The sequence below is a fragment of the Quercus lobata genome, chromosome 5 (genome assembly GCF_001633185.2).
Source record: "Quercus lobata isolate SW786 chromosome 5, ValleyOak3.0 Primary Assembly, whole genome shotgun sequence".
NCBI classification, from domain to species: domain Eukaryota; kingdom Viridiplantae; phylum Streptophyta; class Magnoliopsida; order Fagales; family Fagaceae; genus Quercus; species Quercus lobata.
In genome coordinates, this window is record NC_044908.1 from 65,459,132 (window position 1) to 65,603,310 (window position 144,179).

Here is a 144,179-nt window from a genome sequence, read left to right on the forward strand (position 1 = left end):
TAGTTATCAATGAACTTCTACGAAATTGTTTTGCGCGATTCAGCCAATTGTCTTGATCATGAGATATTATTTATAGCTAGCAAACTTAACTTAGCAATCATGAACAAAATTGAATCCAATTGAAACAAAGAAATTGAATTATTATTTGATACAAATGAGCTAAAGAATACCTTCCAGAGGCCCTGCAAAGGGCGAGTCAGCGTGGGCGAGCAATTAACGATCTTGACGAAATGCTCAGCCTCCCATTTCCTCTTCCCTTGTCTCTCCTTCTCTTTCCTCCTCTGCCTCCTCTTATCCCCACTACCTGGACTCGTCCGGTTCGCAAAATGCTGATACATCTCCGACATTAACCGGTCCGGTAAGCTCCCAGGTGAGTGACTCGGCGAGAAGGACCCACTATCTCCTCCAATCGAATCCTCTGTTTCATCGTCACATCTCATATTCGAAGAGCTCGAACTCCTCCGAAAGTTCGAACTCGAAAACGCGAAAAAGTTCATGTTTTCTTCGACAACGAAATGGGTCTTCCCCATAAAGCTCAAATTCACCGGAACCAAATCGTTATCCGAGAAATCCAATTCCCCGACACAATCCAACACCTCGGCCCGACCGTCCGGGTCGAGGAAATTCACGGTCTGACCCTCCTGCGACAGTGTCATCCACAAAAACGGTGACTTCAAAACACTGTAGGTACCGTTTTTCGAAGGGGAAATTCTCGAACCGGTTAGAAACGATGGGCCCCACTCGAAGAAAACCAACGGCGGCGATGAGATTCCGATATTTCCACGACCGCTTCGGCGCCAAAAACCGATGAGATTTTCCCACTCGTTAAGCGTTTTGTAGAGAAGCCTGAAGGCGATCTTGCCGTTTCCCCATTTTCGAATCTGGGTCTTGGAGCCCCACCTTCTATGGCACATGGTGAACCAAAGCTTGGCGTCGTTTCGGCACAGCGAAACGAAGCGTTTCGATGTGCAAGCGAAGGTGGAGACTTCGGAGGGCGAGAGGAACGACAGGATGCAGAGCTGAACGTCCTCTGGGAAATCGGTGAAGGAAATGGAACCGCCCATTTCGTCGGATTTGGGATTCGCCATTTTTGCTTGGGACTCGGAAAATGTTTTCTCAGGAAAGTTTAAGACTTTAGTAGAGAATATAGAGATGGGAATTGATTTTCTCGGGTGTAAAATAAAGAAGGCAGTTTATAAGGATTTTGGTATAATTCTGGGCGGGGGGGAATTATTCGTTGAATCTTTCTTTTACAACCGTAGGAAGTAGAGTGGGGGAATTCGGAGTCGTGGAAACTGTAGTGTAACAAACGTGCAGGGTAGTGTGTGGGGGATAGTTTTGTCATTGCGTTGCCTGGAGTGTGTATAAGTTTTCGTATTTCGATATATTATATTACGGTTTACTTATTCTGTTTTTTTTTTTTTTTTTTTTTTTTTTTTTTTTGGTGCCTTTGACAGGTGTTTTTGAAATAGTTTTAACTTATGTTATTTGCACGTGGTGATAACTCTTTATTATCAAATTAAGACATTAATCAGTTTATAATGAAGGTGGAGATTACTATTTTTGTAATTTTATTTTTTGCCTTTGACAGGTGTTTTTGAAATAGTTTTTATCATCAAATTAAAATATCAATAAGTTTTTGATATAGATAGGGAAAGAAAATAAGAAAATAAAAAAAAGAAATGACAAGACAAAGTCTCATTTATTTACTTTTTTTTTTTATGAGACTTATTTACTTCTTTTTGTTTTCACTTATTACTTAAAAAAAAAAAAAAAAAACTAAGGTATAGTAATAACATGGTCAATTCAATATAATTTGATAAATTTAGGCTATGGATAATGTCACATTTTTATTATGTAACCTGAATTACATGAATTTTTAAATGCAAATCACTACGTATTGTGTTTCATAAAAATTTCTACAACCCAAGTTGCATAAAAATATTTTTGTTTGCTATATTTAATTACTAATGAAATAATATATTTTTTTAGGCAGAAAAATAATATTTACTTTTAGTTTGTTATTATATTATAATTTTTTGAGTTGTAGTTACTATTTTGGTCCTTAACCTCTATCTCATGTTTTAAAATAGTCTATAAAGTCTAACCTTTTAGATGTGCTATTATTCTTTTTAACATTTTATTTTTGTGTCAAAAGAGTTATTACTATTAAATAATAGATGAAAAAGTCCAATGTGACAACCAATATGCCATGAACTTTATTTAATATAAAATCAAAATATGAAGAAGTTCTCTCTTCCTTAGCGTAAATGGCCTCCTTTGACTAAGAAACCACCAATTAAGGGAACTCTCTCTCTCTTGGTAGTAAGGATGCGTTAAGAAACAAAAGTTTAATTCAGATATAGGTCTAAGGTTAAGGCCATCAGAAAAAAATTAAGACAATCTATAATGTTGGCCTGGGATGAGGAAAGAATAACATGACAAAGGCTTCCGATTGACTCAATACCATTCGTGCTAAGGCATCATCATCAATTGATTCTCAGCGGAAAAAAAATCCATAATTTTTATTGGCTTCTCTATATGCATGCTTGATTTCATTGGGGTGGATCCCTTGGAGGAGAAACTTGTAATCACCAATAATGGTTTTGAAGAGAGGATGTGCTTATTTGTTCATAGTAAAGAATTTAATAGTGCTTGCTGCTCTAATGGTTGAATTTTAAATAATAATAATAATAATAATTCAATTAAACACTCACTTAAAGAAATTGTTGTTTGTCTATATTAAAAAAAAAAAAGGAAAAAAAAGAAAAGAAAAGCAATTGCTGTTTGTAGTCAAAGATTAACAACAATTAGAGCACCAACTCTAGCCATTCTTGGATTGTGTTTAGTGTTAATATATTTATAAATTAACCATAAATAGATGACATTATAAAAGATGTCAAACTATTCGGTTATCACTTGATCGTCCTATTTGTATTTATTTTAATAAAGGTTAACTTGGGAGTGGTCCAATAAATCCATTTTGGTTCTTGTTGGCTTTTATTTTTATTTATTTGTATTGAATTCAACAATATCATTATTAGGAGTATCCATGAGTTAGCTCAAGTCGAGTTTGTGCTTAACTGGTACTCGAACTAATTCAATTGAGCGGATAAAAATTCAACCCATTGTTGACTAATAAAGAATGGCTAATAGGGCTTTTCACGGGTGACAGACAAATCAGTTGGCATCGACAATTAGGGATGACAATGGGGTAGGACGAGGTCAAAGGATGGGGTATTTGCCCCACCTCACATGGTTTTGTCTTATACCATCCTTGCCCCTTAGAGCCCCGCGAAGCTCCGCCTCACTCCATAAAACTCTACTTCTTGTTAATTTGCCCACAATTATTACATTTTTTTTTTTAATAAAACTTGTTTCATTAATAAAAATATACTTAAAATTACAAACAAATTTATCCCATCAAATCAAATTAATATTTAGCAAAAAACTTAATATTATTATCCAAGTGTTTAACAAGACCATATCACAACAAAAACAAAAATCTCATAATATAAAATCAATAATTTAATAGTATATAAATTTGTTTCTAATAAAGACAAAAGAAAACATTAAAATTGGTACCTTATTTCCAACCTTGCTAGAGAGAAAAAAGAGGTAGAGAGCCATGTTGAGTAGAATAAAATAAGCTAATGACATGTTTGTTTAAATAGTAGGGTTTTAGAGTATGAAAAATTTACAATTTAACATTTATCAACAAAGGGACGGGGTGGGGTGGGTCTAAAAAATCTAAACTCATCCCTGCCCCACCACCTTTACGGGGCGGGGAAAACCCACATGGAGCGAAATGAGAAGGGGTGGGTTAAGTGGGATAAGGCAAAATTGCCATCCTTACTGACAGTGGACAACTAATTGCAGGGAGAGACGATAAAATGCTCATAATGACGAGGATTTTGTAGAGCTCAAGTGAGATCTCGCTAGATCGATCTTGTTAAATCTAGTAGATCTTCCCAGATTTAGCTTTCTTCATTAGCTAAATCAGGTGGGTTGGATTTCAAATGAGTAAACCCACCACTCAACTTGCCATCACCAAATTTTAAAAATAGAGAGTCATCATCAACAGAAGTAATCACAGGATTTGATCGAGTCCAGTTCAGGTCTAATCGGATCCCTCGAGTGGGTCAAGTTTGGAGAATTTATGGACAACCTTAATTATTATCCTAAAATGACTAAAAACAGCAATTTTGTTTCCTTTTTTTAAAAAAAAAAAGTTTTATATATAACTTTTAATGTCATATTCAATGTAATATCAACAATTACATTAGGCCATTTCCTACTCTTAAATCCACCACAAATATGTCAAATTTGGATAACTTACCTACCACAGGTCCACATTACACATCCCAAAAGTGTCATAAAATAATTTTTTTTTTTAAAACTGTATTATTTTAATTAACAATAATCACACAATTGACCCTATTTATATAATAAGAGGGGGAAAAATAAAGAAACAAATTATTTATAATCCATATCCCCAAAAGAACATTCCCCTTCAGGTGCAGGCATTAACAATGATCAGTCGTTCATTCAATTCCACCCATCTAATTCGTAATTCCTCAAGGAAGGCACAATGACTGGAATACTATATACCAATCAGACGATTTACACATTGCTTGAAATTGATCTGGACCGTCGAAAATCCATGATCTCCCCCTCAACAGACAACGAATTCCCTCCAACCATCCGATCTTTGGAATCACGCCCCTTCAACTTCGCATCGGAACCGTCGAAAATATGACCCAAAAACCCTTGTAATTGATCCGGATTCACATACAATTTACCTCGTAACACAGCCGAAAACGTGTTCAAGAACTCAGTATAAACTGGAACCAAAAGCTTTATCGTCGATTCCTTAATCTGTTCCCTCAAATTCCTGTCAGGAATTCTATAAGACCCTCTGTGCCTCTGTGAAATCTCATCGAAACCCTTCAAAAATGCCTCCATTTTTGCTCTTGCTAAGCTTCCCAAACCCTCCTTGCTCTGCCTCTTCAAGTCTTCTTTATCCAACAGCTTCACAAGTTGTCCCCACGATTGCTTCTGATACATGTACGCTGATTCCTCAGCAACAACCTTGTACTTGTTTTTCATGTACTCGTCTCCCAAAAGCTTTCCTAGCTCAGTGTTTCTCGTCCTCATGTAAATGTACCAGTACGTGTTCATTGCAAATACGTGGGGTAAGATTTTGTCTCTGTAGCTCAACCTTTTGGTCTCGATGTTTCTATGAAGTGCATCCATGACGTTGGTAATGGCATCTTGGAGTAAATTCTCGTCTGTTTCAGGTTTTGATAGAGTTCCCACTTTCCACATTTGCTCTGTCCAAAGAACCATGGCCATACGTGCTTTGTATGCGTCTGTGGTCAAGTATTTGAGGTAGTTAATTGCATATCGAACAAGTTTCGGTACCGAGCCATCTTGTGGTGGAGGGTAAGCATCTGAATTGCCTTCGATTTTGAGGCCAAATTCCCAAAACACTTTACTCGAACCGTGAACGAGTAGCTTTGTAAGTTCTCTAAACCGAGTACGTATATCAGCTCCAGCTTCACCTTCGAAAGTGTCTGAGAATTCGGGCTTAAGTTTCTCCAAGGAATCGAATATGTCCAATAGTTGGAACAGTTTGTGCGGCTCTTTGCTGCTCCTAGCTACGCCTTCACCGAATCGAAAAAAGACTGCCATGATTTTGTCTGCAATCTTCAAGAAGCATAGTGGCCACACCACTCCATCCATGATGTTTCCTAGAACTTGGTTGCAGAGTTTCTTTTCCGATACAAGTACTGTTTTGACTGCGAATTTTAAGTGTTGGATCCAAAGGCTTATTGCTGTCTCTAAGGTCTCCCATTCCATGGCATCGATTTCTTCGGGTTTGTAGGTTCTTAGGTAATCTGGGTTTAGCCGCATCAGTGCTTTGGCTGCCCTTCTGTATCTCACCTGTCACATAGTCAAATAAGCATTAGCATTTACACAAAATTGGCTTTAACGAAAACTAAGTGGTATATTTGATTCATGTCTTCAAGGACAAAAAAATTCTAATTTTAATTTTATATGAGGAATAACTGAATAAGCAATTTGCATTGAATCTTACATTCATTGCCCAATGGCAATGCTCTAGACAATATCTTGTCCAACTGTTGCTGGCTTGCTACATTGTAGGCAGTATCAAATGATGCCGTCTCCTCTTTGAATTTATATTCTAAAGGATAGAATTTTTTTAGTGTTTTTCAAGGGCTGTATTTTATATTCAAAAGGATGAATATAATATAACTGTGTGTTTATTAGCCAGTATAGCACAACCATATGATTTATTGGGGTTTGACTTTTCTTTTGATAATTTATTGGGGTATTGACTTATTGGCTAATGCAGCTTCCTTATGTATAATTACAGCTTTTAAGGTCACAGTTAAATTTAATTGAAAACTGAGCTACAATATTTATTAAGAAATTGTGTACTTTATTTCCTATTCTAGATATAATCGGAGTAGTATTATTAATATTTTTTGAATCAAAGCATATTTCTTAATACTTGTAAACTGAATGTTCATGATGATTACAGTCTAAACATGAACGTATACTACGGATGGATATTGAGAAAATTGTTTCATGAAGAGAATGGTTCATGATCACTACAGTTTCAAATCTGAATAATAATATGAAACAAAAATAGATTGAAGTTAGGTTTTAAAGGCAACTAATAAGGAATAATTAAAATACTTCCTAGATGAACCATTTCACACACCTTGAGATATATGTCAATACATATATCCAGGCAATCATTCGCAGCTAGAGTCTCTGAAATTCGTTGTAGAACTTCAACCTCCAGCTCTGTACCCAAATCAGATGCCACAATCTCGGCTTCTTTATCATCAACTTGCACCTGATCCTTTATATTTTGATGCCTTAAAAGCTGTAATATACTCTCATACTCGTCCTGCAAATTTAATAAAGCCTCATCAAGCAGCCCATCAAATTTCATCGCATCAACCTCATTTTCATAGAGAGCTTTGAGAGTGAACAGAGTTTCTCTGAGCCTATGTGTCCTATCCTGATCCGTGGCCTTGGTCCTGCTCAAAAACTCCACCACTTCTTGAAGCTTTTGAATCACCGGCTCTCCCTCTTGACTGATCGAATTAATCGCAGCATTCAGCTGATTAACACAGTCCACATAGTTGAGCAGTTTCTTGAGCCTTTTTTTGGGTGTTGTCTCTGCTGATAAGATTGATGAGAGTTCGAGGAGCTTGAGCTGGAGAGAATCGGTGACTTTGAAGCTCTCCAGGAGAGCAAGAGCAAGAGTAACAGCTCGGTTGATTCGTGTATCGAGGGCTTTGGTAGCCATGGCTAAAGACTGTAAAGGAGATACTCTTCTTGATGCTGTCGAAAGAGTTTCATCTAAAAGATCAAACTTTTTGTCCATCTTTCCAAGGCTTTCTTCCATTTTGGATGAGGTTTGCAACAGAGTTTTCAGATCTGAACACGCAAACTCCAGCGGGGTAAGCTTTGTATCCTCTTCATTGAGCGCCATTAATTCTGATCTTCACGCAGAGTACTGAGACGGTGTCTACTTTGTACGTAGTATTGGGGTTGGGATGGTTGAGCTTGTATTATATATATGATTATTGACAGACACAATGTTTTTGGAGGAAGAACAGGACATGAAGAACCACCTTAAGAGACTCGATCTCGACACAAACTAAGAACAAATGGCATTTGCTTCACAGAAACGAACAAACAGCAATTGAAAAAACAAGAATATGTAGCATGTACAGCCGGTGTGCTTTAATCCCAAATAACAGGTCCAAAACTAAGCATTCACTCACCAAAAAATTATCCTGGCATCCATAAACCGAAGTAGTCAACTATGGGCCTCAGCGAGCCTGGCCCGTTGTGCATGGAAGTCAGAATTTAATTTAAAATATTTAATGGGAATAAATTCGGTCCAATGGGAATAAATATTTAATGGCCCGATGTGGCGTAAAAAGCCACTTTTATGCCCTCCAATAATAATGTGTCACGTTATATTTTTGCAAGGCACACCAACAAGGCAACGACCATTTGCTTCAGCTCTCTCTCTAATCAGACCAGCCCATAGCCAATCTTCTCAAGCTCCCTCATCTCCAACTGCCAGCCAAGCTCCACGACTCCTGCCACCCGCAACCACTGTTAGCATCTTAGAAACTCGCTTCTCTCTCTCACTAGCTCCCTTTCTCTCTGATTCACATGAGCCAACTTCAACAACCAAATGGCACCATAACACCAAACCATATAAGCTCACTTCAACAACCACTCCCTGAGTTGCCAACCCAAATTAAAACCCAACTCAAAAATCAAAGATTTTTTTAAAATCTTATTGCTGGAGTAGCTTTTTTTAGATTTGGTTTTGTGGGTTTCATTCTTTCCAACTTTTTTTCATGTAATTGGTGGTGAAATTCCACCACGGAAAGATTGATGGCTTCTGTTCTTACCGATTGAGAGATCGATATTGTCTTAGGCAGCGACCACCTTAGGTTTGGAGGGTTGTCAGCGACACGTCTGAAGGCTCCTCTGTGGTCCAATTCCTCCACCGCTAATTGTCCTTCACCTCCGATGTCCGTAATTGGAGATTCTCAGCAACATCTCTATTTAGGGAAGAAGTGTGGATTTGGTTTTCTGTATTGAAGAGGATTTGATTTAGTGTGAAAGTGCTTAGGGATGGCAATTTTTCCCCGTCCCGCTTAACCCGCCCCTCCCCGCTTCGCCCCGCGTGGATTTTCCCCGCTCTGCAAAGGCAGTGGGGCGGGGATGGGGCAAGATTTTAGCCCCGCACCACGGGGCGAGGCGGTGATGGGTTTAGACTTTTTAGACTCGCCCCACCCCGCCCCTCCCCATCCTCGCCCCGCTTCGCATTACTAAGGATTATAATTGTAAATTTTTCATACCCTAAAAGCCTACTATTTAAACAAACATATTAATATTAGCATATTTTATTCTACCCAATGTGATTCTCTGTCTTTATTTTGTTATGTGTTATAATATGAGATTTTTATTTTATTTTTATGATTGTCTTGTTAAACACTTGGATATATTATTCAATTTTTTCTAAAAATTGATTTGATTTGATGGGATAAATTTGTAATTTCAAGTATATTTTTATTAATAAAATAAGTTTTATTAAAAAAATTGTACTAGTTGTAAGGCTAATTAACAAAAAGTGGAGTTTTACGGGGCGGGGCTTCGCGGGACCCGAAGGGGCGGGGATGGGATGAGAAAGTATTTCCAGTCATGCGGGGTGGGGTGAGGATGGGGTAAGACAAAACCATGCGGGGCGGGGACGAAGATCCCATCCTTTGGCCCTGCCCCGCGCCATTGCCATCCCTTAAGTGCTTAGTCTTTTATTTGCAAAAATATGACGTGTCACATCATTATTGGAAGGCGTAATAGTGGCCTTTTACGCCACATCCGAACCGAATTTATTCTAATATTTAATGGACACAGTTTAGTTACAAAATTAGTTGTATTCAGTATCTTTTTATTGAAGGTGAATTTTGACAAATTTACCATTGGATTACATCTTCTTATATCCTTCATGTTTGCGAAATTTCTAAAAAACTAAAGATCAATAGTTATTTCATCAATAAATTGTTTAAATTGCAAGTTTTTGTAGTTTAAAATTATGCATAAAATATAAGTTTATAGACCATATAGTAAATAATATTTGATTGACACAAAATTTGACATGTGTATTAAAAGCCTAAAGAATATGCAATTTAACGGTTAGATTTTCAAAATATCTAGTTATGTTTATTTTATTGAGTAAAGTTGTAGTTTTAGGCTACAACTAGTTTTGTAGCTTAACTTTGTTCATATTTTATTTAAATTTTAAAATTTATTTGAATTACTTGTAATCCATTTGAAACTAATTCTTATCAATCTTTATTGTTAATTTGAATAAATAATTTTATCATTTTCTAAATAATTATTCATTCATTTTCAAAATATTTCATAATAATTCAATTTCATAACTTATTTGAAAAGAGTAAATGTTAAATAAATTAATTTTTTTACGATGACAAATTGTGTTCAACTTTTTTTTTTTGGAGAACAAATTGTGTTCAACTTAAGAATGAACTTGATTGGATTTAAGAATATTTTCCCAAGGGCTCATACCTGCGAAGCCTTGGCAAGTAGCCTCTTATAAAAATTAAAAAATCATTCAAACCCTCACACCCCTATTTTGTTAAAATCTCATTTCCCAAAAATTAATCTATAGGAAAATGGTTGCATCCTCTTATATTGTTTGTATTCTTTTTTTTTTTTTTTGAGAATCAAGATGAAGAAACTTTATTAAATCAACCAAAGTCGGTTACAAGAACATGGTGAAGTTGTGGTGGAACATCCTCCATCCACACTGTAAGAGCATCAATATGTATAGCGTATTGAGCTAAATTATGAGCTAGAGAGTTACCCAACCTATGGGTGTGCGAAAAAGAAATACAAGAAAAAATTCCAAGACTTTGTTTAATAGAGGAAATCAAATGGCCAAAGGAAGTAAAGGACTCCTCCTCACTTCGTAAGGCTGAAATAATCAACTCCGAATCTCCCTCGACAATAACAGAAGGTAGATGGAGTTCAAGAGCGAAAGAGATAGCTCTCACCACTGCCAACGCTTCCACTTCATCTGAGGAAGATGGTAACTTGGTTTTTTTAGACATGGAGGCCATCACCCTTCCCTTGTGGTCACGAACAACAACTCCCAGCCCCGCTTTGTCTGTCTCATGGAATATAGTACCATCGAAGTTGATCTTTAAGCTCGTTGACGGTGGAGGGGTCCATCTGACGTGCTGTTTTGGCAAGGCACTTGACTGCATTCTTGGGACCGGTAGGGCTTGGGCAAATGTCTGAAAGGTCTGTGAGGCTGAAGGGGCTACTTAGGAGAGTGGGAAAGGTTTGGTGCTAGTCCAAAGCATGTTACGACGGGACCAAATAGTCCACACCAGAGTAGCAAAGAGAGCCGGGTTTATCTTCTCCTCCAAAATGTGACTCACCAGCTCAAAGAAATTCGAAAATTTCTTTGTTCTTCGAAATAACCATAGCGAGTCAGCCTCCCACAAAGCCGACAGTTCCTGACAATCCCGTAGTGCATGATGGACATCTTCAATGGCCACGTGACAATGATCGCAAATATCCTCGGAAAGTACCTTACGAGCAACCAGGTTCTTCTTTACTGGGATCGCTTCTCTACTTACTCTCCACAGGAAGTTTTTAATCTTATTCGGCACTGACAAGCTCCATAATTTTTTCCATATACTTCTTCCATCATCCTGAAGAGAGACAGCCAGCGAAGTGGATGATTTCTCTTTAGCTAGGAAGTTATATCCGCATTTTAACCGAATAGACTCCATTTGCCGTATGAGGTCAGACAAGCTTATCCTCAACATAGTTGGAGCTAAGTGGAATCTTGAGAATAAGATCTACTTCCAATGGGGCAAAAAATCCTTTAAGAATATCTATATCGCATGTTCTAGATTGCTGGTCAATAAGTGTGTCCACGGTGGCTTCCTGCATGCCTTTAAGAATGGGTGACAAAATTCTTGGATGGTTTAGTGAAGGAAGCCATGGGGTATCCCAGATTTTAACTGAATCACCCCACCCTACTCTCCAACGTGCACCTTGTTTGAGGACCTCCCTGCCTTGGAGTATACTACGCCATGCATACGATCCACTAGAACACTCCGGGGCATCCATGAATGAACACGTAGGGAAAAACCTACTCTTGAATACTTTGTGAATGAGGGACTGCTTGTTTTGTAAAAGACAAGCACAGAAGAATAGCTTTACTTGTTTATGGGCGCTAACATGCTACAAGCCCCTTGTATGGAATGGAATATGGATTACAACCTCATTTAAATGATGGGGTCAATATTGCAAACTTATCATTAATTAAGAAATTCATTGTAAATTTAATCATTTAAATTATATATATATATATATATTTATATATAATTGGAATAGGACTCTTTGTGCCTACTTTTCAATTTTCATTATTTCCAAAAACAACCATGATTAATTGGAAGAGGACTCTTTCTGTCTACTTTTTATTATTTAATTTCCAAAACAACCATGATTGTTTAGTTCAAATTGATTTTCATAAAAATACAAACTAAGGATAAAATGATTAAATAAGTTTAGATTAAAATAAAAGGATAATAGGTAAAATAGTTTTAATTGAGAAACATCTATTAATTATAACTAAGTTCATGTATGTATGTACGATTTTTTTTTTTTTAATTTTAAAAAAAGGATCCTATATGTGCATACAGTGAGTAATTTTGAACAATTAATAATTTTTTAAATTTAAAAATGTCTTTAAGCAGGCGCATAGCACGTGCATGAGGTTAATAAATAATAATTTTTTTTATAATTTATAAATTGAGTATTTACAATTAAACATTAATCATGCTTTTAATTTTTTTTTTTTTATAGAAGAAATAATAGTAAACTTTGTTTATTCATAAATCTTGAAATTCTTATTTTTATTTTCTGGAATTTAGGTATAATATTTTATTATTCTATTTAGATTTATTTTGACATATAATGAATTGATATGTTCATTTGTAAATTTTGTTGTGAATTATATTGTGTTTCTAAACTTACTCTGATCAATAACTTAATTTGTAAAGTCTTTTATCTTAGAATAAGAGATCTGAACTTCAAACTCCATATGTACAAAAAAACAAAAAAACAAAAAATCATGTCATAAGTTAAAAATCTATATCTATATTTAAAATAAAACTAATAAATAAATAAATAAATATTGTAAGGACCAGATTCGAGACTCAGTCCAAGATGAATGGACTTAGGCCCAAAAAGCCCAAAACAATGAATTTGTAGAGAGTGGGTTAAAGAACTAGGTCCTAATGAATTTGACAACGGCTAGTATGGATGTAGAAGATGAATAAGAAAGAACAAAGAACATAGAGCTGAATGAATTCACCGTTTGAGGAGATAAGTTTTCATATAAATCAATTAAATAGAGTACAAGTGCAATTTAGATTGCTATAATGCATTTTCTCTATTCCCCCCCCCTATCAATGGAGGACCTCTTACATTATATAGGTCCCTTAGGATGATCTCGATCCTACATCTGTTGATTATTTAAGCTACTACTCGAGTGCCTGTCCAATCAGACACCCCCTCTGGCCTTCTGTTAGTTGTAGTAGCCAAGACAACACTGTTCAGGAGTCTTCTCCACATAAATGCAACCAGAAAGTTAGCTAAAGGGCATTAAATGTAGTGGCAGCAGTTTTCCTTTAGATATTTCCTAGCTCCCATCCTACTTGTACGTTCATGAGGTACGTCCCTATCACTTTTTTTTTGGTAAAAATGAGACTTCATTCACAACTAAAAAGAGAGCCCAGGATCAAAACAGAGCCTGCTGCTGTACACGCCTTGGCTATCAGCTTCCGGGCAAGAAAATAAGTCCACAGGAGGACTAGAATACAAGATGAAATCAACATCTAGATTAATGCCTAATTTTGCTAACCTATCAGCACTCCGATTGGCTTCCCTGAAAACATGTCTTACTGTTGTTTGGGAAATCATAGCAATCAAGTGTCTACAATCCTCTAAAATAGAGGACAGCGTAGAGTTCGACTTACCTTGGAGGTTAATGGCATCAACTATAGCTTTTGCATCCAGCTCTATGTTGACCGCCTGCACCTTCAGCTGATTGCACAATATAAGGCCATCACGGAGAGCCCATAATTCAGCGGTAAAACTATTAGTACAGCCTATTCTTCTAGCAAAACCCCCAAGCCAATTACCTTCCTCATCTCTTAACAAACCACCACCTCCAGCCTTGCCTGTGTTCACCAAAGAAGCTCCATCTACATTAAGTTTTCTCCAACCATTAACAGGTTTTTCCAACTTTATTTGCTTCATGATCTTGTGCTTTGACATCAACGGCTTACCAGCACAGTGGATGTACTCTACTGCCCTATAGACAATATCACCATCAATTTTCGGATTCAGCCTTTTGTTTTCAAAAACTAGTTTATTTCTACCTTGCCAAATCAGCCAAACAGCAAACATGAAGACCTGGTTCCAAGGCGCTTGACCTGCCACACGGATACTCTTTGAGGAGCAATTACTCACTAACCACTCCTGAAAGTTGGAAGAGAAAAAGATATTGTCCAAAAGTTGCACACCCAATTGATGCCATATTTTTTTAACCATATGGCAGTCCCGCAAGGCATGCAAAATGGATTCAGAATTGCTGAGACAGTGAGGACAAGTCGTATCTATTAACATCCCCCTAGCTTGCAAACACTCCTTTACCCCTATGCTCTGATGCATACACTTCCATAAAAACATTTGAATCCTAGGTAAGGTGTCTAGCTTCCATATCCACTTACCTTGGAAAGCTGGGTCAGGCAAATGATCAATGGCAAGTAAGTAAGCACTATTTAGCTCGAAGGATCCTCTCGGAGAGTGCTTCCAAGCCAATCTATCTTCATTCCTCCTAACAAACGGAATAGGGGTAGCTTGAATATCTCTTATAACTGGAGTTTCCTCGAAGGTCACCTTGACTTTTTAGGAGACATATTTGAGTTGTGCTTAGTCTATTCGATGAGACATTCCCCCTCGGACTACTCTCCCATTTGTATTTCACTTATTAGATTCTAAGCTTAACTTTGCCACCTCCATTTATTTGTTTTCGGATCACCATGCTCTCGGCCAGAGCCCAAGGCCCAATATGTGAAAGTTAGCTAAGGGGCATTAAATGTAGTGGCAGTAGTTTTCCTTTAGATATTTCCTAACTCCCATCCTACTTGTACGTTCATGAGGTACGTCCCTATCACTGGAGTTTCCTCGAAGGTCACCTTGACTTTTTAGGAGAAATATTTGAGTTGTGCTTAGTCTATCCGAGGAGACATTCCTCCTCGGATTACTCTCCCATTTGTATTTCACTTATTAAATTCTAAACTTAACTCTGCTACCTCCATTTATTTGTTTTTGGATCACCATGCTCTCGGCCAGAGCCCAAGGCCCAATATGTGGGTTGGGCCCTTGACCCTATATATATATTTTATACAAGATAAAAATTTTACTCTAAAGTAATCTAAGTGTATATGTGTAAGTTTTCTTCTTGGAGACTTGAACTCCGTCCTTGTCCCTCACAAACACTTATATTTGTGGAGTGACCATCACGCTAAGAGGGGCGCAATACTAATTCAATATATTTAAGTGGTGAGATGGCAGCACAAGTTGAAAATAGCCAAATGGAGCATGATAAAAGGAGCCACGTACAAATTTTCCGGTAATTTCAAGACGTATCGTGCTGCAACCATTACCGCCAAGTGCGTACCTTCGACCTTTGTTAGGCAAAAAAAAAAAAAAAAATGGCGAGCTCTCAATCTCTGCAACGAGGCCTCAATCTCGGTCGTGCTCATCGATCGGTTTTCTTATCGACTACGAGATATTTCTCTTCGGCTTCGGACGCCTTGGTGGAGGTCAAGCCCGGTGAGGTCGGCACAATTTCTGGAGTACCTGAAGAACACCTTCGAAGAAGGGTACGCTCTTCGCTTTTCCTCTCACCTCTCTGTTTGTCTCACCATTCAGTTTCTTGTTTTTTTAATCATTTCGTTGAGTTTCCGTTTGATTGCTGAGAAAATGTAGGATTAAGAGAGAATTGAATCGGAATTTTTAATTATTCTTATTATTTTTTGGGATTATTATATTAACAATTTAACGCTGAGAATTGTGTTAAGGATGCATTTGTATAAACATTTGAAAAATGGTGTTTTGAGTTTAAAATGAACGCTTGGGAAAAATGTTACAACAGTTGTAATTGCAAAACAGAATTTCGGGTTTTAAAAATGATATTTTAAGCTCCCAAAACGTCTAACCAAATGAATTTATTAGAATTCTCAGCTATTTGGCTGAGGAATTGTAATTTTTTTATTTTCTTGTGGAAATGGATGTTAGGAAAAATTAGCTTAGGTGCTTTATTGGAGCAATCCTTGAAATCATGCTGATTTGGGATGGATTTTTTATTTTTTATTTTGGATTTAGCGGTTATCAGATTGCTCTTGATTTATTGTATAATTTGATGTATAAAAAAAAAATGCTATAGCAAAGGCCAAAGAGTAATGTTGTTGACCTAAAAAATAGTAATACGTAAGAAGCACGGACACTTCATTTACACCCATGTCGTACAGGCCGTTTTATGTTATAATTTTTTAAAAATTGCTTGAGTCACTGTATTGTACCATGTTTGTACTCGTACTCGTGTATGTATATGTGCTTCCTAAGTGTCTATGCTTCCTAAGTATGCTCTTGCCATACATGGACTAAATAGAATTCATATGTAAAAGAAAGAAAAGATTTCATATATTTTATTGAAATTAAACAATAAAATAATACCAATGAGTTCTAGCCCAAATGAAACCTCCTTCCCATAAGAGGTGAAGACTGAAGAGTAAGGTTGTGAATTCAGGAAAAAACTTAGGTGTTTCGGGAGTAATGCTCCCTCCCCTCACATGAGGGGTGGGGCCCATGCATGGGTCCCACCATGAGACCCACCCCTCATGTGAGAGGAGGGAACATTGCTCCCAGAGCATGTAAGAATTACCCGTGGATTCAAAACTAACTAGATGCGTGTGTCAATTTACCAATAAAATTTTTTTACAACAAAATAGTTACTTTTTTTTATATATATGTAAAATTAATTATATGATGGAAGCTTCCATGTAAGACCAGAATTTTTGTGAAGACTAAAAATTAGGTTCTATGATTAAAATAAATAATAAAAATTCTTTAATTTTTCTTTTCGAACTTTAGTAATAGAATCTTAATTGATAAGATAGTGCAGTGAATGACTCTTATATATATATATATATATATAAGTGTTAAATGTGTAAATAAAGGAGCAAAGCTGCAAAAGGACCATCCATGTGGTACAGAGAAGAAAAAAAAGGGGGAAAATATAAAAGGAAAAATCAGAGGGCAGCCACTTGTTGCAACTGTGGTTTGTAGGACAATTTTTATTATATAGTATATGATATTCATTTTTTTAGTTCTGCTGTTCTGGTATTGATTTTTTTGATAAGATCCATTCTTAAATTATGAATGTCTTATCAATTTGTTTGGTGCTCTGTGAGCTGTGGTTTGTTGTTTTATAATTGACCATACAGTCAGTATATGTATAATGGTGTCAAATTCTAGAGGATCATGATATATTCTTGAGGACACCATCCAAGATGCATGGTATTGTTAACAACTTTTTACTGTTTTTCCTAGGGGATTCTTGAATTTTTTAAATTGAAAATTTTCCAGGTTACATTGCTTAATTTATGAATGCCAGGTCATAATTTACTCACCCGGCCGAACTGCTACACAACAAGGCTCTGGGAAAGTTGGGCGTTGGAAAATTAATTTTATGTCTACTCAGAAGTACGTTCTGTCCATTCATGTGGAAAATTAATTCTCTAATGAAATACCTTCCACTAAGCATCAACTAATATCTATGTTTAACATACTGGTTAGGATTTTATCAATCAAATCATTTGCATGGATAATGTGTATCTATAACAATAGCCAGGTCACCTTCATATTATCACCATTTATTCTCTGTAATCCAATGTTTCTATCATGTTTTAGGACACTCACCTCTTTTTTCATCCTGCCAAAATTATCTGAAAGCAGTTCCATACTTCCATATGACAATTGCACCAGTTCATCAAATATATATATATATATATATATATGACAATTGCACCTCCATCTTGTCTTGGTAGAGGGGTAGGGTGTAATGTAAAGGAAGAACCTTCTCAACCTCTTATGGCTCAGACACAAAATTGATCTCCATGAGACCTGTTGGCCTTGGGCATGAATTATAAGGCTAAAAGTTCCATGGTTCAAGTACCAATGAAGAGAGAAAAATGCATACAAAATAAAAATGAATTTAGCTGTAGTAAGTACCTAAAGCTGAAGATAGTTGTGCTTAAACTGCCAGAAAATGTATTTTATGACCTTATGAGCTCTAACCTATATTCATTAATAACATGGCTAATGCCATTTCTTTGCTTAACATTGTGCAGGTGGGAAAATCCATTGATGGGTTGGACATCCACAGGGGACCCGTATGCCAATGTGGGTGAGGGAGGATTAAGTTTTGATAGTGAAGAAGCTGCAAAAGCATTTGCTGAGAAATATGGTTGGGAATACGTGGTATGTGCCTCTTTAGTCAGTAATTCCACTATGCAGATAAATTATATCTGAATCAAATTGTCTTTGAAATGTTGATCTTGTGGTTACTCTATGAAAGTATGTATGACTTTATTGACCTTTATTTCATATGTTTTTTGTCTCATTAATTCTATGTTGCTTCCTCTCCCATTTCTAGTATAATCTTCCAGTAAGAAAAATTCATATGGAGTCTAAGAAGTTTTTCTATTGAAGCTTGCTTATTGATTGGTTGAACTGCATCTTCACTAGACAGTTTTTTTTTTTTTTTTCCTAATCTTCAGGAGCTGACACATCCCTTATGTTTGAGCATGGATGTTAACTTGTCTTTGAAAATGTATGAATTAGATCCCGTTAGACAAGAAAGAAGTAAAACTTAGGCAAAACACATTATTCAGAGAACAACTCAACTAAACTGAAAACACATCATTGAGAGCACAACTCAACTCAACTCAACTAAGACTTAATCCCAATAAAATTGGAATCGGCTATGGATCCTCATCAACTTATCGGTGTTGGCCATATGTTTATTTTTTTCAAATATTCTATTCTATTTAAAATCTTATTCTCTACTGCCTTCCTATTAAACTTATCATTCTTCTTTAGTCATACACGTTATAGGGAGAATAATCGGACAATATTGTTCAAAAACTAAAACAATGGAACCTCAATTGAGAAGTTAAGAGTACATTGACTTTTATCCATTCATATACATGAGTTAATTTATGGACTATTTGGGTTTTACTTTCTCTCTTATTCCTGGTGACATTTGCTTATTTTTGTTGAAAAATATATCCCCCAAGTACTTGATTAGGAAGTATAGTGCATCGAGCCACTAATAGACAGTCTTAATTTTATATTTGAAAGTTATATAGACTTAAAAATGGTAGTGTATGTAAAATGCCTTCTTGTAATTAGTATATAATACTTAAATGACATTGTAATGTCCGGATTTTGTATTGTCACCTTCAGTTTGTTCCATATAAACATCATTGACATACTTTTTTCTTTACTGCAGGTCAAGAAGCGTCATACGCCTATTTTAAAGGTTTGGAAAACTTTCCTGGAAATGAAACAAGTAGCTATTATTTTTAAATAATAACGAGAACTTCACTCCACAATAGTTTTCCAAAATAATTGCTTGAATTTCCCCCCTCCAAATCTTCTGTGTAAATTGTAACTATCCAAGTAAATACCCACGGTTCTAAGAAAATATATTGTTTATGTTTTGGGTGCTTGTGTGCTAAGAAGCACAAGCATGGAGCCAACAATTTTAAAAAAATTAGGACATGATACGGTCAGTAGGGATATGATAATTAATTAATTAATATATATCTTTAGGTTTTTTTTTTTTTTTTTTTTTTTTTTTTTTTTTTTTTATGGAATCATTTTATATTTATTTTAAGTTTTCAAAATTAATAACAACTACCAATTACAAAATCTTTAAAAACATATCTCAAATTAATTTTTTTTTATTATTATTAAAAATGAAAATATAAAGTTTTCTCCCAGGACAATGAGGATACATATGCAGTAGTGCTCCTAGCGGTTACATAGATATACTAGGGTTTGAACTCTACCAACCCCTTAGTAATTTTTAACGTGTATTTATTGTCTAAATGGAAAAAAATCAAGTAGCTTGTGAATAAACTTGAACTTGTTTGACAAGAAAATGAATCAATTTGAATATGTATTCAAACTTAATGATGAGTTTAAGCACGACTCATGTTTGTAATAAATTCAAAATAAATTGAATGTACTAATTCTCAACTTTTATTCCTATTTGATGGTATTTATATTTCTCATTCTCAAGAATCAAGAAGTATGACATGTATATGCTTAAAAACACTTTAGAAATCTTTACAGCTTCTCTTTCCTTTTTCGGTGTTAGGTGTTAGATTTTAATTTGGCTGTTTATCAACAATTCGGGGTTTCGATTTTTTTGGGGGAAAATAAATTATGTTCATTTGTTCAAACGAAGCAACCTCAAATTTAAGTTTAGATTTGACTAATCTTTCCTTTTCCAGTGTTAGATTTTATTTTTGCTGTTTATCAATGGTTTGGGTTTGACTTTGGAAAAAAGAAATTGTTTATATTCATTTGTTCAGTGTTAGATTTTATTTTTGCTGTTTATCAATGGTTTGGGTTTGGCTTTGGAAAAAAATTGTTTATGTTCATTTATTTAAAAAAAGCAAGCTCAAATTTAAGTTTAGATTTGACTATTAGACGGTAAAATTGTTTATGTTCTTTTGTTCAAACAATGAAGCAATATTAAATAGGTGGTTCCGGTTCGACTTTTGGGAAAGAAAAAGCAATTGTTTAGGTTCATTTATTCAAACGAGACAATCTCAAATTAACAAATTTAAGTTTAAGTTTAAACAGTAAAATTGTTTATGGTCATTTGTTCAAATGAACGAAGCAATATTATACTTTTTAAGGTAAAAAGTAATAATATATTTGTAAACACATGAGCCTAAGTTAATCAAATTGCTCCCAATTTAATAAGTTAATCAAATTGCTCCCAATTAACTTAAATATGAATAATTCTGAATATTAACTCAGCTCCAATTACTGACCTTAGATTATATTAGTGACAATAGTCTGTAGAGTGAAGTCATGGATGATGGATCTAGTTTTATTACTTAGTTGAACCACTATAGTGTGTAGAAATTAAAATGAAGTCATGGATCTAGTGTTATAAACAATAAAAAATAAAAAAATTTGTCAAAATATTAATTATTAAATTATTTTTTTTTTCATAAAAACTATCCTACATTTGTTAACATTTCCCTCATCTGTTATATGAACCCATTAACCTATCTTTAATCATGTGCAGCCAAAGTCATACGCTGACAACTATAAATGGAGGGGCCCACCAAAGACCGAAGCTGATTAATATGGAGTTTCCCAAAATTCTGTTTGGGTGCTTGTGAGAATGTAAGCTCATATAACAAAGCTTCTTATGCTTCTTGTTATCTGATTTTTTTTATTTGTTGTTTATTTCACTTCACTGCAAATAATTGTAACTAACAAGTTCTATTAGATAATACCCTCGTAGACTTGCTTCTCTGGAAATAAAATTGTAATGAACAAGTTCTATGAGATAATACTCAGTGTGTTGCTCCAATGCATAGCTCACCTGCTTAAAAAGGCAACCAAAAAAAAGAAAAAAGAAGTTCAATCTGAGTTGATAAAAAAGCTGTTATAAAACTATATTTCTCTTGGATATTTAATTTGCACAGTAGTAGATAAGTTGCATTTAGTGGTAATTATGCTTGTGCAGTACAATATTTACACATTACAACTGGGCTGAGAAGCCTCTCTGCTATGGGTGTGGAACCTCCATGTGAATAGATAATCCTTGGATTCACAGGATAATCTAATCACATCACAGAAAGCATTGATTGAGCTTTTCTTCTCCCCACTTCCCCACTCTATCCTCACCCAACATGAAAAACCATTTGACGAAATTGGCAACCTTGAATCAGAAAGATGAAGCATCACCTCCCCATTGATCCTCTTGCTTGAGCTGCCTCCCAATTTTCCATCACTGGTCACCATAGAATCAAGCCAGGAACATTCTGGTTGGCCCACCATCTCCTTGTAAGCCGAATTTGCCATCCTCACCTTGTTGTTTGAGTCTGATATCACTGCCGGTAAGGCCTCGGACTCGACCTCTTCCTCTACCTCTTCTGGTTTCTTAGGAACTTGAACAGCTGAGATAAAACTTGGGTCTTCACTAATGCTGCCAACGCTTATGCTAGAGCCAACTGGTCGAATTGGCTGAGGTGTAATTACATTGCTGCTGATGGGTCCTTGCAGTTGCTGCAAGAGATCCTTTTCCTCTGGAATTTCAGCTACAGTGTTTAAATCTATAACCTTTTTCTCACCACAAGGTTCCATTAACTCAAGCTCTGGTGCCCCTGTTTGGTTGGGGACAGAATTAGGACATGAAAGAAGAGGAAGTGTCACTAAACTAGGAGTTGTGGTTGGCTGTACTTCCAAGCTGTGGCTAATTGCTGGTAGGTTTGGAATAGGAAACTGAGGGAGCCCATGACCATGAGCAAAACCCTGCAAAGATAGATTCTTGGCAGTGGATGATGTCAAATGACAAGGAGAAGAAAACCCAAAGACATGGGTTCTTGGTCTTTTAAAGGAGAGTGGTGTTATAGCAGACCTACCTCTCTTTCTCGTTCTGGTGGGCCTGGCTTGCAATTGTGGCCAGAGGTTCCTAAGGTAAGGAGATTGCCTGATCTTCTGAGACATGGAGGGACACTCATTGCTTGGATCTGTGGCTGACTCAGGCTTTGGAGCTATAGGCCTGTACCTAGACATAATCTCAGCAGTTTTTGCTGTGGTGGTGTAGGGATTCAGAGTCTTGATCATCCTGAGAGTTTTGTGTAAAGGAATTGCTAAGAGCTACTGTGAGAGGTGGTTTGTTTGTGCTTTGGCTTTGTGGGTACCAGTACTTCTACTAGTATTTTGTATTTGAAAAGAAGATGGGTGTGAGATTTCAATGGTGAGAATTGACCAATGAGAGCTGGGCAACATGAAGCAAAGAGAGAGGAGAGAGTGACACTTGGAGTTGAACTGTGGGTACGTGTTTGAGAGAGTTCCAGAAAAGGACATGTGGGAATTGAGGAAGGTGAGTGGGTCCATGACCATGCATGCTTACACATAAGTAAAAATAGATGTACGATTTGTTTTGACAACTGTGCCTTCAGTTTCTCACGCCAATCAAGCTCCTGGCTACTAACCTTGGTGGCGCCCTATAAAACTTAAATGCCTAATGCTCTCTGTTTAGAACGCGTGTGAATTGACCGACATGCGTGGATACACCTATCAAAATTGTTTTGGTTGTTTTTTGTGTTTTACTTTTCTGAGTGAATTACGATATAAAAAGTCATAATAATAAAAACCTCTTCCTCTCTATGGATCGGTTACATTTGGTGGTTCTCCACGTGTCAGCTACTTGTATTCCTATTGCATGCAACGGATGAGGAAGAATCTGATTGGAGGGTGAGCCCTTGGGGAGTGTTAAACTAAACACATGCACAAAAAAAAATAAAGGGGAATGGGTACACGTAGCCTCTATATGCCTAAGATTATTATTGGTGCTTTGAGGTTTCGAAAACGTATATAGTCTTTTTTTTGGATACAACGAATATAGTCTTTTAATGATTTACACTTCATGAAATGCGTGCCTCTTTTTCCTTATTAGCGCCGTAGCGGTGCTTTGGTTGATTGCCGCCTCATCGTTCAGGTTTGGGTCAGGTCAAGATTAAAGAAGCAACAATGAATGAGTGTGTAGCTCCTTTAATTCGTATCACGCTTTTACGCATATTTTGTCAAACTTATCTTAGATGTCTATGCTGGTATAATATAATAAGAATTATATTTTAGCTAATTTAACTCAAAGTTGTCCAAAATTGTATAAAAATATGTGACTGCTACAGTAATCGGTATATATATAGATTCTTTATAATATAAAAATGATTATTTAAATAAATAAAAAAATCTAATATGGAAGTTTTTGAGGAGTGGTTGTGTAAACTTTATAATAGAAAAGGTAAAATCTTATACTAAAATAAATATAAATTTTTGCACGAATTTATACGAATGTTATAAGTAATAAAAAATAAATGAAAAGTCTAGGACTACAATTTTTCACAACTTCTTGCCATAATTATGATATGACATAGTGTGATTAGTGAAAAAAAAAAAATTATAAATCCAAGAGAAAGTGATGATTAACTATTTACAATCTATTACGTCAAAATTGTGAGAAAAAAATTGTAAAATAATTTGTAATTCTAAAATTCCTCAAAAATAAATATTTGATCCATATGAAAGTGAGAGTCTATCACGTAGTATTCTACAACCATTTGTGTAGCTCGCCTCAGGTGAAAGTTAGGATGACAGGAGTTGGACTTGTAGTTAGTTGCTACCCAATTGGATGTAATTTAGATGTGCTCAATCTATTGGCGGAGCTAAGGCCCATCTTGTAGTCCAATTCGTATGTGGTACTTTATTAATAAAGAACAAAATAGAGGAAACCCACCTACACAGCTCTAACCTCTAATTATATGTGGAGGTGGTTTTCTTTCGTGGGTTAGGCTTACGTCTAATATTTAGTAGAACTGAATTCGTTGAGATGATGACATGTATTTACTTTTAAATATATATCACTATCTAATCGGGTCCAATGAACTGGACCTAAACCAAATCTTTTTTTTGTTTTGTAGATCGTTTGAATATTTAGTACTAAGTAATGACATTTTTTAATGTGTTTGAATTTGGTAAGAAAGTGTAATTAAGTGTGTGTGTTTAAGGGTTAGTTTGTTTCTTAAAAAAAAAAAAAAAAGCAATGGCATTTTTTGTGTAGTTTAGCTTTAAACCTTACCTCTTCATCTTTTATTGTTCCACTATCCACTAAAAAAAAAAGTTATAAGTAATGCAACACAATCTGATTTCTAGATTTTATGGCAAATTGTCACATTCACGCATTGGATGACGTCATGGAATTTCCCATCAGCCTAAGAAAAGAAATAAATCGGGATGGTAATTGTTTAGAGAAATATTATTCCCACGAATTTCAAAGGTGGGTTAATGTTGTTAAAGTAAAGAGTCTTTTTTGAGAATGTTAAAGTAAAGAGTCTACTAGTATATACTTATATGGGTGTGAGATGGATTTGGATAAACATTTCTAAATCTATTAGAATTTGTGAAGGATAAAGGATTTAGATTTCTACCTTAAGAACTCTAATTCATTATGATTATTTATTAAAATTCTCTCTCTCTCTCTCTCTCTCTCTGACTAATTTCCTTACACAAAAATTAGAATTTTCATAATAAAAGCAAAAATATCTTCTTCTTCTTTTTTCTAATAAAATATTGTTTAATTTAGTATAAAATGCTTCCTAATTCTAAAATATTGTTAAGTAATGTTTTAGATGTTCAAATTTCCATTAAATCGACTCACTGATTTGACTAAAGGTAAAAATAAATGGATAATTTGGAAAAAAATCCATCACTTTATCGACATTCAACCTTGGAAAATTTGTTTCTCAAAAAAAAAATCTCGGAAAATTTAGCACTAAAGCTACAAATCAAATTGCATAAAAGAGATTTATGAACTCAAGGGAGACATTGGAACTCCCTCTCTCATTGAGACATTGTGGGTCACTTAGAGCCCTACCAACAACGCAAGCAATATTGTGATACACCTCTTATTTAATCTATGTAACTTTTCTTTGATTCACTTCCTACTTCTCAATTTCCACTGCTTCTTTCAGTCAATCATATTCCTATGTAGTATTGAAATTTAAAACATTATCAAGAGGCATTCACTAAAACATTTTCAAAAATATGTTCCATGCTCAAGAAAAGCTTGGTCCAACATTTTCTTAGGATGAATAGCAACAAAGAAAAAAAAGCAAGATGTTCACATTACTTTAATTTTGGATGCATACGGCATACCACAAATACCACCCTCTATATCTGTTCAGTGTTCATATAAATCGTTCTTCGTTTAGAAGCAAGGCCATATCGGCAAACAGCGACAGCACCAGCAAAGCAAACCGGCCACACTGCAAAGATGAAAATGATGACAAACTTTTAGTCACTAGCTCTTAACGAGAATATCAAAACATAGATCAGAAAGTCAAAATGTAAAGGGCCTAATCAGAAAGCACGTATGTTAATGTTTGATGCTCAAATCATTGTTAACTTTTCCAAGACCAAACATAAATTAAAGGTACAAACAAAGGATTGGTATTAAAATGTCTGCATGTTGGCACACTCTAATAAGTGACCCACAAGTCTCAATGTGAAAGAGACTCGTGCGTTGAGTTCAAGTAATACTTGGTATAACAATGTTACATCAATTAATATTTTTTAATTGAATGTGAATTTTGACAAATAGACTATTGGATTTATCTTTATATATACTTCATATTTGCAAAATTTTAAGGTGATCAAAGATCAATAATAATGCAATCTAACAATTGTATAAATGATTGAGACAAAAGTACATAATAAAAGTGATGATGATTGACCTAACAAAAGCACATAATAAAAAAATTAAGTGATGATGATTGAGACGCATGATGTCATCAGTGCTACTTTCTTTTCATTTTTCAATAATAATTAAGCCCCTTTTTGAGTGAAATGAATCAAATGATTGTTCCATGATATACAATTTTTTTATTATAAGTAAGTTAGTAGTAAATATCTTAAAATTCCGCACCCTAGGGTTTTTTTTTTTTTTTTTTTTTTTTTTTTGCTGAATGAAAAAAGGGGTCATTGGGATGGGCTCATTGACTCCACATCACGTGAGAAAAATGGGTAATACCACGTGTACTACATGGGTCTCGCTCCATAGAGTAGTTGTAACTTGTAAGAGAAACCTTCTCAATAAATCAATAAGTTGTGAGACTAAGATGTTCACCTCATAAAGCAAAGAGTATAAGATATCAAAGTTAGGTCAATTGCATATGTTTTACTTAATTAATCATACAATTTGTGGTACATGGTATAAAATTAAAGTTAGGTTGAAGTTACGTCCTAAAATACTACCCAAAAAAAGAGTCAATGATCCCATTCTCATATTCTTAGATCGAATTTTTTTTTTTTAATAGAGAAAGATAAGCATAGTTTTATTAATGAATCAAATTCAATTGGAATACATTATCCAAATCATTAGGTAGCTCTTCCACCTAAATATCAGTGTTAGCAGATGAAACTGCTCTTCTTGCAAGGGCATAATTTTAATACATAGAGATAGAGGTCAAATTTTATTTTATTAGGGCAAAATTTAGGTACAGTACTTAAGTACTATTCATATGTAACAATACATTTATCCCTATGTATTAAAATTAATAAAACAAGTAGGAGTCAATAAAAGAAAAAAAAAACATTAATTAATCAAAAGTCCAATTGATCACCGCGTTTATATTTACATCGTAAATATGCAATTAAAAATAATCCCACTAGTGGGTTCCAATTAGTTCAACTGGTAAAATCTTTGATAATTGAATAAAAGATTTGGATTTAATCTCTGCTCACACCAAATTCCGATTGGTGTTTTGGTCTGATGATAAAAAACTATCATCAGTAGTAAACGTCATAGGTTGAAACTCTCTAAAAAAAATAATCCCACCAAAATAATATGAATGATATATATATATATATATATATATATATATTGTAAGGACACAATTTTCTGGCGGCCCAATAAGGATGTTGGGCTCGCGCATGAAAGATCCCTCACAATATGATTTGTAGAGAGTGGGCTTGAAAAGCTAGCCGTTGGTCACGGGGCGATCTCCAAAAAAGGAAGACTCCATAGGGGGAAACACCCTAATAACATGTGCAGACCATAAAAGGACCCGCCGTCGGGTAACCTGGGAAGACCTTAATGGTCCTCGGACCAAGTCCGAGGAGCCCAATCACAATGGACGCCACACTTCACGGCTTAAATGGTCAAACCCAACTCTTTTCTTTTACTGGAATCCCTCTAAAATCGAGCCCGGAACATCGTCCCGTGACCAACGGCTAGCTTTTCAAGCCCACTCTCTACAAATCATATTGTGAGGGATCTTTCATGCGCGAGCCCAACATCCTTATTGGGCCACCAGAGAATTGTGTCCTTACATATATATATATACATAGATATATATATATTGCAACATGCGTATTTCATTCAAAAAAGGCAGCTAAATCGCCAAAACTGAGTACAAAGCAGGACAATAACAAAGTAAGGGCATAAAAAATCAAAAGCATTAGCCCAAAACGTATGGGTGAATCCTTGCCATGTCATGGAATTGTTTCATAAAGGTGAAAAGTATTTTTTATAATATATTTAGAGTATGTTTGGATACCATTTATTTTGTTGAAACTGAAAAATTATTGCTAGTGTGCATTTGGGTTAGGATGAAAAATGAAAATTATTTCACTATTCAGCTTATTTTTGCTACTATTCATGGGCCCTACTACACTTTTTGGCACTATTCATGGTCCAACTGTACTATTTTAACTAACTTTTACCTTTATCTATAGTACTTTCAGCAATAATTTTTCAATTTTAGCAAAATAAACAATATCCAAACACACTCTAAGAAATTTGTCCTAACTCGGAACCCAAGTCTTTTTTTTTTTTTTCTTTTTTTTTTGTGAGAAAGACGTAACCCAGGTCTTGTTTTAATAGAAGGGATCTTTTATTAAATTCCCATCATTGCCATCTTTTATTAAAGGACAAGAAATAAAACAATGTCACTTATCGAATTCAATTATATTTTCATCACAACGTAATAACTTTTAGAAAATATTAGAATATGCTGAAAATGTTGATTTGGCTGATTGGCAAAGTAATTAACTGGTCATTGCAGACGGAAGTTTTTGGATTAAGTCATTTTTTTCTTTGGTCTAAAGAGATGGGATCTTTATAGGGTGAAAATCAAATTATTTGTACCATACTATACTTGTACCAGTATGGGATCCAATACAAAGTATCTCATATTTTAAGTATACCAAACAATTTAGCGTATGTTTTGATACACACAAATTCCTCTCTCTCTCAAAAAAAAAAAAAAAAAAATTCCTCTCTCTCTCTCTCTCTCATGTTGTTGCTATCCTCCCACTTGAAATATCTTTCCTTCTCACACCATTATTGCGAATCAACGCCCCATCAGAATCTTCAACATTGCTAATCAATGCTCCATCAAAATCTTTGTCAATAATTAAAAACCAATTCAATCTCGTTGTGCGCAAGCTGGAATCCTAATCCGATTTAGACTTGGACTATGTGTAAATTTCCTTTGATTTCTTGGTCCAATTGGATTTGAATTTAATCGGGTTGGCCTTCTTTGACTTTATCATGGCCCTTGTAAAATTAAAGTCTATTAGCTTTTAACTCAAAATAAGTATGATAATACTTTCTAATAATGATATAAATATGCAATCTTTCCTTCTCACACCAATATTGCGAATCAACGCCCTGTCAAAATCTTCAACATTGCTAATCAATGCTCCATCAAAATCTTTGTCAATAATTAAAAATTCAATCGCGTTGTCATCTCTCTCTCTCTCTCTCTCTCTCTCTCTCCAATCCTTATTTTCAATTTTTTGTTTTTTCAAATCTTCATTTAATTTCCATGTAGGAACAACCCACAATCATTCTTTAAATCCATACCATAGGTGAGAATTTTGAAATTTCAATGCTAATTGATATGAATTCATAATCGTTTTCATGGAATGGTTGTGCTTTTTAGTTTGTGACATTTTTCCCCATATGCTAATTTAGTTTGTGACATTTAACATTTCTCCAAATCCACCGTGCATATTTTCCCCAAATACCTTTTAGTTTAGTTTGTGCCTTTTATTTTGTGTTTAATTTTATTAATTTAAGTCCACTCGTGAACATCATAAGTTTAACGATAATTTTGTTAACTGTTTAATTCCAAATTTCTTGCATTTGGTTAGAATTCTGTATGCTAAATGAGAGCCTGTATGAACTATGAACTTTAGTGCAACTTTTATGCTTTTCCTATATTCATTGATTGGATTATTTGTTGGTGGGTAGAAATTTTGTGTATTATTTGTTGGAGCATTTGGAATGCAAGAAATAAATTTTACTTCGACCATGTGCAGCTTCAGCCAAGGATTATCATGGAACGAGCAACTAGTTTGCTAATAGAATACCAAACATGTATGGTAGCACAACAGGTTGTGAACTGATATAGAGTTTAAGGCTTTGTTTGGGAGGAGAGAATGAAATGGAATAGAAATAAATGAAAAGAATCATTTTAGAATTTTTTTCATTCCCTTATTTGAGAGTTTTAATAAAAGGAATGGAAAGTTCATTCCTTTGTTTGGGAATTTAAGTGAGAGAGAATGGAATGGGTAGGAGGGAACACTCATTCCTCTCTATTCCTTTAAAATCTCACATTTTCATTCCCCCCGAAATTGAGATGAATGGGAATGAATGAAATTAGATTTAATAATTTTTTTGCTAAAACTCCCAAAATATCCCTATATATTCAACTCTTTATTTTAAAATAAGGGTCTAATAGTAATATTGTCATAAAATGATTACATTTCATTCCCTCCATGTTGCTCACAAACAAGATTACTTACATTCTATTCATTTTCATTCCTTTCAATTCCTTTATTTTAAAACATTCAATCAAAGTTACTTAATTCCATTCCATTTCATTCTTTTCCATTAATATCCCTTACTTAAATACATTTCATTCTATTTCATTCATTTCCATTCTGTTATGATCATTCCATTCTCTTATGATTATTCAATTTCATTCTATTCCCTTCCCTTATGAACTCCCATAGGGGATACGACTGTGCTTGTGGTTAGTAACCATTTGCAGCGTTGGCCTTACTTGTATTATTGTGGTTTGATTCAATAAACTTTCTACCCTTCGTTCAAAAAAAAAAAAAAAAAATTGTGAATTTGAATATGATTGATTTGATTGGGTTCTTGAGGAATGGAGTGATCTCTTTAATTGGATTGAATATACGGTTCTGGTGATTGGGTAATTGTTTTGTTTTTTAGTTTTGTGCCCTTCATGTAGCTTATAATAATAATAATAATCTCGAAAGGATATATTAATATTCATCTGTTCCAAAATATTTCATAATAATAATCTCTAAAGGGTATATGATTCTCAAATATATATATATAATAAAATAAAATCTCAAAAGGATATGTTAATATTGATCTGTTTCAAAATATTTCACTCTCCTAATTAAATCGAAGTGGTGTTCAATTTGATTTACACCCCATCCCCTCAGAACGTTACTCCATTGGTTTGGAATTTAAATTTTGCCATGGACTTGGGTCATTGATTAGACCTTAACAAAGCCATTTGACGTCTAATTTTATTAAGCATTGGTGGCCCAATTAATGGGCTTGTATCTTCCAAAAATGCTTTAGGTTTATGGACCTTTTGTTTGTCCATGTGTTTTGTAGCCCATAGGGTTGCGTTCCTGTCTTTTTGGGGGCTGGGTCATGAAACACAGTGCAATATGACCCAAAAATAAGCTTGAACACAAATGTACCCAAATAAATAAAATTTGTTGAAACCTTGTGAAAAGCAGTTAAAACATTTTAGGAGGCCGATTGTTTAAAGGTATGTTGTGGCTAAAGGATTTAGGATCCCACGAGAGAGTGTTTATATGGTACAAAAGAAACTTTAAGTCTTTAACAAGTGTGGGAGAACCTAGGCAACTAAGGGACCGATTTGTGAACCGTGGTCATTATGGTGGATGGTTTAAAATTGTGCAAACGTCATAAATTGGAATTATATCTAACTTATTTATAATAAAAAAATACAATTTTTAAAAAATCTTTCTTTTTAGGTACAGTTTTTTTAAATAGTATATTTTAGAGAAAAATACAATTTTTTTCTTTCTAATTTAGATATTCACATGGAGGATTTCATTTTGGCGAAACTACACTATTAGTCCCTGGAGTTTACCATGTGTGCACAATTAGTCCCTCAAGTTTCAAATGAGTATGATTGGTCTCTCAAGTTTTCAAAAATTGACTTGATTCTGAAATTTTTTACATTTTCATAATGATTTTTTTTTTAGTTCCATAATAAACTTTTAACAAGTTCTTTATTTATTGAGATTTGAATGAAATTGATTGGATTTTTGAAAATTGAAAGAATGATTTGGTTCTTTATTCATTTTTTTTAATTACCTTTTTTTTTTTTTTTTTGTCTTTTAACTTTCTCACTAACGAGAAAGCTTTTTTCCTCCTATTTAATAATAAAAATAAAAAATAAACTTTTTCACTAACGAGAAATAAACTTATGGAACGAATCAATATAATCAGAACTACAAACTAGAATTTATAGCTTTTTCCCTTGAAAGCGAATGTTTTTATACATCAATTCTCAAATGTGACATTGAAATTCATATTATTGTTTTTGCGGTTAAATTGCATATTTGGTTTTAATCTTTGCTTTAAAAGCATCATTATACTTCAAAATGTTCATGTCATTTCATAAGCATCACGCCATTAAAGAAATCTCGGTTTCATGAATTTTATTTACTACGTCAATATTTTCTATCCATTAATAATATGACATTTTTGAAACATTTTATAGTATAGGATGATTTTAAAACGAAAGTCAAGGGTTGAGATTAAATATGCAATGTAATTGCCAAGAGCAATAGCACAATAACATTACCCCTTATACTTGAGAACCAAGATTTTAATCATTCGCCCTGTGCTTATAATTGTCAAATTATCAAATATATACACGCACACATACACAAACACACAAAATTTAATCTTGATTTACTCATTCCTTTAGAGTTTAGAATAGATGTATATTTGTATGTAATGACAGATATAAGATATTGGAGGAAATTAAATAGAATGCCCCAAATGATGACAATCTATTTAATTTCCTCCAATCCTCACATACGACTTTGACAATATCAATATATTTTTTCATTCCTTCAGTTAGGCCTGGGAGATTGATACATATGAATCTAATGTTGGACATGAGATATTGGAGGAAACCAAATGAAATGCAGAGAACAATGCCAATCCATTTGGTTGCCTCCAATCACTTACACTAACAACTGTTTACTCAATCTAAGAGATCGAGGAAACTAGTAGAGAATGTATATCAGCAAGCTAGAAAGAATTGGCTAATTTGCTTTATTGATTGTACAAGCCAGTGCTTTATTTATAGATAGTCCCAGTGTTTGGGCAACATGCAATTCACATTTCACACGAGTATAGCAGTGCATGCAAATTGCAGACTTCCATGTTAACAAACAGTTAGAAGTCTCACCATACAATTCAAATAATGGGGGTTCAAATCCAAGGCAGCTCAACAACTTTTGGCGTTAATATTTTAAGTGGGCTATTTTTATATTTAAATATTAATTAATTTATTTTTGTTTTAAAAAATACCGATTAAATAAATTATTTGAAATATATATATATATAATTGGTACGAATTAGATAAGTCCACCCAAGCAAAAAAATAAATTACTCGCTCCATAACAAAGTACTAACAATTAACAATGATGTAAAAAAATTTGTAATAAATGGATTATCTATCTATGTGATATCTACATACTTATAGACAATGATGTTAACAGAGTTGGCTCCAGCATGTAGGCAACTTAGGCAATCACCTAAGGGTCCCAAAAAAAAAGTTACCTCTTTTAACTAATATAATATAATATATGAGTTGTGTATCAAAAAAATCTCATATGCCAAAACACAAAAGATTTAGAAGGTGAAGAGAAAAAAAATGAGTCAAAATAACCCTAACAATTTTTTTTTTTTTTTTTGAGAATCCCCCCTAACAAAATTAAAATCTAAATTAATAGTAAGCAAATTTTTTATTAATAAATCTCATGTTTATATATTGAAATATGCAAAACCAAAAAAAAAAAAAAACCCTCTCTCTCTCCTAATTCTTGAAGAAATTAAATTCCAATTTTTTTTCTCATTACTCACCTTAGTATTCTTCATCTTGTGGTGAATGGTGTGTGGGTTCACTGGATTGTTTCAATCTTACAAGTTAAGTTAACCTCTCAAAGTCTCACTCTCTCTTCCATCTTTTTTTAGAAATGCAACAGTTTTGTCTACGTTTCAGTACTTTCCAGGCTTTATTTTTATTTTAATTATTTATCTCTTTTAAAAATTTTTTTTTTTTTAAAACGTCCACAGTCTACACACATTTTTTTTTTTTTTTTGGATACAAAACAGAGTCTTTTGGGTAAAAATTGCAAAATTTAAAGTTAATTTGCATTATACCTACTGTTTAAAGTTAATTGGGGAAGTGAGGAGAGAGACTGAATTTCGGCAATGGCGTTGCCGAAATTCAGCCAAAAAAAAGCCGGAGAGAGAATACTGTTACCGAAATTCAACCAGAAGCAGGAGAGAGGAGAGAGAATAACAAAAAAGTAGGAGAGAGGAGAGAGAATAACCATTGCCGAAATTGTGGAGGAAAAATTTTTTTTTTTTTCCCACAATTTCGGCAATGGCATTACCGAAATTGTGGGGAAAAATTTTTTTTTTCCCCACAATTTCGGTAATGCCATTGCCGAAATTGTTGGGGAAAATTTTTTTTTTTTCCCCCACAATTTCGGTAATGCCATTGACGAAAATGTGGGAAAAAAAAATAAAGAATTGGGGAAAAAAATTTTCCCTATTTGGATTACGGCAATAGCATTGCCGAAAATGTGAAAAAAAAGAAAAAAAGGATTATGGCAACGGGATTGCCGAAATAGGAAAAAAAAATTTCCCCTGTTTCCGTAAATGTAAATAAAAAATTAAAAATTAAAAAATTAAAAAAACAAGAAAAAGAGAAAAGGATTACGGCAATCCCATTGCCGTAATAGGAGGAAATATCTATTTCGGCAATAGCGTTGCCGTAAATGTAAATAAATAAATAAATAAAAAGAAATTGGGGAAAAATTTGAAAAAATAATTTCCCCTATTTCGGCAATAACGTTGCCGTAAATGTAAATAAATAAATAAAAAGAGAAAACAGCAATGGGATTGCCGAAATTGAGAAAAAATTAAATAATTTTCCCCTATTTCGGCAATAGCGTTGCCGTAAATGTAAATAAATAAATAAATAAAAAAGAGAAAACAGCAATGGGATTGCCGAAAATGTGGGAAAAAAAAAAATTTCCCACAATTTCGGTAATCCCAGTGCTTTTTTTTTTTTTTTTTATTTTTTTTACATTTACGGCAACGCTATTGCCGAAATAGGGGGAAATTATTTAATTTTTCCTCAATTTCGGCAGTGCCATTGCTGAAATTGTGGGAAAGAAAGGAAAAAAGGATTACGGCAATAGCGTTGCCGTAAATATGAGAAAAAAAAAAGAAAAAAAAAAAAAAAAAAATAAAAAGGAGAGAAAACGGCAATTGGATTGCCGAAAATGTGGGAAAAAATAATTTCCCAATTTCGGTGCCATTGCTGAAATTGTGGGAAAAAAAAAAAGAAGAAAAATTGTGGTAATGGTATTGTCGAAATAGGGGGAAAAAATTTGTGACAAATTAATTGTGGCAATGGTATTGTCGAAATAGGAAAAAAAATTTTGTGACAATCTAATTGCCGAAAATGTGAGAAAAAAAGAATTGTGGCAATGGTATTGCCGAAATAGAGGAGAGAGATATAAAAAAAGTACGCATATTATTCTTTCAATATATTTTTGACTGAACCAGTTTGGTTTGTCACGTTCTTTTAGAAATAGATAAGGATAGATTCAAGTACACTTTTTCTAAAGTGCACGCTGTAAACAAAAACAAAAAAAAAAGTACATAGATTCTTATAGAACGAAAAAATGACTGATGTGCACGCTGTAAACAAAAAAAACAAAGAAAGTACGGATTCTTACCATAGAAAAGAAAAAATGATTGATGTGCACACTATAAACCAAAAAAAGTAAAGAAAGTACCTAGATTCTTACAATATAGAAGAAAAAAATTATTGATGTGTACACAGTAAACCAAAAAAGCAAAGAAAGTACATATATTCTTACACTACGGAAAAAAAAATGATTGATGTGCACGCTTTAAAAAAAAAAACAAAGAAAGTACATAGATTCTTACAGTGGACTTTCCTTCGTTGTAAACAAAAAAAAGTAAAGAAAGTAAACCAAAAAAGACAAAGATTCAATCAACCAATCACCTCAACTCCTCATCTCATTTGATTTTTATTCTCTGCAGAAAATATATTTTGCCACACGTAAATCTTTAACGTGATTCTTTTTTGTCTACTCCTCATCTCATCTCACCTCATCTCCATTCTTTTTTGTCTGCTCCTCGTCTCATCTGACTTATATTCTCTGCAGAAAATAAATTTTATCACATCTAAATCTTTCTTTTTTGTCTTTTTATTGTTCAATTGGTAATAAAAGAGAAGGGAAGTACATAGATCCGTATAGAAGGAAAAAATGACTGATGTGCACGCTGTAAACAAAAAAAACAAAGAAAGTATACAGATTTTTGATGTGCACAATATATATTGATGTGCACACTATAAGGTGTTATTGAAACCCTAAACTATAATGCACATATATATATAGACACACACAGACACAAAATAAATAAACGTACACCCAAATCTAACTTGCAGTGCTAGAAAACATCATAGCATATGGAATTAGTACCATGTTCTTTCAAATAATACAAACTAACAATATGGTCCAACTCCTAAAAACATAATTAAAAAAAAAAAAAAACAACAGTCCAACCAATCCACTGAAGTAGATTGAATACTTATGTTGGGTCATTCAGTTTAGCCACTAGTGGAGCCAGCCACAGTTCGAGTGGGGCATGTTCTTCTATTATGGCCTTCTTGCCTACAAAGACTGCACAATGGCCTTGGTTGATGCTCTGCCCCTTCGTCCATTTCATTTCGAAGCCGAGTTGTTCTTGGTCGACCTTTTTCACGGCGCAGCTTGACATTAGGATACAAGACCGGGAAATTAGGCTCATTCCAATGTACACTGTCCGGAACTATGCGAAATCTAGGTGCATAACAAGCAACTTGTTCTTCCAAATGGTAGCAACGGTCGATATATCGCATTGCAGAGATGCCTTGATATTTACACACAGCAATGACATGTGAGCACGGAATCTTATAAACCTGCCATTTTTGACAACTACAAGTGTTCTGCCTCAAATTTACCTCATGACGATGATTACCCCTATATGCAGAGTTAGGGTTTATTGGTGTTCTGACTTCAAACAGACCATCTTCATGACTGAACACGGTAACTGAATGCTTTGGTGCCTTTTTTTCCCATTTATTGAATTTATTCTTTGCATAGGCCGTAATGCGTTCACCGGCAGTAACCTCTGCACATGCCTTAGTATACCGATCGGCAAAGTAGGCGACACAACGATAGTATGTAAGTTCAACTAATGCAGTTATGGGCAGATTTCTAGCACTCTTTAGAATTCCATTGAAGCTTTCAGACAAGTTTGTGGTCATTGCCCCATAACGATGTCCACCATCGTATGCTAACGTCCACTTTTCCACCGGCATTTCCCTTAAATACTTCTCACCATCTGCACTTAATTGAGTAATTCTATCCCTGGTGATTTGATACTTTCGTAACTGATTCTCCATGCCTGCCCACATTACCATAGCCTTCAAGTTTTTATTCCCAATTTGTTGATTGAAATTGCTAGCCACATGGCGAAGGCAAAAACGATGATACCAACGTGTCGATTGACATATAGTCCGTATCGCTGCCATTATACCAGGATGACGATCAGATATGACACATAACCCTTCTCGATTAGTGACATTAATCTGAATACAACGCAAAAACCAATACCAGCTATCATTAGTTTCCTTCTCCACAATGGCAAAGGCAAGTGGAAAAAGTCTGTTGTCACCATCCCAAGTTGATGCAATCAGTAACGTACCTTTATACTTACCATATAGGAAAGTTCCATCTATACTAATCACTGGCCTACAATGTTGAAAACCTTCAATTGATGGACCAAAAGCCCAGAACACTCTCTCGAATATCGCACAGCCTGGCATAGTAGCAGGTATTGTTCTCCAAATAACCCTGCTGTCCGGGTTTGAATCAGTCAAAGCTTTCAACCATTTTGGCAATAATTGGTAAGATTTGTCCCAATCACCAAACGCTCTACCAATTGCTTTCTCTTTTGCCTCCCACACCTTGAAATAAGAAGGCCTGTATTGGTACTTATTGTAAAGAGTCTGTTGAAGTGAAGCAATCTTTATGGTTGGATCATTTTTGACAACATCCCTCAACTCTTTCTCAATAACATGGGTGTCTAATTGCTCGTGATCTTGTGTGAGCGTAGACTCTGTACATGTGTGTGGACCATTGTACTTCCTAACCTCAAACAACCCATATGTAGCCCGGAAGCATGCTCGAAGACGCCAAGAACAATTTTTGCACCTTACAGACCAACATTCTGGATCTGACTCTCTTACACAAAATGTTTGGTTCCTCTTGATGTGATAGCGTTTAACAGCAGCTTGTAGTTCATCCTTATCGGCAAAAAGCAAGCCCACATAAAACTCTTGGGTAGGGTCCCAAATACTCTGAGTGGGCTTTTCAAATGGTGGGGTTGGATCAATTATATTATCCCACGTGTTCTGTGAAAAGCTTAGTGATGAAGGTTGATGGACTCCCATAGTTGGACTGCTTTCATGATTACCTTCATTTGGAGGCTCCTGTTCATCTCCAATATCATCAAGGACCTCATCGTCATCAAGTTGGTCATCACTATCCATAGTCCGCATCCTTTCTGATAATGTATGGACCGCATTTTCAGTAGTAGCAGCTATGCGATGTGTATCATTAGGATCATTAGCAGCTCTCTGAGAGGCGGTTTGGTCATACTGAGCTTTAAACTCAAAACAAGTAGTCTCTTGTGTGACATGCTCAGTTGGATTATCATAGTCAGCATCACTGTTGGAAATTGGCCGAGAAGGAACATGTTGGTCCTCAGTTGCAACATGGGTATATGGAGAATGATAGTTAGCACCGCCAATGTTGATTGGAGAATGAGCCGCATCTTGAGAATAATGACCAATATGAGTGGCATATGGATCATGGAAGTGCCCGCCATGTGAATAGTTAAACGATGCACTCGGTCCTTCGTTGGCATATCGAATGGGGAAAACATCTCGGTGGCTTCTTATAGGCTCTACACCCACGTATAACTCTGCACCTACAAATCCATATTGACGGTCTAACATATCGAATATTGCATTGACACCATTATCATCTGCTACCAAAACTTGCTGGTAAGTCACAGGATGTGGATGACATTGAAATGGAAATCTATACCAAATAGTCAATTTTGAATCTTCTCTGTTTATATGAAGCGTGGATGCTACTCTATCACATAAATCTTCAAATGTAACACCCCGGCTTAATGGAAGCATAGAAGGAGGTGGCCCTTCGTAATAAACCCCATTTTCTCCATGTTTAATTATTCCACCGGAATGGATGAGAAAAATGAACAACTTTTCTGCCATCTACAGTAAAGCATAATAATAGTATTAATAAATTAACACAACACAACCATTACAATGCAATACAAGAAGGTAATCCATTAAAAATATTCACTGATAATTATAGTATTAAACATACGTGTATATTATAGGCTAACAAACTAAGTATTTCTTTAAGGAAATATACGTCAATTTTGAAATTTAGGCAAGAATTCATGGATAAATAATTTAAAACATATCATACAAATCAGTTCATGTTGCAAAACACATAATACAGAAACAAGATTTGCATGAACAAATAATTTAACAAAAAAAAAATTTTCATGCTTAGCTATGCCCCTAAAACATATCAACATGAATATTATAAAAAGAAAAGTAACTACTTAAGAAATATAACTCACCTTCTAAGAGATAACGAACGGATAGATATTTGCAAGTGTTGTTACTTATAGTTGTTTGTAGAATATATGGCACGCATGATTTGAAAATGGTTGGTAAAATTATGAGGGGAACAAGAGTGGAGAAGAAGGTTGATGGAATTTATAGGGGAAAAAGAGTAGAAAATAAGAACGGTGGAAATTTCAGTGACATTAGTACTGTTTAAATAGGATGCAAGTTTCATATCAGTTAAATTCAGTGACATTATAGGGTACTTTTACCATAAAAGAACATGACAAACAAAACTCCTTCAGTCAAAAAAGTACTGAAAGAATCTCTGCAATGTCACAAATACTGAAAGAATCTCTGCAATGCCACTGCAATGCCATTGTACTTGAATCTATCCTTATAGGGTACTTTTTTTTATATGTGTACTTTTTTATCAATCTCTCTCCACTATTTCGGCAACTGAAAAAAATACTGAAAAGAATCTTTGCAATGTCATTGTACTTGAATCTATCCTTATAGGGTACTTTTTTTCATATGCGTACTTTTTTTTTTTTATATCTCTCTCCTCAATTTCGGCAATGCCATTGCCACAAACCAGATGAGATAAGGAGTTGAAGTGATTGGTTGATTGACTTTTGTTTTTATTTTTTTTACTTTCTTTGCTTTTTTTGTTCACAGCGTGCACGTAAGAATCTATGTACTTTCTTTACTTTTTTTTTTTTTGTTAACAGCGTGCACATCAATCAATTTTTTTCTTCTATATTGTAAAAATCTATGTACTTTGTTTGCTTTTTTGGGTTTACAGTGTACACATCAATTTTTTTTTTCGGTATTGTAAGAATCTATATACTTTATTGTTGTTTACAGTATGCACATCAATCATTTTTTTATTCTATATTGTAAGAATCTATATACTTTCTTTGCTTTTTTTTTGGTTATAGTGTGCATATCAATCATTTTTTCTTTTCTATTGTAAGAATCTGTATACTTTTTTTTTTTTTTTTTTTTTTTTTGTTTTTTTTTTTGTTACAACGTGCACATCAGTCAATTTTTTTCTTCTATAAGAATCTATGTACTTTTTTTTTGTTTTTGTTTACAGCGTGCACTTTAGAATAAGAATCAATGTACGAGAGGCTGTGGAGAATAAGAATCTATGTACTTTTTTTTGTCTTTGACACTTTTACGAGAGTTTGGAAGAGAGGCTGTGGAGAATGAAAATAAAAATGTACACCACAGTAGCCATCATGCAAAGGAAAAAAGATTTACCAAAGGAAAAATGTACACATTTCTTGTTTTCACAAAGGTCTTACGGTTAGTAGTATAATGTGCTATGTATACTATTTAGGCATAATATTTTTTGCTACAATGATGCATAAATAATGATAATACTTTTTATATTTTTAATAAACAGTCATTTTACATTGACTAGTGATTGCGACGATGAGGTACATTTAATTTTTGTTGCGTTCCACAACATGGAGGATGCCTATTTTCTCGTTGTGGGTACCTTCGTGCTTGCACAGGACTTCTCCCCATGCGCCTCGGCTGTGTTCTAATATCAACCTCCGTTTGATAATTACCATAGTCATCATCTTCATTATCTGAAGACACCTCCATCTCTTGGGTATCTTCTGCATCTTCCCCACTATCCTCATTTGAGGCATCTTCCTCAGAGTCTGTTACAGAGGCCTCTTCTTCGGAGTTTGGAGCACATACCCATGTATTTTGTGGTGTACAAAAATCACCAACATGAGGGGGTGGTTGGGAAGGTTGTGGTGTGCAGAAATCATAGTTGTACTGGCTATCTTGGTCATAATTGTATTGCCCAGCATAAGATGGAGGTGGCGATGGGTGATAGGAGGGAGGTGTTGAATTAGGTTGGGGATAATGGTCATAGCTAAACAAACCCTCAAATCCTTGTCCTATGGAAGTGGATGACCCAATTTGTTGATATAAATTCATGCAATACTCGTTGACATTAATTGGATTATACTCACTGAAGGTGGTTGGCTCATTACCAGCAAATGTTGATGGCCCAGCTTGGGTAGAGCTGTACATATTGTGTTGTGCGGAGGTGGATGGTCCGGCATCATCATTTCGGCATTGTCCACGTTGTGCAGAGGTAGATGAGTGGGTTTCAGTATAGGTTTGCGGCTGTCTTCCTTGGCGCCTTTGTCGTCGCCCGAAGTTTGTCACCCTTTCAGTAGGGACGGAGGAAATATTTGCTTCCATTGATAACTTCAGTCGAGTAAGGCCCTCTACTATTGGTGGAAGGACTTGCTGTGCTGTGAGATCATTCCTCTGTTGATTTGCAACAGCTAAATTTAACATTTTATTGACCTCAGTTTGCTGCCGCAGAAAAAGAAAATAACATTTATTAGTGCAGTAATATTGAAAAAGTGAAAATAATAATTTGTTATCAATATTAGTGCAGTATTTGGATGTGTAAATAACTTGTTATCAATATTAGTGCAGTATTATCGAAAAAGCTAAAATAATAACCTGGTATATATGGGCAGCCGCCTCTGGTGTTGTGAATAGGTGACCATTTTGCTGGTACCATGTTGCGTAGTCCACACTTGAATCAAAATGGTCATCTCCAACTAGAAGTTCAGCTCGCATATTCCAACGCTCGTAGTATTGGTCATGCTGCCTTCTCCAATTGACAGTGGACTTTCCTGTCAACTTTACACAATGCACAGATTTATCCAAATTGTCTGTAGGCCACCTTGGACATCTTTGCAACAACCCAAACTGTTGCATGACTCTTTCTGGGTGGTAATACTCTACAATTTGGAAGCACAGCAATGGCGCTGTTGTAGTCCATATATTTCTTTCTGCAAGACACCATGGATGCATATAGTTATCGTATGGTGTCCAAACAACCTGCAATTCCAATTACAATAACTATGTTATAATCAATCAAGACAATAATATAACTAGTAAATTAACCATTGATGCATTGTGATATATTACCTGTTTATTATTATGTGTATCGTGATAAGAACGGTATGAACGCAAAACATGCGTTGGTGTATGAGTGAATGTTCTTTTGGTATCCCACCTATACACAATTAATGATTGTCATACAATATTTAGGGTTTGGAAGTATCAAGGATTACAAAATTGTATAGAAATAAAAAGTAAATATTATACCTACAACCGTATGGGTCGTCGCCATTTAAATTTGTTGGATTTATTGGAATTGGGGTCAGATATGGAAGATGCTCCCACGCCCATAATTGTAATATGAAAACAGGACCTGCAATCTCCATGCTTTTTTTAATAGCAGCAGTACACAGCTCTTTATAAAGGTAAGCTAGTGTAGCACTACCCCAGCTATATTCCCCAGCTACACCAAAGTCGTCTAACAGCTTGAGAAAGCAGCAATGCAATCTACTTTGGCTCTTATTTCCAAATAGTAAATCCAAAACCTGAAACATGTATGCCCTAGCATGCTGTTGGGTTGTTATAGCATTGGCACCCTCTGGTAGGTTTGAGAATGTATCCCTTACCCATGTTATTTTAAGGCCACCAAATTTCAATGCTGTTTCAGGTGGTGTCACCCCAAGTAAATTACGACATTCTGTACTCCAAGTCAAATTTATTGGCTCGCACACTGCATTGCCATCAATAGGCAATCCTGTAAGGATTGCTATATCCTGTAGAGTTATAGTCATTTCACAATTAGGTAGGTGAAATGTATGGGTGCTACATTGCCATCTCTCTACCAAAGAAGTGATAAGACTCTAATCAATATCCATATGTGGTAGGCGGGTAACACGGTATAATCTACATTGATGCAAATATGGGGCGATACGCTCGCCTAACTGCGGGAGGGGTGCAAACGATTGAGGTCGCACTCGTAAGGTGGAAACCTGAATTTTTGTTTAAAAAAAAATATACAATGTTATATTGCTAATGTATAAATTATTTTCATGTAAATTGAATAATTGTATATATTATTAGGACATTAATAAATTTGGATCTTGCAACGTACATTGCCTTCCATTGCATCATTAGAGATGTGGTATTGTTGCTCCATTTCAAATATATCTACAACAAAATTGAAAGAAACTCAAATAAAGGATTTATGAAGCAAAATTTTTAATAATAATAATAATAATAATATTAATAGTTTTAGCAAAAATAATCATACACACAATAATTAGTATTAACTATAATTGAGATGCTTACCACAATTGTGATGCCAACTAAAAGAGTGAGAATTATAGAGTGATACTTGCAAAAAAAAAAAAAAAAACACACAATCAGATAACCATAAAAAATAATTCATTAATCTAAAATTTGAATAACAAGAGCAACAACAACAACAACAACAATTATCATAATCATAGGTATACAAATAATATTAATTACAATTACAACAATACATAATATTTTACAATGTTAATGCTTCTAATATTTACAAAGCACATGTTTATACAATAATAATAAATTTGTTAATTTCTAGAGCTATAAGTTAATAAGCAAAGCAAAAAAACTTACATTAACAAAAAACTTACAATCCTTAGTTGTGGCACACTGAAACAAAGTAAAAGAATAACTTTGCAGCCTGAGGAATTGTGATGAGATGCAATTCTACTTCACACTTATCTTCTCTTTTATTACCAATTGAACAATAAAAAGACAAAAAAGAAAGATTTAGGCGTGGTAAAATTTATTTTCTGCAGAGAATATAAGTCAGATGAGACGAGGAGCAGACAAAAAAGAATGGAGATGAGGTGAGATGAGATGAGGAGTAGACAAAAAAGAATCACGTTAAAGATTTACGTGTGGCAAAATATATTTTCTGCAGAGAATAAAAATCAAATGAGATGAGGAGTTGAGGTGATTGGTTGATTGAATCTTTGTCTTTTTTGGTTTACTTTCTTTACTTTTTTTGTTTACAACGAAGGAAAGTCCACTGTAAGAATCTATGTACTTTCTTTGTTTTTTTTTTTAAAGCGTGCACATCAATCATTTTTTTTTCCGTAGTGTAAGAATATATGTACTTTCTTTGCTTTTTTGGTTTACTGTGTACACATCAATAATTTTTTTCTTCTATATTGTAAGAATCTAGGTACTTTCTTTACTTTTTTTGGTTTATAGTGTGCACATCAATCATTTTTTCTTTTCTATGGTAAGAATCCGTACTTTCTTTGTTTTTTTTGTTTACAGCGTGCACATTAGTCATTTTTTCGTTCTATAAGAATCTATGTACTTTTTTTTTTTGTTTTTGTTTACAGCGTGCACTTTAGAAAAAGATTCAATGTACCAGTGTACTTGAATCTATCCTTATCTATTTCTAAAAGAACGTGACAAACCAAACTGGTTCAGTCAAAAATATATTGAAAGAATAATACGCGTACTTTTTTTATATCTCTCTCCTCTATTTCGGCAATACCATTGCCACAATTCTTTTTTTCTCACATTTTCGGCAATTAGATTGTCACAAAATTTTTTTTCCTATTTCGACAATACCATTGCCATAATTAATTTGTCACAAATTTTTTTCCCCCTATTTCGACAATACCATTACCACAATTTTTCTTCTTTTTTTTTTTTCCCACAATTTCAGCAATGGCACTGCCGAAATTGGGAAATTATTTTTTCCCACATTTTCGGCAATCCAATTGCCGTTTTCTCTCCTTTTTATTTTTATTTTTTATTTTTAATCCTTTTGTACTTTTCTTTTCTTTCTTTTTTTCTCATATTTACGGCAACGCTATTGCCGTAATCCTTTTCTCCTTTCTTTCCCACAATTTCAGCAATGGCACTGTCGAAATTGAGGAAAAATTAAATAATTTCCCCCTATTTCGGCAATAGCGTTGCCGTAAATGTAAATAAATAATAATAAATAAATAAATAAAAAACAGCAATGGGATTACCGAAATTGTGGGGGGAAAAAAAAAAAATTTCCCCAACAATTTCGGCAATGGTTATTCTCTCTCCTCTCTCCTACTTTTTTGTTATTCTCTCTCCTCTCTCCTGCTTTCTGGTTGAATTTCGGTATCCTTATTCTCTCTCCTGCTTTTTTGGCTGAATTTCGGCAACGCCATTGCCGAAATTCAGTCTCTCTCCTCAGTTTCGCAATTAACTTCGAACAATGGCTATAACGCAAATTAACTTTAAATTTTGCAATTTTAACCCAAAAGACTCCAATTATTACTTAGAAATTTATTAAAATAGCGATTTTTTCCAGCAACACAATTTCAAACAGTTATGACAGTTGAGTGCAACTGATACTTATTCTCTTACGAGTTGTCTCACTATTTCAGAAGTTTACCTCCAACTTGAACTCCTTTCCTATAAGAAGTGACAATTTTGAGACCTCTACAGTAAGAAATCCCAAGCTGTCGAAGCTTTCCTTTATAACTGAGTTTCCATTCAAGTTTGTTCCATTTGTAGTTTCTAGTTCATATCTCTTCAATCTCTTACCCTTCTTTAATCCTATGAAAATCACTTTATCTATGATCCACTTTTGGCTTAATGCAAAACCTCCATTCACAACTTGTGATTTAACTGATACTTTATTCCCTATTATTCCACCATAAAATCTCACTAAACTCCATTTCCCATCCACTCCTCCCATCTCCACTTCCTCACCATCATCCAAGAAAACTTCTCCACTGCTATTTCCACTATTGCTGACAACTACCAAGAGTTGGAATGCAGTCTTCCGAGCTGCTTGTGTTGTCATGGCCTCTCCTTGCATAGCCAGAATATTACCTTCCCGAACATGCACGTTTATATGATCAGGTGGTGCATCAAGCTTGATATACTTTCCTGATTTAACACTCAACGAATGGGAGTAGTTAAAGAGGTCAAACCAGTTTCCTGCAGGGAAGTATGCATCAACTGAAACAGCTCCTGACTTCAATACTGGTGAGACCATTACGGCTTTACCAATCAGAAATTGTGTACTGATTTCATAAGTGTTGATATCTTGAGGGAAAGAGAAAAAAAGGGGTCGTGCAATGGGGGTTCCTCTTTGGTGTGCTTCATACATTAATGTGTAAAAGTAGGGGAGAAGCCGATAGCGAAGCCCAAGCACCTTCCTAGCTGTTGCAGCAACTGAATCCCAAAGGTAGAGTTCTTGACGAATAGAATACTTCTCAGAGTGATCTCTTGTGAAGGGATAGAAGGCCCCTAGCTGCATTTGGACCAAATACAGATATTAGGTGCATAAATATATTCAATCAAATAATAAGCAGCACTTGTAAATATATTCAATATATTTCTACAAAATGACATTAAAAAATCAGAAAGATAAACATGCATAGAGGGAGAGAGAGTTAACCACCAATGTTATACAAACATTGGAAGCATCACTTCTTATAAAATAACAAGCAAACAATATAATTAAAACAGCTATAATACATTTTCGTTTCTCATCAAAATTAACAAACAATCAATTTGGTCCCTAACTCCCTATAGTTAATTTATATCATATAATCATTAAAGCTTTGGATTATTGTCAATATAGTCCTTCAGCCTAACTCTATTCACTAAATGCCATTAAGTGTCACATGACTACATAAGAAATCAAAGTCATATCAATTTGGTGAAAATGTTTTAAGCAAAAAAGGGTAAATAAAATTGTAATATTGTGAAAAAAAATCATGTAATTTTTTTGTTTCTCAAGAGAGCAGAGGAATTCTTCTTCTTCATCATCATCCCCATCTGCTTCATAGGGAAGTTCATTGGGATCCCCAGATTCGAGCAACATAATATTCCAGAAAGCACACACCAAGATCAGGTGCTCAACCCACAGCCACCAACCATCAACCTCACTCACATACACCCTTACTATACAAACTGTCCGACAAAGATATATGTTTCACAATTCACTACCCACCAACAGTAACCTTTAGATCAATAAATATTGCACGACCATAATGAAAAGATCCATAGCTAGTATTCAGAGTTTCTTCATCCCAATTGAGTATGAATAGAAGAGGCGCCATAGTAAGTCCAACACCCTCACCACTCATGTCAAGGCCTATTTTGACCACAGCAAAAGAACAGCACCAACCCCTTCCTCCTCCACTAAGTCTGTCCTGCAAGTGCCCTCTAACCCTTCTTCTCTACCTTTGTTAATGACAGGTGAATGTTGAGACTTGTGCACTTGATATGGGTGTATACAGATCATATGACACTTAATGGCACTTAATTAACAGAGCTGAACAGTAGGACTAGATTGACAACAATTTAAATTTGTAGGGATCAAAATTACTCAAATTAGAAATATATGGTTCAAAGAGCAACAAGTCTAAAGTTAGTGAGAACAATATATATATATATATATATATATATTTTGATAGGAAAAACAAAATATATTTTACTCAATAAAGAAAGCAGAAGCTGGGGGGGGGGGGGGGGGGGGAGTGCTTCGCAAAATCAGGTCATACACTCCCTTTATCTACAACAAGTCTACAAAACAGTAAAATATCATATCAAAAGCTAAGTAAAAGCTTGAGGAAAAAAAACAGAAAAAAAGAAAAGAAAAAAGAGTACAACATCAATTAATCATTTTTACATCTATCAATTTTTACCTGAATCCAACGCCCACAAAGTTCTTCAGTAGTATTTCTTGAGAAACCACATATATCTGCTCCAACCATTGGGATGCCAAAAAGTCCAAAATTCAAAATTCCTGGAATTGAATATGCCAAATCATTCCATGTAGCAGCATTGTCTCCAGTCCAGTGTGCCGTGTACTTGCCAGAGGTTACAAAAGTTGACCTGGCAAGTATAAATGGCCTTTTACCAGTCACATTGATTAAGGCTGCATTAGTGGATTTGGACTCTAGGAGTCCATATAGGTTGTGGGCATTATACTCTGTAATGTTACCCCAGTGTAAGGATGTTGCAGGGACAGTACTATTATTAATGGGCCGCGAAACTCCAGCATTGTTAATTTTGTAGGGAGGGTCATCAAGAGTAGAAGTTGGAGTAGGAGGAGAAGTTATAAAGTTAGAAATCTCATTCATGTCAAGCCAAAGACCATCGAAGGGAAGAATATCTTGAAATCTTTTTATCTCACCACCCCAAAATACTTCACTAACTGGATTTAAAAAATCAGGAAAGTAGACTAGGCCAGGCCAAACTTGTCCCAAGTAAGGGACACCATCACGTTTTATGAACACGTCAGCTTGCATCCCCCTAATGTAGGTTCCATATGTCTTATTCACACTGATACCTGTAAAACAACACATTTTTACATCAAATAAGAGAGTGAGAATAGTTAAAGCTGAAGAAACCAATTATATGTCAAGTAAAACATACCAGGATCCAAGATAAGCACATATTTCTGACCATTTTGATGAAGAGTATCAACAAATTTTTGCATTTTGTCCAACGGGAAGTTGATGGGATCAAGGGTAAAATCCTTATAGCCATCCATGTAATCAATATCTGTCCACATAACTTCAAGAGGTATACCAGCTTTTGCATAGCCAGCAACCACGCCTTCAAGGTCAGCCACATTCTTGTAACCATATCGACACTGATGAAATCCTTTACACAAAGTTAACAATAACCACTCAGGTTAGCATTTCTTATAAACTACGTCACGATAAAAACATTGCAGGTCAAATCCTAATTTGGAGTGAGGATTATTGGCATACAGTTGAGCCTGAATATAAGGGAATGTCCTAAAATTAACTTTAGAAAAGAACAACGCATTACAGAAATCAATCTTTTCAATTGGTCCATCAAAAAGTTTTCTTTCAAATTCACATAACATCTTCTAATGTCACACATTTATTTTTCAAATTCACATAACATCTTCTAATGTCATACTCTTTAACCCACTATGTACCCAATAGGATTACATATGGCATCTTTCTATAAAGGTGACTATTACTAGTAGTATTCATTAAACTTGAATTTGGTCAGGAATTGTATTGCCCTATGTGATGGCCCAACATATATTTTATTGCTCTGAAATTCTTCTTCATTCTAAAGAAGTAGTAGATTTAAATTCAGAATGAAGTGTCACACTTGTCAGTTTTGACCATGTCTTTCAAAATCAATTTTACTATAATTGAAAAGAAAAAATCCTAAAAGAAGTCAAAAGGCAATTAAAAAGTAAAGAGTTAAAACAACTTGAAAATGAGATTTGTGAACCCCCTGATGCTAACTTGAAAGTTAACTTTAATTACCTAGATCTAGATGGTGAGGTTATGATAGGTATCATTCATCTACTTTTTACAGTCACCAAACAAGATGTTCAAGTCAACCACTACCTAACTTTGGAATTGACATTGGGAATTATAATAATGCAGTATCTAAGAGAGCGGTGCAGAAATTAAGAATAGAAGTAGATTAACATCTGGATCCTTATCATATGATATGTATCACTAATATAATATTAAATGTTGATAAATTGTGCCTTCACAATTGAAAGAAGCAAGCTTAAAGAAACACTTATGTACAATGTACTGTCTCTTAAGCTTTGTCACTTTTATGTTTTGGGTCACACATGGATATGGGATCATGATGCACACCTTGCCAGGCATGCTACTCCTTTGTTGATTGCAAAAAGAAGTTCATTATCACATATGCTAAACACATCTAATGTTGAAGTGTACTTATCAAAAAAAAAACATCTAATGACATTCTTATTTTAGGGCCTGTTTGGATGGAAGGGGAAAGGAGGGAGAGTAGAGTAGAGTTGGCTAAAATTAAGCTAATTTTGGACTAAATCTACTCTATTCTCCCTCCCTCTCCCTCAATCCAAACGGACCATTAGCTCTTAACTAGATGGAATTGAGTTATTTTGGAGTCAAAAGTGATGGCACTATGGGTTGCATGTATAATTTACCAATATTTAAAAATAAAATAAAATGTTAAAGAAGGTATTACATATGACATGATATATGAAGGTGATGTTGTAAATTCATAATTCCAATCATAAGAATCACGAATTAAGATTCTGTACAGTTTTTATAGTAACTCCACTACTGTAGAGTTCTTAATATGTTTATGCATTCATTCTTAAAACAATTTATTAGATTTGAGTGATTTGACCATACATCAATATTAAAAAGAATGTTGACTATTACAATCCAATCTACTCATTTGAAACTAAATTGATAAGATTTTAAGAACTCTATCACGGAGTCTTCAGCATTTTTCTATTCACAATATATAAAAAGGCAAACAAGACAAGAGCAGAGAGAAGAGAGAAGTTACCAAAGGACCAATAAGGCATAGGCGTAGGGCGGCCGATGAGTTCCGTATACTGCTCCATCACCAACTCCGGCAATGGCCCAGCAAAAAAGTACAAGTCAATAACCCCACCAATCACCTTATACGTAATCCTATCACCACTGTATATCACATCCATCCCATTACTATTCAACAGCAAAACACCATGACTTTGAATGGCCGGTGATGATGATGATGATCTAGCGTCCATGTAAAACGGGTGCGACCCATAAAGATTGACATCAAGATTAGCACTGCCGATATCGGCGTTCCACAAAGTGAGCGTCTGAGTGTCATCGGGAACAAGCTTGAAGGACCGCTTGGTGTGCTCGCCAAGGCCATAGAGTGAGGACTTGGTTTTGGGGAGCGAGGAAGAGAGCTCGATGTACTGGTTTTTGAAGATGAAGGGAGTGGAGGCGGTGTCGAAGATCGTGTCGTTTGTGGATTTGCGGGTGATGGAGAAGGTGAAGGGAGAGGTGGTGTGGAGAGTGAGGGTGAGGTCGGAGTTGGGGTCGGAGAGGAAGTAGGAGGTGGTGGAATGGGGTGGAGATGACGGAGTTTCGGGGAGAGAGTGGTGCAGTGGGGAGTGGGTTTGGCGCGGGATGATGTCTTGTGGGATCTCCCATCTGCGGTGGTCGGAGTCTGTTATTTGAATTCTCAGCCGATCCTTGGTTTCAAAGCTGTGGACAAAACAGCAACCGATCAGCTAAAATTATTGTGTTAATTATGAGTGTCTAGATCAGGCTGTGCCAAAAAAAAAAAAAAAAACCCGGTAGCCCTCCTAGCCCGAACCGATGCGACCCAATTTGTGCCCATCCATTATGAGAGGTGTGCTGGGGTCTGCCCGTCCACTTACATTATAATATATTTATGGAACTATCTTGAGTCTGGTGCTCTTGTGTATTAGAACCATTAAAATTTGAATGCATGTCAAATAATAGATACACTCTCTATGGGCAGTAGATTGAAATAGTGTTTTGCCAACACAATTTTAATTATAATTGTAAAACAATTTCACAATTATAATTGAAATCATGTTTTGATTATCAAAACATGATTTCAATGGAGTTTGTCCATGGGAGCTTTGTCAATGAAGCTAAATCAGCATCTGGGATCCTTGGACGTCGAAGCAAAAGCTTATGAATTGGGCATTACATTTGCTAAAGATATGGGATTTCATGAGATTGTTCTTGAGGGAGATTCTGTTATGGTTTCAAATGCTATTGCTGGCATTTCTCCTCCTCCATCTTCGATTACATCAGTTGTGTATGGAATTAGTTCTCTGTTAAGTGCTTTTCGTAGATTTTCTATTTCACATGGTAGGAAAGGTAATCAGGTAGCCCACTTGTGAGCAAAACATGCTCAGGGTGTTGAGAAATATGTTGTTTGGATTGAGGAGAGCCCTTATTTCTTAGAACGTACTCTCTCAACTAATGTACTTGTTTCTAGTTTATGTTAATGGAATTTCAGTTTTTTATCCAAAAAAAAAAAAAAAAAATAGATTGTGTACAATAATGTATTGCTTAGCATGCAAACAATAATTAGCGAATAATTTAAAAAAAAGCTTACAACTTTAATTACATAAAACTACTGTAATTTACATTTTTTTTTCAGTCCATAAAGGTTCAACCATCGAAAAATAATATACTGTTAAATGACTGGACCAATCGGTTAAACCGAGAACCAGACACTAATATAATCGAAAATGAAGGAAAAAGTAACTTTAACCAAAAACCTCCTATTCGATCGCTAAAACTGAGAAGCGTTCTAGTTTGATAGGTTTTGGTAAGGTCGGGCAAAGTTCTTGTGCACAACACAAAACCAAGCATAAAAGTAGAACACCAATTGCACCATGGCAGAGACAGGTGGCGAACCAAAATTCCAAAACAAGATGCAAGACTTTTTTTTTTTAATGGAACAAAATGGAAAACTTGATCTGTATTACAAAGGATGAAGTAGCCTTTGGAAATGGAAGAGCCAATATATGCACTAGCAACACTTTTTTTATTATAATTTTTTTATACAGGTTAAAAATTCTACTTTATCATAATCTAAGTAAATAAATGTGTGAAGCTCTCTTCTAGGGACTTGAACCGTGACTTTTAACTCTCACACCCCACAAACATTTATACTTATGGAGTACCATCGCGGCAAAGATCTTCTTAACAGAGAACTGATTTGGCTTTTGCAAGTTTAGTAGATAATTGGAAGATACTCTAATAAATGGTGAAAATGTAATCTGATAGTGGCACTAAGAGCAACCGCATCAAATGGTGCATAATTTCAGTATATTTTACAAGAAAAAACACACTTTTCTATTTTACACTCATTTTTACAAAATACCCACATTAGTTTATCTATTATACACTCTATTATATATATATATATATATATATATATATATTATTCTACTTATCCCTAACCCTCAAACTCTCTGCCTCTCTCTTTTCCCTAACCCATAAATTCATTCTTCAAAGTCTCTGCCTCTTTCTAATCCCTCAAAGTCTCTACATCTTTTTTTTCTTTTTTCTTTTTTTGACAATTCGAAAGCTACAAGGGAGAGAAATGATGAAAATCAAGATGAAGACAATTGAAACATAAGGAAATCATCGGCTCCACATGCATTTAGGGAGAAAAGAGGGGTTACGGATTTCAGAGCGATCTCCACCCCTCTTCTCTTCATCTGAGAGCAGAACCTCATTAAAGTCTCTACATCTCAAATCCCTCATCTCTCTCCTTAATTCTCAGATCCCTTAAGTCCGTACCACCATTAGGTTTGTATTTGATTTTGATTTTGAGTTTGGGTTATGGGTTTTCAGTTAATGGTAGGGCTGTCCACGGGTCGGTCCGGGTCGGGTTTGTACCCAACCCGCAACCGACCCGATCAGATCAAGTGGAGAAATTCCAGACCCGCCGCCGACTGCGAAAAGCCACCGGTCGAGTCGGATCGGACTCGGGTGGGCGGCGGTCGGAGTTGATTTCGACCGAAATAAATTGTAACAAACACTGAAGAACCAAAATCAACAGAACAAAAATCAAACTTCAGTGGTTTGATTCCTGAAGAACAAAATCAACAGATCTACAAACCCAAAGAGAAGATCTACAAACCCAAAGAACAGATCCACACATCCAAAGAACAAAAACCCAAATAACAGATCCACAAATCCACAGATAACCGAACCTAAGAGATGAAATAGAAAGATTGAATCTGAGAGATGGAGGCGAAGACGAGCTGGGACGTTGTGGACGAAGAGCACAAATCAACGACGAAGAGGCAGAGATCGACGATGGAGAGGCATATATCGACGACGACGATCGGCGAAGGGTAAACATCGGCGGTTGGATCGGCGAAGGGTAAGAACTGAGAGTGAGAGGATGACTTTGGAAAGCAAGGACTGGAATGAGAAACGTTAACAAGCTTCAGACCTTTAAACCCATTGATATGGCGGTCGGGTCGGGTGGCTCGGGTATTGGAGGAAGAGACCCGCACCCGATCCGCCGGAATCGGTTTTGGAAAGTAAGGACCCGCCGCCGACCGCCGAAGGAGTCGGATCGGACGGAGGACGGTTCGGGTCCGGTCGGTTTGACCGGGTGGGTCGGATCTGCGGGTTGTTTAGACAGCCCTAGTTAATGGTTTAATTTTGAATTGATTTTCTATGGATTTTGGGTTGATTTTGGGTTTTCGTTGTTTTAACGGATCTCCATCGCCAACAAGCTTCAATCTCCGTTGCAGCACCGATCCACAAGCATCAAATGGTCGGTGTGTTTTTGTGCGTCTCTATGTTGGTTTGGCTGTGTACGTGTGTTTGTGTGTATCAGAGGAAGAGGAAGATGATAAGGGAGAGAAGAAGTCTGAGTCTCTTTTGTAGATAGAGAAGAGGGAGAAAAAAGAGAACGAAATGGGAAATTAATAAAATAATAGGATACACACCTATAGTAATCATGTATACATGTACGGTTACTGTAGCAAATATGTAAATATGCATAGTTTTAGAATGACTAATGTGAAAAAATTTTGGGATAAAATATGTAAAATTAGTTGCTTTTTGTATTTTGCAAATGTTTACATCCCCAGATGTGGATGCTCTAAGAGTAGCTTTAATCCTCATCGTTCAATCATTAAATGATCCACCTGTCAATATGCCTCTTTATTTAAAATATTCTTAGACACGATTATCAAAAAAAAAAAAAAAAAAAAAATTCTTAGACACGTGATGCACTGATAATCCCAAAAAAGTATTATCACGTGATGCCCTATTATCATTGTTCTGATTTCACATGCTACAATATTCTGTGATAAGATAATCTAATAGTGCAGGAGAATTATCATTATATGTAAATTACTTTTAATATTTAAATATTATTTATTAGACAAATTGTGCGTAAAATTATCATCATTATTAAAATTATTATAAAAACTTATTAACATGATCAAAGTTAAATATAGACATAACTAATTGGCAACAATTTATCTTTTTATAATTTAAAAATTATTAATTAAAGTTTTAATTAAAGTTTTTAGTATAACTTTAGCATTTTTCATAATTCCAACATTCATTTTTTTTAAGTGGTTGAAGTTCAACAATCGCACTCATTATCACATCAGTTTATAAGTTTTATATAGTAAAATTTGCAGTATTTTTAGCATTTCACAAATATTATAAATTTTATTATATAGAGCTTACAAATTGTTGTGTCATTAATTGAAATAAAAAAATAATAATAATAATTCAATCATTCATTTATTTGGTGGGCTTTTGGTGTTTAAATTGCATTAATCATATTCATTGACACATCAATTTGTAAAGTTTATATACTAAAATTTATGGTAATTTCCAAAATTTTCTTTAAAATATAGGTTTAATTTATCAAAATAATAAATTGTGTATAAAATTGATTTATAAGACCATAAGTGGAGTATATTATATTTTTTAGATAGTATACTTAACATTTTAATCAAAAATGAGATACTATACCTAAATCTTGCATTTCAATTATAAATATTAGATAAAATAATAATACATTTTTGGCGCGACAGTTACTTCACTCTCCAAAAAGGAGATTCACACATATAATCTAAGATTATATATATATATATATATATATTTATGATATATATAACTCATCCTCCACTATTTATTTATGATATATATAACTCATCCTCCACTATTTACTTGAGTGTTTTCACTTTTCATCCACTAGTTATTTGACTATCTATGGCATGTGACTATTGACTGACACTAGAGTCTTTGGTGAGCCGGCTATGAAAATAAGAGTTTGGATTATTCGCGTACGAGAATTATCGTTATTCAGATTTCACATGCTTACGTGGCTCCACAGCATTGATAATCCCAAAAAATTCAACGGTGATAAGATAAAATGAATATGAATATGATGAGCAGATTTTTGGAGATAATGCACAGAGAGCAATAGCATATAAGCGAGCATACCTGGCAATGAAGTTGAGATTCTGAATGTCTGGCCCAAAAATGGAGGAGCTGTTAATGAGGCCAAGATATGCGGTCAATGATTTGCCGGAGGGATCAATAAACACGGATCGAATTCTGTATCCATGCCCAACTGGGACTGCATCTTTTTCTTCTAATCTGCCGTTTGAGCGGGGAAAGTAACAAACCAAGATACAGAAGAAGAAGAAAAGTAGAGTGTGGTTTTGTTGATGATGATGTTGAGGATAAGATAAAGCTATTGCTTTATTTTTTTTCTTCATTGTTCCTGTTTTCTATAATGAGAGATGATTCGCTTGGGTCCTGGAGCCTTTTGCAATTTGTAGTTTTATACTGGATGTACTCTTGTGCCCGACCTTTTAAGCTAAGACAAACAAGTTGTTGCTTTTTTATATTGATTAATTAACACTGAAATACCATGATAATGATATCAATAATTTTATAAAAAATTTAAAGTATAAATAAATATTATAAATTTTAAAAAGGATATTAAAAAAATTAAAATAAATTTATAAAAATTAAAAAAAGTTATCAAAAATAATTATAACATTAGAAAATATAGAATTTTATTTCATGAATGGTTTTGATTAATACAATTGGATTTTACAATTTTTAATATCTTTATTCCAACCAAATAAAACATTTTCTTAAAACAAAACAATAACATAAACTTATGATATATAAGTTAAAAAGTCTTTTTCCACTACCATTTTTTCTCCTTGTCATGTCATTTATTAATTTTTTATGAAAAATTTTGTTACCTTTGGATTTGTTGATTGGTTTTTTTTTGGGGGGGGGGGGTCTTAAAACAAAACAATAACATAAACTTATGATATATAAGTTAAAAAGTCTTTTTCCACTACCATTTTTTCTCCTTGTCATGTCATTTATTAATTTTTTATGAAAAATTTTACCTTTGGATTTGTTGATTGGTTTTTTTTTGGGGGGGAGGGAAAACTGATGGAGCCCAAATATTTTCTTTTTCCGGGCCAACCAAATTACAATCTCTCCAAAATAGAGAGAAAACTTGTGTGCATGTAAAAATACTATTTGGTCCTTGCTTCTTGCTGCTTCTTTGTTTGTTCTTCCTTTTTTTTTTTTTTTTGGTAAATTCCACTAGCATACCCTAAGGTTTGGGCAAATACCAACTAGGTTCAAGACATTTCAAAATTGACCAATTTGGTCCTTAAAGACAATTTAATCCCTAATTACATTACACTCTATTAATTTCTCTCTCTTCTCAAGGTGACTCACTCTTCTTGCATCCCTTCTCTCCTCTCTTTAGTCATCCCAATCTCTCTAATCTCAGATTAGCCATAACCATAACCACAGCCACAGCTAACTAACATCCCAATTTTACCCACCCAAATCCTTACACAAAAATTCAAATCCAAAAAACCCATAGCAAACCCACCACCAACCCCACTGCAAATCCACCCTATATCATAACCCATTACCACTACCATTGCCACCAAAAACCACCACCGGCCACAAAACCCAACCAAACCCAACGCAACAAAACCCAAATCCATAACAAACCCACCACCACCCCCACTGAAAATCCACCCTAGATTGAAACCCACCATCACTGGCCATAAACCCCAGCAAAACCCAAATCCTTTAACAAAACCCAAATTCAAAAAACCCATAACATCAGAACCCACAACCACTTCACTACAAATCTACCCTAGATTGGAACCCACCACCACCACTAGCCACAAAATTTGAATAAAAAAACTCAAAAACCCACAACAAACCCACCACTGTCGTTACTTGAGAGCACACCACTGTTGTTGCCTAAGAGAAGAAAGAGACAATGAAAGGGTGAGTCATAGAGAAGGGTCGTCTTGGAGAGAGAGGGATGAGAGAGAAGAAAGGCCTGAGAGAAACAGAGAGTGTTGGAACAGAGAGAGTAGGGAGAGAGAGAGAGAGAGAGAGAGAGAGAGAGAGAGAGAATGAAAAGAGATGTTTGAGAAAGAAAAGGAAAACTGAGTAATGGAGGGTAACGGGGATAGAGATTAAATTGTCTTTAAGGACCAAATTGGCCAATTTTGAAATGTGTTTGACCTAATTAGTATTTGCCCAAACCTCAGGATATGTTAGTGGAATCTACCATTTTTTTTTCCGCTCCTCCTGCTTTCTTTATGCCTCGTTTGGGAGGAGGGAATGGAATGAAATAGAAATAAATGAAAAGAATAATTTTAGAATATTATTCCCTTCCCTTGTTTGGGAGTTTTAATGGAGGGAATGGAAAGTCCATTTCCTTATTTGAGAGTTCAAGTGAGAGAGAATAGAATGGGTAAGAGAGAACACTCATTCCTCTTTATTCCCTTAAAATCTCAAATTTTCATTCCCCCCAAAATTGGGAGGAATGATAGGAGATGAAATTAGATTTAATAATTTTTTTACTAAAACTCCCAAAACACCCTTATATATTCAATCTTTTATTTTAAAATAGGGGTCTAATAATAATATTGTCATAAAATGATTCCATTTTATTCCCTCCATATTACTCCCAAACAAGATTACTTACATTCTATTCATTTTCAAGGTTACTTAATTCCATTCCATTTCATTCTTTTCCATTCCTTCTCCTTACTTAAATACATTCCATTCCATTCCTTTATAATCATTCCATTCTATTCCCTTATGAACTCCCAAACGAAGCCTTATTCACTTTCGAATTCTTTCCTTTTTCTTTTATTTTTTGTTTTTCGGTCAGCTATTGCTTTCCTTTCTACGAATCTTTCTCTTTCTTTTTTTTTTCCTTCACTTCTAATAACTTCTAACTCCTTTTCATTTTTTTTTTTTTTTTACTTACCTCTACCTTCCGCTTCCTCTCTTCGCTTCTATCTCTTGTTTTTCTTTTTCTTTTTTTTAATATGGATGCCTCTTTTTTTTTAATTGAATTGAAGAATATTTTTAATTTTTTGGGATATGGTTGTAGTTAATTAATATTTGATAGTCATACTTATTTTTTTTTATTCTTCTTCATTGAATTGTTTTTTTTATTGACATTGTAATTTTTTTTATCCAGAAATTTTATAATAAAGTGTGTATTTATTTTATATACTTTAAAAAAATTAATGTTAGCTCAAAAAAATATGTAATAGGGATATAAGTGTAAATATATACAAACTCGATTTTCTATCCTCCCATTTTTCTTCTCAACTAAACAAAAAAAATTTCCATCTTTCTACTTTTATACTCCCAACCAAACACAAATGGGAGAAACTAAAATCTTTTCTATATTTTTTCCCAACCAAAAAGGATAAACCATCTATAATTGTCCCCTCCCTCTCATTTTTTTTTTTTTTCCTATAAGTCTAAAGGCATCCAAATTTTCTCATATAAAACCATGTACACACTATCTTTTCTTTGTGTTTTAGTGGATGTGAGCACCATAATGCATGATCAGTTGTAGTCATGTTCATCTTAAACATAGGCTTGAGAGTATGCTATCAGTGGTAGGGACAAAGCCTGGAGTTTGATTGAGTGGGGGTTGGAGTATTAAAATTTTGAAATTTTGCATAAAAAACCCACTTAACACCAACTTTTTAAAATTTTGCATAAGAATTTTTGGAACGTGGGATATCAACATTTTATGGAATTGAAATATCAACAATTTTTGGAATTGAGACCAAGATTTTTAATTCCATTTCAGATTGACTATTAGAATGAAATATTTTGTTATCTGCGTGTACTAATACGGCTGAAGAAAATAATTGCATGTCAAGTAAAACATACCAGGATCCAAGATGAGCACATATTTCTAACCATTTTGGTGAAGACTGAACAGTATCAACAATTTTCGCATTTGGACCAACGGGAAGTTGATTTTGATCAAGAGTAAAGTCCTTATAGCCATCCATGTAATCTATATCTGTCCACATAACTTCAAAAGGTATTCCAGCTTTTGCATAGACAGCAACCACGCCTTCAAGGTCAGCCGCGTTTTTGTAACCATATCGACACTGATGCAATCATTTATATAAACTTAACAATAACCACTAGGGTTAGCATTTCTTATAAAGTTTTTCAGGATAAAAAATATTGCAGGTCAAATCTTAATTTGGAGTGAAGATTATGTTGGCATACAATGGAAGCCTGAATATATGTTGACAATACAGTTATAAATCTTCTTTAAAAAATCGCATAACATCTCCTACTGTCACCTTTTTTTTTCTTCATAAGTAACCTGTAACCCACTATGGCGTCTTTCTATAAAGGTCACTATTACTGATAGTATTCATTAAACTTCATTTAGGCCAGGATTTGTATTGCCCTAAGTGATGGCCCAACATATTGCTTGCTCTATTAGTAGATCTAATCTTAATAAGAATGAAGTGTCATACTATTGTCATAGTTTTCACCACGGCTTTCAAAATCAATTACTATAATTGAAAAGGAAAATCCTAAAAGAAGTCAAAGGCAATTAAAGAGTAAAGAGTTAGAACAACTTGAAATTGAAATTTGTAAACCCTATCAGAAGGATCATATTAAAGGTGAGCCAAGTACTTGAATTGGAGTTGATCAAAGAACCTAAGCTGGAGCTTCTGCAGAAAACAGAGCACTGGAACAATTGCTTCTGCATAGACGGCAGTAGCTTAGCTTGTATCTTTGTAATACTACTTGTAGTTTAGGTTTTGTAATAGTTAGGTAGTTGTAATTATTGGTACGTGTCTTTTGCTGATTAGGATAGTTCATAACAGATTTTGGAGGGAAGATCAGTATAGTTTGGAGTTAGTTTTAGGGATTTGGTTATTTTCATGTTGTATAAAAATACCTCGATGTACATTCAGTTTCTAATTAATGTAAAATATTTAATCATCAAAATCTTATATGGTGATGATGCCAAAAAATTGTCAGTGAATTGCGTAGCCCTCACGTGCTCTGGACAAAATCTGCGAGACGGAAACAAAGAAAACCCTACAGAGAGTACCAGTGTGGAACCGGCCAAATACCCTCCGAAAGTTAATTTAGAGAGAATTTCTACAACTCTAGAGTGCCAGAGCTGGAAAAAATTACGCATACCTTGGCTTGTGAGGGTTTTGGCGTTTTTATAGTGGTATAGAGTTGACCTTCGTTTCTTGATGGAGAAGGTATTTCCTTGTAGAGAATATCCTCTTTAATGCCCATATATCATGGGATTATTTCCTTGTAGGGATTCTGGGCGTGAGATGCAAGACATTTCCATATTAGGTTTCTTGGAGACCACTTAGGCCACATGGGTGCCACGTGGCTTCACTATCTGTCTCCCTTGCATCCGTTCGTCTCATTGGAATCCATTCTCTACAAAGAATCTGCCCGTCTTACTTAAGTCCGTCTACTTCGAAGGGTCCGTTCGTTTTTCTGCCTTTCTGTCCGACATACGATCCCCTCTATTAGTTCTTTGACTGTTAGGCCATCTAGACCATCTCCTTTGGCAACACTATCACTTATGACTAACTCTATTGATTGGATTCATCAATCTTGGGATTTATCCCTATCAGCTGCCCCCTTACTCTATGGGTTTGTTGCTTAGTATCCCAGATGAACACCTGGAGTGACGATCTCACCTAGTTTCTAAGGAGTCATGTTTTGATTGACGGGCCAGTTAAGAGTCATAAATGCTGGGGGGGCACATGGCACAATTTTAGTGGTTGGTTACTCAGACCAAAGTGTCTCTTTGTCTTCCATGCCGTTTCTTTTATATATATGTTGCTTCTCCCCTTCATTTCTACTTTTCGCAACCATTTTCTAGTGTCAGAGAGCCACTGTCACCTGTTACTCAGTCACCTCAGCGCATCCGTTCACCATGCTGTTTCCGTCCCTTTTTTGCATCGTACACTTGTAAGTGCTCTCCGTCCTATACGTATATTTTTCTTTTCTTTGTTTTCTTTAAGTACTGTATGTCCCTTGCATATGCAAACCTGTAGAGTCTTAGGAGTTTATCCATCACATGTAGGTGTAATAGATGTCTAGTGAAGCGTCAAGTGAACAATCGTGTGTTCGTGAAGGAGTGGGCTACAATGAGGTGTACCCGTCAGGTCAAGACGACCCCGGCGCCTCTTATTTTGAAAGAGTTCCATCTGCCAACTCACCTTCCGAGGAGGAGGATGAGGATTTGGACGTGGACGAGTCAGAGAGTAAGAAAAATGAAGACTCAGACTGCGAGGAGAACGTTGAATCTCCTATTAGATCCATCATTGGCCCTAACGGCCTTAGGAAGTTTGTTCTTCCCCTCATGTGGACGGTCAACGATTTTAACTCGACCATTAAAAGAAAACATTTTTACACCTTACGGGGGAGATATTAGATTCCCATCGACATCCCCATCCGTCTACCCTTTAAGTTTGAAAAGTGCTATTACCATGGTGCTGATGATGTCGTGGTGTATGAGCAAATGTTCAAGGCAGGATTTAGACAGCCTTTAAGTGCTCTCCACCATCACTTATTCCAATACCTAGGACTAGCCGTCACCCAGATTGCTTTGAATGCTTGGAGAATCTTCCTTGGTGCGGAGGTGCTATATGGGGTTCTAACTAAAGGGAGACGTCAACTAACCGTGGAGGAGTTCTTCCATTGTTACCGTCCTTCCAAGATTGTCAAGTCTAGGGGCATTTACAGCTTCCTGCCAAGGAAGCCGTTGCTCAGGCTAGTGTACAAGACTCTTAATTCTAACTAAAATTGGAAGAACTGGTACTTCTTCATCCAGGGAGACAACTGGATGTGCCATCCTGATGAATGGGAGAACATGCTCCTTATTGATAGAACTTGGGGTATAATGCCTCCGTCTGGTAGGCCTCTGCTTGTTTAAATTTGCCCGTTTATTTATTTTGTCTGTTTTACTTTTTAGTCTAACCATCTCTTATTGCAGCTCAGGACCGTCTAGATGTTAACCTTGAAGAGTGGAGGTTTTTGGAGAAGATCTTCACCTTGGACACCCTGCACTGGTACTATGAGGGTCCCAAGCCTATAGCTATTGCCCGTTGCTACGACTCATAAGCACGCCAACGTGAGTCTGTCGCCTATTCCTTTTTAAAAAAAAAAATTTAAAACTTTTTAGTGCTTTCTGTCTAACTCTTTCTTTCCATCTCCTTTGGTACAGAAATGGAAGACGGTAAGAGGAGGGCTTACATATGCCAACAGGTCGCCGCATAGGCGAAGAAAAAGCAAGAGGAGGGCATGCCCCCTAAAGGAACAGGTCCACTGAAGCCATTCATCAAAAGGAAAACAACAGACAAAGTTGATTGCCCTGCCAAGAAGCCAAAGGTGGTGACTGGTCCAACCGTCGAGGAGACGCCTCCGACTGCCAAGCTGCCTCCTCCGCCCCGTCATGGGGTAGGAAAGGGTTTAATGACGATTAAAGGTCCCGTCTCTAAGAAGTGCCCCACCCTCTTCCACGAGGATTCATGGTATGCTATCAGGCAGCTCTCGTCCATCATTAAGGACTATGATTATGAAAACTTGGGCAACCATGCAACTGAGGCCATGGGGGAGACAAGCCTCTTCAGCTTGGCTCAAGTGTGTATTCGTCCTTCTTTCTCTCCCGTCTTACCCTTATTTCTAACCTTGTTTTGATTTTTGCAAGGGGTACTAATGATGAAGGGCTTGATAGACTGCTACATGGCCTGAGAGAAGTTGGTTAACCATTTGAAAGAGAGGGCTGAGATCGTGGAAACGGGGCTACATGAGCTTGAGGCCTGAGGGGAGGTGCAGATCAAGAAGCTTGACTTGACGAAGAAAGCCCTGGAAGAGTCGGAGGGACAAGCTAAGGTGCTGAAAAATGTGCTTAAGGACAAGGAGGGGGAGATCTCCTTGTTAAGGAAGCAAGTCCTTTGGGCTAAGGAAGAAGGGAAAACGGAGTTTCATAACTCCGACGCCTTCCTTTACGAGCTCGGCGGTTGCTTTGCTGACGGCTTCAACGACTGCCTCCGTTAGGTCAAGGCCTCCTTCCCTGATCTAGACTTGTCTCAGATCTCCATTGACGCAGCAGCCCAGACCCCAGCCAGATCCGTCGAGCCTGAAGGTACCAACAAGCTGTTATATTTGATAATTAGTTATTGGAGTTTGAGATCTATATATATATATAATTCAAATATTAAAATAAGTCTAATCTCAGCCTAAACTTATCTTCTCACATCCTTAAATAACTATAAATAACTACATTGAAATAAACCAAATAAATTGAAATAGATCGAAATGGACTAAAAAACTACGCCAAGGTAACTGTCACAATAATAAATGCGTAGTCAATAGCCAACAAAACTGTCACAATAATAAATGCAAAGATTCAATTTTCAGATGTCATATAGATAGATGACTTGCAATGATAAATTGAAACTCAATTAGCTATAAGTTCTGGTAATTGTAGTATTAGTTGGCAATTTGCCTATGATATAGTGAAATATTTTCCTTATGTATGAACATATTTATTTGATTATTTTTTCTTGTGAGTGACATTCATTAATTAATTAGATAATGGCATCACTCTAAAAAAGAAGAAAGAGAGACCCATTATTTTTATTTTATATCCTTTTTGCTTTTGGTAATTTGCTCTCAACTTCAACCAAATGCTCATTTGACGTAAACAATACATGTTAATAGAATTTACCAACACTCGAAAAAATTACTCAATTATTACTTAGAAATTTATTAAAATAGCGATTTTTTCCAGCAACACAATTTCAAACAGTTATGACAGTTGAGTGCAACTGATAATTCTCTTACGAGTTGTCTCACTATTTCAGAAGTTTACCTCCAACTTGAACTCCTTTCCTATAAGAAGTGACAATTTTGAGACCTCTACAGTAATAAATCCCAAGCTGTGGAAGCTTTCATTTATAACTGAGTTTCCATTCAAGTTTGTTCCACTTGTAGTTTCTAGTTCATATCTCTTTAATCTCTTACCCTTCTTTAATCCTATGAAAATCACTTTATCTATGATCCACTTTTGGCTTAATGCAAAACCTCCATTCACAACTTGTGATTTAACTGATACTTTATTCCCTATTATTCCACCATAAAATCTCACTAAACTCCATTCCCCATCCGCTCCTCCCATCTCCACTTCCTCACCATCATCCAAGAAAACTTCTCCACTGCTATTTCCACTATTGCTGACAACCACCAAGAGTTGGAATGCAGTCTTCCGAGCTGCTTGTGTTGTCATGGCCTCTCCTTGCATAGCCAGAATATTACCTTCCCGAACGTGCACGTTTATATGATCAGGTGGTGCATCAAGCTTGATATACTTTCCTGATTTAACACTCAACGAATGGGAGTAGTTAAAGAGGTCAAACCAGTTTCCTGCAGGGAAGTATGCATCAACTGAAACAGCTCCTGACTTCAATACTGGTGAGACCATTACAGCTTTACCAATCAGAAATTGGGTACTGATTTCGTAAGTGTTGATATCTTGAGGGAAAGAGAAAAAAAGGGGTCGTGCAATGGGGGTTCCTCTTTGGTGTGCTTCATACATTAACGTGTAAAAGTAGGGGAGAAGCCGATAGCGAAGCCCAAGCACTTTCCTAGCTATTGCAGCAACTGAATCCCAAAGGTAGAGTTCTTGACGAATAGTATACTTAGCAGAGTGATCTCTTGCAAAGGGATAAAATGCCCCTAGCTGTATTTGGACAAAATACAGATATTAGGTGCATAAATATATATTCAATCAAATAATATGCACGACTTTTCTTTATTCCCTATTAATGGCACTCAGACTTCTATGCCTAATCACTTTGTCTCTCATAGCATTTGCAAAGATATTCAATATATTTCTACAAAATGATATTAAAAAACCAGAAAGATAAACATGCAGAGAGAGAGAGAGAGAGTTAACCACCAATGTTATACAAACTTTGGAAGCATCACTTCTTATAAAATAACAAACAAACAATAAAATTAAAACAGATATAATACATTTTGGCTTCTCATCAAAATTAAACAAACAATCAATTTGGTGCCTAAATCCCCATAGTTAATTTATATCATATTATCATTAAAGCTTTGGATTATTGTCAATATAGTCCTTCAGCCTAACACTATTCACTAAATGCCATTAAGTGTCACATGACTACATAAGAAATCAAAATCATATCAATTTGGTGAAAATGTTATGAGCAAAAAAGGGTAAATAAAATTGTAATATTGTGAGGAAAAATCATGTAAATTTTTTGTTTTTCAAGAGAGCTGAGGAATTCCTCTTCTTCATCATCATCCTCATCTGCTTCATAGGGAAGTGCATTGGGATCCCCAGATTCGAGCAACATGATATTCCAAAAAGGACACACCAAGATCAGGTGCTCAACCCTCAACCACCAACCATCAACCTCACTCACATGCACCCTTACTATCCAAACTGTCCTGCAAAGATATATGTTTCACAATTCACTACCCACCAACAGTAACCTTTAGATCAATAAATATTACATGACCATAATGAAAAGATCCATAGCTAGTATTCAGAGTTGCTTCATCCCAATTGAGTATGAATAGAAGAGGCACCATAGTAAGTCCAACACCCTCACCACTCATGTCAAGGCCTACTTTGACCACAGCAAAAGAACAACACCAACCCCTTCCTCCTCTACAATGTCTGTCGTGCAAGTGCCCTCTATCCCTTCTCCACTACCTTTGTTAGCAACAGGTGAATGTTGAGACTTGTGCACTCGATATGGGTGTATACAGATCATATGACATTTAACGGCACTAATTAACAGAACTGAACAGTAGGACTAGATTGACAACAATTTAAATTTGTAGGGATCAAAATTACTCAAATTAGAACTATATGGTTCAAAGAGCAACAAGTCTAAAGTTAACAAAATATATTTTACTTAATAAAGAAAGCAGAAGGGGGGGGGGGGGGGGGGGGAGATGTTTCACAAAATCAGGTCATACTCTCCCTTTATCTACTACAAGTCTACAAAACAGTAAAATATCATATCAAAAGCCAAGCCAAGTAAAAGCTTAAGAGAAAAAAAAAAAGTACAATATCAACTAATCGTTTTATATATATATATCAATTTTTACCTGAATCCAACGCCCACAAAGTTCTTCTGTTGTATTCCTTGAAAACCCACATATATCTGCTCCAACCATTGGGATGCCAAAAAGTCCAAAATTCAAAATTCCTGGAATTGAATATGCCAAATCATTCCATGTAGCAGCATTGTCTCCAGTCCAGTGTGCTGTGTACTTGCCAGAGGCTACAAAAGTTGACCTGGCAAGTATAAATGGCCTTTTACCAGTCACATTTATTAAGGCTGCATTAGTGGATTTGGACTCTAGGAGTCCATATAGGTTGTGGGCATTATACTCCGTAATGTTACCCCAGTGTAAGGATGTTGCAGGGACAGTACTATTATTAATGGGCCGCGAAACTCCAGCATTGTTAATTTTGTAGGGAGGGTCATCAAGAGTAGAATTTGGAGTAGGAGGAGAAGTTATAAAGTTAGAAATCTCATTCATGTCAAGCCAAAGACCATCGAAGGGAAGAATATCTTGAAATCTTTTTATCTCACCACCCCAAAATACTTCACTAACTGGATTTAAAAAATCAGGGAAGTAGACTAGGCCCGGCCAAACTTGACCCAAGTAAGGGACACCATCATGTTTTATGAAGACATCAGCTTGCATCCCCCTAATGTAGGTTCCATATGTCTTATTCACACTGATACCTGTAAAATAACACATTTTTACATCAAAAATGAGAGTGAGAATAGTTACAGCTGAAGAAAACAATTGCATGTCAAGTAAAGCATACCAGGATCCAAGATGAGCACATATTTCTGACCATTTTGATGAAGAGTATCAACAAAGTTTTGCATTTTGTCCAATGGGAAGTTGATGGGATCAAGGGTAAAATCCTTATAGCCATCCATGTAATCAATATCTGTCCACATAACTTCAAGAGGTATACCAGCTTTTGCATAGCCAGCAACCACGCCTTCAAGGTCAGCCACATTCTTGTAACCATATCGACACTGATGAAATCCTATACACAAAGTTAACAATAACCACTCAGGTTAGCATTTCTTATAAACTACGTCACAATAAAAACATTGCAGGTCAAATCCTAATTTGGAGTGAGGATTATATTGGCATACAGTTGAGCCTGAATATAAGGGAATGTCCTAAAATTAACTTTAGAAAAGAACAACGCATTACAGAAATCAATCTTTTCAATTGGTCCATCAAAAAGTCTTCTTTTTCTTTTTCTTTATAAGTACTCTGTAACCCACTATGTTCCCAAATAGAATTACATATGGTGTCTTTCTATAAAGGTGACTATTATTGGTAGTATTCATTAAACTTCAATTTGGTCAGGATTTGTATTGCCCTAGTGATGGACCAACATATATTTTCTTGTTCTAGAAATTCTTCTTCATTCTAAGGTAGTAATAGATCTAATTTCAGAATGAAGTGTCACACTTGTCAGTTTTGACCATGTCTTTCAAAATCAATTTTATTATAATTGAAAAGAAAAAATCCTAAAAGAAGTCAAAAGGCAATTAAAAAGTAAAGAGTTAGAACAACTTGAAAATGAGATTTGTGAATCCCTTGATGCTAACTTGAAAGTTAACTTTAATTACCTAGATCTAGATGGTGAGGTTAAGATAGGTGTCATTCATTTACTTCTTACAGTCTCTAAACAAGATGTTCAAGTGAACCACTACCTAACTTCGGAATTGACATTGAGAATTATATTAATGCAATATCTAAGAAAGCGGTGTAGAAATTGAGAATAGAAGTAGAGTCACATCTGGATCCTTATCATATGATATGGATCACTAATACAATATTAAATGTTGATAAATTGTGCCATCACATTTGAAAGAAGCAAGCTTAAAGAAACACTTATGTGCGATGTACTGTCTCTTAAGCTTTGTCACTTTTATGTTTTGGGTCACACATGAATATGGGATCATGATGCACACCTTGCCAGGCATGCTACTCCTTTGTTGATTGCAAAAAGAAGTTCATTATCACATATGCTAAACACATCTAATGTTGAAGTGTACTAATAAAAAAAATTAAAAAAAATCTAATGTTGAAGTGTGTCAAATGACATTCTTAGTCTAGCCCTTAACTCGATGGAATTGAGTTCTTTTGGAGTCAGAAGTGATGGCACTATAGGTTGCATGTATAATTTACCAATATTTAGAAATAAAATATAATGTTAAAGAATGTATTACATTTGACATGATACATGAAGGTGATGTTGTAAATTCATAATTCAAATCATAAGAATCACAAATTAAGATTCTCTAGAGTTTTCAAAGTAACTTCACTGTAGAGTTCTTAATATGTTTATGCATTCATTCTCAAAACAATTTATTAGATTTGAGTTATTTGACCATACATCAATATTAAAAAGAATGTTGACTATTACAATCCAATCTACTCATTTGAAACTAAATTGATAAGATTTTAAGAACTCTATCACGGAGTCTTCAGCATTTTTCTATTCACAATATATGAAAAGGCAAACAAGACAAGAGCAGAGAGAAGAGAGAAGTTACCAAAGGACCAATAAGGCATAGGCGTAGGGCGGCCGATGAGTTCCGTATACTGCTCCATCACCAACTCCGGCAACGGCCCAGCAAAAAAGTACAAGTCAATAACCCCACCAATCACCTTATACGTAATCCTATCACCACTGTATATCACATCCATTCCATTACTATTCAACAGCAAAACACCATGACTTTGAATGGCCGGTGATGATGATGATGATCTAGCGTCCATGTAAAACGGGTGCGACCCATAAAGATTGACATCAAGATTAGCACTGCCGATATCGGCGTTCCACAAAGTGAGCGTCTGAGTGTCATCGGGAACAATCTTGAAGGACCGCTTGGTGTGCTCGCCAAGGCCATAGAGTGAGGACTTGGTTTTTGGGAGCGAAGAAGAGAGCTCGATGTACTGGTTTTTGAAGATGAAGGGAGTGGAGGCGGTGTCGAAGATTGTGTCGTTTGTGGATTTGCGGGTGATGGAGAAGGTGAAGGGAGCGGTGGTGTGGAGAGTGAGGATGAGGTCCGAGTTGGGGTCGCAGAGGAAGTAGGAGGTGGTGGAATGGGAATGGGAATGGGGTGGAGATGACGGAGTTTCGAGGAGAGAGCGGTGTAGCGGGGAGTGGGCATGGCGCGGGATGATGTCTTGTGGGATCTCCCATCTGCGGTGGTCGGAGTCTGTAATTTGAATTCTCAGCCGATCCTTGGTTTCAAAGCTGTGGACAGTCAGCAACCGATCAGCAAAAATTATTGTGATATTAGAGCATCCACAGCTAATTTTAGTTATTTAGCATCAATAAAAGTTACTTTATCTATTTTACATACACATATTGGAGCCATGGATCTATTTTAGCTTTCAACACAATAAAATATTATAACCACTACAATAAAATAATATATACCAATACCAAAAAAACCCACAGCACCAACCACAACCATCTCTACCATTAGCCACATCCACAACCACAGCCACAGCTACAACCACGACCACCAGTCCACAGCAGCAAAAAAAAAAAAAAAAAACCCAAAGCTTGGATCGACAGAAAAACCCACGAAACCCATGACGAGGAAAGCAGTGGCGGCATTGACGATGAAACCCAAAGAAACCTAGAGCTTGGATTGACGATTGACGATGAAACCCAGCGGCAGCTTGGGGCTTGGGTTGGCTTGGGCCAGTGACATTAAGGCCGGCGGAGGCGTGGGTCGGAGACGTTGAGAGAGAGAGGCATGGACTGGGCGATGGGGCTTGGGGAGATCGGCGATGGGGCTTGGGGTGGGTCGGCAAAACAGATCAGCGATGAGGGAGCTGGTCAGCGAGCTGAGGGATGAGGGAGCTAGCCGACAAGCTAGAGAGAAATTTCTCAGATGGGAGCTTGAGAGTGATGAGAGAGAAGACGGTGAGATGAAGAATAAAAGAATGAAAAAAATAAACAACCCAGTATTATTTTAATCCGGGGGCTAAATAAATTTTTTTTTTTTTTAGATGACTGCTACAGTGCACATTTACACATCTATAAATAAATGTGCACTGTAGTAGTTCAGCTAAAAATTATTGTTATGCCTCCATTGTTGCGTGGCCCTTTTTGGTATTTTGGTGGAGCTAAAATAGCATTATAGCTATTTAGCTCCACTGCTACAAATGCTCTTATGAGTGTCTATAGATCAAGCTGTGAAAAAAAAAATGAAAAAAAAAAAAGATAAAAAAAGAGAAAGCCCTATCCCGCTAGCTCGCCCGACCCAATTTGTGCCAATCCATTAAGTGAGGTGTGTTGGGGTGTGCTAGTTAGAGCATTCTCATCAGTTGTTCTATAAAAAATGTCATTTTGACAAACCAAAAACCTACTTTATTATTTTATCACATCATTTTACAATATCCTCTACATCACATGTTTTATTCTTCAATTCTATACATTAAAATAATATTTATAAGATATTAAAATAATATATTAACTCCTCAACAACAACAACAACAATAACGGCACAACCACTACTGCCGCAACAACGGCTACCAACAACAACCACTACTTTAACAACAACACCGACAGCTACCACCAACACAAACCATTACCAAACTCATACCCACAATAAATCCACAGACACCACCAGCACAAACCCACATCCACCAACGCCATAAACCCACAACCACCACCGACACAGACCTATAGCCACCAACTCACAACTACCACCGTTGAAATCCTCCTACAACCCACACAGAGAACGCTAATCCAAAACCAACACAACCACTACCAAATCCACCATCAAATCACAACAAAAAAAGAAAATAAAAGAAACCAATGCGATAAACATTGGCCTGGCTTGATGCTCCGGCCTGGGTTTTGTCGGAGACCTACCAAAACCCACCCACCTTCAACCCATCCATCGGAACCCACAGCCTAACCCACCCACCACGGATCTGCCCATCCGAACCCACCTACCATCGTCAGAACCGAACCCAGCCGACACCATCTGAACCCACACATCACTATCTAAACCCACCCATTACCTAACCCACACATCAAATCACAGCACCAAAAAAAAAAAAAAGGAAAAGGAAGAGCAGTGATGCGTCGACTTGGTAAGGGTAAAAGGAAGAGTAGTGAGGGTGAGAGAAGAAAGATGAGAGGTTAAAAGAGGAGAGGATCAGGGTTTGAGAAAAAAGAGAGGAAAAGATCTAACTGAGAGATAAGAGATGAGAGAGAATAGGGAATAAAAAATCATTAAAATTTTACAATTCCTGTCTATACGCTTCCAAATTTAAGAGTGTACTGTTCATCAATGCCAAATATTTTGGCATTTAGAACATCTCATGGGAGATGTTTTTTGGTGTTTGGTGTGTCAAATGCCAAATATTTGGCATTTAGCATACCTAATGTTAATGCTCTTTGACAGCTAATTTAGAGCCACAGCTCGAACCATCCACTTACATTATATTATATTTATGGAACTGACTTGAGTTCAGTGCTTGGATTCATTGAAATTTAAACTCATGTCAAATAATAGATACACTCTATAGGACATTAAGTTGAAATCATGTTTTGATTATCAAAACATGATTTCAGTTGGATTGTGTAAGACAATGTATAACTTAGCATGCAAACAATAATTAGTGAATCATTTTTTTTATAAAGCTTACAACTTTAATTACATAAAACTACTGTAACATTTTTATTTTTTGGGTCCATAAAGGTTCACCCATCGAAAAATAATATATTGTCAAATGATTGGACTTGTTGGTTGAATCAGTAACTGGACACTAATATAACCGAAAATGAAGGAAAAAGCAGCTTTAACCAAAAACCTCTTATTCGATCGTTAAAACCGAGAACCGTTCTGGTTTGACAGGTTTTGGAAAGGTCGGGCAAAGTTCTTGTGCACAACACAATACAAAGCATAAAAGTAGAATACCAGTCGCACCATGGCAGAGACAGATGGCGAACCAATATTCCCAAACAAAATGCAGGACTTTTTTTTTTTTTTTTTAATGGAACAAAATGTAAGACTTGATCTTTATTACAGAGGATGAAGTAGCCTCTGGAAATGGAAGAGCCAATATATGCACTAGCAACACTTATTTATTTTTTTATAATTTCTTAATTTTTTTTATACAAGATAAAAACTCTATTCTATCATAATCTAAGTGTATAAGTGTGTGAAGTTCCCTTCTAAAGACTTGAACTCTGACTCTTGCATCCAAGGGCGGAGGGAAGGGGGGTCGGGGGGCAAGTGCCCCCCTGAACTTCCAAAAATTTCTCTAATAATAGTATAATATTACTATATTGTACAAAATGTCTTATTTGCCCACCCCCCCCCCCCCCGCCCTCCTCCTCCTCCTCCTCCTCCTCCTCCTCCAACCCCACCACACACCACAAAAGGACAAATAACTTTTTTTCTTTTCTTTTTTTTCAATTCCCATGGCAGCTTCTCTTAGAGCATCTACATTAGTAGTGTCAAAAATTTCTATTTTACCACCTCACTTTACAAAACACTCAACATTAGTGATTTTATTTTAGCATTCAACACAATAAAATAATATATCTACTACAATAAATAACAACCACTACTACCAACACAATACAATAATATAACTTTTAATAAAATATTGTTTTTTTAATTTTTATTTTACCATTGCAGCATGCTTTTTAGTATTGATGGTTCTAAAAATAGTAATATAACTTTTTAGCACCACCAATGCTAATGCTCTCACATAAATAGACCTACACTCGACTCTTATATTAAAATAATGGTAGAAATGAAAAATGATGTTTTATATCCATTGTTTTACATGTTAGTGACCTCAGCATTGATCTTATAAGTTACAGTAGCTACTGTTGAGAGAAAGTATTCAGCAATGAACATAATTAAAAATTGATTACACAATCGAATGGGAGATCAATGGATAAATGATTGCTTAGTCACATATATTGATAAATATATATTCAAGATTATTGAGTATGAAGAAATCATGCCTCGGTTTTAAAATATGAAAAATCGTCAAGAGCAATTAAGTAAATTAAACTAGGTGTGAAAAAATAAATTAAAGTTTACATTTTATGTTAGATTGTGTATAAGAATTTCATTAGCATATAGTTGGTTATTTACTTTGCTATTAATATTAATTAATATTTTTTAGATTAATTTTTTACTTTCAATTTTGTCTTTTAATCTTACCATCGCAACTCAAATTCCTGGCTCTGCCACTACTTGCCTCTGAAATCTCACAAACACTTAATACTTATAGAGTAATAGAAAGATCTTCTTAACAGAGAACTGATTTGGCTTTTGCAAGTTTAGTAGATAATTGGAAGATGCTCTAATAAATGGCGAAAATGTAGTCCGGCAGTGGCACTAAAGCGTGGCTTTTATATTCATGAATATCAAACCCTAGCAACATCAGATGATTAATCCTCATCGTTCAATCATTAAATGTTCCACCTGTCAATATGCCTCTTTATTTAAAATATTCTTAGACACGTGATTCACTAATAATCCCAAAAATGTATTATCACGTGATGCACTACTATCATTATTCTGATTTTACATGCTACAATATTCTGTGATAAGATAATTTAATAGTGCTGGAGAATTATCATTATATGTAAATTACTTTTAATATTTAAATAATATTTATTAGACAAGTTGTGCGTAAAATTATCATCATTATTAAAATTATAAAAACTTGTTAACATTATTGTGGGGCCAGAGAACTTATGACCCGGCTCACTTTCCATTAGGACCCAGAACCCGTGCCGAGGAGAGTAGTTACCGAGGACAAGTGGTGAAAGACCAAACAGCCTAGAGGTGCAGCCGAGGGTGACCTTGTCCTCGGCATCCCGAGACTTCAAAGGGAAGAGAGGCATATTGTCCAAGGCAGCCTCTGAAGCGTCCGCAGAAGAAAAGGCGAGTAGAATGTGACTCACATGGGGGTACGGGGTGGGAGTGGTTCAAGGAAAAGATGTCACCTCCGTATTGAATGCGCCCACAAACGTCCTGGCCATATTAATGGGAAAAGACTCCCGAACAGTGTGGCTTCGGTTATTGCAACTAACAGAAAGTAAGGGGAGGCGGCTGATGGGACAGGTACTTGAATAGGTACTTGCTTGATCAACAGATGAAGGATCAGGATTAACCGTGAATGGCTATATAATGTAAAGGCTTAGGCGCCAAAAGAGGGGAGGCCCCCAAAAAGAAAAAAAAGGAAGAATATGAGCATTAAGCTTGATGGGCAAGATCCACGGACAACCATGGCTCGTCCCAGCGTGTCCACCACGAATACCATGACTAATCACCGTTCAGTGATCAAGGCTTAGCCTTTCAAACCCATGCTCTACAAATTATATTGTTTGGGCCCTTAACGTGCGAACCCAACATCATTTTGGGGTCGTTACAAATTGAGTCCTTACAATTGGTATCGTCTGTGGGAAGGCTTGTGCGTTGGCACAAGCGGTGGATCGAGAAAGTCCCTCCATCACTTCCAACGGCCCGTTGTTGTGCCCTAACATAAAGTTCCACTAAGGGTTGCGCTTCGAAGTGCCAGTGGCACGGGCAGTTCTTGGGGCTTCTAACGTCAGATCAACGTCCCACACCTTGGCCAGGGGCTAGTCGACTCAAACTTAATGAAAATATCTAAGTTTTGGACAGAACTAAGGTATTGTATGGTCCTCGGACTCAAACTTATGGGGAAACCAACTACTTAATGAAAATATCTAAGTTTTGGACAAAACCAAGGTATTGCATGGTCCTCGGATTCAAACCTATGGGGAAACCAACTACTTAATGAAAATATCTAAGTTTTGGACAGAACCAAGGTATTGCATGATTCTCGGACTCAAATCTATGGGAAAACCAATTACTTAATGAAAAAATCTAAGTTTTGGATAGAATCAAGGTATTGCATGGTCCTCGGACTCAAACCTATGGGGAAACCAACTACTTAATGAAAAAATCTATGTTTTGGACAGAACCAAGGTATTGTATGGTCCTCGGACTCAAACCTATAGGGAAACCAACTACTTAAAAGAAATCTAAGTTTTGGACAGAATCAAGGTATTGCATGGTCCTCGGACTCAAACCTTTGGGGAAACCAACTACTTAATGAAAATATCTAAGTTTTGGACAGAACCAAGGTATTGCATGGTCTTTGGACTCAAACCTACGGGGAAACCAACTACTTAATGAAAAAATCTAAGTTTTGGACAGAACCAAGGTATTGTATGGTCCTCGGACTTAAACCTATGGTGAAACCAACTACTTAAAAGAAATCTAAGTTTTGGACAGAATTAAGGTATTGCATGGTCCTCGGACTCAAACTTATGGGGAAACCAACTATTTAATGAAAAAATCTAAGTTTTGGACAGAACCAAGGAATTGCATGGTCCTCGGACTCAAACCTATGAGGAAACCAACTACTTAATGAAAAAATCTAAGTTTTGGACAGAACCAAGGTATTTCATGGTCCTCGGGCTCAAACCTATGGGGAAACCAACTACTTAATGAAAATATCTAAGTTTTGGACAGAATCAAGGTATTGTATGGTCATCGGACTCAAACTTATGGGGAAACCAACTACTTAAAAGAAATCTAAGTTTTGGACAGAATCAAGGTATTGCATGGTTCTCGGACTTAAACCTATAGGGAAACCAACTATTTAATGAAAATATCTAAGTTTTGGACAGAACCAAGGTATTGTATGGTCCTCGGACTCGAGCCTAGGGGGAAACCAACTACTTAAAGGAAATCTAGATATCAGGCTCGGCCTAACAATATGCATGACATCTCGGATGATGCCTATATCTCCCCAGAAGTGTGTTCAGACACAAATTCAACGTCCTATGGGCGCGGGTAAGTTAGAATTCCGGGATATGATCCCAAATATATCATATGCATAACCATTCATACATGTTAAGATAACTAGTTAAAAAATCAGGAGATCCGCAACAATAGTAAGCATCAGCAAGGGCAACTAACATGTAATTTAAAGGAAGAAAAGAATTTCATATATGTGGTTAATAAGTTCAACTGCAATCAAACTATAAAGTTTTCAAAACAAAAGGGAAACTAGTTAAATATTTAAACTGGAAACAAATGCGAAGGTTGGCCAGGGCTGCTACTTCTTCAATGTTGTTTTGTCCACGTCCTCGGAAGGCAGAGCAGGACTAGCCTCGGGGCCCTGGGAGGCATCCCCTTCTTGGGAAGGCTGAGCAAGGTCGGTTTCGATGCTCTTGGGGACCTCAGTAAGGGGAATTGCCTGTAGGGGCTGAATAAGGATGGCTGACTCCTCGGCATCAGGGATCTGAGCGCTGACCGTAGGCTCGGCACCCTCTTTGGGCATCTCGGGATTCATACCTCCAGGTACTTCTGTCGCATCATGAGGCTCTCCTCCTTCAATCGACTCGCCAAGAGGGACGATGATCTGTGCAGCTTCTGACTGAGTAACCTCTGCCTCGTGTTGATCGCTCACAGCCTCGGAGCTGGAGGAGGCGGTCTCACGGATGGCTAGAGGATAAAATATGCTTTCCGCCTTCCACAAGTCAGACGAAGCATCCACCCTAGCTCGTTTTAAGACCTCTTCCTAAACTTGGGAGTAGTATAGTCTGCATACTCTAAGAATTTGAGCTTTAAGGGAGGCCTGGGTTTCAGCCATCCCCGTCTCGTAACCCTCCTCCTCGGCCTTATCCCTAGCAGCTTCGGCCTCGTTTCTGGCAAATTCAGCCTCTTGCTTGGCCCTCACGGCTTCGTCCTGGGCAAACTCCGCCACGCCCTTAGCATTCTCTGTCATGATCAGTTTCTTCTTCAAATCACTGATCTGCTCCTTGGCTATCTGCAATTGTTCCTCGGCATCGAGTAGGCGCTTTGTCTGTTCCTCGGCTTGTGTTTGGGCGCCAGTTAAACCTGCCAAGGCACTATCCCTCTCTCGGGTAGCCTCCTTTAAGTCCTCCCTAGCCTTTGTGAGGTCAGCCTCGGAAATTTTGAGGGTTCGCGTAGCATCTATGCGTTTGGTGCGTTCATCCTTGGCGGCCTTACTCTGCCCCTTCACTTCATCCTCCATCCTATAGGTGGCCTGGATAGCTTGCCAATTGAGACAAGTATATTATGAATGAAAATCTAGGAGCCAGAATTGACAGAGCCTTAGGTTTCAAGGGTCTTACCATACCCAGGTACCTTTTCACGCTAAGGAAAATCTCCTACATCCTCATGTTCTTTAACTCTTCCATATTAGTAGGAAGCAGCATGGTTCTCCCTAATGCGTCGGCCACATAATCGCCATCGCTGTCTCCAAGGTCCCTCATAGACGCGGTTTCCAACAATGGCTCCTTGTGGAGCATTGGGGCGGGAAGCCAAGCGCTCGGTGCGGATTGGGCTTTGATCCCCTTCCCCTTGCTTTGGGCGGATTGGGTTTCGATCCCTTTACCTTTGCTTTGGTGCCCAATCTTTAACTGTTTTTTAACTTGCGGGGTTTCATCCCTCTCCTGAGAGGATTGGGATTTTCCTCCATCCATGGGTTCCTTCCCCTTGGGACTCTTCTTTCTCTTTGAGTCAGTGGGCTCCGGCCGAGGAGGTAGAGCCGATTGAGAAGGAGCAGGAAATTTGGGGCGGGGAGATTATGGCTGCGACTTAATAGAGGATGACCTAGTCTGGACGGGTTGGGGTTGAGGTAGTGGAAACGAAGCATTGGATTGTGGTTTACCCTGTGTACCCTTTCCCGGCTGGCCCTCAATGAGGTCGAACAGGCTGGTTGGGGGCTTTCTTTTAAGACCCATCTCGGCTCGGGAGGATGTTTCCACTAACAACAGTTCCGCTTCGGACAAGTCTGGGTCACCTAGATCACCAGAAGGATCCTCGGATGGGTCGGCTTGGTCAAATGTCCCAAAACCCTCCTCAGACAGACCCAAATTACCTTCGTCCTCCGCTGAGTGATGAGACGACGAAGAGCCCACTAATGGGATGCCCTCTAGGATAGGAGATCATTCGGAGATCAAAAACCCTTGTTCGACTACGGTAATTTTTGGAAGCCGAGGACGGTTAGCGCTGATCACATGCTTTGGGTTGGCAAATGACTTTTGAAGGGGGGTGTACCCTAAGATTTTGTGAGCGGCTCTGACTTGACCATTCGCTTTATTTACAAAAACTGTCGCTTGAAGAACAGTTTCCAAATTAACCCGGTTAACCAGATGAAAGTGTCGGTGAAAGGCGTTTGGATCTGCAAAAAAAAGAAAGACATGTACATGGTTAGTAACCGAACCGCATCAAATTAAAATGGCGCAAAGGATTGGCACCCTTTTACTCTCTATACCCCACTTGGTTCTCCCTCCACCATCGGGCATGGAAGGCCATCATGCCATTCTCTGGATACGATAAGAAAGTCCTTGTTCAACCCCTTGTTGGAGTCGAGAAGGCACTGGATTAGCCGAACCCTATCGTCTCTCGTCTTCATGTAGTAGGATTTGCCCTTCAAATTTTGGAGATTGTAGCACCAATTTACATCATGAAGGGTTAGTCTTAGCCCCATTTTTTCGTTTAAGGCATCCGCACAACCCAGAATCCTAAACATATTGGCAGCGTACTGGGTGGGAGCTAATCGAAAATGCCTAAGGTAACTCTTCATTACCAGTCCCATGGGGATTCTCATACCCCCCTCTATGAAGGCGAGAATGGGAATTGCCACCTCGCCTGTCCTTCTCAGAAGATGCCACTCCCCCATCTTACAGTGCCTCAAACTCACGTTGGGGGGAATCCTATAATCGGCGATGAACTTTTCCATCGCTTCTTCAGTATCAACCAATTTTTTCAATCTCAATTTAACCATCTCTAAGAGTTGCTAAGCAAACTCAGTGGATGACGGGAGAAGGAAAGGAACAAGAGAAAAATAAACCCAGAAAAGAAAAAGCATGAGTTAATGAAGGCAGAGAACTTACAGAAAAGAGGAAAGGTGCCTCGGACAGGCTTTTTGTACTGGAGATAGACTTGAATTTGGATGAAAGTTTGGATGAACTTAGGGTATATGCGCTAGAACTCTTAAGTGCAAAAGTGAAGAGACAAATCAGTTTCAAAAATCATTTATACCTCCCATTGAAAATAACTGCACAAATTTTCCCACCCATAAAGGCAAGGAAATCTCCACCGTTAGATCATCATCACGTCGTTGAACGTGGGAAGCACAGAGCCGCCTGTATTTAATGAGGACACGTTTCACCTTCCAAAGGCTCTAGGAACGTGTCTCAGGCAGACGAAAAGTCTCGGGAACTGATAGGTGACAATAATTGACAAGCTTTGACAGAGGCCTGATGTCATCAAAACCCTCTTATCCGGCCGAGGATCCGGACAGCAGGATTTTGAGGGGCTATTGTGGGGTCAGAGAACTTATGACCCGGCCCACTTTCCATTAGGACCCAGGGCCCGTGCCGAGGAGAGTAGTTACCGAGGACAAGTGGTGAAAGACCAAACAGCCTAGAGGTGCAGCCGAGGGTGACCCTGTCCTCGGCATCCCGAGACTTCGAAGGGAAGAGAGGCATTTCGTCCAAGGCAGCCTTCGAAGTGCCCCCAGAAGAAAAGGCGAGTAGAATGGGACTCACATAGGGGTACAGAGTGGGAGCGGTTCAAGGAAAAGACGTCACCTCCGTATTGAATGCGCCCACAAACGTCCTGGCCATATTAATGAGAAAAGACTCCTGAACAATGTGGTTTCGGTTATTGCAACTAACAGAAAGTAAGGGGAGGCGGCTGATAGAACAGGTACTCGAATAGGTATCTGCCTGATCAATAGATGAAGGATCAGGATCAATCGTGAAGGGCTATATAATGTAAAGGCTTAGGCGCCAAAAGAGGGGAGGCCCCCAAAAAGAGAAAAAGGAAGAATATGAGCATTAAGCTTGATGGGCAAGATCCATGGACAACCATGGCTCGTCCCAGCGTGTCCACCACGAATACCATGACTAATCACCGTTCGGTGATCAAGGCCTAGCTTTTCAAACCCACGCTCTACAAATTATATTGTTTGGGCCCTTAACGTGCGAACCCAACATCATTTTGGGGTCGTTACAAATTGAGTCTTTACAATTATCAAAGTTAAATATAGTTATAAATAATTGGCAACAATTTATCTTTTTATAATTTAAAAATTATTAATTAAAGTTTTTAGTATAACTTTAGCATTTTTCATAATTCAAACATTCATTTTTTTTAAGTGGTTGAAGTTCAACAATCACATTCATTATCACATTAGTTTATAAGTTTTATGTAGTAAAATTTGAAATATTTTTAGTATTTCACAAATACTATAAATTTTATTATATAGAGCTTACAAATTGTTGTGTCATTAATTGAAAAAAAAAAAAAAAAATTCAATCATACATTTATTTGGTGGGCTTGGTGTTTAAATTCCATCAATCATATTCATTCACACATCAATTTGTAAGCTTTATATACTAAAATATGTGGTAGTTTCCAAAATTTTCTTTAAAATATAGGGTTTAATTTATTAAAATAATAAATTATGTGTAAAATTGATTTAGAAGACCATAAGTGGAGTATATTATATTTTCTAGGTATTATACCTAACATTTTAGTAAAAAATGAGATACTATACCTAACTCTTGCCATTCAATTATAAATATTAGATAAAACCACCACGCACTTTTGGCGAGGTGGTCACTCCACTCTCCAAGAGGGAGATTCACATACATAATCTAAGATTAAAAAAAAATTATAAATATTAGATGTCATCATTTATGATATACATATATATATATATATATATATATATATATATATAAATGTAAGAGCACGATTTTTAATGACCCATGAACGGCATTGGGCTCACATATAAAAGGCCCCAACAATATGATTTATAGAGAGTGGGCTTGAAAGGTATGACCTTGGGCACAGGTGAGCAGTTTAGTCGTAGTTCCTACGGGAAATACTGCATGGGCGGGCTTGGCTAGACTCACTAAATCGTTCATTAGCAAGAGTTCTAAGACTCCAGCCCCCCCTCCAGCTTTGTTTTCTTCTCCTTTTATACTGGTGTTCCATTCCCTTTTTTGCGTCCACGTATTAATTTTACTTTTTGAGGTGTAGGCCTGTCCAGTCGACCCATACCTAGAGTGGTTGGGGGTTGCTGGAAAAGCACAAAGGCATGGGTTTGAGTATGGACTTGTCAGATGCAGAATTCCGTATTACTGTGTTGGCGGTTTTTTCCTTGTTCTGCCCCTACACTCAGTTTGCTCCTTTCTTTGGACATTTGGTGAAGTGCTGAGTAGGAGGTCGTCCTCGGCAATGGCTCTCCTCGGCTCGGGCCCTAGACCCTAATGTAGAGTGGGCTTGGGCCGCGAATTATCTGGCCCCACAATATATATATATATATATATCATCCTCCACTATTTCCTTGAGTGTTTTCATCCACTAGTTATTGCATGTGACTATTTGGTGGGCTTGGTATTTAAATTCCAATAATCATATTCATTGACACATCAATTTGTAAGTTCTATGTACCAAAATTTGTGGTAGTTTACAAAATTTTCTTTAAAACATAGGGTTTAATTTATCAAATAATAAATTATGTGTAAAATTGATTTATAAGACCATAAGTGGAGTATATTATATTTCCCAAGTAGTATACCTAACATTTTAGGCAAAAATAAGATATTATACTTAAATCTTGCCTTTCAATTATAAATATTAGATAAAACCACTATGCACCTTTGGTTCAATAGTCAACCCATTATTCAGAGGGAGCTTCACAAGCATAATCTAAAATAAAATAAATTATAAATATTAGATGTCATCATTTATGATTGTGGGGGCCGGTCGGTCACTAAAGTTATTAAAGTCAAGTTAATTGGGCCTGTGGCCCAACCGAGGATGCAAACCTCCCCGAAGAGGCCCATATCAGACTGAAGGGGTACCTAAGCGAAGGGAAGAGTGAATATCACGAAATGTGAGTTCAGTATTTGTCCGAGGACAAAACCCTTCTCGACAATATAAGTTCGAGGACGATCATAACGCCATCTTGTTACAAACATATCTCGGAGCTACGTCACCACTAAAGGTAGGATAAAGGGCCAAAGGTGAGAGAGAGAGAGAAGGCAAACAAATATCTATGGTAACAGCTGCCTCCGCATTAATTGCCTCTCAACCAACTTTCTGGCCGCATTAATGTGGAAGTGATGTCTGAACAGTGATGAAGCAGCCTTACAGCTGCTAGAAGGAGGTTCCAGAAGGTGTTAGATGGGACAGAAAGAGATCCTCTGAACCCAATCTACACGTGTGTGGTGAACATGGAATAAAGAGGGCGGTATATAACATGAAAGAAAAGCATGCAGAAAGGGGATCGGAACATAGAGAAAAACAAAGAGAAGACTCAGGAAGAAAACTTGAAAACAAAAGAACTATATTTGTTTCAAAGAAAAACCCATTGTGATATCAGTTTTGATCCATCTATAAACATGAGGTTGAATCTTTTTACTTTTACAGAGGTTAATCTAGTTCTTGAACACCCACGCTCTACAAATTATATTGTTTGGGCCCTTAACGTGCGAACCCAATATCATTTTGGGGTCGTTACAAATTGAGTCTTTACAATGATATATATATCTCATCGTCCACTATTTCCCTAACTGTTTTCATCCACTAGTTATTTAACTATTTATTGCATACGACTATTTGGTGGCCTTGGTGTTTAAATTCCAACAATCATATTCATTGACACATTAATTTGTAAGTTTTATGTACTAAAATTTGTGGTAGTTTCCAAAATTTCCTTTAAAATATAGGGTTTAATTTATCAAAATAATAAATTATGTGCAAAATTGATTTATAAGACCATAAGTGGAGTATATTATATTTCCCAAATAGTATACCTAACATTTTAGTAAAAAATGAGATACTGTACCTAACTCTTGTCTTTTAATTATAAATATTAAATAAAACCATTGTGCACCTTTGGCGCAATGGTCATTCCACTTTTCAAGAGAGAGCTTCACACATATAATCAAAGATAAAAGAAAATTTGAATTTTAACAATTGATTGATAACATAGCTATTAATTTTTGATCACCTTGAAATTTTGCAAGCATGAAAAATATACGAAGATAATGTAATCTAACAGTGGATTTGTCAATATTTGCATCCAATTAAAAAATATTAAGTAGTGTAATATTGTTTAGAGTTACATCAGGTGTAACTTGAACCTAACCCATATATATGAGTTGGGTTCAAGTTACACCTAGTGTAACTCTAAGTAATGTTACACCACCCAATAACTTGTTATTGAATTAATATTTTGAAAATCCAACTGTTGAATTACATATTCTATATGTTCTTAACATGCATGTCAATTTTCATATCAATCAGATGCTATTTACCATTTGATCTATAAACTCATCTTTTTATGTATTATTTTAAACTACAAAAATTTGAATTTTAACAATTAATTAATGACATGACTATTAATGTTTGATTATCTCGAAATTTTGTTTGGATGAAGAATATACGAAGATAATATAATCTAACGGTGAATTTGTCAATATTTGTATCTAATTAAAAAATATTAAGTGGTGTAACATTGCATAGAGTGTTTTCACTTTTCATCCAACGGTTATTTGACCATCTATTGCATGTGACTATTGACTAACACTCGAGTCTTTAGTGAGCCGGCTATAAAAATAAGAGTTAAGAATATTCGTGTAGGATAATTATCGTTATTCAGGTTTCACATGCTTACGTGGCTTCACAGCATTGGTAATCCAAAAAAGTCAACGGTAATAGGATAATATGAATATGAATATGATGAGCAGATTTTTAGAGATGATGAGCAGATTTTTAGAGATAATTCACAGAGAGCAATAGCATATAAGCAAGCATACCTGGCAATGAAGTTGAGATTCTGAATGTCAGGCCCAAAAATGGAGGAGCTGTTAATGAGGCCAAGATATGCGATCAATGATTTGCCGGATGGATCAATAGACACGGATCGAATTCTGTATCCATCCCCAACTAGGACTGCATCTTTTTCTTCTGATCTGCCGTTTGAGCGGGGCAAGTAACAAATCAAGATACAGAAGAAGAAGAAAAAAAGTAGAGTGTGGTTTTGTTGATGATGATGTTGAGGATAAGATAAAGCTATTGCTTTATTTTTTTTCTTCATTGTTCCTTATTTCTACGATGAGAGAAATGATCCACTTGGGTCCTGGAGCCTTTTGCAATTTGTAGTTTTATACTGGATGTACTCATGGACTCGACCTTTTAAGCTAAGCTAAACAATTTAAAGTATAAATAAATATTATAAATTTTAAAATGGATATTAAAAAAATTTTAAGTTATAAAAAAAAAAAAATTTATAAAAATAAAAAAAGTTATCAAAAATAATTATAACATTAGAAAATATAGAATTTTATTTCACGAATGGTTTTGATTAATACAATTGGATTTTACAATTTTTAATATCTTTATTCCAACCAAATAAAACATTTCCTTAAAACAAAACAATAACATAAAGTTATAAAACTAATGATATATGAGAGTCTTTTGGTCAAATATTGCTAAATCCGGAGTTTATTTGCATTATAAGCACTGTTCTAAGTTATTTAGGGAATTGAGGAAAGATAGTGAATTTCGGCAATGGTGTTGCCGAAATTCAACAAAAGTATGAGAGAGAAAGAGAAAAAGTGGGAGAAAGAAAATTTTGAATTTCGGTAATCACATTACTGAAATTCCTGCTACCCAAACCTACTGACCAAAAACCAATTGTGACAATGCCATTGCCGAAATAGGAAAAAAAAAAAAATTTGTGTCCATTGTCGCAATGCCATTGCCGAAAATGGGAGGAAAAAAAATAAATAAATAATGGTTGCTGAAATTTGAGGAGGAATTAAAAAAAATGCTACGTTCACAATATTTTTACAACATTTTCATAACAAATCATAGGTGATTAGTTATTATTAGTTCAAATTTGAATTTAACACTGAGATTACTTTTTTAATCCAACAATAACAACCTGCCACTTTAAATTTGTTGTAAAAATATTGTAAAAATTGTGTGCACATATCATTTCTTAAAAAAAAAAAAAAAGTTGAATGGATTTGTGGCAATGGCATTGTCGAAATAGGAGGGAATTTTTTTTCCCTCCTATTTCAGCAATGCCATTGCCACAAATCCATTCCTTTTTTTTTTTTTTTTTAAAGAAATGATATGTGCACACAATTTTTACAATATTTTTACAACAAATTTTAAGTGGCAGGTTGTTATTGTTGGATTAAAAAAATAATCTCAATGTTAAATTCAAATTTGAACTAATAATAATTAATCACCTATGATCTGTTGTGAAAATGTTGTAAAAATATTGTAGACGTAGCATTTTTTTTTAATTCCTCCCCAGATTTCAGCAACGATTATTTTTTTTCCTCTCATTTTCGGCAATGGCATTGCCACAATTGCCACAAAAAATTTTTTCCCCCTATTTCGACAATGGCATTGCCACAATTGGTTTTCGGTCAGCAGAGCAGCAAGAATTTCGGTAATGTGATTACCGAAATTCAAAATTTTCTCTCTCCCACTTTTTCTCTTTCTCTCTCATATTTTTGTTGAATTTCGGCAACACGGTTGCCAAAATTCACTCTCTTTCCTCAATTCCCTAAATAACTTGGAACAGTGCCTATAATGCAAATAAACTCCAGATTTAGCAATATTAGGCCAAAAGACTCGATATATGAGCTAAAAAGTCTTTTTCCACTACCATCTCTTTGTCATGTCATTTATTAATTTTTTATGAAAACTTTTGGCACCTTTGGATTTGTTGATTGCTTTTGGGGGGGGGGAACTAGTGGGGCTCAAATATTTTCTCTCCAGGCCAACCAAATTGTAATCTCTCCAAAATGGAGAAAAAACAGGATAGAAAATTTGTATGCATGTAAAAATACTATTTGGTCCTTGCTTCTTTGTTCGTTCTCCCTTTTTTTGGGGTAAATTCCACTAAAATACCCTAAGGTTTGGACAAATATCAATCAAATCCAAGACATTTCAAAATTGACCAAATTGGTCCTTAAAGAAAATTTAATCCTTGACCACGTTATCCTCTGTTAATTTCTCTCTATTCTCATTGTGACTCTCTCCTCTTGTGTTCCCCTTCTCTTCTCTCTTCAGTCATCCCAATCTTTCTAACCTCAGATCAGCCACAACCACGACCACAACTAACTAATAACCCAACTTTACCTACTCAAATCCTCAAACAAAAACCCAAATCCAAAAAACCCATAACAAACCCACCACCACATCACAACCCACCACCAACCCCACTACAAATCCACCCCATATCAGAACCCACTACCACCGCCACCAAAAACCACCATTGGCCACAAAACCTAGCCAAACCCACCGCAACAAAACCCAAATTATCCTACAAAACCTAGATCCAAAAAATCCATAACAAACCCACCACCACCCCCACTGCAAATCCACCCTAGATTTGAACCCACCATCACTAGCCATAAAACCTAGCCAAACCCATAGCAACAAAACCCAAATCTAAAACACCCATAACAAACTAGCCCTCTACATCAGAACCCACAACCACTCCACCGCAAATCTACCCTAGATTGGAACTGACCACCACCACTAGCCACAAAACCCAAATAAAAAATAATAATAATAATAAAATAAAATAAAAAAACTCAAAACCCATCACTACCATTACCTAATAGCACACCATTGTTGTTGCCTAAGAGAAGAAAGATACAATGAAAGGGTGAGACAGAGGAAGGGTTGGCTTGGAGAGAGAGAGAGAGAGAGAGAGAGAGAGAGAGAGAGAGAGAGAGAGAGAGAGAGAGAGAGAGAGAGAGAGAGAGAGAGAGAGAGAGAGAGAGAGAGAGAGAGAGAGAAGAAGGGTAACAAGGATAGGGATTAAATTGTCTTAAGGGACCAAATTTGTTAATTTTGAAATGTCTTTGACCTAATTGGTATTTTCCCAAACCTCAATGAATGTTAGTAGAATCTACCTTTTTTTTTTTTTTTTTTTCTGCTCCTCTTGCTTCCTTTATTCACTTTTGACTTCTTTCATTTTTTAAAAAAAATTTTGTCAGCTACTGCTTTCCTTTCTATGATTCTTTCTCTCTCTCTCTCTTTTTTTTTTTTTTTTTTTTTTTTTTTTTCACTTCTAATAACTTCTAACTCTTTTCATTTCTTCTTTTTTTTACCTACTTTTGCCTTCTACTTCCTCTCTTCACTTCTATCTATTGTGTTTTTTTTTTTTTTTTTAAAATTTAATTTAATTTTATTATTATTATTTTTTTTAACTTAATATTGATGCCTCTTTTTATTTTTTGAATTGAAGAATATTTTTAATTTTTTGGGATATGGTTGTTGTTAATTGATATTTGATAGTTATACTTATCTTTTTATTCTTCTTTATTGAATTGTTTTTTATTGACAATGTAATTTTTTTGTTTATCTGGAAATTTTATAATAAAGTGTGTATTTATTTTATATACCTTAAAAAAATTTAATGTTAGCTAAAAAAAAAAAATGTAATAGGGATATAAGTGTAGATATATATATATATAAACTCGATTTTCTATCCTCCTATTTTTCTTCTCAACCAAACAAAAAAGTTTTTCATCCTTCCACTTCTCTACTCCTAACCAAACAAAAATGGGAGAAACTAAACGTTTCTATCCTCCCAACCCAAAAGGATAAACCATCTATCCTTGTCCCCCTTCCTCTCATTTGTTTTCTACAAGTCTAAAGGCATCCAAATTTTCTCATATAAAGTCATGTATACACTATCTTTTCTTTGTGTTTTAGTGGATGTGAGCACCATAATGCATGATCAGTTGTAGTCATGTTCATCTTAAACATAGGCTTGAGAGTATGCTACCAGTCAAGCGGGTAGAGATGGAGTCAAGAGTTTGATTGAGTGGGGCTGCAGTATTAAAATAAAAAATAAAAAAAATAAAAAACCCAACTTAACAATAACTTTTTAAAATTTCGCATAAGAATTTTTAAAAAGTGGGATATCAACATTTTATGGAATTGAAATTGTAGAGTCTCGATTTGTGGCCCAAACCCAAAGTGTATGGGATCTCAGCCTAATGAACCCAATACAATAAATTTGTAGAGAGTGGGTCAAAGAATTAGGCCTTAATGAGTTGAACAACGACTAGTATTGAATTAAATGACAATCAAGCACAAATAAGAGATATTGATATCAATGGACTTTCAGTCCAAGGAGGTCAAAATTATATATATTGATCACAGTTTGATACAGAGACAATTTAGATTGCTACAATGTTCTTCTTTTTTTTTTTCCAATCCCTTCTTCACGAAGAGTCCTTCACATTATATATCTTTCTCTGGACCATCCTCATCCTATATTTGTTGATCATCCGAACCTTTACTTGAGTACTTGTCCCATCAAACACTCTTTCTGGTTCTTTGTGAGTTGTGGTAGTCAAGGTAGCACTGTTCAGAGGTCTTCTCCACATAAATGCGGCAAGATCCTACATCTGTTGATTATCCGAGCCTTTACTTGAGTATCTGTCCCATTAAACACTCCTTCTGGTTCTCTGTGAGTTGTGGTAACCAAGGTAGCACTTTTCAGAGGTCTTCTCCATATAAATGCGGTCAGAAAAGCAGCTGCAGTGCATTTAATGTGGTGGTGACAGCTTTCCCTTAAATATTTCTAGGTTTTCTTCCTTCTCGTATGTTCATGAGGCATGTCCCTATCATTGGAACTTCTTGGAAGATCACTCTAATTGCTAGATTATATATTTTGAACTACATTCATCAAGTCCGAGAAGGAGCTCCTCCTCGGACAACCTTTCATTTGCTCCCTACTTATGGGACTTGAACTAGGAACATCTAATAATTATTTACTCCTTCTCAGATCTATCTATATTCTCGGATAAAACCCAAGACCCAATATATGATCTTGGACCCTTACCCTTACAAAAATATCAACAATTTTTGGAATTAAGACCAAGATTTTTAATTCCATTTTGGATTGACTATTGGAATTATATATTTTGGTATCTACGTGTACTGATACATTGTTTCACAATTAACATTGAATATATATATTGACACACACACAAACCCACATGACACATACCATTATTAAACTAAATGAAATTATAATTTATATTGAATTTAATATTTTTTTTTTACAAAAATCAAATAAAATTATCAGATTGTTATTAAAAATAAAGGAATTATGGTATTTTTGTAAATAAACAAACATGTAGGGTATTTTGTACACTTGACTAAATCACATTTTTTATCCCCAATCCCACCCAAATGTGTTTTTACTCTTTATCTCATATCCAGCCTTTAAACAAGTGGTACCTACTTTTCTCATCTCTGCTTGCTCTTCTTCATCAGTGCCTCTAAATCTGCCTTTTAATAATCTTCTTCATCTTTTTTTTTCAATGTGTCTCTTTTATTTTTTTTTTTTTTTTTATTTTTTTGAAATTTTGTTACATCATATTCTTCATTTTGCTTTCACTTTCCTTTCTCTCACTGTGCCTTTTGATTACTTTAGTCAAACTCAGATCCATCATCTTATTTTCTCCTCTGTTTTAAATAGGCTGTCCAAATAAACCGCCCACCCGCCCAACTCGCCCCACTTGCCCGAACTCGACCCGGAATCACCCGATCCGACGGCTCCGGTGGTCGAACTCGGGTCCCGACTTCAAAAACCCGACGTCGGCGGGTCGGGTGTCGGATCTCTTCCTTTAAAACCCGTGAAACCCGACCCGCCCGACGTCCATTAAAATCCGGCCATCTTTTTCCAGATTCCGACCACTTTTTCCCAGATTCCGACCACTTTTTCTAGATTCTGACCACTTTTTCCAGATTCCGACCATTTTTTCCCAGATTCCGACCACTTTTCCAGATTCTGACAATTTTTTCCCAGATTTTGACAACTTTTTCCAGATTCCAGCAACTTTTTCACTTAAATCCGTCGATTTCTGGCACAATAAACATCGGATCTGGCTGAACTAGTGATTTCTCATCACGATTTGGCAGAAATCTCGTCGAATCCAACTAGATCTCACCGGATCTTGGATGGCTCGCCGCGTTTCGAAGGATTCCAGTGATAATCGGGTTCACCCGAAACCGACGACCACCCGCTGGCAATCCAAACCGACGAACCCGTTACTGCTATGGGTCGGTTGCGGGTTGGAAAACGACCACTCGATCTTGTACGGGTCGGTTGCGGGTTGGGCAAAAACCCGACCCGCCCGACCCATGGACAGCCCTAGTTTTAAATGGAGATGAAGAGTAGCCTGGGTAGTGGTTCACAAAGTGCCCAATTGGCCATAAATTTATTTGGGTCCAAAATGCTAAGAGTGAGTTGATAATAAGCAAGAAGAGACCAATGATAACGATTTTTTTTTTTTTTTTTTAAAGGCTAATTGAACATTAAATATGACCATAGAAAATTTTTTCCCCAAAATCCAAGAGGGGCTGTGGCCCCCCGGCCAAAGGGTATCTCCGTCCATGCAATTGGGCTAAGTTAGAGAAATGAGAGTAGTCATTTCGTTTAGCACAATAAACCAACTTTGGACCTATAAATAGAGGTCTAATGAACTAACTATGAGTCTAGAATTTGAGTACGAACTTGGAATGTATTAGGCACCTAAGATTGTATGACCAAGTGGACTATCCTTCACTTAGTGTTGTTAGAGGATTTTTAAATAATGAGACAATTAATGGAGCCTTATCCTAATCATTTGTTTATTGCATTAAATAAAATACACTCATTTGACACATTTTTAAGGATCACATCAAGCAAGGAAGGAAACATACTTGAAATCAAATCAAATTTTATTAAGTGAGAAAGCTGGCAATCAGTTAAACATTTACCAACAATGGAAGATTTCATCATCTCTAAACATATTCATATCATATCTAACTTACTGTGCTAGCATTGACTAAACAAATCATAGAAAACTATTGCAACTGCAGTGCATTTCTCTGTGCGATCTATTGTTCGAAGTGCCAACTATTTGCTCTTAAAAATACTATTGTTTTGAATGTTTATATGTTTACATTAAAAGGACAGGACGTGTCCCTTGTTTTAAACACCTGTACAACAACTATTAAACACCCGGCCTGCCCAACTCCTACAGTCAGCAATTTATGTTTCTATCAAGCAATTCTTACATGGATAACATCATAACAAAACCTTGTAACCAAACAACCTACAACCAGGGGCGGAGGGAGGGGGGGTCGAGGGGGGGTGCTTGGGGGGTGCTTGCCCCCCCTGGCCTTCTCAAAATTTCTCAAGCAGTAGTGGTGTAAAATGCAGTAAAAGTCCCCACTTGACAGTTGACACAAAAGACAATCTACTTTTTCTTGTTATTTATATTTATTAACTTGTCAACAATTGTCAGACAATTTTACATTCACATGGCAACACTTTTTTTACATAATGGGTCCCATCTAATAGTACTTTTTTTTGCACACTACTTTGCCAACTACGACTGAAAAAAAAAAAAAAAATATATATATATATATATATATATACTGAATTGGACTTTGAAAGAAAAATCTATGTTTATGTGTAATGTGCCTACTTTAGCGCCTCACTAGTTGGTTTCCAGCTTACAATTTTTTCCCTAGTTATTAACCTTTTCAATATCAAACTTGAGTTTTTGCTATAAACTCGAATTTTAACGACATAAAAAAAGTAAAAATGTCTATATGAAATTTTAGAAGCATTCATGGCATTGAGTTGCATATAACCGAATAGAACTTCATAAGCATATTGCTATATTCTTAATATTTTTACATTGCTTTATTATTCCAATTTATTTTAAAGATCCAAATTACATGTTTAAATTATGTGTATTTAGTATCGATTAATTTATCTTAGATTAATTCTACCTTCAATATTGTCTTTTAATCTTGGCCCCCCTAACTTGAAATTCTAGCTCCGCCACTGCCTACAACCCAACTCTAGATTCCTTCACGTGAAGTCGCCATCAACGTCAAGCAGTACAGTCCCTCTTCCATTGTGGCTCGACTTGCAAAAAAAAAAAAAATTGTAAATATACCCTTGCCAACAAAATATTATACGTTAAATTAATTTATCGTGACTATCCTAATAATAATGTTGAACATTTTGATTTGAGAATTACAAAAATTTAGGTTCAACAAAATTGAGAATAATATTACATTTACAATATTTTCATAATAATTTCACAAAAAATCTAATATGATAAGCTGCTATTGATTCTAATATACTAATTTTAATTTGGGCCCAATACCGATATTATTTTTTTACCCACCAATATTAACTTTTTGCTTAAGATTTATTATAAAAATATTGTGAACGTAATGTTACTCCAAAATTAATTCTCCCCCCCCCCCCCGACATAATCTTTAATCCCTTTTATTTAAAAAAAAAAATAGAGCTTAAATAACCGCAATAAATACTACCTCAACAACTAACATAAACCAAACAATAACAAGACCAAACAACAAATGAACAAATTATTGAACAAAATGCCTATTATAAAACAAAAAAAAAAAAAAAAGATCTCTAATCATTCAAATTTGTAACTCGTTCAACTTATTCAATAAAATAATTTCTAATCTCTTTTTTTTTTTTTTTTTTTGATAAATGGTATCAAGAAAAATATTGTTGTTGTGGATTCTCCTTAATGGTGACAACAGTTATTCTCTTTTTGGCTTTATAGTCGCAACAATTTTGCTCTTTTTAGTAACTCGACTCGTGATTGTAACAAATATTCAAATTATCACTTTATTAGATTTTGAATAATTTAAATTTCTTAATGAATATTCTAAAAAATATTTCTAGAGCCGCCACTGCCCTCTTCCCCTTAAAATGGCGACCACTATGACAACTCCATCAACAACATCTCCTCCGCAAAATGTACTTCGGCAAAAAGAATTTTATGCACAATTTATCAGCCTGCACATAGTGCAACACAATTAGTCCATAATTTTCCTTATTATTTCAATGAAGTTCCTGCTCCAGAGCGAAATTTGTAAAAGAATAATAAGTTTCAAAATTTTAATTGAAGTCGGCTAAAACATCTGGATTATCCATTGTGACTCAGTTTGTGACATCAAAAAATTGGGCCCCTTTACCTGTAAGCCATGTGAATATATCTGGGTATTTGTGGTGCTTTGAGGTGGCAAGAGCTGGGTATTTGTAGACATGGAAAAACGGACGGGTCAGGTTCTAGTCGGGTCAATTGAGTTACAGGTTAAAACGGGTTATTTTAAGTTGGTTAAAAATGGGTTCGGGTCAATCAAGTTGCAGGTTGGGTTGGATTGACCTGTATTTTTCACATGAATTTTTTTTTTTAAAGAAAACAACATGTATTTGCCATTTAGAAAATCATGTAACAAATTACTTGATATAAAATGCATTATTTTGAATTCACCACTTATATCAAGAATGAATTACACTTATTAATACTTATTCAATAATTTTAAAATTATACAAATCCTAACATTGCTATCTAAAACAAAATAATACAAAGATAAGTAAAGCAAATACACAAATTTTAGGCCAAAATTGGGAATTAACCCTGTTTGTCAAACAATATAAATTATATAATTAGTAGGCACTGTTGTAAAACTATATTTTTTACTAACATCTCGAGTTTAAAAGACTCGATTTAAGGCCTATAAATCAAGTCTTTGAGACTCGATTTTCATGGTTTGATCACGTCTGATGTGTCGATTTTTCTACGTGGCGTCCACTTGAAAATCAAGTCTTTAAGACGATTGACAAACTTGCCCATTAAAAAATTAGTTAAATAATACAAAGCCCAAGTTAATGGATGACAGCCAAGCACTTGGTACAAGTATTTGACACTTTACACTTTGAGTCTTTGACAGCCAACCATTTACTGTCTAGTATGAGACTGTGATAGAAAAAACTAAAAGCTCATATTCATCATCTCATTTGCAAAGAAATAGTAGACTTCAGAAGACCCAAAATGCAGAAATAGCAAAAAGGCAGAAAGAAAGAAAAAAAGAAAGAAAGAGAGAGAGAAGAAGAAGAAATGGAGATGCAAGCTCAAGATTTGACTGCATCTCACCGTGGTTGAGAAACTTCAACAATGGCAGTATGTATCCCAAAAAAAAAAAAAAAAAAAAAATCTGACTTGGTTGAACCTCTAAGAATCGGTCTGGGTTTCAAAACCATGATATATGGGTGTTTGGGCTGTGTGCGGCAATCACGGTGGGTTGGATTTTGGGGTTCATCTATCACGATGGTTGTTGGTGTTTTGGGGTTCATCTGTCACTGTGTTTGTGTTTTGTACTCCAATACTTGGGAAAATCTTTTTAGTGTAAACATTTTATAGATACAAATCGAGTTTCTAAGACTCGATTTCCAAGTGAACGAAGTGCCAACTCAAACCTAATCAGAACATGAAAGCCGACTCTTAAAAACTCGATTTATAGTCCAAAATCGAGCCTTTTAGACTCTAGATGTTAGTAAAATATATACTTTTCAAACTGTGCCTACTAATTATATTGTTTGGAAATCAATGTTAATTCCCAATTTTGGCCCAAATTTTATTTCTACACAATATCAACATCTCAAAATATAAAACAAAATTACAAATGACTTATTGGATAATTCATTTGACAAATAATAAAAACATATAAGAAATTTACAATCTTAAAAATTAATTTTATAATCCATTGTCAATTGTGGTTGGCACTCTATTTCAATTTGAGTTATATATTAAAGTTTGATTGTTTAGTTATTTATACATGGTATCTTTTATGAATATCATATTGTCGTTAAGCAACACACACTTTAGGAAATATCATAATTTATATTGAAAAACTGTTTATTTTGGACATAAATTGTTAAAAAATAGGTCTAAACATTCATAATTTATATTAATTTAATACTTTGACTTCACTATTCTCATACCTGTGAATGTTTCTTACACATGTCTACAATTTTAAATCTATGTTTTTAATTGTATTGTAACCAAATTATCTTATAGCAAGCACTTTGCTATTTGATATCTAAAAATCTTTACTAATTACAAAATGCTCAATCATTTATCGTTCAATTAATTTGCATACAGTTATATAAATATCTCAATTGTTTCCTTAAAACTCACAACAAACAATTAAACCAATATTGTCTTAATTTTTTTTTTAACCAAAAAAAAAAGTTTCAAAAAATAGTTCGGGCTTAGGTCAGGTCGTAGGTCAACCTGTTTTTGCTTCGGGTAAAAAAAATCGAGTTTAGATCAAATATTTTTCAGTCGGGTCGGGTTAGAAAATCTTGACCCGTTTTGCCATGTCTAGAATACACCATTAATTTGAGGAGACATTATGTCACCATACTCCAAGAGTAACTTATAAACGACAACAGCAAATCTAGATACCCCAAGTCCTGAAGCTTTCATTGGGTCTTCTATTTTAATTCATATGAGAAGATATTTATGGTATGGTGGGGGTTCAATCTCAATTCCATAATGGGGACTAGAGTAGACCAGGTCATGCCTTCAAAAATTCAAAGTAGGCCCATTATTTTGCTGACCATTACGAAATTTAAACTAAGCAATGCGTACAAGATAAGCATGGTTACCACTACGAGATTTTGTACCAAAGCCACTCAAGGCATGGGACCTGAAATGATATATCGTCTTCAGAATTTTGACTCTCTTTTGGTATTGAGTAAAACAGGATTCATCAGCACCAAAACAAATCTGAATCAATTGGCCTGGTGACTGATACATCTCGCTGAAGCAAACACTATCCATTGACAAATAATCTAGCTGTAAGCATTAACCATTCATATTGCAAAAGCATGCAAATGATTCCAGAAAAATTCGAAAACCAAACTCTTGTAAGATCCTCCAGTGACTTTTTATCGAAGCAAATGTCGAATGGCAGCAACAGCATCACCTTTGTGTTCGCGTAAGGTCCTCTCAGCCACCTTTGGGTCTAACTGTTCTCAATATTGAAAGAAACATATTGTAAGCCTTTTAACTTTGGAAGCCAAATACATACATGTTAAAAGAGCATTGATTAAAATAGGAGGCACTAACCTCTAGCTCATTTGCAATTATGTCAACATCAGCTGCCTTGATCTTAACAGCAGCAAGTTCTTTCTCCCTGCAACAAAGAAAATAGCATCTTTGCTTGAAATGCAGCCACATGTAATAGATAAAACAAAGGAAGTGAAATAATATTTTAATTAGAGCTTCATGCCACAAGTCCAGGCTAACAAAGTCCAAAAATAAAATTTCTCGAGTAAAACTGTATCAAGTAGCGACTGCAAGTTTAAAAATAAATAACACTTAATTTAAATTCATATATCATATTACCAACAAGCCCAAGATCTCAAAAAAAAAAAAAAAGCCCAAGATCTCAGGATGTTACTCTTCAAGCTATTATAACATGGAAAACGCATAATGGATGTAGATAAATATCCCATCCCCAGACAAGAAAAAAAAGTCCTGCATTAGAATGGGAAAACTATGTTTTGATTGTATCAAAATGAGATGGCCAAAAATAAGTTCATCCATTTAAATTGTAGACTGCAGTATGTGAACACAAGTTATTTATGCAGTTATGCCATCAGAGACGGTGGTCTTAAATGAGAATGGCTATGTCAAGACTTAAAAGTTTATCTAGTCTTACCATCTGGGAATTGGCTTGAGCATATACTTGGGGGGCTTATGAGAAGAGTCAAATATTGCACTCTTGTTTGGCCCAAATGTAACAAAAGTCAAACTTATAAGTTTACCTCATTAATTGACATGTTCTTTTTTACCACTTCTATGAATAATAATTTTTTGTCTTCCACTACCTTTTTTTGTTCCATCAACTTGAATCAACTCACTCCTTTTCATTGGTGCATTGATTGTTCTCCTTTGAACATGACCAAACCATCTTAAACACACACACACACACACACACACATATATATATATGTGTGTGTGTTTTATTTTAAGATGGTTAACAATGTAACAGTGCCCCCCCCCCCCCCCCCCCCCCTCCACCTTCTTCTCTTGATTTTTACATAAACTTATTTAATAAAACATTGATATTTAATCATTAAAGCAAATCAAACTAAATCGACATCAAGAATACTGTGACCATGTTACAAGTTCGACGTATATTAAGTGTTTCAGAAATGTTTAACGCATAATCTTGTAAAGAAAGACATTGGGATCAAAGAACTCTACTAAGCATAAAAATGAGCATGTGGCGCAAAGCAAAGACTCCAAAAGTACTCAGAGAAGAAAGTCCATAAACATAAAAGAAAGGATTCACTTTCATCCATGCATGATAACTTATGAGCAACTCAAGATATCTAAACCATCATGTATACAAAAATGCAGTTCAAGAGCAACAAAAAAACAAAATCACAGAACCTGCTTAACGTCTGTCATGAAATTACATGTGGGTTTGACCTTGATTAACCCAATAAGGATTCAAAGTCGAACCCCCAAAAGTTTTGGGACTAAAGCTTAGTTTTTGTTGCTGTTGTACTTAAGGTTTATTGATTGAAAGGTATGCAAATTATCATATAAATTGGACAGTTCATACTATCTATATATAGAGAGAGTTTTGAAAATCAATTCGAGTTGTTTGTATGTACCTCATTTTCATAGCATTCCAATCCGCTTCAGATGAGGCAGCAATCGAGGCCATAGCCTGCCACGTCATCAACCACAACCATAAGAAACCAAAACACAAACACAAACAAAGCTCAATTAAGGTTAAAAATGCAAAGAGAGAGAGAGAGAGAGAGAGAGAGAGAGGACCTCTTGGACACGAGTGGAATCGAGCTGGCGGTCTTCGACGCGGTCGGTGAGCTTGTCGAAGGCTTTGCTCTGTTGCTGTAAGTCCTTCGAGTCCACCACTCTCTCGATCAATCCTTCATCTCCGCCAGTTTCCATTTCCTTTCTTCGATCGATTCGATTAGATTCGTTTTCCTTTCTCTGTGAAAGTGTTTGTGTGAACAAGGAAAAGGAAAACCTTCGCGATCGATTTAAAACCCTAATCTTCTTTCTTTCTTTTTTGTTCTGAATAAATCATACTAGACTCAGAGAATTGTTTGACCCGACCCATATTTCGACCCGGGAAAAGCTCCGTACGTAAGAATAATAGCCCAAGCCCATGAAAAGTGAACAATATTACAAACAAGTTTCAGGAAGGATGGGATGGGTTTTCTGAATTCTGAGAATTTTTAAATGGGCTTTTTTCGGCCCAATTTTAGGCTTGCGTGGGAATACAGATTTGGGCTGAAGTCAACTTGTCCTCACCTAGGTCCAAATCCATATAACATATCTTTTTTTCTTTCTTTTTTTAGAGAAAACCCAAACTGATCTGTTTGGACTTTGGGTTCAACCTAGGCAATCGATAGTGGGTACATGCATTTTAAAACTTATCTCTTTTTTTTTGAACTCCAACGATAGAAAAACTTATCTCTTAAGATTTGAGTGTTTGACTTGATTTTACTCATCCCACCCAACCACCCTTGGGCTTCGTTTTCGGCAAGATCTTCACCCTAATTTGGCAGAGATCTTGAGATATTTGCATCTCCTCCTTGCCACCAGCCTCAAATCATGTCATTGCCATTGGAAAAAGTTTTTTTTTTTTTTTTTTTTTTTTTTTTTTTTTTTAATTTATCAAAATCCAATAAATAAGATATGTATGTGCAAAAATAACTACCACTAATACATGTCTTTCATTTGTCAGTAAGGTAGTTATTTTTTGCAGACATGTCTCATACTAATTGGATTTTGATATTGCTGACCCCTACCTCACTTGATCTTGTTTGATTGAGCCTAAAATTAACGCCACTTGTGGATTTTCTCTATATTATACCATATTTTAGATTAAGTCAAAGTTTTTATTTTTTTCCAATTAAAGCCCGTAACTTCTGAATCTATTTCAATTTGAAGCCTCCACCTGTCTTTGTTATTCTAGAAACTAGAAAAAAAAAAAAAAAAAAAAAAAAAAAAAAAAAAAAAAAACTTGACCCATTAATAAGCTTTGTATTTCACTTGGGTAACCAACTTTGAACATGTCAACATGGACATGCTATAGCGTTTGGAGTGTCTGTACTTCTTAGATAACAAATTAATTATAGGATACATACTTATAGCACATTGGCATGCTTACAGATGTTATGCACATATACATTATTGCCTACCTCGAGTTTCTTATCCTATGCCTTGGAATTATTGTCTAGGAAAAATTTTGTACTTATGAGAATGATTTTGAAATTTGGAGGTGCACATACCTAGGAGTAACACATTGTGTAAGCATTCTGAATCGTGTATACAAACCTGAAGGTGTCGAGGCTCAAGAAATGGAACCTAGGTTTGAAGCATTCTTGAGGTTAAATTGTCCTAAATGGTCTTTAATCTCAAACTTAACTTTTGTTCTTAATGATCGTACTATTTTTATATTTGATAACCTGTATTACATGAATGCAATGGGAGGCCGTGGTGTACTGAGAATTGATGTTGAAATGGTATTGAATCCTTGAACGACTAAAAGTTGTTGAAGCATTTTGCCACTGATCATGGTCATTTCTTTCGTGCATTTTCCACTGCAATTGTTATGCTCTCTGGTCTAGGCATTCTAACTGGAAATCAAGGTGTTAATGTAATTAGAAAGCGCTGAATGTATTAATTGAGAGGTTTTGTCGTTTTGAACTACAAGAGACGGCAATTTACTATCTGCTTATTTTATGATTCTCCTGTCATTAATTGATGTAGAGAAACATTGTCCATATATTTTAAAGTTCAAGCCTATGTTTCAAGAAGCTAACAAATTTTTTTTTTCATGCCCAACTCATTATAATTAATGTTGTCACAACACCTTGGATTACAAGAAGTAATGCTAAAGACAATTTTTTCTATAACTACTAATATGGTTTGTTGTGATTAGATAGAGCAACACCAAAAAAAAAAAAAAAAAAAAAATTAGCAACTTACTTTTTCTCAAAACAAAATTACCAAATGAAAAAGTGAAAAGAAGAAGAAGAAGAGAAACTAGCAAACTTGCTAGCACTTTGAGGTTTATATATGTACCATTGAAAAGTAAGATTTCAAAGCAGCAATGAAACAAGAAGCAAGCATCTATCTTAGAATTTTAAATTGTATGCAATAGTTACAATATATGACTCACTCGCATTTCACATTCGTAATATCCATACTATATTGGTAACCAAACGGTACGGTGCACCTAAATTCACCTTATTAGCCTAAAGTTATAGGCCAAAAGTGTGAATTGATTTTAAACAAACATTGTTTGAGAACACTAGATCGCATAATACATCATACGAATTATATAAATAAACTCATGAGACTTTCAGGGTCGTTGTGCTGCATGCATGCATGTCATTTGCAAAGCACACTGCCAACAGTTTCTTCTACTTGCTAATGATCAACTTCATAGCCACACAGGTAGCCAATGGGTGCCATCAATGTAATCTATGGTTAGGAAGGGAGCAACTTCTTCTTCAGTGAGTTCTCTTGACCAAGCAGCACGCTCTTTTGATTCAGATCCTGGTCCATGGCACTTGTACTCCGCGTGGAATAGATTTCTGTTAAATTTACAATATTTTCAATGTTAGAACCAAATAAAAGTTTGTAGCATGGAAAAGAAAATAGAGAAGATTAGCCCTTGAAATTGTGTGACTTCAGAGCACAATATCTATGAGTTTATGATTTTGTTTTAATATCCTATGTACTTGTTTATAAATCAAGTATGATTGGAGAATGAGTAAGGGCAAGTTAGAGCTTGAGCATTCTTACTCGGTGGAGCCATCATAACTCCAATTGGTCCAGCCTTTTGGTGCAATGGTCTTTGAGAGGTATGTCTTTGCAAAAAGCACTCTGGAATGGGGTCCTTTAGCTCTACCCAAGTAAACACTACCAACACCATAGACCTTGCCTTTGACAAACACAAACCCACTATAGTCATTTTCACTTTCCCTGTTTTGAGCTGTGACAGATCCACGAATCTTCACCCTCTTGTCTCCAATCACAAAGATCTCACAGCTCTGCATCCAAAGTTGCACCAAATATTACTATATTAGATATAGATAATCTAAATGATAGAAAAAGGTACAGATCAATTCCAGGATTTAGATTAAATATTACAGATTAAAAATGTGTCTAGTGTCACGACATACAGATGTCGTGTGATCATGTATATTGTTAGATACAAGATATAAAATTTTAAAAGTAAAGTTTATTTTTTTATAAGTCTAGCACCTAGGTACATAGCCAAAATTTTAGAATATATATATATAAAGAAATAAAAGAGAATGAGTTTAGTATAATTACATGGAAGACGGATCTGCCACGGCCAAAGATGAAGTCAACTGAACCCTGGATGTAACAATTGTCATAGTAATGCCTGCCTTTGTAATCAAAGAGAGTGTTATGTGTACTGTAGAATCCGCAATGGTAAAATGCAATTTGGTCTGCGCCAACAAATGCAGCCACCGATTGATTTTGTGAGGTAGAAGCGATTCCAGTGGGAGCATCATTCTGCATTGTTGAAGACAAAAAAAAAAAAAAAAAAAAAAAAAAAAAAAAAAAAAAAAAAATCAATACTGAACATTGAATGGCAAATCATTTCTGGGAAAAAAAGAGAAAAATTTAAGGTTGATGTTGAATTAGCATATATATATATATATATATATTGTTTTCACCAATTAATGCCTTATAAATGGGTTATGAAAATATGACTAATTTTTCTTTCTAAAATATTAGTGTTTTATGCGAATCAAACGTTAGAAACCATCAACTTCCATATGTTGTTTTATAGCAATAGAAAGCAATTTGCCCCCCTTTTTGTGTCAAAACAAATTAACTGTTATTTTGAAAAACAAAAATGCAGATCAAATGGTTGACATCATTTGATTTTACATAGGGGTCTTGATAATTTCAAACCATATCATATTCATAATTCAGTTTTATCGTGTATCTTAAAAACGAAATAAGGATATGAGAATAAGAAATAATGGACCTTGAAGCTAACGCCGAAGGCAATGAAGTGAGGGGCTTCAGCCCTTAAAACTGCAGACTCCACATTATTTATAGAGCTTTCAGACCATACAATGGCTGTTCTTCCTTTTCCATTACCCCTCAAGAATATATAGGGCTTGTTTACTGGTATGTGTACCTTTTCTCTGCCATTCAAAATAAACAAAACTAGAGGTTAATAAATAAGATCCTTATAGGTCACGTACGTGCATGGTATGACAAATTTATTACACATCAACATAGGTGGATTAATTACCTGTAAACCCCTTTCCTAACATGGATGATAGTCCAGTGAGCATTGCCTTCAGGAACAGAATCAATGGCCGCTTGAACAGATCTGAAGTCCCCATCGCCATTGATATCAACCTTAATAGTGCGGTTGGTGCCAATTTTTTGTGTCAATAAAGGAGAGTCTATGACTTTTTGAGCATCCAAGCCATGGACAGGATTTGAAAAGTAGATAGAGATGACACAAATGATTGCAAAGGCAATAGGGAGAGCTGAAGAAGGCCAAGAAGAGGCAGGCATGTTTTTTCTTGGGTGGGCTATTTGCTTTGTTGAATTTAGAGTATTTGGAGAAGTAATGGTGTGAAATAGAAATTTGATAAGGCCAATGGGAGGTCCTTAAGTGAAGAAACTTTTGTTCATTTTTGGGGTGTGGTTGTTTGGAAGGTAGAATTGGGTGTTATTGAATTGAAGCGAAAGAGTTGGTTAGGAAGGTCCTCTCTATTTTGAAGGGCCTCCAATGGATTCTTGTGTGGTTCATATGCATGGTTTGGTTTAACAAATTTTATAAAAAAAGAAAATGCTAAAGCCACAACCTATTTTACAAACAGATTTTTTTGGTAAATGGTTAATGATAGGTAAAAATGTAATATTAGTAGTGAGTGCAGCTAAAAACTAGTAAGAATTAGTCACAATAATAGTTTATAATAACTAATTAAAATAGTTTGTGCATATATATAGCATTGCTTTTATAAAAATATTATAAATTACTATTTTTTATTATGAAAAATATTGAACTTGTAGAATTAGGATAAACTTGGACATAAACTCTCAATTTTGAAACATATCCGGGACAATAAAAGAAAGTGGTAAGGATTTGAATGTTCGGTCAAACTCAAACTTAGGGAAAAGGGAAAATGCTAAAATATTATAAATTTACTACATAAATCTTACAAACTGATATGATAATAAATGTGATTGGTGAGTTTCAACCACCTCATAATTGAATTTTGAATTGTTTATTTCTAATTGGTGACACATCAATTTGTAAGACTAATATAGTAAAACTTGTAGTACCTATAGTAGCAATATTTGGGAAGAAGATATTTTGAATTAAAAAAAAATTAGGGGGTATCCATTGGATGATACACGTGGAAAACCAGCACACTCCCAAAACCGAAATCAAACGGCTACTCTCTTTGTCTACTCTTTCTAAATCAAACCTTATATATTTTAGCTTCTTTTTTTCTATTAAAAAAAAAAAATTGTTGCACTGTTTCCCAAGAAATTGTTGCAAAAAAACGAAGTTCAAAAAAAAAAAAGGAAAAATCGAATCTTGAGATTTTAGGTCAAATTTTTTCTAAATATTCTGGATAAGATTCGAATCTAGTGCAAAAGTTAATAGCATGTAATAATGAACCAATGAATGTGATTGAAAGTTGAAAATTCATTTTTAATCTAAATCTTTAAATTTTTAACTTTTTTAAATTTTTTAATTTTTTTTAAATTTTTTTTTATGTTTTAAACTTTTACATCTCACTTTGCTAATAAGTTCTAGTTATTTCAATTGATAAGGTCACTGATAGTTAAATAATAGATTTGAGGTTCAATCTCTGCCTACACGAAAAACCGATTGATATCTTAGTTTAATGATAAAGAGTTATCATCAGAAGCAGACGCCATAAATTAAAACTCTCTTGAAAAAAAAATCTCACGTCACCAGGGTAATTACGTCATGCAATAATTGCATGAGATCCAAATCATTGTTCACAAACCTTGATAATTTGCAACTTCAAAATTGTCTTGTATAATGTTAAAGAGTGCGTTTCTGTTTTGACAGATGGTTGTTGCTACAAGAGGAGTATGTATACATGTAAGCTTTTCTTGCCCTTACTAATGAAATCTTCTTCTATCTATATGGTATAACTGTACAAGTATTAAACAAGGATAAGGTTATTGAAATAGATCCATAAACTTGATCCCAATTAATTAAACTCGAATTAAGGTTTAGTTTTTTTTTTTTTTTTTTTTTTTTTTTTTTTTTTTTTGAGAATGAAACCTGTATAATTTTATTAAGGTAAATGAACTACATCTGAATGTAAAAACGAAACAACATGTGATGGGACATCTTCCATCCAAACTTGAAAATCTAGTATGCTTATAGTATGTTTCGCCAGATTATGAGCTACACTATTACCGTTTCTCTTAATGTGAGAATATGACAAACTAACAAAATTACTTGCAGCCAACTTGACATCTTCTACCAATAGACCCAATGGAGATAAATTATGGTCGTCTGCCTTCAAAGCTTTTATTAGACCAAGCGAGTCCCCTTCAAGTATGGCGTTTTGGAAACCTAGATTGAAAGCCAACTGTAACGCTTTAAGTGCTGCCAACGCTTCTATCTCCTCTGCCTTGTAAGCTTGGTTTAATTTTTCTGCACAAGAGGCCATAACAGCTACATTATGGTTCCATATTACAGCTCCAACACCCGACGAGTTTGCATTACTGAACACGGAGCCATCAAAATTAATATTGACAAAACCAGCTTGCGGAGGACTCCACCTTGTTCCTTTGATGCCGCTGCTCCCAAGCTGTTATTCTGCAGTCCGTGTGGTCATCTAGTATTGCACCAAGATGGCTCTAGCTTGTTCTGCCACTTGATGAAGCGGACTAGACTGAAGGTTCACGCGGACTTTATTCCGCTGATTCCAAATCCTCCAAGCCGTAAATGCAAACAGCTCCAGGGGCATTCCTTTCTCCACCATCCATGACAGCAACTCCTTAACACCTGAGAAACCAACTTCAAGCCTGAAACTCCACGGTACCTGATCAGCCCACACCACATCCAACTCCGGACATGACCACAAAGCGTGCTCTGCATCTTCCACATCCAATTTGTATCTTTCACAAATTGGTTCAGCAACTATTTTCCTCTTCATTAGAGCTTGTTTGGTCGGCAAAACATTGCGACAAGCTCGCCAAATAAACTTTCTAATCTTCGGTGGGATTTGCATCTTCCATATTGCTTTCCAAACCTTCTCATCACAGATTGGTGGGGCTTGTGCATGAGCAAGTGACTCTGATTCCTCTTTAAGGAATCTATAACCTGACTTGCACGTGTAGTGACCAGAGGTTGAATAAGGCCAATAAAGGGTGTCTTCTGCTGCACTTCGACTCAGGGGTATTTTCTTAATCATCTCTGCATCCTCTACCCCAAATAGGCCATCTACCAGCTCCTCATTCCAGCTTCTTGAGACCGGATCAATAAGTGAATCCACAGTGTGATTCTCAAAACTTTCTAGGGGACAATTCAGCAGCCATGGAGGGTGTTTTCTTGGTAGCCAGCGTTACTGCTAGATGTTAATTTTTTCTCCACTTCCAATCCTCCATATTGCTCCCCTTTGAATAATATCTCTCCCTCTAAGGATACTCTTCCATGCATAAGATCCCATCCTTGAATCAGCAACCTCCATAAGTGAAGAATTTGGAAAAAAACGAGCTTTAAAAACTTTATATAAGAGTGAGGATGTATTATTCAATAGTCGCCATGCTTGCTTTGCTAGGATAGCATCGTTGAACATAGCAAGATCTCTAAAACCCATACCTCCAATAGTCTTGGATTTTGTCATCTCCTCCCATTTAACCCAATGGATTTTCCTACGGTCACCCCTTTGCCCCAACCAAAACTTCTTAATTAGGGTCTCAATCTCATTGCACAAACCTACTGGCAATTTGAAGCATCCCATAGTGTAAGTTGGGATAGCTTGAATAACCGCCTTTAAGAGCACTTCCCTTCCGGCTTGAGAGAGTAATTTGGCTTCCCATCCTTGAAGTTTCCGCCATACCTTTTCCTTTATGTAGTTGAAACTTTCTTTTTTCCTTTTGCCCACAAGAGAGGGCAGCCCAAGATACTTCTCATATTGCATAATTTCTGGGACACCAAAGGCCACCTTAATTCCATGCTTCACATCCTCTAGAATAGAGTTGCTAAAGAACAAGGGGGTTTTACTTCTATTTATTTTTTGTCCTGATGCTTCCTCATACACTCTTAGTATGTCCATCACCTTATTACACTCCTCCAAAGTTGCCTTGCAAAAAATAAGACTATCATCTGCAAAAAGCAGATGCGTTAGTTTCGGGCCTCTCCTACAAAGGGAGTAACCATGAATGTCTCCTTGTAATTTTGCTTTTTTAATTAAATCATTCAACCCTTCCGTACAAAGGAGAAATAGGAAAGGGGAAAGTGGATCTCCCTGCCTAATTCCCCTTGTAGGGAAAATCGTCCCACATGGTTCACCATTTACTAAAACAGAATATGAAACGGTTTTCACACAACCCATTACAAGATTTATCCACCTCTCCCTAAAACCCATCTTCCTCATTATCCCTTCTAAGTAATACCACTCCACCCGGTCATACGCCTTACTCATATCCAATTTTAAAGTCATATATCCATAGGAACCCCCCTTATATTTCTGCATACTATGTAAGGTCTCAAAAGCCACCAAAATATTGTCTGAAATTAATCTATCCTTAGTAAAGGCAGACTGGTGTTCAGTGATAATGCCCATATATAGTGCCAATTTGTAAAACCAACAGTTAATTAAGTGGTAATTACTAATTACAGGTTTCTCCACACACACACACACACACACACAAACAACAACAACAACAACAACAATTGGATGGTTCATATACTAAGGAAAATTGCAAAATGTAAATTTCTTTCTCACTGCAATTTTTTCTCTGTGGAACACAATTTCATGAGAAGAAATTGGTGGCAGATGTCAAGAGAATAGCTAAAAGAAATGAGGCAAATTTTTTGTTCCTGCTTTAATAATTTTCATATTTTCATACAACAAAGAACGTAAGTTGTTACCTTATGGTAAATTGGGATGAAACCATAGTTCTCAAAACTGGACCGGATCGGGAGGTCGGACCTTGAAAACTGGGAACTGGGATGAAAACCGGTTTTTTAAACATAAAGAACCGGGCATATGTGGCAATTCCGTGAACCCCTAAAACAAGGGTTGGACCGCACGAATTGGTGGCAAGAACCGTGCGGTCCAACCCTTAGCAATTTTTTTTTTTTAATATAAAAACAACTTAACACAGTTTTATTCTACTTAATTAAATTATTCATCTCTTACAAGGAATAAAAAATTTTACAATTAAAATCCTTCAAAGATATTCAACTTTACTTCAAAAATTAATCATAAATTTTAATGTTTTCATGATTATTATTTTATTTTATTAACTTTCTTATTTAATTATTAAATATATGCTTGAAAATCATTAAATTTTCCTTACATATATAGATATATTAGTTAATTTTGCTAGTTTTATAAATTTAATATCTATATTTAGGTTTTAATTAATTAGTAAATTAATTATGATGTCAACATGGTTTGACTCTGGTTTGACCTCAAAAACCTTGAACCTCTTCATTTTACGGTTCAATGAATAGTTCGAGTCTGAAAAACTTGGATGAAACAGCTAGAATTTGTCAATCTAAATGTCAATGTTAGTGAATTCTCAAAATAAACAAATGAATAATAAATAAAAAGTGAATGTTAGTGAATTTAACCTTGTACCAATGCTTTTCTCCACACACACACAAAAAGAAAGAGAAAAAGAAAAAAAAAACCTTGTATCTATATAATACCGCTTTATGAGGTGTTTTGGATGTATCCTTGATGATCACTTTATGTTGAAGTAAACTAAAAGGCAAGTAATGGCGGAGCTAGGGGGGACAATGGGGCCATGCCCCCCTGACTTTTTGATGTTCCTATCCACAGTGCTATTAGATTTTAAAATTATCTTAAGTTCTCTCCAATTTTACTTATTTGCCCCCCTCGATTTTAAAGAAAAAATAGGACTGGTTTTACTTACTCATTTGCAGAGACTTAGGGCCCATTTAGTATGTATGTTTAAACAATCGTTTTTAGTTTTTTTGAAAATACGTGTAGGTGAAAAAGTGTGTAGAAATATGTGTAATGTTGTTTAAAAACTGAAAACACATGTTTAAAATTATGTACTAAAGAGCCCCTTACTCTTCCCTTCAATCCATTTGGGCCTCTCAAATTTTAAAATTGTTAAGAAAAACTTTTTTAGAAAAAGAAAATGATAAGAGGAACCCCAAAAAAATCCAGCCCATTCATTGTCCATAGCCCATCCAAATTTAATAATATAAAAAATAAATAAATAAAAAACAAACAAACAAACAAACGCCAACAAATCTCAAATCAGCAATATTATCCACCAAATTTTTCTGTCAATTAGAGCTGGTATAAAAATTCAAATATTTTGTTTTTACTAAAAAAATCTCATATTTGTTTAAGAACAAAATTTAGCTTCAAAAATAGTTGTAATCTAAGACTATAATCTTACTCAATAAAATAAATATTATTACATATTTTGAAAATCAAACCGTTAAATTGCATGTTCTTTATACTTTTAATATACATGTCAAATTTTTTGTCAATTGGATATTATTTACTATATGATCTATAAGCTTATATTTTATGCATAATTTTAAACTACAAAACCTTGCAATTTAAAATTTTATTAATGACATAGCTATTATTTTTTAATTTTCTAAAAATTTTGCAAGCATGAATAATATAAAAAGAAACTATAATTCAATGATGGATTTGTTAAAATTCATCTCCAATAAAAAGATATTAAATAAGGTTGTAACCTAAAGTTACAACCAATTTTGTAGCTAAATTTTTTCATTTGTTTAAATATAATTAGGACAAAGTTTAGTTACAAAATTGATTGTAATCTTAGACTTCAACCTTATTCAATATCTTTTTATTAGAAGTGAATTTTGACACAAATCCACCGTTGAATTACATTTTCTTTTTATATCCTCTATTCTTGTAAGATTTCTAGAAAATTAAAGATTAATAACTATTTCATCAATAAATTATTTAAGTTGCAATTTTTTGTAAATAAAAATTATGCATAAAATATAAGCTCGTAGATCATATAGTAAATAATATCTAATTAACACAAAATTTGACATGTATATTGAGAACATAAAGAACATGTAATTCAAGTATTAAATTTTCAAAATATATAATAATGTTTATTTTATTGAGTAAGGTTATAACCTTATATATACTACAACTAATTTTGTAATTAAACTTTATCCATATATTTATATCTTTACGCTGCCCGTAGTCTCTAACCTGAATTGTCTGTTTGCCTCCAAAACTTGCCGGCCTGCCACTACCAATCGCTACCTATGCCACAGTGAAACTCAAATTTTCACTTCGTGGTTCCAGTCGTACTCATTGTGCAGAGATATTTCTCTATCTGTGTTTATGCTTTTGAATTTGGGTCTTTCTACAACTTTCTATATGTCTTGCTGTGCTTTACGACTTGCATATGTTAAAATATTATATTATTTTATACTGTTTTGATCTTTATGACACTTCACAGTCATGTGTGTTTTGTGTTTAATTGGGTATATGTTTTTGGGTTTAGTGTTTACATCTTCCACCTTGACTAGGGATCTTTATCATCATTAACCATAAGTTTTTCTTATTCATTTTAACTACATTTGGACCTGATTCTCCCCTAAAAAAGTATGCAGCAATCTGCCAAATGTCTGGTGCTAATTATGCACATCACCTTAGGTTAGAATTAACCATAGGCTTAAAATAGAAATATTTGACTTTTTAATCAATCAAAAGATCTCATAGCCGTAATTAAAAGTCACAAAACATCGTGAAAACATAGAAACATTCAATTGTCTAGTTTTAAACATATCCACACTAGAGGCATTCTCCCATTTGTTCTATCTACAAGCATAAATCCCATGGCACATACAAAAAATTCAACATGAACAAAATTCATAACACGCAAAATTGTGCACGAACAAAAATTCTTGTACATTCAAGGATAAGACAATTCAATCAAAGCCTACCCTCAAAAATAACAATCAAAAAAAATTTTGGACCCAAAGCCCACCTTCCCCAAAGATAAAAATACAGAAATTCAGCATAAACGAAATTCAAAACACACAAAATTGTGCATAAACAAAATTTCTATGCAAACAAAAATTTCTGCTCATTCAAAGATAAGACACTCCAATGAAAGCCTACCCTAAAAAATAACAATAAAAAAAAACTTTGATCCCAAAGCCCACATTTCCAAGGATAACTCTTAACAAAAAATTTGCATCATATGCCTAACTTCGAAACAAACCTATTTTCAAGAAGCATTAATTCTTAGGCCCAAAAGCCCAGAGTTTTTCCAAACAATCAAATCTTGGCCTAAGGACCCATTCTCTTAACCATATAAGTATTCAGATACTAGGCTCCGAGACTCAAAATGTTTTCACAAAAAAAGAAAACCTTCGCCCAATGACCTTTTTCAAATGATATATTCTATCAAAGATTAGTCCAAAAAGTCCAAAAACATTTTCCAAGTGATAGGCCCTTTTTGAAATTAAGGCCTGAAAGCCCAAAATCATTCACAAATAAAGAAGTCCTTCAAAATTTCAAATCTATAAACTTGAAGTTTTATAAAATATCAAAATTTTCCAAATCAGGCCAAAATCCCAAAAGTATTTCCAAAAAATGCCCTAAATGCAAGATTTTCAAAAAATACCCCACAACCAAATTTTGAGAGAAAGTCATATCCCTTTAACAATCATACAATTTCAACCACCCCAATTTCAAAATTCCTCACAATCAAATCAAGTGTCATCACGAGCCATACAAAGGTTTTTAAAAGAAAACCTTGAGGTTGGTTATTCCATTTCAAAATGAAATAGAGAAAATACCTTAAATCATCATAAAATCTCATTCTCACTTTCAATTCATATCACACTCATTTTCAAAATCTGTCTCCAAAATTCAATTACTTCAAGAGGTAAAATTTACCTTCAGTGGTTATAAAACCTCATTCACACTTTCAATCTCAACTTTAAGTCAATCTTACTTATATGAAATTCAATTGCATATACCAAGATCATACACCACCATGCCAATGGTGCTTGTAAAAGAATCAAAAAGTCAATTTTTTTAACATGTCAAAACATGTGAAATAAGATAACATTAGATAGGACACAAATAAGCAAAAGCTGAACTTCAAATATAGAAATTTGTTTAGAACTCAAACACTCAAAATGAATGACAAAGAAAAAATTAACTTACACCACAAGTATATATGCACTCAATGAATTTTTATATTTCAATATTTTTCTTTAATTTATATTTTTACATAAGATATTTAATCAATTCAAACATATCACGTTTACTTTTCATATATTATTTTAAAAATCCTAAAGTGATAGGATAAAATAAGTAACCATTTTTATATATAAAATTTTATAAAAACTTCATAAATATAAACATAAACATATATATATATATATATATACATTAAATATTTATAGGCTAAATTAAAATTATACCCTTTAAACTGCCCAAAATTCAATTCATTTTTGTAACTTTGATTTTGTTCAATTTAATCCTTTAACTTTTAATTTTATTCAATTTCATTAGATGATCACCATTAAGCAACTAAGATGTTAAAAAAAAAAAAGAGACAAATATTACACTATAAAAATTCATAAAATTAATTTAATTTTTTAAAAAATATAAGAAAATTTTTACATCATGTTGATATCCTTTTTTTGTGTCTCTAGTTGGTGCATTTTCCAAATACAAAAGAAGTTGGGAAAGGTGTGTTAAGCATTGTCATTGGAATATCAAGGATGGCAATCCCACTCTTTATATCAAAGGGGATGCCAAGGAAGTTCAAATATGTTTGCATGCTTATTAATGATTTATCCATGACGCTAAGGGCCTTCTTCAATTACCTGCTCATTCTCTTTTCGAACATGATGCAGCAATTTATATGATCGAGACAATCCCTTTCCTTTTGAAAAAGTGAAAGATGTTACAAGCCCCAAAAGAGGCAAAACCATTTTTTAAAGAGAGAGAGAGAGAGAGAGAGAGAGAGAGAGAGAGAGAGAGAACATAAATAAGCAAAATATGATCTTCAAATTTAGAAAAATTTATAAAATAAAAATAAATTAATGTCCTAATTCTTGGCCTAAGGGCCTATTTCTTTTAACTATTTAAATATTGGGCTCTAAGACCATCTGTTATTCACAAAACAGGAAAATCTTGGGCCCAAGAACCCAAACACCATTTTCAAATAATATATGACCTTCAAATAGAGAAATTTGTCTAAAATCCAAACACTCAAAACAAATGGTTAAGAAAAACTTAACATATACACCTCAAGTATATATGTGCCTAATGGATTTTAATTTTTCAATATTAATTTTAAAATTTTAAATTTTTTATCATGCTTAATTAATTCTATCATGTTTACTTTTCACATACCATTTATTAATCTTAAAAGGGATACAATGTAGAAAATGAACAACCATTTGCTTTGAATACAATATTTAATAAAAAGTTCACAAACATAAACTTAAACATATACATATACATTTTATTGGCTTAATTAAAATTGCACACACTAAATTTTCCTAAAATTCAATTCAATTCAATTCTATCACTTTAATTTTGCTCAATTATCCAATGTATTTTTTGTTGTTGTTGTTATTTTTTGTTATTTTAACATTGAAGATTCATAAATTTAATATAAACTATTTTTCGAAATAATTTAAAAATATAAGAAAAGATATTTAAATGTAAAATTTTATAAAAATATTTCAGATATTTTTTAATAAAAAATTCAATACCAATTTAAAAACTCCAATGACAAAATTGTATCCCAATTCAAAAATCCATCCACAGACTTTTTGGAACTTGCAAAGATTGTAAATAATCTTGAATTCCAACAATCAAAAAGTTGATAAATTGTATTGATTGCAACTACAATCATAGATTCTAATTGATGAACCATACTTTTAACAAAATAGTTGGTAGATCGTACTAAAGAATGGAGCTTAACTGAAAACGCAATTAATATGGTTAGGTATGGGAGATTAAACATGATTAGACATCCTATGGAGGTATGGGCCAAACTCAAAATCAAACCTAAAACAATAGCTAGTAAGGATCAAGAAAATTCATTTTCCATTCATTTTTCTCTCAGTTTTGTCTAAATGAATTGTTGTTAAATCATACTAGGTTGAACATAGTTTACCCTTTTTTATTTGGTTACCATGCATCTTTGTAGTATATCCAGCTCTCAATAACAACACTGAAGTTTATTTTGGTTTACAAATGTATATGAAAAAGTAAACATTATATGTTAGAAATAATAAAGTATCCTATGAAAAAAAAAAAAAAAAACCATCACAAAAAATTTAAATACATCTAACGAAAAAACAAATACAAGGGTTTTAAACTATTGACCATTTAAACTTAAATACTTGAATGTATGAATTTTAAATTACACTCTATAAATGGAAACTTATATGGATAATATTTTTTGAAAATGATAGATTCACTCATTCATTGATATGTAAACGATCATAATGCAAAGCATCTATAGCAGGCAGGGGCTCATCCTCCATCCAATACAAAGCATCCACAATGTTCCTGGCAAATGTAGCTAAGGAATGAGCCATCATGTTCCCTTCCCTTTTAACACAGCTAAGACCCACAAATTGCCAACCCGAAAAATAAGATCTAATGTCATCAACTACATGTCCATACAAGGAATTATTTACTGCAGATGCCGAAAGTGTTCTCATGACATTTGAATTATCTCCTTCAATTACCAGGTTTGAGAATCTAGCTTCCATAGCAAACTCCAGGTTTGAATTATATGGATAATGTTTAAAATAAATAAAATTAGCAACTCACACTTTATTATTTGTAAATCTCTATTGAATTTAAAACATAATAAGTTGCCAAAGGCCTTGTAACTGAATTGACACCTCCCCATGCACAAAGTGCTTGGGGGTCTAGGAGGAAAAGGGTTCGAGTTGCGGGGTTAGCAGCATGTTGTAACTATTTCTCAAAAAAATTTAAAACATAAGTTACAACATAAATATATATTTAAACATAATCATGAGTTTTTAATATATAAAAGTAGGCTTTATACACAAGTGAGGAGGTTAAAAAAATCATCTAATTACAATTTTTTTTAAAAAAAATTATTCCAATAAACAATTAATGAGTTTCTAATTATGTTATCCAAAAAACTGAAGGGAAGATATCAAAACATATAAAATATTCTCATGATTACCACTAATACTTGGAGTACGAATTTAAATTATACTTCACAAATGGAAAGTTATATGGATAAATTTAAATAGATAAAGTAGCAACTCACTTTACTATTTGTAAATCTCTATTAAATTTAGAACATAATTTCTAACATTAAAATATATTTAGGTATAATATTTAAATGACTCATATTCTCATTTGAAAATAAATTTTATGATGTACGATACCTATTAGAGATTAAAGAACAAATATATTATGTTTGTACATGTTATTGTTGCATATATGAGTAAAATATTTAGATAGTTTTGGAAATATGTTTGCATATGTGATGATTAGAGGTGAAAATTGTTGTTTTGCATATATGATGATTATAGATGAAGGTGGTGCCATTGCCATGACAATTAAGCTAACAAGAACCTCTTGTTTATACCATAAAAATAATTTCAAGACAAAGATATGGTTATTATTTACCCTATAATTATTTGTCGGCATAAAGCTAAATGTAGTACAAAAAAAAATACTCATGCGACTTGGAGAGCGTAACATGTGGGAATATATTAAAAATGACATGCGCCTTTTGGCAAAAATGCTATGTGGAAAACACTTGTCACATTGCATGGAAGATGGAGTAGTTAATTCCTACCAATGGCCACCCCTGCCTTGTTTTGTGGGGGTAGATTTGGGCTGGAAAAAACTTCCCTCCATGCCTACTAAATGAGGCTTTGGCAAGAAGAAGAAGACAACCAAACACATCAAAGACAAAAAGAGAACTTCTTCAAGGCAACATGTCTTCTTTTTCTTTTTCTTTTTTTGAGATAAAAGATAGAAATTTTATTTGATAAAATATGCAAAGAGTACATAAGAACCCTGCAAACAAAACAGGGGAACCTGAACCTTTGACCCTCTGCTAACAGCAAAACAATTATGCAGAAAAACAAACTATTTCTGCATAGACCACACCATTACATCAGAACATTACATAGACAAACAGGGGTATTTAACCCTCTGCTAGCAGCAAAACAATAATGTAGAATTATGCAGAAAACAACTTCTGCAGAATTCAAAAACTATACATAGAAACTTATAAAACAAGAAGAGGAGTCGGACAACTATTACAACATTACCGGACCTATACTGTAGAAGCAACAAATATGCAAAAAAACAAAACAGTTTCTGCAGAAACAAAAAATTATGCATAAAAATAACACTATGCAGAAACACATCAGATATGCAGAAACTATCAGATCGCATTCAATTGCTTGATTGAGCAACTACCAAATGTTGACACTCTTGCAAAAAACCAAGTGCTCCATCAAGAATAGTCTTGGGTTGAATTTGGATATGTTCAAAATAATATTTATTTCAAGCATTCCAAATTGTCCAAGCTGTCACCGCTTGTCGTTCCAGCTCCTGTTGAGAAAGTTTGTCCATCAACCACCTAAAGAGCATGAATATATCTTGAGCATCATTTGAACATTTTTGAAGCTTCCCTCTGCAAAGGGCCCATACATTTTGTGCAAAAGGACATTCCCAAAGCAAGTGGGCAGCGGACTCCAAGTGCTGGCAATAGAATTCACATCTTGGATCAATGTTAATCTTTCGGCGATATAGATTATCCCAAGTCGGCAAAACATTTGAACATGCCCTCCATACAAATATTCTTACTTTAGGCGGTACATTTAAGGTCCACAACTTCCTCCAAATTTTACGTTCTGCCATCAAACCAGAGTGCTCAACTTGTTGTTGCTGCCCCATATGAAGTGCGACCTGATATGCTGTTTTAACAAAGAAACTTTGAGACCTGTTTTCCTTCCAAACCAGTTTATCTCGTGAGGACAGCCTTGACAGTGGCATCTGCAAAATTTCCATGCGTGTCTTATGAGCAAAAAGATCAAACACCTTATCCCTATCCCATTGTCCAGTGGCATCATGAATAAAGTCCTTCACCAACAGATTAGGCTGAACTTCTCCCAAAAAAATTGGTTTATGTGTCAACCACTTATGATTTGAAACATTAATATATCTTCCATCCCCAACTTGCCACTTTGAACCTTCCTTAATTAGATCCCTAGCTGCTAGAAGACTTCTCCACACATTGTACGAAACCCACGCATTGCAAGAATAAATTCATCAACCAAGAATTTATTTTTGTCAAATAAATAATTGGCAACCACAGTGACAGATGTTATGCCAAATTGGATAGGTTTTTAAGAGTTGCACTTGATGCAATCTATGGCCGTATTAAAGAAAACATTGCCGTATTAGATGAACATGAAGAAGAAGAAGAAGAAGAAGAGGTCAAGTGCAAGTGCAAGAAAAATTAAATTAAAGAAAAAGTAGCCATATGGAATCTGCCTAAAGGTTCAACTTTGTGGATCATCTTGACCCAAATGAAGTTTTTGAAATAAATTGAGAACATTAATCATTCCAAAATTATATGAACGTAATGAGATACTATGGAAAGAATTTCATGAGATATGTCAATGTCTTCATGAAATTTCACTAAAGGTTCAAACTCAAGAATTAAAATTCAAGGGGCGTGAAGTGTCCCTTGATTTTAATCTTAAGAAGTGCAATTTTGAATGGCAAAAAATTGCCAATGAATCAATGGATCAAAACGGTCCATTAGATTCGATGTTCTTATTCGAAGATAGGGAATATGAAAAACTATTGATGTCAAACCAAGTTTCTATCAATTCTCATATCTTTGAAAATTGACATCCATCTTGAGTATTTGGATCTCATGATCTAAAAACTTTTTCAGAGTAGTTGATCATGTTCAAAGATTATGATGACTCGATTGTTGAAATAAATTCTAACCATTTAAATGGCCATATGAGCCATTTGTTTTAAAATTCGGTCACACCACAAGTTCTAGTCTTATTCAATTTGGTCTCAATTTTGCGACCAATCTATTTCGACTTTAAGACCAATATGGGCATGCAATGTGTGGTTCCACTGGTTAAGAATATAATAAATTACATTGGTCTTGAATTTAAAGACACCAAATAGTTTTTAGCGTAGGCGAGTTCGAAGTCCAAATCTCTTATTCGGCAACTAATAGGCCAAGAATGTATTGACCCATTTGGTAAATTAAATCAATTAATTGTCCAAATTAATTAATTAGATTCAATTACATGTAATACGCATGGTAGTACAGACAAATCACCAATTAAACTAAATGTAGCGGAAATTAAATTTGACACAGGTTGATTTGTTTATGAATGGGGAAAACTACCAAGGCAAAACCCCTCTAGGTGAATTTAAGGTCACCACTCCCGAGAATCCACTGTTATCAAAATAAGCGGTTATAAGTAAAAGGAATCCTAGTACCTAATACCAACTTACAGTTGAACCCTTACCCCAATACACAATTGGACTTGTAATGTAGTGACAATCTCTCCTTTTAATGCACGACTCCTAGTACGTGACTAACCGATCGATGCACGAATCCAAGTACGTGACTAACACACCAACTTGAGAAAGATCTTGGCTGCAAAGTTCTTCAGTTCATCCAGAAGATGAAGATCAAGAAGCTCCTTGGTTACGAAACCCTTGGCGCAAAAACGCAGCAGCTTCTACAAGAGAAAGATGAATTAGGGAAAATTGTCTTCAATCACAATTTGAGTGAATAATCACTTTGCATCAAGTTGCATCACCTTAGATGGTTCTTAAAATAATCCTTATATATGTCTAGGGTTATGAGAAAAGAAACCCTCCACAAATATCTTGGATATGCATGAAAAACATATCTAGAAATCTGAATTTCGTAATTCTCGATAGATACCGCTTCTATTGAGAGTTGTCAAGAATTAAACATTAAACCTTGATAGATTTATCTATCGAGCTTTAATGAACAACACTTCTTCATTTGTTTCTTGGACAGATTTTCATGGCTTCAATATTAGACTTGAACTCTTGTTCCTTGAAGTACTAAACCCATCCTAGATCTACCCATTTATAAGTAACGTGCAATTTGTCAAAGGATTAGCTAATTTACAATGATATATGTTCTAACAAGTTCCATATATGTCCTAACAACAACAATAAAATTTATCAATTGAGCTAACTAGAACCTACAATAAGAGAATTTTCAAATAGTGTTATGTGACTTTTTAGTTGAATGTGTTGAGGTCAAAAAAATCATGAGTCCTAGGCCGAAGGAAATAACACAATGGGCCAACCTCATGACAAGTAATCATAAAAGGGATGAATTCACCACAAAGAAAAAGGATGGTAAGCCCAAAAGTTTTGAAGCCCAAAAATCCATGGACGGAAAAGGCTTAGCCTGCCAGGATCAGGGAATCGAGGAGAGTCTAGCAGAAAGAGCTGGACCGGGATCCCTAGGGGTTGCCAAAGGCTCAGGATCCCTAGGACGCATAGCACAGCTGAGGTAGGATGGAGACAACTTGGAAGGGGTTCCACGAAATACAAGAAACGAAAAACATATATGTCCTTCTCAAGCACCCAGTGGTGTAGCAAAGAACCAGAAAGCTTGGAGAATGACAATTCATGAATAAAAGGCTAGTACCTTGAGAAACCCAGAATGAAAAACTATAAAGGGAAGTGGCTAGGAAAACCTTCAACCTAGCAGGAAAGGATTCCGACTACTTGGGAAAAATGACAAGAAAAGGGACAGCCAAAAGCTAAAAAGGTAAAGAGCCAAAAGCTAAGGTTAACTACCTAAGGGCACCTCGGAATAGAAAGTCAGCAAGAGACTTTTAGGGAGACAGCACCAAAAGGAGAAAATTATGAGGAATAAGGAAAGGACTAGCCCTTTGAGTGACTAGCACAGCATGAGCTTTGGTGCCTAGGGGAGCAAAAGAGAGAAGTTAGTGGTACTCCAGAACCTTACCATGACATTATAAAAGGGGAAGGCAGCCAGTGTTGAAGGGGCAAGCAGGCAGTAGTAAACCATAACAGAATCATTGAGAAAACCTTGTCAAAACTTAGAGAAAATAGAAAAAAGAGAGAGATACTCTCCAGTATCCTAGCACAGCCACTATAGAACATACTCGGATTCAAAGAGTTTGAACCTTATAACACGTCTTAGTGAGCACATTGTAATCCATAATTAAGAAGATAAATCAAATATTTCATATTGACTTGAGGATCCCCAACAGTCTTTGTGTTCTTTTTTTTTTCTTTCCTTGTTACATCGTTTTTTCCTTTTACTATTATCCTTGCTGTTCAATATATATATGTATATATATATATATATATATATATATTCCTGCTTGATAGTGTATATGTGTTGTAGGATCCTTGCCCTGTGCACCACTTGGTTTGTAAACAGGCCATTAGCTGCAGTGAACCAAGCCTAGTCCACCAAACCACAAGTATTTGGCCCAGGATCCTTAGGCCTGGGAGGCAAAAAAAGGCATCCACACAAAATGTTACATTCTAAAAATTTATTATTGTTTTATATATTTGTAACGCTTTCAAATAATTTTTACCATGTATATATGACAAATAAATAGTATGTTAGAATTCATCAAGTCATCCACAAGAAGATAAACTATATATCAAAAAAAATATTTAAATAGAAAATAAAAAAATATTTAAGTACACACATAACAAATGTATTATGTCGATTCTTTTATACTTAAGTTTTAGAGTAGGCTCTAAACTTGTTTTAAATTTTGAAGATACATTTGGTTTCATCTGAGTGCCTGTTTGTTTAAGCTTTTGGAAGCTGGAACGTGCTTTTTGAAACCCAAAAAATAAAATGTGTGTTTGGTAAGTTTTTAAAAGTTATTTTTTTCTAAAAAGCTGCATTTTCATTTGTGAAGGAAAAGCCCAAATTGTGAAAGTAGCAAGGAGCCCCGTTGCAAAAAAGCGCGTTTCATGTTATCATTGGAAGTTGCGCAAATTTCCCAAATTGCCCACTAGTTTTTCTTAAAAACCTAAATTGCGCAAACCCACTTTGTTTATAACACAATTTTACAAAGGAACTCAATAATGGAATCAAAACACACAAAAAAAAAAAAAAAAAAACCCATCTGACCCATTTCTATTGAATGTTGTTGGCAGTGGGGAAGAGATCAAGCAGCGGGTGGGGAGGAAGACAGGCGGTGGTGAAGACAAAGCAGATCAGTAGATGACGGAGGCGATTTTCCTCCCTTGGCGAAGCAGATCAGCAGATGACGGAGGCGATTTTCCTCCCTTGGCGATTTCCCCCTCTCTCTATCTTCGTTTGATGAGAATCAAATGGTATGGTTGTGTGTGACCTTTAAGTTTGTGTGTTTTGATGGGATAAAGGGAAAAAAAACTTGTAGACGAAGCGCTAAGAGAAAAGGGAGAAAGGAAGAAAGAAAATAAAAAACGAAAGAGGAAGAAAGAGAGCTCTCAAGAATGTTCAAGAGTTTGGAGGAAGTGGTAGGGAAAAAAGAGGAAAGAAGCAAAAAAAGAAAAGAGTAAGGGTACGTATGTGGAGGAGAGAAAAAAAAAAAGGAAAAAAAAAAAGGAAAAAAGAAGGAAATATGGTACGTGTGTGGAGGAGAAAAAAAGACAGGGAAAAAAGAAGAAGGAAATGCTATCACATTATTTTCACAATACATTCACAATAAATCTTAAATGGTAGATTATTATTAACTGATACTGGTGAGAAAAAAATAATTTTAATAATACGTTCAAATTAAAATCAGTATCAATTTATCACAAATGATTTTTTGTAAAGGTGTTGTAAAAATATTATGAATGTAGTTTTTAGAAATGAATGAAGAAAAATTGATTTAAGTATTATGAAGTAGTTGATTTAAGTATGAAACAAACTCCATTATATATACATTGTCCTTTTTGATAATTTATCACTCAAACCGCCACTTTTATAAGTGCTAGCTAAACACTCAGCTTTTTCAAAAAACACTTTTTAACAGCTTTTTCCAAATACTCAACTTTTTCAAAAAGCCCAGTTTCATACTGCACTTTTTAAAACCTCCACTTTTTTCAAAAAACAGAATATCAAAAAGTTAAACCAAACTCACCCTTAGTGTGATACTTTTTTACTTGTACTTTTATTGATAGTTGTTTAGAGTTGGGTTAGTATTATTTATAATGTATTCAAACATAGAAACTTGAGTATACCTTAGTTGTAAAAACAAAACTTTATTTGTTTTTTATACTTGATGAGAGAGGATTAGGCCAGTTTCATTATTGAGACTAGGGATTTTTAATAAATCAGTACAAAATAGAGTGTCCACAATCCACACTAGCCAAAAGAGCAATATCACTACTTAAAAAAAAAAAAAAAAAAAATACATGAGAAAGTTAATGAAAGAAGGTCATTGGGATTATGGTTGTAAACGAGCCAAGCTTTGTCGAGTAGTGCATGTTCAAGCTTGGCTCGTTAGAAAAAGTCAAAAGCTCAAGCTTGGCTTGAGCTCGTGACAAGCCTAAAAATAGTGTTTGAGCTTGAGCTTGTAAGAAAGCTAAAAAGCTCGAGTTGAGCTTGGGTTGATTAATTAGTCAAGCCAAGCTCAAGCTTCATATCAAGTTCAAACTCGAGCTTAGGTCAAGCTTTTGAGCTTGAGATCTAAAAAAATTACATTATCAAATGCTTAAATCTCTAAAATTAAGAAGAAAAAAAAAAAACAAAATACTCATTTTATTATGTGTCTAGTCCTACTTATGATTAACCATTATTCAAATTAAAATTTTACATAATTAAATTAATTAATTCATCATTCCTTGTCTACTACAGTTTTAGCAAATATTCAAAATACAATTTTTACATTTACGTTAGATGGTGAAGAACTAGAAAAATACTTGTTTGTAATTATTATGAATAAGAAAATATTAACATGTTTTATAACTTTACTTTAGATGATTGATGGGGAAGGATCATATGTGACCTACTTAACTAACTAATTTATTTTTAAATGTAACTATGGTCTAAAGTGGTTTTTGGTCAGTTTAGAGGGAAGGAAAAAATTAAGGTAATGGGTAGTGGTCCCATGTTGGTCATGGTATTATTAAGATATGTTTAAAGATTATCTTTAACTAACACATATAAACTTATAAATGAATCTATGCTTGAATTGTTTTGTATCAAGCCTAATAGCTCACGAGCTTATTCGTGAACAAGATTTTTTGCTTGGGCTCAGCTTGTTTATTAAACGAGCCTAAAATTAAGGCTCAAGTTTGACTTATTTATAAACAAACTAACATGAACGAGTTTTTTATCGAGCCGAGCTCTAGTTGTTCATAATCAGCTTAGTTCATTTATAGCCCTAATTGGGATTCTATTTTAATTGTTGTTGGTTGCGGAGAACTGCAAAGAAAGGGAGAAATGATATGAAAACAATGCAAGAGGAGAGAAAAAAAAAAATCCAAACATGAGAGAGAACTCATTGATGAGAAAAAGACAGCATCAACATCAGCAGCAATGACAACTCTACTATAACTAGAAAGTAGAAATGAGTTTATGCTTGTTTGGATAGAAGCTTAAGTATAATAGGTTTTGTTGGATCAAAATTACAACTTAACCCTTATAAAATTTTTAATTACACATTTTTCTTTTTTAAAATTTAAATGTAGGTTTAGATATTTTTAAAAAAAAAAGGATATTTAATTATATGGGTTAAATGAGATCGTGTGAAAGAAGGTCAACCTACTTTGACCCAAATAATTAATTACGTTAATTCAAGTTGTTTATGGGTTACATCAATACAGAGAAAAGTTCTCAGGGTGTGAGTAGGTCCCCACTCACCCTTATAGCATAGTTTGCCTCCTTGAAGAGAAGGACGTTCGTTCCCTCTAGTACGTTGTACTAGGAGGACTGGAGTTTGTCTAGTGCGCTACCAATGAGGCAACATGAAGGATCTCGCTCAACAGTGGAGGAAGTTGTCGTTGTCCGAAGCAGAGGGTATGATGTGTGACTTATCAAAAGATAAAAAGGAAGCGGAGTTTGTACTTGCCGCAAAGTTTTTCACTAGGAGATCAATTAATATTGAGGCAGTAGCGAGAACATTCAGACCAATATGGCATCCTAAAAGAAACTTTGTGGTGAGCGCAGCAGGTGGAAACATCCAATTAAGATCCTTTGAACTGGAGGTGGATGCGGAGAAGGTTCTCCAAGGAGAGCCATGGGCTTTTGACAGACACTTGGTAGTCTTACAATGGTATGATGGTTCATGCCCAGTCCAAGATCTAAGCTTTGATAGAACTTTGTTTTGGGTACAGATTCATAATTTGCCATTTTCGTTAATGACGGTGGAGGCCGCGATAAGCCTCTGATCAACTCTGGGTATGGTTTCCAGACCAAAGGATGGTGTTGAAATGAAAGGTGGCAATTTCATGTGGGTCAGAGTGGCAGTGGATGTCACAAAACCACTGAGTAGAGGCAGAATGATTATGTGGGATCAAGGTAGAGAGGGCTGGGTTTCGTTCATGTATGAGCGACTGCCGAACATTTGTAACTGGTGTGGACTCCTTATGCATGATGATAAAGATTGCGATGTATGGCTGAACAGTAAGGGCACTCTATTAGTGGAGGAGTAGCAGTTTGGCTCGTGGCTTAGAGCACCACAGTTCAGTCTGATAGTAGAGGTACAAGGATTTGAAAACATGGGTACCAACCGACCCATACCACGACGAACTAAGGATCGGGTTTTGGCCCACCATAAGGACATGACATCATGAGTAAAGGGTGATGGGGTGGAGCATGAAGAGGTTGGAAATGGAGTCACTAAATCCCAGCCGGCGTCGATGACCGTGGAAGTAAGTAGCAGCGGCGGTGCTCAAAGAGATAGTCATGTGAATGGCACTGACACTAGGGACCCACGTACAAAAATTCCGGATTTTGAGGCGAGAATAAAGGAGATTGATGAGGCAATTAATGCTGAGCCTGCCGTTTTGAAATCAAACATTTCAAATCCAAACCCATATCTGGCAATTTCAGGCAAGGAGCGTAATATCGGGAGTAACGGTGGTACAAGGAAAATTCTGGGATCTCCATTGAAGTCACCGAAAAAGGTAATAGCTGACTTACCTTCCTAAATATCTAAGTTGTCACCTAGGGAGGTCAAATTTGAAGTGGGCTGGGATGAGACTACTGCTGGTAGGAAGAATAGTAAAAGAGGGCCTAAGAAAATTAAGAATAAGGCCCCAACCTCTCCAAATAAATCTATTGGGCCGAATATTGGACATGTGGGGCTTCAGGTGGTATCTAAAGAAAACCTAACCACAGAAGGTTGGGTTAGTACACATCCGGCTTCAACAAACCAAGGTGGAATGGAATTTACTTATTTGGAGAGTGACCAAAAAAGAAAATGTGACTATCTTAAAACTAACTCTTCTGAGGTTACGTGCATGGAAAAGAAACTAAAACTGGACGAGGAAACCAGAAGCTTGAGCATTCTTATGGCAACACACTTGGTATCGACGAAGGCTACTGAGCAGTCGCGTTGGGTCCAATGAGTCTCATCAGTTGGAACCGCTAGGGGCTTGGGAACCTCTAATCAGTTAAAGCCTTGGAAAAAGTGGTTAGCAACGAAGATCCCATTATAGTCTTCCTCATGGAGACAAAATCAAATAGAGAGTGGATGAAGATGGTTAAGGACAAGTGTAATATGAAACATGGGTTGATTGTACTTAGTGAAGGAAAGAGTGGGGGCCTGGTACTGCTCTAGAAGGAAGGAACAACAGTGGAGGTTCAGATGTATTCTCAGACACATATTGATGCTCTAGTGGATGGTGGGGTTGGTGTAGGGTGGTGGCATTTAACTGGGTTTTATGGTAACCCAGATACAGCAAAGAGGTCGGAGTCGTGGGCAAAACTCAGACATCTGAAAGGAACTTTAACGTTGTCATGGCTCACTATTGGTGACTTTAATGAAATCACAGGGGCTTCAGAAAAGGAGGGTGGGAGTGATAGACCACGTCAACAGATGAAGAACTTCATTGATACCATTAATTTTTGCGGTTTCCATGACTTGGGTTTTAACGGCCCAAAGTTCACGTGGAGATATCATCAAGCTGATGGCATGCAAATAAGGGAGAGGCTGGATAGAGCCCTGGCAACACCGGAGTGGATGAACTTGTTCCCTGAGGCCAAACTTTTCCATCTTTCCTCCTCAGTATCGGATCACTTGCCCCTGGCTCTTAGCACATGAGGTGTTCTTGAAAATTGCTTAGGCTAATGCCGTGTTAGTTTAGAAGCCTGAAATAAAAGAGAGTTTGGGCATGTGGGAAGGAAGATTGCAGAGTTGCAGAAGTAGCTTGAGTGGCTTGAACTTCAACCCCCATCCCATGAAATCAACAAAGAGTTAAAGTGTGTCCATATTGAGCTTAATTGTTGGTCAGAGAAGGAGACCAATATGTGGAGACAACGGTCAAGACTTAACTGATTTTAGTCAGGGGATAGAAACACGAGCTTCTTCCATGCGAAAGCTTCAGCCCGACTTAAAAAGAATTTCATTGAAAGAATATTGGATGAAAATGAGACTTGGCAGGAGGATGATGAAAAGGTGGAGGAGGTGGTGGTGGCATACTATAATGAGTTATTTACCACAAGTTAGCCCACAAAATTTTCAGAACTACTCCAAGCCATCCAGCCAAAAGTGACTCCTTCAATGAACCAGGCATTGACCAAAAACTTTAAAGCAGTTGAAGTTAAACTGGCTTTGAAGCAAATGTACCCTCCAAAAGTGCCAGGATCGGATGGCATACCCCATTCTTCCAACAATTTTGGGCGATAAGTGGTGATGTGGTCACAGCAACGATATTAAATTTTCTTAACCATGGTATTATCCCTCTTGACTTTAATAAAACACATATTGTACTTATTCCTAAAATAAAGATGCCTAAGAAGGTTACTGATTATTGGCCTATTAGCCTGTGTAATGTGGTGTACAAAATTGCATCCAACGCCATAGCAAATAGGTTAAAGAAAATTTTACCTTATATTATCAGTGATACCCGAAGTGCTTTTGTGCATGACAGGTTAATTACTAATAATGTTCTTGTAGCTTTCAAAACTATGCATCATATTAGCCAGAAAAAAGGGGGGAAGGTGGGAGAGATGGTGCTGAAACTTGATATGAGTAAGACATATGATAGGGTGGAGTGGGTTTGCTTGGATAAAATTATGGACAAGCTGGGTTTTGATGTTAAATGGAGGAAACTCATTATGCAGTGTGTCACAATTGTCACTTACTCAGTAAAAATGAATGGGATGCCTAGGGGTAATATTATTCCAACTAGGGGAATTCGTCAAGGGGACCCTTTATCACCTTATCTTTTTATTTTATGTGCAGAAGGTCTCTCGGCAATGATACAAGCCTCTGTTACAAATAAAGAGTTGCAAGGTGTTGTTGTGTGTCGTGGTGGCCCAAAGTTGTCACATCTTTTCTTTGCAGATGACAGCTTAATTTTTTGTAAGGCGTTTATTCCTGAATGCAACGCTCTTCAAAGAATTCTAGGAGTCTATGAGAAAGCATTGGGCCAACAGCTTAATCGGGCCAAAACATCACTTTTCTTCAGCAAAAATACCCCCATGGCTATCCAACAGGAGATTAAACAAAGATTTGGTGCACAAGTTATAAAGAAACATGAGAAGTATTTGGGGCTGCCTTCATTAGTGGGAAAGAACAAAAGAAATACTTTCAATGAGATAAAGGAGAAACTTCATAAAAAGTTGGCGGGATGGAAGGAAAAGATGCTTTCAAAAGCGGGAAAGGAGGTACTCATTAAGGCAATTGCACAAGCTATACCAACGTATACCATGAGCTGCTTCAGGTTACTGGATGCACTTTGTGAAGAGTTGACTAGCATGACAAGGAACTTTTGGTGGGGCCAACAGAAGGAAGAAAAGAGAATTGCTTGGCTTAGTTGGGAAAAATTGTTTGTGCCAAATAGCTGGGGTGGTATGGGTTTTAGACAACTCGAGCATTTCAATTTGGCCCTTCTAGCCAAGCAGGGTTGAAGACTCCAAACCAACCCAAACTCTTTAGTGTACTAGGTGCCCAAGGCAAGATACTTTCCTCGGTGTGAATTCATTGATGCTTCACTTGGTAACAACCCTTCTTACTCATGGCGTAATATCATGTCTGCCCAACACTTGGTGAGGGAAGGGGCGTAGTGGAGAGTTGGCAACGGCAATAGCATTCGTGTTTGGGGTGACGAGTGGTTACCTTCATTCTCCACATACAAAGTTCCCTCACCCAGGATGTTCTTGCAACAAGACACTATAGTAAATGAGCTGATTGACCAAGCCACAGGAGGTTGGAAGAAAAACGTTATTGATGCACTTTTCATGCCATTTGAAGTAGAGGTGATTAAAGGTATTCCTTTAAGTTCATGCCTCCCCCCTGACAAACTAATTTGGGTAGAGACACCTAATGGAAAGTTCAATGTTAGAAGTGCCTATGGTGTAGAATGAGACTTTACAAACCTGAAGACAAAGGTGCAAGCTCAGATAACAGTAAAATGAGGTTGTTTTGGAGAAGGCTATGAGACCTACCATTACCACACAAAGTATGCCATTTTGCATGGCGTGCATGCAAGGACGTACTACCCACTAAGGCTAGTCTTAAGAAAAGGAATGTGTTGCAAGATCAAACTTATGATGGATGCAAAGCGGGTGCCGAGACAAACGGCCACTTATTTTGGTCGTGTCCAAAAGCAAGAGAGGTCTGGTCATGGTCGAAGTTAGCTGTGCTGCCAAGTCGAGATAGTGTGCCATCATTCATAGAGTTGTTGTGGGAACTAATGGTGGAGGATCGGGTAGATGAAGATAAGGTGGCTCAGTTGGTCTGTATTGCTTGGACCATGTGGAATAATAGGAATGTGATATGGACAGGAGGGAAGGGCCGAACGGGTAGGGAGATGGTATACTGAGCTCAGCACTACTTAGAGGAGTATAAAGCTACCAAGGCAGGCAATGATTCAAAAGTCATTGAGGCTGATACTAGGGGCGCTTGGGTCCCTCCACCAAGAAATGTCTTCAAAGTCAACGTAGATGTGGCTGTTTTTGCGCAACAAAAAGCAATGGGAATTAGAGTGATTGTCAGAGATGACATGGGCAGACTAGAAGCTATTTTGAGCAAGAGATTGGATGCACCATTAGGTGCTATGGAGGCCGAAGCTATGTCGTACGAAACAGGACTGTTATTTGCAAAGGACATTGGCGTTCAAGAAGTTGTCATTGAAGGTGACTCGCTCATTATTCATCGTGCATTGAGTGATGATTCAAATCGGCCTTACTCTGTATCTGCCATTGTTCAAGGAATGCAGGAGTTGTGTGAGGTTTTCTGCAAAATATAATTTTCCCACATTAGGAGACAAGGGAACAAAGCAGCTCACTTATTAGTAAAACACGCGATTGGTGTTTTTGATTTCATTGCCTGGATTGAAGAGACCCCTTGCTTTATTGAGCAAGCTCTTATCCATGATGTAACAAACTTATTTGATCTTTAATAAAAAGTTCTAGAAAAAAAAAAAAAAAAAAAAAAAAAAAAAAAAAAAAGAGTTGATTATGGGTTAAGAATGTCAACCTACAATTAATCAATTTCTTATTCAAAGCAAGACTATGAATGGCATGACCAGTGGCAACTGGTAAGGCCACAAAATTTGGCTTCGACATGATCGCTAATGGCATTGTCTAATTCAACACCACCCCCCCCCCCCCCCCTTTCATAGACCCTAAGTTTGTCTCATCTTCTCAATCGGTTTGCAACAATTGGCTTTGTTTTTATTTTTGTCCACGTTGTGCATGTCACATTACTAGAAAATTAGTTTATTAAACAATACACTAATGAAAATAACTATTTGACACATGTATGAAGTTTAGGTATTAATGCTAAAAGAAAAAAAAAAAAAAATTCAAGTGGTGTTAGTGTATCCCTAAAGTTGAGAGTTGTTTGAGGACATTCTTTCCATTTTTTTCCCCTAAGAGAAACACACACACATAGAAAGAGAAATAATGAGATTTTAGTACAAAAGCACACTACAAGCTAATTTTTTTTTTTTTAAAAAAAAAAAATCCCAAAATCATTTTACAAATTATTGAGAAAAAAAAGGGTAGATCTGGACACAGAATCACGATTTCCAAACACATCTTGGTCGAGAAAAGAAATGAGTTGTGGTGTGGGGTAAAGTATTTGAAAAAATTGGGGATGGTAAAATAATCCTAAACCTATTTGCCCACCCAAACTCACCAATTCTAATTGAACCCCAATTATTAGTTGGGTTAAATGGACATAAACCCAATTAGACCTAGTGATTATTGAGTTTTAAATAAAAACCCAATGAGGCCCATTCAACCCAAAAACAATTTACCCAAATTCAACCCAACCCTTTCCATAATTCAGACATTTCAGTGTTTCAAGGTTTTCATTTTCCTTCATTTTCTCGGCTTCCAAACACTTCTCTCTCTCGCTTGCTCTCTCTCTCTTTGATCTTTCACTATTCTTCTCTACACAAAACCTCATAAAAATATGAAATAAAATACAGAACACAAAAATACAATAAAAAAAGAAAACAATCATAGCTTTTTACCACTGAAACTTGTAGATCTTCGCCATAATACACCGAAATCAAAAATCAAACCAATGATTTCAGCCAAACTCGTTGAATTAGATCTTCATAGAAACCAATCAGAATCACTGTAAAAGCAAAAATAGACACAGAAATGAGAATCAGAAGAAGAAAAAGAAAGTTTGGATTTTTGATTTCCATTTTGTGAGGATGTAGTGGAGAAGAAAATTACCGTGAAGGAGCTTGGTCCAATCTTGGGTAGCATTGGCGGAGGCAAAAGCCGACATGGGAGCCGCCGCCGATGCATTAATTGGCCAAGATCGGAGCAGTAGCTGCCATCGTAGGCTTTCTAGAAAGAAGAAGAAGACGAGAAGGAGGAAAGATCGTTGTTGATATAGCAAGAAGTTTTTTTCGCAACTGAGGCCATTGTAAAGAAAATTTTTTTTTTTTCTTGGGAAAGTTTTGAGCTTCAAATGACCTTTCTTTGTATTTGTTGTACTGTTTGGTTGCCAAGAAAGTGAGAGAAAATAGAAAAGGAAAGAAAATATTTTTTTATTTGGATTTTTAATATAATTGCTGATGTGGATGTGCTGGAATTTTTTAATCCCAAGAATGGAGACGAGAGAGTGGAAAAGGGAATCCAAGAAAGTGTTAGGGTTTTCACTTTAATGGCATTTTGGTAATTTTGGTAATTTTGATAATTGGGTGAGTTGGGGTTTACCCATTATAATTGGGTTGGGTTGGATTTGGGTTAGAAGCAATTAGTTAAATGGATTTTAATGGGTAAATGAGTTTTATATACCCAACCTAATTATGTCCACCCTAAACCCACCCATTTGACACCCCTACTATGTAATACTTTGTGCAATTTGGATTTTATTTCATGAGAGTAACTTTCACTGCTAAAGAAATTGATTTGAAGTCTTGTACTGTAAAATCTGTTCTTCAATGGAGTTGAAGATGAAGCTATGATCCCGAGGAGTAAGTTGCTACAGGATTACATGTACAAATTGTAATTTGGAGTTAAGTGAATCATTTCCTATTTCCATGTAAAAGATGTTCCTCAGACAGTTGGGATTAGTCAAGTTCAGTTTTTAGTCTGGAAATGTTCTTGTCAATGAAGTAGCTCCTCATATGTCAGTTTTGCCTTTTCTTATATATTCATATGCTAGAGTTCTGACTCAACTGTTGCCTGCGAGCTGCGACTATTCCTCTCACCTATCTGATTCTGGAACGGACTTCTGTGTAAACATCAACCAATAGATCATGTAGTCACTCTCTTCAATAATAGTACCACCTTGTTTATAATGCAGCACCTTGCTAAGCAGCAAATGTTTTGGCTTGCGACAAAGAGAACTTTTTAGTTGCTTTAGAGATTTATTTCACACCCTTCACTACTGCTTGGCCATTAAGGATATATGAAATGGCCATATGAACAACCCTTAAGTCGTTGAAAATAACCACGAGGCCAACAACAAAGAAGTCAGAGCTGGCTGAAAAATCAAAATATATCTTTTCTGTATTTGTCTGTCATTTTTTCTACCTTTCTAGTAGAATTGTAATAATCTAAAATGACGTTTTGTTTGCAGATGGCCCCAAAGCAGAAAATCAAAAAGCTTAGATCATACTGGGTGCCCCTAATAGAGGACTCCTGCAAGCAGATATTGGATGCTGCAAGGACTACAAATGCAAAAACCATGGGTCCTGTTCCATTACCAACCAAGCAGCGAATCTATCGCGTTCTCAAATCACCACATGTGCACAAAGATGCAAGATTCCATTTTGAGATCCGTACACACCAGCGCCTCATTGATATTCTTTACCGAACTGCACAAACAATTGATTCCTTGATGCAACCTGATCTTCCTGCTGGTGTTGATGTAGAGGTCAAGCTCTGAAGAAACAGTGCTGCAGCTTAGGTAAATTTCTTGAATTTCCAAACTATGAGGTTAATTATGATTTGTAGATTGCTATTTGGGGGAAAAAAGTAGAGAAGAAGACTGTGATAGATGATATTTCTTTTCCTAGTTTGATTATTACTCCAACTTTCATCTTCATTAAGTAAAGCCATCAGTCCCAATTTTTTTTGCAAAAAAATTGTTGAACTTCCTATGCATTAAAGATAAAGAGTATTAAGGATGTTTGGATTGCTTACCACAATGTTGAGTTCATTCCTAAGAGGCTAAGACTAATTCCTTAAATTCCTAGTTCTGGACTTTCATCTGCTCTACGTTGTTCTTATCGCTTTTAAATAAACTTCTTAGGTTCTTATGAATCTACTGGGTTTGATCAACTAAGCTTCTTAAGTGCAAAGAAGTGGCTTTCCCGACTTTGTTGTTACAACACATCAGGCACTGTTAAAGTTACTGGAAAATGGCACCGTTTGGCTCTATCATGTAATTGTCTAACCAACGAGATGGTGAAAGCCGGGCAAAGTGAGCAAGAGAAAACTAACTTTTGAAAACTAAAACTGAAATTGTGTAATATAAAAAACTAATGATTATCAAATATGATGGTTGCATTCTCAATTGAGAAATTATTGGAAGAGAACTGATGATGGTTGAAGAAGGGCATTTTCAGTGGCAGGTAATTTGTTATAGTGATGTCACTCAGAAATATGATCTTGATAAGATGAAAGAAGCAAAAGGTGTTATTTTGGACACTCAAAAGTGCCCTGACATTGGTTGGCCTTGTATTTCTTTCCTGCTTTATGTGTTGCATCCTGGGACAATGAACTTGAAGAGATACAGCAGAAGCAATTCTATGCGAGTATCTTGCCAATGACCCATTTCGTCTGATGGCACCTCCCTAGGTAGGGGTTGAGGGTGAGGGGAGGGGTATGGGTAGTAGCTTAGGAGATTTCTAACCATTTCAAAAATAAAAATAAAAATTCATGCGAGTATCTCTCTTCATTGTTTGACTATAAGTTCTTTCCAAATGACCTCTCATTAGGGCTGTAGTTCCTTTTCTGTTGCATTAGTATTTCAACTGAATTGATTAGTTCACCATTTTTCCTAAATATTTCAATATAGTCTGTCTTCTATGTAAAAAGTTCTTATCCATAAAATCACCAATATTCTTGCAACAATATATCTAGCTTGTATTTTATCCTGTTCTTTCACATTGTACTTTTCTTCTTAGGTTCTGGATTGCTTCCTAGAGCAAATATCCCTTAGAGATGTCATTGTCGAGATTTGCCTTGTAGAGGGGTGATCACAGGAACAAGTTCATTGAACAGTTGGCCTGTTCTCAAAAGTTTCTTTTGTGGATTTCTTGTAAGCAATATCACGTAGAAAATGAAACCGCTGACCTCTTGAAGAAAGGCATGTAGAGTTTCTCTGTGGCATTCTCATTTCCTTGTGCTTGCATTAGTTGTTAGAGCTAGATGAAAAATACCAAGATGCATGACGTCTTGAATGTTTAATGAGTAGTGTTACTATTTTCTAGTTCTTGTCAGATTAGTATGTGCTGTGACACATTATCTTGTCTTTTTTTCATAAATATGAAGTTTATTTGACATAAAAGGCAGAATGAGATGAAAAGTTTACCACATGTTACTTATACACGTCTTGCCAAAGTCATGAAGTCCATTAGACTTGAGTGATGAGTCACCTGAATGTTGATTATGTATTTGGTCATGTATCTCAAAATTTACTTTGATTTCATTACCCTATAGCTTAGTGGTACCTCTGCCTCTTTCCAATGGGAAGACTGATGAGTGCCGATCTTGAGCCTAATACTGCTGAAACTATTTGTGGGGGGAAAAAAACTTTGATTTGATGACATCTAATTATCTGATTTGTACAAAGTTTGATAAAGTTTATTAGAAAAAACAAAGAGACACTTTAAGATCTTCGTGACCACTGACCAGATATTGATTTAACATGTCAACCTAATATTTTAACTCTAAACTATAAATCATAAGTCCCTTTTTTCGAACGTCTCGCTTGAGCTTGTCATCAAAGTAGATTATCTGTTCAGACTTGGTTAATTCTCTTGTAAGGCGAGCTCGAACTTATTCACAAGCAACATGATTAACTTATTATTTTTCTATATATAGTAAACTCTTACCCTTTCACAAATTTAATAATAACTGAAAGTTCAATTAGTGTGTAAAACACCCTTGAACGTTTAGACCCCTCAATAACAAAATAACCAATTCAAGTTTTATGTCAAACAACTAGTGTGCGGAAAATGAACAAAAGCTATAAAACAGAATTGGTAAACAATCTAAGCCAATTAAAATCACATCCACAGCAGAAAATAAAAGGCAAAGATAAAGGGAAGAGAGATGCAAACACAAGGACAACACTCAATGTATTATCGAAGAGGAAACCGAAGCCCTCGGTGTAAAACTTCTCCGCCGCCCTCTAAGCGGTTAATAATCCACTAGAAAATGTAGTTGGGATACATGAACATCAATAGACCCTCCAAGCCTAATCTACCTGATGTACCTAAGCCCTTCAAGCTTCTTGCTCCAACGAGGTTGCACCGAACCTTTTTCTTTTCTAACTTACCGGATTCCGCTATAATCCATAGCATCCGCCATCCTTGGCATCTTCCAATACTTCCCAAAACTCCAAAAACACTCAACACTCTAAATGGGTATGGGTAGTGTTTGGATAGAAATCTCCTCTCAATAGGTATGACAATGATAAAGGGAATGAGAAAAGACTACAAAGATTTTTCTCTAAGAATGAGTAGCTTTCTCTAATTGGGTGGGTGTTTTTAAGAAATCTCTCTTAGGGTTTTTCTTTCTGAATGGCCACTCATATTTTGTGGGAATGAGGGGTATTTATACTGTTGTGAGAATGGAATCCAAAGAGTCAATTTTTTCAAAACAGGGTTGGCTGGCGACTTGACCTCGCGACTTGACTAAGTCGCAAGTTCAAGCCACGAGCTAACTGAATGGCCAGTCTGGATTTTTGTCCTGTAGTGCTCCAGTTGGCATGACTATTCAGCTCCCTTGCATGCTCTGCGTGTGTGCAACTTTTGGCAGCTTGCAATCCGCGAGCCTCCCGCGAGATTAAGCCACGAGTCTCTGCTTCACTGCACAGTCTTAAAACATTTCTTCACATTCTCTCACACACTACCCTTACATGATTCCCACCTAAATACAGGGTTTCTAAGTACTGTATTACAAGCAAATTTGTCACGGAATAAAGCCAACACATGGTTGATTAAATTCAACCTTACAATCTCCCCCTTTGGCTATTCCGTGACAAAACATCCTAAAACAGAATCTAGACTTAAACGTGAGTTTGGGAACAATGGCAAAACTCACTCACATCTAAATCTAGAAACTGTAAAGCACTTGAATCATATGAGCATGAAACTCCTAAAACACAACAATACACCATGATCATTGTATGTAGAAAACATGAAATGCATATGAGACAGGCATAAGGTGATCAAGCAAGGATGAAGATAAGAAACGAACCATGGCTTGATCAAACAAGTAATCACTACAAGGTAGTGATCACAATGCTCATTCACACTTGGAATGAACACTTGAACATACAAGCAAAACAAGAACAATGCAAGTTACTTGTATGCCTAACACTCAACCAATGCATAATACACTAAGTATATACATCTAGGAACAATCCTAAAAGGGCACAAGAGTGACAGTACTTAACAAGAAAATGTATGACATTTAATTAAAAGTATTGATTTAACAAAGTATAAAAGGCTACATAAAGCATGATACAGACCATAAAGCCTACAGATATGCATAAAACTTAACCCTAAAAGCTTACAGAAGCAACATGGGTACAAAGCACAAAATACTGAATATAAACTTAAACAATATAAACTAAAAGTGCTTAAAGTTTCTCCCCTTCAAAGTGATGAGAGGTTGTGATGCACTTGGAACATATATACTTGTAACTTGAAACACTTGCACAAAACATATTAGACCCTCAAGGTAAAGTAAGTAATAAAAGGACAAGTATAATTTAACAAGTAAATTGCGATCAAGTAAACATGATGTGAAATATATGAGCAACTTGATCATACACCAAAACAGTCATATAGAAATGACTACAATGATCATATAGCAAAGCAATTGATCATTCAAACATGCATTCAATGAAGCACAATAGCATAAGGAAGTATGCATGTCCAATACACAAACATGAAGCGATGAGAACAACAAAGCATAACACAAAGCACCATAAAGCCAACAAGAAAATAAACAGAACAAAGCTTTCTAATTAACACAATATCTTCTCCCCCTTGGTATATGCATCTCCACTATGGAAAATCTCTCCCCCTATAAATGTGCACGAGAAATAGAATTTCTCCCCCTAAGGATGTGCACAAGAGTCATATAGAAATGACAAAAACTCTCCGGTATACTCTCTAGAGTATACTCTCCCCCTTTTTGTCAGGAATAGACAAATGATCAAGAAGAAACGAGGGCAAGAGATGAAAGTACAAACAATGCTAATGATGCATGAGAGGTGCGAGATGAATGAGAAAATGAAGCTCAAACCTAAGACAATGTAAAATGCTACAGAACATAAGGTAGACATGACATGCTAGGATGAAGAAGCAAGGTATAGACCAATGCATGACAAGGGTAGCAAAGGTGTGTGCAAGAGGTGGCTAAGTGCAATGCATGACCAATGCATGAAAAATGCACATGTGGGGCAAGGTGTGTTAAATACACAACCAATGAGTCAAACATGTTCCTAATGTGGAAATATGAGAAACCCCAAAATTTGGTACTCATCGAAGTCCAAACAAGCGAGAAAATGTCTAAGAGGCATTTTATCAAACACCTAGCATGCACATTATGAACAATAATGTGAAACAATGCATGAATATCATGAAATCCACCCTTAATACATGTTCTTTTTGCCACAAGGGGCCAACAACCAATGCAAATCAACAAAAGAAACCAATCCTATGAAAAAATTTGACAAAAAATAAGTTTTCCCAACCCCTATGATGAAAATCCCAACCAAGAGTACAAAACTCTCCAAAACATAATCTAAGGATCAAAATTAATGAAAAGAATTTATAATTACCTTAGAGATGTTAAAGGAATGAAAAACCATTCAAATTGATTGAGTTTTGATGTAAAAATATTGAAAGAAGGGTTTAAAAGAGGATGGGAGAGGTTTAAAACAAGTTTCCCACGAAAAAGCTCTATAAAAAGCTGATTCTGGGCATTTCGCAACTGGGTGAGTCGCTAGGTTTAGTCGCCAGGTTTAGTTGCGAAAATTTTCGTGAGTCGTGAGTGAGTCGCGAGTGAGTTGCCAAAACTTCTGGATGAACTCGCGACTGGGGTTTCACGACTGGCAAGTTGCCAGCTGAGTCGCGAACAACTCTGACACCTGTTTTTCAACACAGAACATGTTTAAACAATGAAAAACAAAGTAAGTACTAAACATAAACACAAAGAGTGATAAAAATCACTTCCAAATACATATAAAATGATCAAAAACCTTTTTGGATTAATCTATATAAGATTGAGCACACATACATCACATTTAGACAAGTACAATCTAACAAATGAATAAGACATTCATTGAACATTAAACATGTGTGTTTTGTGTGTGTATCAAATGTGGAATAGTCCTTAGTCTAGAGTGAAGTTTCAATGATCAATTCAATCAAGTCATACACAATTAGTACTAAGCCAAGTGGTCAATCTCAATTATAGAAATGAACATATATAACCTCCCACAAGAAAATGATTACATACGATGAAGCTTTTCATTTAGCTTCTTTATAATTCATAACATTTAATCATTTTAAATCAAAACATCTCATTTTGAGATCGATGCCTGAAATTTGTGATATTTCAATTTGATGAACAAGCCTTTGGCTTTTTGGGCATTATACATTTTCATATAAGTCGCTTTCCCTTTTTCCTAGTCGAATACTAGTATATGCGACGGCTTTTACAGCTCATTATCTCTTTTTATTTTGAGATTTACATTTATTGAGCTCTTAAAGTAATAAAAATAAAAGAGTGGGAAGAGATATAAGCACAAGTCTACGCATGTATCAAAACCAACATGACTATTAACTAATCATTCATGACAAGTTTGAAAATCGATTTACAACAATCACACAAAGATGTCAAGATTTTTCCCACAAAGATATAAGTGCAAAACTAATAAGCTAATCTCGTAAATGCACAAAGCCATTTGTACAAAGGTACAAGACCAAACTCACATGTGATATGTGCTCAAACATATACGATCAAACTTTTTGAATTTTTCACTTTTTATGTGGTTTTGGATTTGTTACTCACACAAAGCAAAAACATAAAAGTAAGATCAAGAACAAAACAATGCATACAAATAAATGCAAGATGCACAAAATGCATGATGATATGACATTTAATGCATGAAGGGTCCTATAATGATCGAAAGAATTAGATTAAGGACCAAAAAGAGCAAAAGCTCAACCATATGAACCCTTCCTCATCCAAACGGAACGATTGTTTGGAATGAGTGTCTCAAGAGAAGCGAGACGAGGGTTGGAAGAATGAGAACCGGAGATGCACATAGTTAAGGAGTTAAGAGCATTAAACATTTTCTTTAACAACATGCTATTTTCACTCAAAACCAGTTTACTCTTTTTAGCACAATTTCCAAAAAACTCAAGTTTCTCTTTTCTTTTGATTCTTTTAAAAGCATGAAACTTAGAGTATTGAGGTCTTAGATGGCCAAAGGCACCACAATGGTGACACACAATGTGTTTAGGTCTACTAGGCTTTTTGGGAAGAGATCTAGCAACATTGTTTTGTTCCCTTTTCAACTTGGAGCATTGAGGTCTTATATGACCGATCACACCGCAATGGTGGCAAGTTGGAACAAACTTAGATTCATTTAAAACCTTAGGTTGAGACCTAAACGGAGGCTTTGACTTAATAGCCTTTCTCTCCACCTTTTGATTTCTTTTATATGAAGGAATGTACACCGATTTGTCCTTTAAGGTAGAACACACACTAGGCACAAAATCGGGTACCACAACATGATTGCAACAAATATTATCATCCTTTTTAGCAATAAGTTCAGCAATCAAATACTTGGCATGCATCTTAAGAGATTCATTTTTACATTTTAACTCATCAACAAGTTTGTTAGACAAAAAAAGTTTAGCATCCAAGTCTACATTCAAATATTCAAACTCTTTCAGCTTTTTAAGAGAAATTTCAGCAAGTTTTTTATATTTCTCAACCAATTCATTGGATTCATTAAGCTTAGCAATCAAATCATCATTTTCACAAAATAACTTGCTCAAATTCTTTTGAAACTTCTTAGCATTTTTTTCAAGAATTTGTCAACAACACCCATAGATTCAAATAACATGTCATCACACTTATGAGAATTAACACTTATGGAGGCATTTTCACAAACACGTGGCATGTTACATTTATCACCAACCAAATCATACAAAGAGGCATACAAAGCACAATCCATGGAAAATAAACACAAGGGGTCAAGGATCACACTTAGGTATTTAAACTCCAATAAGTGTACCCGCTCTGATACCAATTGAAAGTTCAATTAGTGTGTAAAACACCCTTGAACGTTTAGACCCTCCAATAACAAAATAACCAATTCAAGCTTTATGTCAAACAACTAGTGTGCGGAAAATGAACAAAAGCTATGAAATAGAATTGGTAAAAAATTTAAGCCAATTAAAATCACATCCACAACAGAAAATAAAAGGCAAAGATAAAGGGAAGAGAGATGCAAACACAAGGACAGCACTCGATGTGTTATCGAAGAGGAAACCGAAACCCTCGGCGTAAAACCTCTCCGCCACCCTCCAAGCAGTCAATAATCCACTAGAAAATGTAGTTGGGATACATAAACAGCAATAGACCCTCCAAGCTTAATCTACCTGATGTACCTAAGCCCTTCAAGCTTCTTGCTTCAACGAGGTTGCGCCGAATCTTTTTCTTTTCTAGCTTACTAGATTCCGCTATAATCCATAACATCCGCCATCCTTGGCATCTTCCAATGCTTCCCAAAACTCCAAAAACACTCAACACTCTAAATGGGTGTGGGTAGTGTTTGGATAGAAATCTTCTCTCAATAGGTATGACAATGAAAAGAGGGAATGAGAAGAGACTACAAAGATTTCTCTCTAAGAATGAGTAGCTCTCTCTAATTGGGTGGGTGTTTTTAAGAAACCTCTCTTAGGGTTTTTCTTTCTGAATGGCCACTCATATTTTCTGGGAATGAGGGGTATTTATACTGGTGTGAGAATGGAATGCAAAGAGTTAGCTTTTCCAAAACAGGGTTAGCTGGCGACTTGACCTCGCGACTTGACTGAGTCGCGAGTTCAAGCCGCGAGCTAACTGAATGGCCAGTTTGGATTTTTGTCCTGTAGTGCTCCAGCTGGCATGACTGTTCAGCTCCCCTGCATGCTCTGTGCGTGTGCAACTTTTGGTGGCTTGCAAGCCGCGAGTGTCCCGTGAGATCAAGTCGCAAGTCCTTGCTTCATTGCACAATCTTAAACATTTCTTCACTCTCTCACACACTACCCTTACATGATTCCCACCTAAATACAGAGTTTCTAAGTGCTGTATTACAAGCAAATTTGTCACGGAATAAGGCCAACACATGGTTGATTAAATTCAATCTTACAATAACTAAATTATAGTTGGAACTATATTGTTTGAGTTAATTAAATAGCTTGATTTTCGTTTATGAACTTATAAAAAGTAGATCCACCAACCTTGTATTGTTGAAAGTTAATTTTTTCATATAAATATTATGTAACTTTTATTATGAAATGGACTATTTATGTTATTAGTAAATTATAAATAATAATTTAATATCTTATGAATTTATTGACAAATTTACACGATTCAATCTTTAGTCTATATAAGTATATTTACACACACACACATACACTCACAAACATATTATGTACACTAAAATCAACTCAAGCTCCTAAGCTTGCTTACGAATACATTATTTTGTTTAAGCTTGTTAATAGTTGAGCCAGACTAGACTAGTTTGACTTTTTTATTAAATAAACGGGCATATTTAAGTTTGTTCTAAAGTAAGTTGGAATTGTTTAGCTATTCATTTCAGCCCTAGTCCTTCTTTGAACTCCAAGGCCTACTAACCAAAAGTGAGTGGAGGCATCATTCGAATACTTCAGGACACAAGGTTTTGACCCAAAATCCTACCTTCATCCAAGATGGTTCAGTCAAGTACATGTCTCCATTACAAGTGCTATCCAAAATTGCCTTGGCACACCCTTCTGTTTTGTTGTCTCAGTTGGGAACCAATTAGTTTGAATCTAACCATAAATCACATTAGGAAAATGAAAAAGATACCCCTTTGTTTTGAGAGTAAGAATTAAATAGTAGCTAAGTTGGCAATAGAAATCACACATAGTAGGGTCATTACAAAATGGTTAGCACAATTATTGTTAGGCCTAGGCACTCATATTGTCATATACACATCTGGCAGGCCTCCAAACAACATCAATCTAGTCTTAAGTCAAAAGTTTGAGGTTGGTCATGGATCCTAACTTTATCATCATGCCAAGACATCAATTGATTTTTTAGTGTAAGAAGGGATTGAATCCTCGATCTCTTATTCAATAACAAGAGACTTTATTAGTTGAGCTAATTGGAACACGCGAATTCGCATATGTAAAATCAATGATATAAGCACAATATTTTCTTGCACATCCACATGGGAGTTTTTTTTTTTTTTTTTTTTAATAATATTTTTGAAAAAGTTCACATGGGAGTTGGAAGGGTTTTATTTTTATTTTTTTATTATTATTTTTAATTCAAGCTTTGGTTCAATTGATACTAACAAGCTATAAAGGAGAGTTCATTTTTGTCAACCACGGGGAAAAATAGAAATTAGGCATCATTATGTTTTGATGCTCTTCCAAAACCCCTCTCCTCCATTAACCATAGCCATAATACAAATGCAACATACACTGGTAGGGTAAACGATTAGCTATGTTTGATAATTCACATTATACTTTTTCTAAAGCCTCCCTCTGATAGATAATCGCTTCGTGTCATTTCTGACTCAATCACTCCAGGATTCACAATTGTAATTCCAATATCTTGTCCTAATTCAGTCCTCAATGTCTCAAAAAAGGATATCAGGGCTGCCTTGCTTGCTTGAAGCCATCACAGATTTTACGAGCAATCAGTGAGAAGGAAAAAATGGGAATAACATAAATTATGAGGTTTCTTACATTGTAGAAGCTAAATCTTGGAGTACTTAACCATGCTTCAGTTGAAGCAATTACAACAATCTTCCCTTTGCTTTTTCTTAGGTGGGGAACTGCATAATGGGTGCTATACACTGAACCCCAGAAATTTATATCCTTAAAAACATAAAGTTTGTTCAGTCAGGGAAAGCATGCAACCTAAAACTCAGACAAAAAATAGGTTAATTCTTGAACAAACACAACTTAACATCAAATAAAAATTTGAACTCTAAAGTGTGCAATGTTGTTGCAAAGTTTTTGTGTATTTGGATGTGAATAGCTAGTAGGATTTGAATTGAACCACCATGCTTATTTTATATTGACAAACACATAAACATTGGAATATGATCCTCTCAGTTTTACTTAAAATAGAGAAGGTCTATTTCATGGTTAAAATTTTATTTTTGGATTTGGCAATGTACAAAGTGTCACACCATTTAATCTAAACTATAAAATAGATCTATTTTAAATAGAGAAAATCCTAATATGGTCAACGCTAGGCCTACAGATGCAATAATATTGGATGACATTATCTGATAGACAATTGGTATCACCATTCATTTTTTAAATTCCAATAACAAGAACTGTTACAGTGTTATGGTCTTATTACCATAATTGAAGCAATATCAGATAATTGGGAGAAATCTTCAAACAAGCGTAGATGTAGTATTCCAGCGTTATTCACCAAATGGTCCACTGTTCCAAAAACCCCATCCACCATACATAAGTTAAAAAAAAAAATATATATATA

General features: G+C 35.5%; 11 protein-coding genes across 11 annotated transcripts in view; 1 reads left to right on the forward strand and 10 right to left on the reverse strand.

The window, feature by feature from the left end:
* Positions 1-1,301, reverse strand: part of LOC115988783 (F-box protein At3g12350-like) — a 2,377-nt gene extending 1,076 nt beyond the window's left edge. Inside the window, exon 1 of the mRNA XM_031112398.1 lies at positions 1-1,301. This exon is cut by the window's left edge and continues 1,076 nt beyond it. Within this exon, the coding sequence (XP_030968258.1) occupies positions 57-1,088 (1,032 nt within the window). The 5' untranslated portion in view covers positions 1,089-1,301 and the 3' untranslated portion in view covers positions 1-56.
* A 3,185-nt stretch (positions 1,302-4,486) lies between these two features.
* On the reverse strand, positions 4,487-7,555 carry LOC115993137 (exocyst complex component EXO70A1-like). The gene is made up of 2 exons (XM_031117422.1): positions 6,752-7,555; positions 4,487-5,946 (listed from the first exon to the last, which is right to left on the reverse strand). The coding sequence occupies exons 1-2, from the start codon at positions 7,532-7,534 to the stop codon at positions 4,624-4,626; spliced, it is 2,106 nt and encodes a 701-aa protein (XP_030973282.1). The 5' UTR covers positions 7,535-7,555; the 3' UTR covers positions 4,487-4,623.
* Positions 7,556-10,337: 2,782 nt separating this feature from the next.
* On the reverse strand, positions 10,338-10,856 carry LOC115990962. The gene has a single exon (XM_031114728.1). It carries the CDS (start codon positions 10,854-10,856, stop codon positions 10,338-10,340), a length of 519 nt encoding a protein of 172 aa, XP_030970588.1.
* Positions 10,857-15,157: 4,301 nt separating this feature from the next.
* On the forward strand, positions 15,158-21,157 carry LOC115992132 (NADH dehydrogenase [ubiquinone] iron-sulfur protein 4, mitochondrial-like). Its single transcript, XM_031116205.1, has 5 exons — positions 15,158-15,560; positions 17,354-17,442; positions 18,090-18,219; positions 19,253-19,282; positions 21,071-21,157. Exons 1-5 carry the CDS (start codon positions 15,390-15,392, stop codon positions 21,128-21,130), a joined length of 480 nt encoding a protein of 159 aa, XP_030972065.1. The 5' UTR covers positions 15,158-15,389; the 3' UTR covers positions 21,131-21,157.
* A 130-nt stretch (positions 21,158-21,287) lies between these two features.
* LOC115992131 lies at positions 21,288-22,765 on the reverse strand. Its single transcript, XM_031116204.1, has 2 exons — positions 21,530-22,765; positions 21,288-21,376 (listed from the first exon to the last, which is right to left on the reverse strand). Exons 1-2 carry the CDS (start codon positions 22,618-22,620, stop codon positions 21,370-21,372), a joined length of 1,098 nt encoding a protein of 365 aa, XP_030972064.1. The 5' UTR covers positions 22,621-22,765; the 3' UTR covers positions 21,288-21,369.
* Positions 22,766-45,786: 23,021 nt separating this feature from the next.
* Positions 45,787-56,675, reverse strand: LOC115991814 (alpha-glucosidase-like). The gene is made up of 5 exons (XM_031115752.1): positions 56,300-56,675; positions 50,835-51,529; positions 48,924-49,154; positions 48,191-48,837; positions 45,787-46,788 (listed from the first exon to the last, which is right to left on the reverse strand). Exons 1-5 carry the CDS (start codon positions 56,575-56,577, stop codon positions 45,910-45,912), a joined length of 2,730 nt encoding a protein of 909 aa, XP_030971612.1. The 5' UTR covers positions 56,578-56,675; the 3' UTR covers positions 45,787-45,909.
* An 8,250-nt stretch (positions 56,676-64,925) lies between these two features.
* LOC115992667 (alpha-glucosidase-like) lies at positions 64,926-85,521 on the reverse strand. The gene is made up of 5 exons (XM_031116894.1): positions 85,170-85,521; positions 69,823-70,529; positions 68,064-68,294; positions 67,331-67,977; positions 64,926-65,921 (listed from the first exon to the last, which is right to left on the reverse strand). The coding sequence occupies exons 1-5, from the start codon at positions 85,448-85,450 to the stop codon at positions 65,043-65,045; spliced, it is 2,745 nt and encodes a 914-aa protein (XP_030972754.1). The 5' UTR covers positions 85,451-85,521; the 3' UTR covers positions 64,926-65,042.
* Positions 85,522-96,815: 11,294 nt separating this feature from the next.
* Positions 96,816-99,340, reverse strand: LOC115988680 (huntingtin-interacting protein K). Its single transcript, XM_031112281.1, has 4 exons — positions 99,084-99,340; positions 98,918-98,973; positions 97,359-97,425; positions 96,816-97,258 (listed from the first exon to the last, which is right to left on the reverse strand). The coding sequence occupies exons 1-4, from the start codon at positions 99,216-99,218 to the stop codon at positions 97,178-97,180; spliced, it is 339 nt and encodes a 112-aa protein (XP_030968141.1). The 5' UTR covers positions 99,219-99,340; the 3' UTR covers positions 96,816-97,177.
* A 2,052-nt stretch (positions 99,341-101,392) lies between these two features.
* On the reverse strand, positions 101,393-103,995 carry LOC115992801 (probable pectinesterase 67). The gene is made up of 5 exons (XM_031117044.1): positions 103,585-103,995; positions 103,312-103,474; positions 102,624-102,830; positions 102,090-102,337; positions 101,393-101,878 (listed from the first exon to the last, which is right to left on the reverse strand). The coding sequence occupies exons 1-5, from the start codon at positions 103,854-103,856 to the stop codon at positions 101,725-101,727; spliced, it is 1,044 nt and encodes a 347-aa protein (XP_030972904.1). The 5' UTR covers positions 103,857-103,995; the 3' UTR covers positions 101,393-101,724.
* Positions 103,996-105,625: 1,630 nt separating this feature from the next.
* Positions 105,626-108,004, reverse strand: LOC115990964. Its single transcript, XM_031114729.1, has 3 exons — positions 107,161-108,004; positions 106,244-106,854; positions 105,626-106,147 (listed from the first exon to the last, which is right to left on the reverse strand). Exons 1-3 carry the CDS (start codon positions 108,002-108,004, stop codon positions 105,626-105,628), a joined length of 1,977 nt encoding a protein of 658 aa, XP_030970589.1.
* A 34,327-nt stretch (positions 108,005-142,331) lies between these two features.
* LOC115988583 (11-beta-hydroxysteroid dehydrogenase-like 2) overlaps positions 142,332-144,179 on the reverse strand; it is a 10,881-nt gene continuing 9,033 nt past the window's right edge. The window contains exons 3-6 of the mRNA XM_031112148.1: positions 144,039-144,124; positions 143,414-143,545; positions 143,192-143,336; positions 142,332-142,462 (exon numbers count right to left, since the gene is read on the reverse strand). Of these exons, the coding sequence (XP_030968008.1) occupies positions 142,332-142,462; positions 143,192-143,336; positions 143,414-143,545; positions 144,039-144,124 (494 nt within the window). The remainder of the gene's footprint in view (positions 142,463-143,191; positions 143,337-143,413; positions 143,546-144,038; positions 144,125-144,179) is intronic.

What these genes read in the sequence shown, in the direction of transcription:
- LOC115988680 (XM_031112281.1), bottom strand. Translation starts at nt 99,218, where the DNA reads ATGGAAACTGGCGGAGATGAAGGATTGATCGAGAGAGTGGTGGACTCG. An exon ending in TGGAATGCTATGAAAATGAG is followed by an intron (nt 97,426 to 98,917) that starts GTACATACAAAC and finishes TCTTTGTTGCAG; the next exon opens with GGAGAAAGAACTTGCTGCTG. An exon ending in TAATTGCAAATGAGCTAGAG is followed by an intron (nt 97,259 to 97,358) that starts GTTAGTGCCTCC and finishes TATTGAGAACAG; the next exon opens with TTAGACCCAAAGGTGGCTGA.
- LOC115992801 (XM_031117044.1), bottom strand. Translation starts at nt 103,856, where the DNA reads ATGCCTGCCTCTTCTTGGCCTTCTTCAGCTCTCCCTATTGCCTTTGCA. An exon ending in CCTTCGGCGTTAGCTTCAAG is followed by an intron (nt 102,831 to 103,311) that starts GTCCATTATTTC and finishes TCAACAATGCAG; the next exon opens with AATGATGCTCCCACTGGAAT. An exon ending in AGTTATGATGGCTCCACCGA is followed by an intron (nt 101,879 to 102,089) that starts GTAAGAATGCTC and finishes TAAATTTAACAG; the next exon opens with AAATCTATTCCACGCGGAGT.
- LOC115992667 (XM_031116894.1), bottom strand. Translation starts at nt 85,450, where the DNA reads ATGAAGAAAAAAAATAAAGCAATAGCTTTATCTTATCCTCAACATCAT. An exon ending in TATGCCTTATTGGTCCTTTG is followed by an intron (nt 68,295 to 69,822) that starts GTAACTTCTCTC and finishes CTTTGTGTATAG; the next exon opens with GATTTCATCAGTGTCGATAT. An exon ending in TGTGCTCATCTTGGATCCTG is followed by an intron (nt 67,978 to 68,063) that starts GTATGCTTTACT and finishes GTTATTTTACAG; the next exon opens with GTATCAGTGTGAATAAGACA.
- LOC115993137 (XM_031117422.1), bottom strand. Translation starts at nt 7,534, where the DNA reads ATGGCGCTCAATGAAGAGGATACAAAGCTTACCCCGCTGGAGTTTGCG. An exon ending in GTATTGACATATATCTCAAG is followed by an intron (nt 5,947 to 6,751) that starts GTGTGTGAAATG and finishes ACTATGTGACAG; the next exon opens with GTGAGATACAGAAGGGCAGC.
- LOC115992132 (XM_031116205.1), top strand. Translation starts at nt 15,390, where the DNA reads ATGGCGAGCTCTCAATCTCTGCAACGAGGCCTCAATCTCGGTCGTGCT. An exon ending in AAGAACACCTTCGAAGAAGG is followed by an intron (nt 15,561 to 17,353) that starts GTACGCTCTTCG and finishes TATGAATGCCAG; the next exon opens with GTCATAATTTACTCACCCGG. An exon ending in AATATGGTTGGGAATACGTG is followed by an intron (nt 18,220 to 19,252) that starts GTATGTGCCTCT and finishes TCTTTACTGCAG; the next exon opens with GTCAAGAAGCGTCATACGCC.
- LOC115990962 (XM_031114728.1), bottom strand. Translation starts at nt 10,856, where the DNA reads ATGCAGTCAAGTGCCTTGCCAAAACAGCACGTCAGATGGACCCCTCCA.
- LOC115991814 (XM_031115752.1), bottom strand. Translation starts at nt 56,577, where the DNA reads ATGAAGAAAAAAAATAAAGCAATAGCTTTATCTTATCCTCAACATCAT. An exon ending in TGTGCTTATCTTGGATCCTG is followed by an intron (nt 48,838 to 48,923) that starts GTATGTTTTACT and finishes GTTGTTTTACAG; the next exon opens with GTATCAGTGTGAATAAGACA. An exon ending in TTTGTGGGCGTTGGATTCAG is followed by an intron (nt 46,789 to 48,190) that starts GTAAAAATTGAT and finishes GTCCAAATGCAG; the next exon opens with CTAGGGGCCTTCTATCCCTT.
- LOC115990964 (XM_031114729.1), bottom strand. Translation starts at nt 108,004, where the DNA reads ATGACTTTAAAATTGGATATGAGTAAGGCGTATGACCGGGTGGAGTGG. An exon ending in AAAATCCAAGACTATTGGAG is followed by an intron (nt 106,855 to 107,160) that starts GTATGGGTTTTA and finishes ATTGTCCCCTAG; the next exon opens with AAAGTTTTGAGAATCACACT. An exon ending in ATCAGCGGAATAAAGTCCGC is followed by an intron (nt 106,148 to 106,243) that starts GTGAACCTTCAG and finishes GCAGAATAACAG; the next exon opens with CTTGGGAGCAGCGGCATCAA.
- LOC115992131 (XM_031116204.1), bottom strand. Translation starts at nt 22,620, where the DNA reads ATGATCAAGACTCTGAATCCCTACACCACCACAGCAAAAACTGCTGAG.